Genomic DNA, 144179 nt, shown 5'->3' on the forward strand with positions numbered 1-144179 from the left:
TAGGCCTATCACAGGGCAAAATAGAGTAAGGTAGGAATTCCAAGCAGAGATAGAGGAGAAAGTAGGCAAAGTAGGTGAGAAGCCATGTGGCTCCTGGAGGAGACAGATGCCCAGGAATTTTACCTGGAAAGCCACAGCCACATGACAATGAACAGATTAATAGAAATGGGTTAATTTAAGATAAAAGAGCTATCTAGCAATATGCCTACTTGAATGGCCAAGCAGTGTTTTAATTAATACAGTCTGTGTGATTATTGTGGGTCTGGGCAGCCGGGAAACAAACAAGCAGCCTCTGCTACACATTTACTCTACAGTTTTCTGCTCAGCCATTGTAACCCCTTTAATCTCTTCTCATGCCACAGCCTTTGCGTATATTGACCCATCTACCTAGATGGCTCTCCTTGGGGAACATCTCTTACTCCCGGATCTAGGGTAGGGGCCACCAGCGTGGGTTTCACTGTTCAATCTTCTCCTCTGGTTGGTAAGAATCAGGAGAACAAGGGCTTCTCAGATTAAAGTACTGAGAGCTAAATATTTGAGGCTGGCAGGGCCTTAGAAGCCTTCAAGCGAGGATCCTCAGACTTTCCCCTCATTACTCCAGGCATCTGCCTCTCTTGCTCCCCAACAATGGGTCATAGAAGCTATAACTGCTCTTCCTCCAAGCAGAGTATACAATCTATGAATGTCACCATATCCCTTCTTCCCTGGTGATTTCTGCTTCATTTCAGAGGGGTCTCATGTGGGAGAGGAAGCGTTGCTACAGACAGGCCAGGGGGAATCTGAACTGGAAAACCTTGGTACACATCCTTTTATTCAAACATACATTTATTGATACGTGTTCACTGAATGGGGATTAGAGTGATAAAGGTAATAGAGAAAGGAAAATGAAGCTCCCAAAATGGTGGCTTCTTGTTCCCAGAGGACATTGCGAAGGGAAACAGCTAGAAGGCATAGATGGGTGTCTAAATTGGGCCAATAGAAGAAAGGGGAGGACCCAGCCCTATAAAACACCCAAGCCAGGCTCTGTGAAGCTGACTGCCAGACTTAGGACTGCTCCCATCCCTAAGAGGTAATACAGTTACTTTTACTCCCCTCTGTCTTGGTCTAATATCTTTCTAAACTTTACAGTTCTTTGTTTATGCCAGAGAATGAACTCAGAAATCCCCTAGACAAGAGCCATCATCCCATTACAGAGTGTCTTCATGATAGCTGAGAAAAGGTATCAGGTCTGTCTTGCTCTGTAGTGTTGGCTGGGTATAAAAGAGATACCCAATAAGCGAAAGTTTGCTGAAGAATGAATGAATGTAATAATGTTTGAAAAGGCAGCCAGTCATCCCAGAAGAAGTAGAAGAAGACCCTAAGCAAAGATATAATGAATAACAGGGACTCAGGCATCAACCCAAGTTTAGTAAAACTTAGAATCAAAGACACAGATATTCAAAATGGCCCCTCTGCTAAAGACGTCTGATACCAAACACAGGTTTATTTGGTTGGTTTGTTTGGGGAGAGGGCTGGGGCCACCCTCACTTCAGAGAAGCTGGCTACAAATCTAAGGGTCTCCACAAACTCTTTTTGACTTGATGTTTGCCAGGGGGCAAGTAGGGAACTCACAATGGCATTGTAATTATAGGCCTATTGTGACACTAGACATAGGTCAGAACCAGTTAATGGAAAAATCTCATAAGGTAAAGCCTGGGGCTGGGAGGGTCTTATAAACCAAGCATCTATGACTTTAGGGAGATGTCACCTCTTCTGCCGCATGTTGATATATGGACACACACACACTCACACACGTGCATGTGTTGCTGACTTTAGAAGTTCCCATATTGCTTTTGTGGTGAAAGAACATCCTTTTGGTCCTATACTTCTTTAAGTATATAAAAGTCTATGATTAAGGAAAAAATAGATAGTTTAGGCGGGCATGCTTATTTTGTTTTTTGTTTACTGTAAAACTCATGGTATAATTTCCTACCAAGAATGCAAAAGGCAGAGAGAGGGACAAGAGTTAATATTACTGATTATGAAAATAGAAGGCAATGCCACGATGAGCAATGCAGCAGAATTTAATTCAGCCAAAGAATACAATAATCTTGCCTTACCTGTTCCTAAAGATTTATAGTTCCCAAAGAGTTTTAGATGCCCTACCCCTTGAATTAAGTGTTAGTGCTACAAAAGTATAAATAATTTAAAAACTGAGTGGCAATTAACAGAGCTAAAAGATCATTCAACTGGTTTTACTTAAGAATTAAATTATACTAGAATTCATTTTTCCAGCACAGCAGAAAATGATTTACTATATATATATATATATATATATATATATATATATATATATGCGGTAAAAAACAATGACTTCGCGAATTTTGCATGCAAATGGATGGAAATAGAAAACACTATCCTGAGTGAGGTATCCCAGTCCCAAAAAGATGAACATGGGATGTACTCACTTATAATTGGTTTCTAGCCATAAATAAAGGACATTGAGCATATAATTTGTGATCCTAGAAAAGCTAAATAAGAAGGTGAACCCAAAGAAAAACATATAGTCATCCGCCTGAATATGGGAAGTAGACAAGATTGCAGGGCAAAACCTGGGAACTTGGGGATGAGGTGTCATGGGGCTAAGGGGAAATGGGGTGAGAAACATGAGAAGGGGAGGATGGGAGGAGCTTGGGGGAATGGAATGGTTGGGATAAAGGAAGGGTGGACACGGGAGCAGAAAAATATATAGTCCAATTAAGGGAGCCATCTTAGGGTTGGCAAGAGACTGGACTCTAGAGGGGCTTGCAGGTGTCCAGGGAGATGTCCCCAGCTAGTACCTTGAGCAACTGAGGAGAGGGAACCTGAAATGACCCTATCCTACAGCCATACTGATGAATATCTTGCATATCACCGTAGAACCTTCATCTGGCGATGGATCGAGATAGAGACAGAGACCCAAATTGGAGCACCGGACTGAGCTCTTAAGATCCAAATGAGGAGCAGAAGGAGGGAGAACATGAGCAAGGAAGTCAGGACCGTAGAACTGATCTATTGGGAGCTCACCAAGGCCAGCAGGACTGGGACTGAATAAGCATGGGATGAAACCAGACTTTCTGAACGTGGCGGACAATGAAGGCTGATGAGAAGCCAAGGACAATAGCACTAGGTTTCGATCCTAATACATGAACTGGCTTTGTGGGAGCCTAGCCTGTTTGGATGCTCACCTTCCTGGTCCTGGATAGAAGTGGGAGGACCTTGGACTTCCCGCAGGGCAGGGAAGCTGGACTGCTCTTCATTCTCGAGAGGGAGGGGGAATGGAGTGGGGGGGGAGGGGGAGAGGGGGAGGGGAGTGGGGGGAGGGGGCGATGTATGCGAGGATGGGAAGGGAAATGGGAAATTTTTTTTGCAACAACTAAAAAAAAAATAAAATAAACAACAAAAAGAAGAATTAAATTATCCTAGAATGTATTTTTCCAGCACAGCAGAAGCATGATTTACATAAGAATTGATATGCTAATTAAGATTAAGCTTGGAAATCTGCTGTGATATACTTTGTTAATAAACTTCATGATATTTTCTAATTTGAAAGTATATAATTTGGTAGGTAGTATATTTTTGCCCTGATTTCTCCACTTTAAAAAAAATCAAAAGTATGGCATGGAAAATTATGGTGAAGAAATTTGTCCCATCAGAGGATGTTGTTTTCTAGTTAAACATAACATTTATTCATCACTGTGGTTTGGATGTTGCCCTATACCCCATGTGCTGTGAGGCTGGTCCCCACAGCAGTAATGCTATAAGACTGTGGAGAGATGGGACTTAGTGAAAGTCCTGGGATCGTTAGAATTCCTGACACAGGAAAGGATCAAGGCATTTCCCCAGGCTAGCTGTATTGGTTACTTTCCTATTGCTGTGATAAGACCCCATGACCATTGAAGAATACATTTAATTTTATTTATGGCTTCAGAGCGTTATAGTCCATGACAGCAGAGTGAAGTCATGGTAGGCAGGAACAGGTGAGAACGCACATCTCAAACCACAAGTAGGAGGCAGGAGACTTAGAGGAATAGTGTGAGGTTTTTGAAAAACCAACACTTTCCCCAGTGACATAACACCTTCAACAAAGCCACACTTCCTATTCCTTTCCAAATAATTCCATCAAATGGGGACCAAATATTCAAACATATGGGGGCTTCTTATTCAGACTTCCACACAGCCTTGGTAATACTCATGAGAACACAGTTATAAAAGGAGCAAGCTGCACCCACTTTTCTCTGAGCTTCCTGGTTTAAGACATGGTTTCTGCCTTGCTTGTATTATGTCTGCCTGCTACAAGGTCTTCACATGCAGTGTGCTATACTGCTTGGATTTCGAGACTCCAAATCAAGAAACTATTAAGTCTTTTTATTAGATAAGTAAAGTGGCTAAGATACTGAGTGTTTGTCATTGAGCCTGAGAACCTAAGTTTAATCTCCCAAACCCACAGTGGAAGCAGAGAAGTGACTTCCACAAGTTGTCTTCTGACAACATATATGCCAGTTTTCCACAGAAGTTCTAGATGGTTTATGTTTCTTCTTATATATGAATTGCTTTTGTCCTTGTTTCCTTTACAATTCTTCTCTTTAAGCTTTTGGTTTAATTATGGTGTATCTTGGTACATATCTTTTTTTTTTGTTTCCAGTACTTATTGATTTGTTAAAAATTCTTCATTTTACAGATTTGTGATTTTCATGAGAATTAAAATACTTGATGTTATTGTCTCTCCAAATCTTCTTCTATGCTCCCTGTCCCCAGAGGAGCTCCAATTGTATGTGTCAGTGCCTCATTGGCTGCTAAGATCATCCACTGTTTGTGAGGTCATGTTTCTCTCCTTGTTCCGTATCAGAGTTCTTCTCCTAGGTCTTACGTTCACTGATCTTTTCTTCAACAGAATCAAAAGGGTTATTAATGCCACCTAACAACTTTTTTAGTAAATATGTTTTTATTTTTATTTTTTTAATTTTTATTTTTCCATTCAATTATTTACATTTCCTTCCCTCCTCCCAACCCCCCCCCACTCCCCCACACCGCCAGAGGGCCGGGAATATTTCTTATCTGTGGTTTAGTTTCTTTCCTTATTGTGCTAATGTACTTCTTGAAATTTTTTTAAAAAAATAATAGAAATGGGTTAATTTAATATGTAAGAACGTGCTAGAAATATGCTATAGTGATTGGCCAAGCAGTGATTTAATTAAAAAAAGAATTTTTTTTTCCCTTGAGATGTTTTAAGAGCAATTTTGAGAGTCCTTTTTGGCCAGCTTCATTATTGGTGTCATTCTGAGCCTATTTTAGATTAACTGGTGTTTTTATTCCTCTATATTATGTACTGTTTTAACATCTAGTACTATTTATTTGGCAATGGATGCTATCAACATTATGGTATTGAGTCTGCAGAGATTAATGGAACTTTTCTCCTGGCTTCTGAAAGTTTGCTAGTTGAATTTGCTGCTAAAAAAATGGCAATAGACAAGTGGGGTGGGGGGAGAAAGGCACACAGAGTTATTATATGTGCCAGGATTTGGCAGAAAGTGAGTACCCAATGATTCAGCAATGTTTAGAATCTTCTAGATCCTTTCAAGATGAGATGGAAGTCAAGATGTAATTATTTTTAAGAGGAAGAGTAAATTTTTTTGGAAGGGGGTGAGGAATGGTCCTATAGAAAAGACAGAAGCCCAGGACAGCGTTCATCTGGTTTCTGGCTATGATGTTAATGCTGACCATTTTTCTGTGAGGTAAGCTTCCATGTTTGATGACACAATGGTGGTCGGGATGGTGAGTGTTGGACAAACCCAGACCTCCCCCGTCCACCATGGGGACTGAGTCGGGAGTCTGTCAAAGAAGGATCTCATTTAATGGTATCAGGCAGGAACTGATATATGGTTGTGATGGGGGTGGAGAAGCTTGGGATGGGTTGAGGCAGAATAAGGAATAAGGGCCAATAATATCCCGCCATGCTAGCGGTGGCTGGGTGGAGGCGGGTCTAGGTTGGGTAGCCAGAGACAGGTCTCCAAACTTGAGCCAGGCTCAGGAAATTCTTCTAGGCCTTACCAAACTCAAGTTAAGCTCAGAAAGTTACACTGGGCCTCACGCCCAGGCCTCATGAAGCCCAACACCTTCCTTTCCTTTCCTTTCCTTTCCTTTCCTTTCCTTTCCTTTCCTTTCCTTTCCTTTCCTCTTTCTTTCTTTCTTTCTTTCTTTCTTTCTTTCTTTCTTTCTTTCTTTCTTTCTTTCTTTCTAATCTTGGTGTTGAGGGTTGAACCCACAGCCTCAGATATGCTAAGTCCTCTAGTCAGATATTTATCCTCAATAAATAGCATTTTTCTCCTGAGCCCTAACAGGTAACTGAACCTTTCCCAAAACTTCTTTTAAAGAGTATGGGTTTAGACTAAAGGCAAGGTCTTTGTGGACAGCATGACCTTTCACCCTTCTGATGGTTGTCTACAAACATTAGGAAGGGATGATCTGTGCTACTTTAGCATTGTTACTAACTTGGGGGATTTTGGATTTCTACGGAATGTTGCAGGGTTTACTATGGTCTCTCCACACTAGCTATTTAAAAAAAAAAAGTAAAATGTCTCCCAGCTCTGCATGAGGTTTGTTGCTTTTGTTGCTCGTAGCTCCTATACACAGCCACATAGAGTCTAACTGTGCACAGTATTTGGCATACAGCCAAAACCATGACAGAGCTGTCGTGGTTCAAAAGTCCCCTCAGAATCTCATAGGGACAGCCTATCTTCTATATGCCAAAGGCATTTGGAGTTTGGTGTTTTGGCACGTAATGAGGATTTGATAAGTGAGGTTCTCTGTGGTGGGACCAGCCAGTTACACTCTGTTTCTTCAAGGAGGTCCTCGGCCACATTGTGTTGTAGACCGAGGACCACACCCACTGCTGGAATCTTGTTCTGGGAGTTCTTAGTCTCTGAAAATATGAGCGAAATAAACTTAATTCTTTACAAATGACTGCCTCCGATATTTTGTAATAGCCATGAAAACTAGGCTAATACAAGGTCCATTGGAATCTGTGGGCTCTGGGCTGCTAGCTCTGTGCAGTTCCTACTTCCTCCGTATTCTGACTTTCATGTCCCACTTACACTGCCATTTCCAAACTCCAGTTCCTCTTTCCTGAGCTCAGCTGGATCCAGAGGTCATATCTCTATTTCTGTGCAGAAACAGCAGTGGCCATCAGTTTCATCTCATTTATTGTATTTCGCTTCTCTCTGATATCACAGTCCTTACTGTTTCCCAAGGCCAAAAAAAGCTCCAGTTTCTAATATTGTCCAGTCTTTCTGCTATTTATGGCTATGTCAGTTCCAGGTATTTAATCATGGCTGAAAGAAGATATTTGTGTTCCTCCTGGATTCACGATTGAGTCATTGAACATGAAAAACAAATAAATCTGAGGGCTTGGATGCATGAGCCATTTTACGACAGTATGAGTTGAAGTTTTCTGCTACTATTCAACAAAGTGTATACCCTAAGCAACATACCATACAAAGACCATCTCCAAGGCTCAACGTGAAAGTGCATTCACTTTACTGCTCTTTGTCTCCGAGTAGATCTCAGCAGCACAAGCCTTGATTTAATCCAGGTCAGTTGTTCTCTGCTTACAGTGGGCACCTATGTAGGATTCGGATGTTGTGTCTGACATGAGGGTTTATGAGCAAAATTCCTTCTCTCGGGAAGCTAATTGTTTGCTAGGGGGAACTTTACCTTCAAACAAACAAGGCCAATACAGTTGGTTGTGTGTTGAATGGTCCCTTCAAAGATAGGATCAAGGTCTCCCTTCTGGTACCTGTGGAGGTGATTGCATTTGGAAATCGCTTTTGCAGAGGTAATAAAATGACAATAAAGCCAGGCAAAATTAGAGTGAGCACCAATTCAAAGGCTGGTACCCCTATAAGAAGAAGAAATTATGAACACAAACAAGTCCCGTGAGAAACTCCGTATGAATTCAGGGACAGTAGGACAGACAGGTGACTCAGGACGACAGAGGCAGGGTTAGAGTGATAACATCCATAAATAGGGGGTGCACAGGTTGTTAGCACCCCTAGAAGCTGGCAGAGAAAGGATTTTCCTCTAGGATCTTCAAAAGGGTAGGATACATCTTCGAGTTTGGGCTTCTAGCTCTCAAAAGTGTGGGAGAGTCCTCTTGTCTCTGGGAAGTTAGTACGTTCCTTTTGTTCTGGCATCCTTACAAAATGAATAGACAGCAACAGAAGATGTGCACAGTGAAGGAGCCAACGGGAGCTCATGCAGCCTCTCCAGGCTGCGGAGCATCTATCGAAACTGAGTGGAGGACCCTCTCTCCAGATAATAATCTAGGACCTTGTGCCTCTCAGGAAAAGCCAGAGGGAGGGACAGCAGCAGCAGATTTGAAGAAGCACAGCCAAAATTTTTCCAAAATTGAACAAAAGATTCTGCACATCAAGAGTCCCAGTTTGTTTGTTTGTTTGCTTTTGCTAAACAATAAGGTGCCTTTCTCATGCACACAAAGTCCACTGAAACTATGGGTAACTTCCAGAATAGCTGTCTTCAGGGTAACGATCACCAGGATCTGTATGAGTTTGCAAGCCAGTGGGCTCCCCACTCCCATCCTCAGCATGGCCGCAGTACCAAGTACTTCTCATCTGGTGGCTTCACTCCGGAGTCCTGTCTTCATGTCAGACACAGTTCTGATTTGATGGGACTTCTGGCTCCCCTGCTAGTCCTGATTCTTTTCCATTTTCATTTTAGAACAAATATTCCATGGTAAAATAATGAGTTTTAGTTATTTCATTACCATATGTTTATTAATTTACAAACTAATGGGCTTCATTATGACCTTCCCATAAACCTGGGTCTCCAAACACTGCCATTTCCGTGCTCCTGTCCCCATGCCCTCTTGCTGTCTCATTTCCAAACAGCCTCCCTGTCTACTTTCAAACTTTATTTTGAAAAGTCAGATTCCATGTAAGAGAAAACACTCAGTCTTCATCATTCTGAGTCTGACTCAAACTACTTTCCTTAGAGTAATGAGCTCCAGTAGCATCCATTTCCTATACGAAACATAATTTCATCCCTCATTATGACATAATAAAGATTCGTTGTATCTATTTACTGCTTTTGAAATTCACTTATTTTTGGTGGACATCAAGGTCAATTCATAACTTGACTCATGATAAAAATCTCATGTTCTTAATTCTGTCACCTTTACTGCTTCCTGGAGGATCCAACATTTGACTTTTCCTATCTCATATCACAAAAAGACTCTGGTGAGGCGGTGACAACAGCTAATCCTTGTTCTTTTCTGTTGTGGGATTCTTTAGGATGCATTCGAGGAAAAACAGCTGTTTTATTTTTACTTATAGTCATAAATGTTGTCTTACCTCTGTCCCAGTTCAGTGTGGATTCACCTGGCCCAAACAAGCAAACAAACAATCCAACAAACAATGGCAGCATCAAGAGAGGGGCCAGCTCTGTTCCTGATTGCCAATCAGTCACTGAGCTTTTCCATGACAGAAAGCAAAAGCCCCGAGGTTGATTTTTCTTTAGCCTTCCTCTCCCAAAGGAGTGACAAATGACAGTTCTTGTGCACTGAGAAGAATTCTTTGTCATGCTGGGGACTGTGAAGGTCCTTTCTGCCCTTGCTCCTTAGCCATACAAAGCCTGCTTCTCATCTTCCAAAGACTGATCTCTAAAGTAGCACCATAGCACTCCACTGCATGCCCACTTTGCTCTTTTCAGGTGATATCAACTATAGATTATTCATAATTGATACATATGCATAATTTTTTTAAATGTAAGAACATTATCTTATAAGTGAGAAAACCATTATGTACTAAATTCGACCCTTTCTGGCAAAGACTTACTTTGATTTAATTCCCTTGAAATTACAGATAACACTCAGGTAAATATTCTTGAACATGTATAATTTTTATATGTGAAAGCAGGTACATTTGATATTTGCTAATAGCTATTTTATAGAGTTTTTATGTATTTAAAACCCCATCATAGAAATACTTACTTCCTCAGATTTTTAACAGAAGGTGTTATCAAGCTTTTAATTTTAGATATTCCAACAAAAATAGCATACTATGATAACATTTTACATTCTTCTTACTACAGGACTGCTGTATTGCTGTGCATGTTGTGCATGGAATGCATTCAGGAGCATCTCACGTTCAGTTTGATGTAAAGAATACTGCCTTGAAGTCTGTGTTGGCGAACTGGCACAGCTAAGCGTGGTGCCCCTGCTCTGTGGTAGGCTGAAGCTTAGTTAACTTCAACTTCCTAAGACTGAGCCTCATGTAACTCTTTTTCTATTAACATTCTTGTCTTTTTTTCTCCCAAACATTGTCTGTGTTTTAATTTTCTATTTTTTTAGTTTGTAATGAATTCCATATATTATATAAGATATACTATGTGGGTGGTCTGCACCAGAATTTTCCTTGTGTCATAGGTCAATAATCACATTTCTGTTCACTTTTCTACATGCACACTAGTATAATCTGCTCATTTTCACCCCAAGTGACCTTTCAACCTTCCCCTCCATCCACTGGTCCCCTCCCCTCAAAAGTTGTCATTCTTTTTCTCTTATGTATGAGGAAGGTGGCCTGGAATCTGTAAATTGCCTTGGATAATATGATCATTTTCATAATATTAGTTCTGTTGATCTATGAACACGGTGGTGGTCTTTCTATCTGCCACGGTTACTCTATGAACATCGTGGTGGTCTTCTTATCTGCCACTATTACTCTATGAACATGGTGGTGCTTCCTATCTGCCACTGTTACTTTATTAATATGGTGGTGGTCTTTCTATTTGCCACTGTCTTTGTCAGGTTCTTTCCTTAGTATTTTAGTTTTAATTCTAGTCTTTTACCTCCTTGCTTCAGTTTGCTCCTAAGATTATTTTTAAAACTATTGTAAATGGGCTTATTTTCCAAATGTTTTTCTCCATATGTTCCCTCTTGGTTTATAGAAAATATACTGGGCTTTATACGTTGATTTTGTATCTTACAACTTTTCTGAGAGTGTATGTGTATATAATCCTAGCAACCAGCCAGATAGAGACACAGGACAATATCAGCACCATAGAAGTCTCTTGTGTATGTATCCCTTCCAATCAACACATTCCAAAGGCTCATCTTTATTGTGCTTGGCCTATTTCTGAAACTTGAATGAAGAGCCCCTGTGACACACATCCTCTAGCAAGGCTACACTCTAAGCCTACCCCAACAGCACCGCCAACTGGGGCCTAAGTGTTCAAATGACTTAGACTATGGACTACAGTTCTTATCCAAAACACTATGCCATCTGCAATCCTAATAACCAAGGTCAGTCACTCTGCATCTTCTTCCCATTTGAAGAGGATCTCATCTAGTCTTGGAGGAGTCCATGCTCAGCTTGAAGTTTTTATAGCCTCTGCTCCTTTCTTCATGCCCACTCTGTCTGCTTAGGATTTTTTTTTACAGTGGCCCCCTAAGGTTCACTTAAAACCTCAGTTATTAGAAACAAAGGCTGTAGTATCCAAGATGCTAGTATTCAAATTTTTAGGGGTGAAGAATATGCCATCTCCTCAATATCTGCTTCCCTTCCTTTTAAAGGGAGTCTAAATAAACAAGACAGTCTGGACAACACCCTAACACTCTCTCTTTTTGATAAATATTTGCTTCTACAGAAAAGATGATTTCCTATCTGGCAAATCCCCACCTCTTGACCAGCAGTCTTGAGAAATAGGGTTTGGATGAACTGGGTTCCCCAGAAATGTAAATGTTTCACACACAGAATCGCTCTTCTCTAGAGTGGCTGTTTTCTAAGCAAGCCCAAGGATTACACTGAATGAGATTTTAAAATGGAGGTAAGTAATGGCTTTAATATCTATTCTCCTTCTTCATCTATGAAAATAATTGTTTTTTAAAAAATGATACACTCAACTTATTAAATAAGTAAATCTCGTCCTTGCCCCCACAAAGAACTATGACTGCAGCCTTCATGAAAACGACAATAAAAACAGAAACTAGGATGTTCCTGCTCAAAATATAAATAACAGAAGCAAAATGAAGAAACCTTCACATGAAAGACTGAGGCTCTCAGCAAAGAAAACAAGCAGGTTATCTGATTTTATGGACAAAGATGTTTGTGGATAAAGAGCAAGGATTAGAGATATGATATGGTGTTTTTATTGCTTTTCTCTCCGTGGTCTTAAGTTACTTTCTTTTGACAGTTCCAGTAATATCAGTATTCTGGGATAGATGAGGAGGCCAGTAACCCATATTTCTTGAATTACATTCAACAAACTGAGAAAAGTAATAGGGACATGAAATTCTCACTCAGAAAAATGTTAGCTTTTGTATTCTCTGGACTATCTTTGTATTCTCCGGACTATCTTTTGATTATCTGAACCCTGTGCTATTCTACAATGAGTCACTTCTTGTCCCCCAATTTTTTATACACCCTGGCGACACACAGCCTTTGCTTTGATACGCTCAATAAGTTTATTCTCCACGTTCATTCTGACCAACACTGCTAACAATCCCAGGCTAGTGGAATCCATTTTCACTCAATCATTTAAACTTTGGTTTCAATGACTTCGTACTTGCTAGCCAGAAATACTTGCGTTGGCTATTTTCTTATGTACATAAAGCAATCTTCAAATACTAAAAATAAAATTTCCTTTGCTTCTCCTGAGGTATAGGAATATTTATAAAATTAAAATATATATAAAATAATAATAAAAAATAAAATTAAAATATAAGTGTTTAACTGAACTTAAATTTTAGGTTTGCAATTGCTGCCAGGGCACAGCGCAGCAGAGCTCCACCAAGTAGTTGCAGCCATCAAGCAATTTTCCTAGCCATAGTCTTTACTCGCTCACATTCTTGCCTGAATACATGTGTAAATCCTTGCCTGTAGTACGCTTCCAGATCCCTGATCACAAAATTGAATTCCAGCAGGCATGCTTTTAAAGTCAGTTCAGTAAATGATCTCTGAATATTTTAGCAGGTATGGAGAGTTTCCTTGACTTTAGACCTCAAGAAGAGTTTTATCTTAACTGGCAATACTTCAGGGATCATCTCGGAGCAGTCAAATTATAAAGAGTTTATGTTAGACCATGGTTCTGGGGGCTAAAATAACGAGATGATGGAGGGAAACATAGCAGCCATCAGCAGGCATAGCTCCTGGGGCAGAGCGCTCGAGCGTGCCCATCTCAACTGCAAATACAAGCAGAGGGAGGAAACTGGGCCTAGGGCCAGGGCTTAAGTTCCCAAGCTCTGACCTAAGTAACGTAATTCCTTCAGGAAGACCACACATCCTAAGGTTCCCAAAGCCTCCCAAAACAGGTACCACCAACTGGGAGCCAAGGGTCTAAATCATGAGCTGTATGGGGACATTCTCATTCAAACCATTGAAAGGATGATCATCTGTCCGTGTGTCAGGTCAGCTCAGCTCCAGGTTAGCTAAGAAAGCCCAAGAGATTAAGAATCCAGCTTCATTCAGTCCATGTGCTTTTGGATTTTCTCATTTATAGAATAACAGGCTAAGGGAAGGGCTGATAGAACCCTGCACTCACTGCCAGCCCTCTGTCTGTCTTGTTGCACCCCCACAATCATGTAATCATCACAAGCCATTCAGGTGATTCTGATCTGGTACAAGGGTTCCTTCCTTAAAAGACACAGTGTTCAGCTTCTATTTAAAGAGGGGTTCAGTGTGCAGAAACAAACTAGAGAAATTGTTTCCTGCCAAGGGGCTCTTCCTGTTGCTTTTCTAGAAGCATGGGTTCCATGTTCCATGCAGAGACAATGTGGGCAGAGGAATCATTCTCTGTCATTTCCACAGAATGGCGTCTCCAGGAGATGTGTTGGCACATGCTCGTGTTACCGTTCTTTCTCTCTGAGTGGGATGACCTCCTATTTCCTTTTAAACTTCAGCAACGCCAGTAAACAAGCTGATAGGTCCATGGTGCGATTACAGAAGCCAAATTCAAAGTCAAAAGAATATAAAGACCAGCCTAAGCACCAAAGCATTGATCCTTGTGAACTTCTCTACTAAGTTAAGCTGATTGTAAAGGCTTGTAGTCAACTACACAATGAGCATTATTTACTTTGAAGTTCTACCATTCAGACTTTCAAATAATCTGTTTTCTGGGGTGGCCGCCTCTCCTGTGCTGAGATTGTATTTTACCCCACGGATGCTTACTTAGTACCATGACCCTTTTGAATAGCCAACAGGGCTTCCCGCTGCTTCACGACCTACACACAGTGTTAGTCTTTAGAGCCTTTCATTTTTTTTTCTTCCCTGGTACAAGAAGACAAACGAACTGAAATTGTGCCAAGATTTCACTTCGACCATAGCATGAGATAAAGAGGATTTACAAGCAAAGAACTCTCTTGAATGGCTGCCAAAACAGCAGATAACTTTTAAACAACACAATGTGGTAGCAGAAAATGCCTGTGGCAAACCTACTGCTGAGGGATGGAGGAGCTGCTCACAGAACGTGCTGGCAAACTGTGAGCTCAGGCTCTGGGAAGAGTGACGGGCTGCTCCTCCTCACCCTAACCTGGATGGTACAGAACACACAAGTCTTTGGTTTTTATTATTGATCTTTGACAAATTTTGACTGATGTACAGCAATCAACTATGTGACTCATTTAGTTTGAAAGGACTTTAATTCAGTACATTAAATCAGAATGTGTTCTGGTTAAATTAACTAAAACATGAATGTACTCTTACTTGAGTCAGGCTTAGGGATACCAATAGAATAGAATAGATCATTTCTGTCTTTACTGAAGATTGTCCTCTTTCAGGTTTCTCTACAGATAGGACAGACTAAATGCACTAAGCATTTATTTTTTACAGTCTTGAAGTTTGATGCTCAATGTCAATTTTTTTTGACAGATTTGGGGTCTTATAGTCACATTCAGTGACCAGAAGGGGATTTTCTGGAGTCACCAGGTGTCTTGGTGTAAAACGATGATTAAATGTTTTTTAATAACATATTTATAATAAGGAAAATAAAAGTTAGCTTCTCCTGTATGGAGCAGAAACCCTACGGGCAAAAAGAGAGTAGTGTAATATATTCACAACCCTGAACGAAAAAAACCTTAGTTAAAAATATTATATTCAACAATTCAATTTCTAGAAAATAAAGGGGAAAAAAAGACTTCCTCAGACAATCAGGATGAGAGAGAGTTTATCAGTGTTAAACTAACCTTACCAAAACCATGACAAGAATTGTCTCCAAGTTCAAGGAAGAGAATGCTAATTAGCAATATTGAAGCGTAAAAAAATTTACAGACCTCACTGGTGAGATATAGTCCATTCACAAGCCCCACATACTTAAATACCCTCACATTTGCGGGGAAATGGACTCAGTGTCTGGTATCAAGGTTTAATACTGAGAATATTAAATGAACCTAAAGCTACAATGATGTGGTCTCAGGAGTAAATTATGAAAATCTGTAAGTTACTCCACATGAATATAAATATGAGCGGAAGATGACTAGCAGTGTACAGTCTGCGAGACAATCAGGGTTGTTGCTAGCTTCAAATAGCCTGTATCAAGTATTTTACGTGAGGCTCAGAGAAACCGCAAAAAACAAATCCAATCATACCTTTGCAGAAGCCACAAATCCTGAAGGGAAACAGCTAGACAGGAAGAAAGGAAGAACAGATCTACAAAACAAGCAAAGACCATTAGTAAAGTAGCCTTAGAAAGTCCTTACTTAGCAACGATTACATAAACTGTTTACAAACGAAATTCCTAAATCCAAAAGCGTCTCAGGTAAACAATCTGGTGTTATTTCCTGGAACTAGAACCAGAACAAAGGAGCTGCAAGATGAGCAGAACAAAGGGAACTAAGACCAGAGCAGGAACGGATAAAACAAGATGTGGATCCAGCAGAAAAGATGCATGAAAATGAAACGTGCTGTTAAAAACGTATTTTCTTATTCTTTCTGTGTGTTGCTTTCATGTACGTCACAGGCAAGCAGAGCCCATGGGGGCCAAAAGATAGCATCAATTCCCCTGGGTCTGGAGTTACAGAGAGGTGTGAGCTGCCACGCAGATGCTGGGATTTAACCTGGGTCTTCTAGAAGAACCAGCCCCTATAAATGACTTTTTAAAAGGAAAAAACAAAACAAAAACTCAAAGCTAGACTATGTTACAAAACCAGTAAATAGCCCGGCAGTGGTAGCGCACGCCTTTAATCTCAGCACTCGGGAGGCAGAGGCAGGTGAATCTCTATGAGTTCAAGGCCAGTCTGAGCTAGTTCCAGGACAGGAACCAAAAGCTACAGAGAAACCCTTTCTCAAAAATAAAAAAATAAATAAAAAAAAAGAACAGTAAATAGGCATCATGAGATGAACATCACGAAACTTCCAGCACATGTGGACTACAGGAATAGAACTCAGAGACACAGGAGAAGAACAGTGGTTACCGTAGGGGAGGAGTGTGGATGTGCAGAAAGGAAGTGGGGTAGATAAGTTCAGGTGATCTACTGCAAACAGGGTGACTGACATTTTAAAATAAGCAAAAGGTTCATTGTCCATGCTCTCCCAGCAGAGAAATGCTAAGTATTGGCGATGATAGATATGATAATTAGCCTGACTTGAGTATTCCACAACGAACACAAATGAAAACATCACTTGTACCCCATAAATAAACATGGTAATTATTTATCACTAATAAAATAAAATAGAAAACTTAACAGATATTAAACACAGAGGAACTGGAAAGATGGCTCAGTAGGTAATGAACTTTCCATACAAACGTGACTGTGGCGTTTGGTTCTCCAGCACCCATATATTTATATGTCAGGTGGGTGTGGGACTCTCCCTGAAACTCTGGCCAGAGGGCTGCAAAGGGGCTCCTCAGAGCAGCTGACCAGGTAGAATACCTGTATAGGTGAGTTATGGGTTCCATTGAGAGACCCTGCCTAGTGAAAACGGTGGAGTGTGGTAGAGGAAACCTGATAATAACCCTGGGCTCCCTGCACACACACACACACACACACACACACAGCACACACACACACACACACACACACATACACACACAGCACACACACACACACATACACACACACACACATACACACACACACACAGCACACACACACACACAGCACACACACACACACATACACACACACACACACACAGCACACACACACACATACACACACACACATACACACACACACATACATACACACACATACACAGCACACACACACACACATACACACACACACACATACATACACACACATACACAGCACACACACACACACAACACACACACACACATACATACACACACATACACAGCACACACACACACACAGCACACACACACACAGCACACACACACACACAGCACACACACACACACAGCACACACACACACACAGCACACACACACACAGCACACACACACACACATACACACACACACACCACACACACAGCACACACACACACAGCACACACACACAGCACACAGCACACACACAGCACACACATACACACTCACACACACACACAGCACACACACACAGCACACACACATACACACACACAGCACACACACACACAGCACGCACACACACACAGCACACACACACAGCACACACACACACACACAGCACACACACACACAGCACACACACACACACAGCACACACACACACACAGCACACACACACACACAGCACACACACACACAGCACACACTCACACTCACACACACACACAGCACACACACACAGCACACACACACACTCACACTCACACACACACAGCACACACACACAGCACACACACACACACAGCACACACACACACAGCACACACACACAGCACACACAGCACACACACACACACACAGCACACACACACAGCACACACACACACAGCACACACACACAGCACACACACACACACAGCACACACACACAGCACACACACACACAGCACACACACACACACAGCACACACACACACACACACAGCACAGCACACACATAGCACACACACACACAGCACACACACACACACACATACACACACACACAGAGCACAGCACACACATAGCACACACACACACACATACACACACAGCACACACACACACACAGCACAGCACACACACAGCACACACACAGCACACACACACAGCACACACACACAGCACACACACACACACAGCACACACACACACACACAGCACACACACACACACAGCACACACACACACAGCACACACCACACCACACACACACACACACAGCACACACACACACACATACACACACACAGCACACACACACATACACACACACACACAGCACACACACACACACACACACAGCACACACACACACACACAGCACACACACACACAGCACACACACACACAGCACACACACACACACAGCACACACACACACACACAGCACACACACACACACAGCACACACACACACAGCACACACACACACACAGCACACACACACACACAACACACACACACACACAGCACACACACACACACACACACACACACACGTGCACATACCACATACATAGGCAAAAAGGAAAGAAAAACAGAGAGAAAGGTAAAGAACTCCCGAGGAACAGCACCTGAGGTTCACCGGTCACCCTTACACATGGGCATGTGAGTCTCAGGTGTCCAGGGGACAGAGTACTCAACTTAAAGGGGCTCCTATTTGCCAAATTGGAAAATTAAAGGTAAAAAGAGAATAGTGACCTCAATAGACTTAGCTCTGGGTAACATGCTGGGAGCCCATGTGTTTTTACTGACATTTAAAGAGGAAGCAGCCTGAAAACACTCACTTGGAGGTGCAAGGACAATGACTCATCGGGAAATCCCTTTCTCTCAGAGGCCAATGGCTGAAGCATGCTCCGCAGCACTCCTGGTCTGAGGCGTATTTCACAGGAGTGCTTCTGAGAATTGTAGCGAACAAATTCAAAAACAAAAAAGGGAAAGGAAAGAACAAAGGCTATAAATAGATAAACAAATCTATATTGGATCAGGGGAAGGAAGACTGTTTGTAGGTAAAACATTCTAACAAATCCACCCACAGTTTACCAAAACTGAAGACTAGGTTTAGCAAGGTCACATCTTAGAAGATCAATATATGAAACTCAGATTTAATTTTCTATGGGAAAATTTTGACATTGCAAAGAGTATTCTTTATAATAGCATAGACAGAATACTTAGATGGGAGCCTTTAAATATAAGTATGAGACCTGTAGATGCAGAGAGAAGTCTTAAAGTGCTCAAATGGAGAAAGATATTGTGTTTGTGAATTGGAGAACTCAGCGTTATTAAAGTTACCAGGTCTTTCTGAATTTATCCATGGATTTCATGTGATCCTAATCAATATCCCAGCAGGTTTCTTATAAAAATTGACAAGCTATTTTCAAAAGTGTAGGAGATGTAAAAAGGTGTAGGGTGGCCCAAAGCACTTGAAAGGTTTCTAAGACTTACTGGAAAGCCAAAATAATGAAGACGCTGTAGTTATTAGTGAATGGATAGAAATATTGATCAAAAAACAGAATAAAGCCCAGAAACAGCCCTACTTACAAAGGATGGATTTAATTTTGAGAAAGGTACCAAAGTAATTGAACACATAAAGCAGAAAATTTTCTTCAAGTGTTCTGGTAATATTTGGACATTAATACACTAATTGTGGTGCCTAAACCACCCATAACATCTGCAAAACTTAACAGGAGATGAAGCTAAACAAGCATAAGATCAAACTATGAGCCTTTGGAACACAGGCAAATGAAATGAAAGGCAAAGCAAGCACAGAACAGAACATAAAGGGGGTTGGAGAAATGGCTCAGTGGTTAAGAGCACTTGCTCATCTTAAAGAAGACCTGAGTTTGGTTCCCAGCAACCACATGGTAACTCAAATCTCAAATATCTGTAACTCCAGTTCTAGGGAGTCTAATAGTTGTTTTTTTTAAGTAACAAAGAAATTTTATTTTTTTTTACCTCAGGGTAGCAAGAACTTCTTAGATAAAAAGCAAAACAAAACAAAACAAAAATCAGCAATGAAAGGAACCTAAAATGAATGAATAGAACTCCATCTAATTTGAAGGCTCTGGCCTTTGAAAGATATATTTAAAAAATGAAAGATAGGGGATCGAGAGATAGTTCAATGGTTAAGAGCACTAGCTGTGCTTCCAGAGGGTCCAGGTTCAATTCCCAGCACCTACATGGCAACTTTTAGCTGGCTGTAACTCCAGCTCCTGAGGACCCCATGCCTTCTTCTGGCCTCTTCAGACACTACACACTACAGAACATGGTGCGTGGTCACGCCAGCAGGCAAAACACCTACACACACACAAAAATTAAAAACTCAAAAAGGAAATGAACCAGATAGACCAAATATTGATGAGAAATATCTCTAAATTACATTCTTGACAGATAACAAAAATACAGAAAATTTCTTACAATTCCAAACAGATACTTCACGAAAGAAGATACACATTGTAAGAACATAGGCGATCATCACCATTCCACGTGAGAGAAATGAACATTAAAACCAGAAGAAAAGGGTCAGCGAGATGGCTCAGTAGGTAAAAGAGCTTGCAGCGCAAGCCTGGAAACCCGAGTTCAATCCCCAGAACCCCCACGGTAGGGGAGAGAACCGACTCTCACATTGCCCTTTGACCTCCACAGGAGCACCATGACACACATTCCCTCTCCTTACAAAATGAAGAAATAAAATTAAACAAAACCCAGAAGAGCTACTGCTTTCCAGCCACTGGAAAGACAACATTTGGAAGGACCGACAGTATCCAGTCCTGCAGAGCACACCGCCCAACTGGAGTTCACACCTATTTGCAGATACAGGGTAGGTGTTGGGGAAGCAATTTAGCAGGTTCTTATGACACTAAACACAGCCTTGCCTTAAGACCTAGAAATGAAATTCCACTCCTGATATTTCCCCAAGGAGGAGGAAGCATGCTCTCCCCAACCCTTGTATAATAAAGCTCGGAGAAGGTGGATTAATACCAGCCCCAGATTAGAAAGTGGTTGAATCAACATTCAGCAGCCGTCCATGTATTTAATAGCATTTGTCAACAATGAAGAGACACCAGGAACAATGCGCAGCAACATGGTGGAAGATGAAAGGGGCCGAGACAGAAAAGGCCACTCGCTGTATGGTTTCATTTACAAGACATTCCAGAAAAAGCAAATTATAGGGAGAGAAAGAAGGCAGAGCTTCCGCTTCCAGGGAAGGAGCATGGGGAGAGAGGGCTGACTTTCAAGAAGCATGAAGGACACTTGGGATGACAGAAATGTTTTGTGTCCATGTGGTGTTGTTCACACAACTGTAAACCCTTGTCAAAGCTCACCAACTGCGTGTTTTTAAACAAACATGACCAAAAAATGGAAAAAGGCATATGGAGTCAAGAGGAAGTCTGTGAAAAGAACAAAACAGCAGTTTAAATTATTTCATGAAAACCCCTTTATGACTTGTTATAATACTGTGTTCTGAAGACCTGTGTATGATGCATTAGTTCAGGACCTGGCAATAAAAGTCATGCCAACCTCAGTTCAAGTCTGTCTTTGCCACTTCTTAGAAGAGTGGCCTTACACCAACTATTGCATTCATACTTCAAAGATGAGGCTAGGGCTGAGTGACTCACACTAACCGCTCACAACTCTGGCTCAGGATAAACATTTACCAAATGAGCATTCTGAAGACCGTTTGGCGACAGCACACACACACTACTTATAATGTCATGTGAAAATACGGGACGTAGCGCATGCGTGAGGTAGAGTGCTGGTGTAAAACGAGGAATGGTTTCGGTGTCTGGGAGCTGACGAAGACTTTCTGAAGGAAATCACAACGATATGAAAAAAGAGGGCCGATTAAATGAGCGAAGGACAGAAAATGTCACTGTGTTTGAGAATTATGTGCAGCTTGCTATTTCTTGGTGTGAAGAGAAGTTATTATGAAAGAGCGGAGTCAGTCAGCATACGAAGGGCTTTGAAATGCCAATCGTGGTGCAGGCCATCCTGTGGTGGAGGGTGGGGGAGACTGCATCTTATAGCTGTGACTTTGATCACCCTGGAAAAGAGCAGCTGGAGCAAGGTTGAGGTTCCAGGGCTAGAGACATATCGAAAGGCTTTTTGAACCCAGGAAAAAAATAGTAGTACTCTGGGCATGGGCTGTGGGAGTGAAGAGCTAAATCTGAGAAATCTAGAATCTGATAGCTGAGCATGAAGGAGAATGAGTGTCAGGTTTCATGTATGAGTAGCTATGAGGGCACCAGCGCCCCGGGCCACTGGTTCTCAACCTTCCTAATGCTGCAAACCTTCAATACAGTTCCTCATATTGTGGTGAACCCCAACCACAAAGGTCTTTTCACTGCTTTTTCGTAACTGTAATTTTGCTACTGTTATGAGTCATAATGTAGATGTCTGCTGTGCAGGACATCTGATATGCCACCCCTGTGAAAGTATCAATCGACCCTAAAGAAGTTGCAACCCTAGATTGCTACCTTAGACAAATCGAAGAGCATGTTTCTACCAGGTAAACTATAAATTTAGGTGAATCTTGTTGATATATAAGGTGCCTGTGAACTATGTAGCAAGAGAAAGGAGATTTGAGCCTAGAGTTTATTATCAAAGTTAGATGCTGTGGGGAGAGACAGCAATTGAAGTCACAGGTAGAAGCAAGATCACTCCCCGCACACACACACACATAAAGCATACAGTGTGGGAGAGAGTCAGGAACATATTACTGAAAAATATCAACATGTATGGGGGTGTAGAAAAGACCTTAACTGATGGGGGAAGCACAGAAAGCCCAGAGTTTCCTGAAGGAACTGCTTAAGAGTGTCATGTGCACAGCAACATCAGAACACAAAGACCAATAAACATCCTATGGATCTAGGCAGTGTTAGTGCTGGGGAAAAAACAGACTCGAATGGGAAGTTAAAACGGGAAGAATATAGCTCAGACTAATTTCCTGGAGAGCCATAAATGGGAGCAGAAAAATAATTGAGCAGCAAGAGACACAGTTTGCTATGACTTTTATAAATGTTCCCCAAAGTCCCATGGGTTAAAAACTTGGTCTCCACAATGGCATGTTATTGGAGGGTCCCATGGACATTTTAGAGGGATCCTATTGTTTTTAACTACGTCTCTATCCTTTGATTTTTATCAATAAAGACTCAGGAGTCAGATGCCACAGTGAAAACATGTTAGGTCAGAAAGGCAGAGAAAGTACCCAGCTGCTTCCTTCTCCATGGGCTTCCCAGAAAGAGAGCTTTCTCCTGTGCCTCAAACAAAAGCTACTCCAACTGGATGTCCCTCCCTTCTACTTCCCATGCATCTCTCTCCATCCTCCTGACTTCCTCTTCCTCTCTCTGTACTTTTTTTTTCTACTGTCAACTGGTTGCTTGCTCTGCCTCTTGACCTATAGTTGATTTCATTTAATCTGTTTACAATATTCAAGCAGAAAGTTCTTGGATTAAAGGTGTGTGCTAGGATGGAGTCATACAACACCTAGAAGAAGCAAGTTTTCCTGTTTGGGTGGAAGTCCTACCCCAAACCCCCTCACCTGGAGTTGTCTCAGTCCAGACTGTATCCCCTTCCCCAAGAAAGCCCAGCGCGCCCCCCCAGGGCATTAAAAAGCCCCCACCTCATGGGTTTCCCTTGTGATCTCTCGCCTCAAGTTTCCTTGGGGCCACTCAAGAATGCTTTGCTCAGAATAAACCTGTATATATTAATTTGGTTTGATTGACTTATTACATCAGTGGCAGTGCATTCCAAATAACCAGGAATTTAACTTAACATTTTCCAGTAAATAACACAGTCTTGGGGTTCACAGTGTGATCAAACATCCCATAAACCTCTTCTGCCTGGCTTTTGGCTCCTAGCTTGTGAAAGGTGCGTCTCTATGATGCACTGCCCTAGCCAAAGGATGACACCTCCAGAATCATGAGTCAAAACAAATCTACCATTTTATGTTTATTATTTCAGATAATAATAATGGAAAGCTTGGTAATAAAGAAGAAAAACGTTTCTAAATTTTTATTACTTATTTTCTCTTTCCTTCCTTCTTTCTCTGTCTTTCTCCCTCTTCTTTTTTGTGTGTGTGTGTGTGTGTGTGCGCGGGCGCGCTTGTGTGAGGGGGCAAGGCATGTGCCACAGCACATATATGGAAGCCGGATGAAGACTTTATGGAGTTGGTTCTCTCCCTCTACATGTCCGGGCAGTCAGGCATCAAACTCAGGTCGCCAATCTTGCGTCACAAGCACCTTTATATGTTGAGCCATTTTGCTAGACCCTGCCTGAAGGAAATTCCAATTTTGTTTTTATTTTCTTGTGAGGGACAGAAGAAATTATTATATTTATATACCTATTGGGGGACTGAAAGAAAGTCAATGAATTATATTAGTTAAGATATCAGTCAAGGTCTAACCAAAATATAGAAATCACATGAGATACCAGACCTTAAGTACTTTGATAGAAATAGTTGTTAAATATATAAACATCTGGATGTGAGGTGACTAAAATGGTGGAGAGAGAGTAAAGAAATAAGCCAGCGACTGGAAGAAGGATTTGGCTCTGTTGGGGCTGAAGTAAGGAGGCTGGGTGGGAAACTGGAAGGGGTGAAGAGATTGCCTCCTAAGATAACTGAAGGATCCTTTCTGGTGGTTGCGCCTGGCCAAGCTGAGTTACGGAGAAATGAGAGAATATTCTGAGAGTTGCATACAACCTGGCAGATAGCAGGTGCTTTGGAAAGCGTTGCTGGGAAAGGAGATGAGATAGAGTGTGAAGACGCCAGAGGAGGGAGTTTGGGGAAACCGGGGAACGGAGAAGAAAGACTGGAAATAAGGCAGCGGGAATAGGATAGACCGGGCAGCCAGCCTTCTGGTTGTCCTTGTGTTTTCCGAAGAAAGATGCAGACGTTTGAGCGGTGGAGGGATAAGACGAGAACAACGATTTCTGAAGAGCCAGAACATCTGAGTGGAAGAAAAACTGAGAGGGAAAACCAGAGTCATTATCTGCAGGGCCAAACGCGGTGGCCTGGGCTGTGGTGGCAGTGAATATTGGAAGGAACCAGTAAGAAAGGGACGGCTCCAGTTAACCGATGGCTTCTTTGCTGCCTGTGGCTGGGGGCACAGGGAGAGAGAGCAAACAGGATCTTCCTTATTTGGGCAGTTAGAAAGGCTATCTGAGGTTGAGGAATTGAGGGAGAGAAGGAGAGTTTGAGACTTGTTAGTTTTGCCACGGCACGATTATGGTTCCTGCAGGATTGATCGCCGCCTGGGCGCTTGACAATGGGTGCCTTGGAGCTAAGAGCCAATTTCAGGCCCAGCACGCAGGAGCAGCCTGGTGTCGCCTAGCAACCAGGAAAAAACACTGACCGGTAAAGACCAGTGCAGTTTGTTAGGTGTAGGGAGCTGCTGCTCCTAGGAATTCCGTGCGGGTAAAGGCAGGCCTGGCTGTTCACCTGCCCTGAGGGTGGGAACCTCTGGGACAAAGGGAGGGGACACCTGAAGAGCTGTCCCAGCCAGCACCCACAGTTACCAGCGGCACCGGGCACTTAACAGGGAGAACCCGAGGCTCCAAGACGAACGTGGGGGTCTGAGACCCTGTCACTTGACTGTAAGTGACTCTTGAAGCAGGAGTCTACCTGCTCCAGCCCTCCTCTGCTGCTTTAAGTCTGCTCAAAGCCAGTTTCTACCTTAGGGAATACCTGAAACTCAGAAACTGAGGGGGCGGCAAGTGGGGAGGGTGGAATACAAATGACAAATCGGGAGATCGGGAGATAATATAGCTATGAAAGGCACAATCTTAAGTCAAATCCATTGCCATAATCAGTTTAATGAACTTAGAACCCATTCATCCCGCTATCTTCCAGCTATATTTATATTCCTAAAGAAACTGAGAGGTGGGTAAATTTTTTATGTCTAAAGACATTCATTGCAGCTTTGCCCATAATTCCAGAAAATTGGAAATGAGAGGCTAGATGAGTAATGGATTCGAAAGCATTATTTAAATGATATGCTGATCCACTGAAGATGCTGGGGAGATAAATGGAGATGGAAATGTTTTGGACTTGCCCTTTAAGAATTTCTTAGGGAAATGATCCAGGTAAGGAAATTGATGATAGGCAGCAGAATTCGGGAAAGATGCTAAAATCACCGTAGAAAACATGCACACACAAAGGAACTGTAGCAAAACAACACAAATCCACCTGGGCTTATCTTTGGGTGAATTTTCTTTTGTTCGTTGTGCTATCCTTTGTTTTCCAAATTCTCGACAGTGAAATGCCTAGTCTTTATAAACAAGAAAAACTTAGCTTGTGTGGCTAGTTGTTCCCACCTGTACTAGTGGTTTACTCCAGTCTCTCCCAAAGAGCTATCACAATATAGTGGTCTAAGTCAGCCACCTCTAACCTCATGGTGTTGCCCAGGATCCTCTCTAGGATTGCAAAGCTGTGGGTCTTTATCCTCTGCACCCTTCGTTATTCTATTGTTCAAAAACCTACCCTGGAATAGGAGACTAGCATGAGGACAACGGAGATAACTACAAACAGTGCTGTGTGGGTGTAACTTGACTGTTTTCTGGATATTCTTCAGAAGGGACCGTTACAATTCTATATATAGCAACTGCTGCTGTATCATAGAATTGCTTACAAACTTAGCTCCACACCTAGAAATTGACCCTATGATAGCTGCTCAGGGTTCTGGAATTATTTCAACGTGTTTCTCTACATGAAACAGGCTCACAGCCAAGGGCCTATGTACTTTTCAAGCATGTATGAATATTTGCAATTTGAGAAAAATGTTGGCTCTAATCTATGGAAAGAACATTGAAAACAAGTATTTTAGAGTTTTATTTATATTATATCTCCATACATTTGAAAATAGTTTTCTCATCTTGTAAGAATTTTCAGGCATTCATAATAGTTGCCGAGAAATTTCAAAGACAAATCCTGATGAAGCTGTGGGGCCAGGGATGGTTCAGGGGTTAGGAGCATCCGTGTGCTTGCAGAGCGTCGTGTTTGGGTCTCATCATCCACACTGCTGAGATGTCCAAGATGCTGGGGAGATGGTTCAGGGGTTAGGAGCGTCCGTGTGCTTGCAGAGGGTCGTGTTTGAGTCTCATCATCCACACTGCTGAGATGTCCAAGATGCTGGGGAGATGGTTCAGGGGTTAGGAGCGTCCGTGTGCTTGCAGAGGGTCGTGTTTGAGTCTCATCATCCACACTGCTGAGATGTCCAAGATGCTGGGGAGATGGTTCAGGGGTTAGGAGCGTCCGTGTGCTTGCAGAGGGTCGTGTTTGAGTCTCATCATCCACACTGCTGCTCAAAAGTCTGTAACCCAGTATCAGGGGACACACACTTTTCTGACCTCCTCAGGCACCTGGAAAGCACACCGTGCACATACATGAAGGCACAACACCCCCACGTATAAAATAAATAAACCTAAAACATATTTGTACAAGGTTATATTTAGTGAAGAATGTATCTTTTAACATTTTAGTATACTGGATAAGGCACAAGGTACCCCAGGATAGGATACACCCGCCCAGTTTCTCAAAGGCCTTATAACTCAAGTTAGGCACATGGAATTTATGTCTTTCAAAAGCTCCTGAGTTACTGTGGTTATGTGGCCTTTTGATGCATTCAGTGCATTCAGGGTCTTTAAGACCTGGGGCAGCTTTTGGCTCCTGACAAGCAGTCTGAACTACTTCTGACACTGAAGGGCCTTTTCAGGGATCTTACGCCTTCCGAGATTTCTCGCAAGACTTCAGTAACTTCTTTTCAGCAAAGCAATAGTCACAGGAAAATAGAACTAACAGTTTCCATAACACTGAATCCATATCATGTGCTAGATACCTGCAGGTGCATGACTTGGTTGCATGCAAAAAAAAAAGGGACAAATGGCTGCTTTGTGCATGTCATGTGAATTTCAAAGACTTAACCACAAGTCCAGCAGAGGTGGTGTGTAAAAGTGCTGTGCTATTGCTCACTTAGTCGAAAGTCAGGTCACAAATACAGTCACCTTTCTCAGCTGAGCAAAACAGCGGTGCTCAACTGTCTTATCAGTAAGTTCTTCCAAAACCAGTGCTTCCAACAGGAGCATACGGAATAGTTTGTGCACTTGCAGTAATCCCTACGTACATTGCAAGCTTTAATTGGGTAAAAATGTGAAGAAGAACTGGCCCTCCTCCAAAGAACATAGATAACTGAGAAAAATGGCGGATGTACAAATTTATGATGTGCAAATCACACTTTCATACTTTTTGCATCTTTTTTTTTCTAGGATGGGTAAAAAGATAAAGAAAGAAGTTGAACCTCCCCCTAAGGATGTGGTAAGTTTCCGGTGTAAATAACCACCAGTTTGAAAAAAATCAATTGTTCTGACAGTTGGGCATGTCCCACGGTACACATGAATGCATGGTGGCAGAAGTCCAAAGTCTGACTAATGATAAGATTAGTCAGAGAAACCTAAGAGAATATAAACAAACATGTACAACATTGTCATTATGTAATTAGTACAATTAAACAGCGATTACAGCTTTTCTAGCATATAGATAGGATGTTTACAGTCTAGTTAATGAACAAAGAGTTTCAGTGTATTCTTTTAAATACTTGAAGTTTAGATTCACTAGCCACTCATTAATATGAATTATCCAAGAGAATTTTCAGAAATAAAGGGAAGCCATGCTACAGTGCTTACATACTTGTGTATGGCACCGGCTGGTGGTCTGGGACATGAGACGTTCTATATTTTCCAGTTGGAAAGTAGTCTGGGGTCATCAGCTCCTTCTCTTCCACATGTTAAGCATTAACATGGCCCCTTACAGAAAGCCCTTTTCACTCTCAAACACTTGGTTTATCTGCTCACTTTAATCAATTACTGAAAGACTACATTACTGTAAAAAACGACCTTTGAGGATACTGACTTTGGAGACTTTCTTAAATACATGTTTGATATGTTTGTCATCAGACGCAACACAAACAGAGATGAGGAATTCCCAAGTTTTCAAATATTGAAAAGCACAACAGAAAGTTGCCCTCCAAATTAGAGCACTACGGTCGGGCTGGAAGCTTTGTCTTATGGCCCCTACAAACTATATTAATCACTTTGACCAAATTGCCAAATTTGGCCAAACTATTTCAGCTTTGTTTATCTTTGAAATGGGAATTGGGCTCTCTGACTCATTTGGATTACTATATTATTAGTCCAAAAAAATTATATGAAATTCTCAGGGCTTGACATATAATTCAGTAAAAAAATATTTGTTGTTGTAGGAATCCTCAGTACTCTTCTCTCTCTCTCTCTCTCTCTCTCTCTCTCTCTCTCTCTCTCTCTCTCTCTCTCTCTCTCTCTCACACACACACACACACACACACACTGATGCCCACCAAGATACATGATACTTTATGACGGAGTAATGATGAAGGCTTGTCTACCAATCACTTCTGCCCATTTGTGTATCGGGTCCACTTCCAGACCTCTAGGCGGTACAGGGAGGATGCTCAGAGGGTGAAGACCCACTCCCAACAATGAGCACTAGACAGCACCAGGTGCTTGGAATACTGCTGAGCACCAGCCTCTACCCCAAGTGCCCCAGACCCACATGTGAGCCGGGCCCAGGGGTGTGTGCCTACATCAGGACTCAAGTACTTTAATGGACTACACAGTGAGACCCTGTCTAAAAAAGAATGAACAAAAGCAAAGCAAACACGTGTAGCCTTGTGAGTGCCATATTGAAAGGCAAAATGAGGAACACCACTGTCTCTGAAGTTCTGCTGGAGAGCGATTTCTCACTGCAGTTATTTCCCTACCGGAGCTGGGAGACCGGTTCTGTACACCTCAGCTCTCACAACAGACTGGCCTTAAAGAGCAGAGCCTAGCCAGGTGCTGCTGCTTACTGTCATTCTTTCTGTGGTAATTTTGGCTCACCATTCATTTTATACAGAGCGTGACATTGTAATTTCACAACAAGCTTGCTGGTGGGTGACTACCTCGCGGGGAAGCAGATGGGCTATGTGATTACAGCTCGGTATTATTTATTTAGTCGTGCGGCATTCTGTTACAGTCATCATTTTATTCTCAGCACCTTTTTAAATAAAGAATTCCTGTAATACTGTAGGCCCCGCAGGAGAAACAAATGCCAGACCAAGCGCCTCCACTGTCTGCCAAGCACCAGCATTTCTGCCGCACAACTGCTCATTAGAGCGTAGCTCCTCTGGCCTCCACCTTCCTTTATGTTTCTCATGATCTATACTGCCTTGTTCCTAGTGATGACTGGAAGGCACAGCAACGTATCAGAGGGTTAACTAAACCTCCAGGAGAGATCAAATGGTGTTTAGTTATCACTCTTGTTTCAATGGATTTTTATGTTCTCTCTTTAAAGACTGTAGTTAACATAGCATTCTCACACGCAATCATTGCAAAGTTAGTGGATAAAACAAGCTTTAAGATAGTCAAATATTGATTGAGATTTAGTTCTCTATGGTATGACTGTAGTCTCAGCTACTCTGGTGGTTGAGGCAGAAGGGTTCCTTGAATTTGGGGTTTCAAGGCCAATCTGGGCAACACAGTGGAAGCTAATGTCAAAAAAGAAAGAGAGGGGGAGGAAGGGAGGAAGAGAGAAAGGGAGGGAAGGAGGGAGAGAAGGAGGGAAAAAGGGAGGAAGGGAGAGAGGGAAGGAGGGAGGAAAGGAGGGAGGGTCTTAGGAAACGGTTCAGTTGGTGATGGTACACAAACATGAGGACCTGAATTCAGATCCCCAGAACCCACAAAGGTGACTCTCATCTGTAACTCCAGTACTGTGGGTGTCACTAGAGGATGGGGAGACGGGTAGATCCGAAGCTCGATAGCTAGCAGCCTCTCTAGTCAGATCAGCGAGCTTGGGTGTAATGTAAGAGAGCCTGCAAAAGAAAGAACAAAAATGTGAGAACTGATTAATAAAATACACTTCCATCACACCCTGGCCTCCAGATGCACTCACACTAATGTGTACACACCACACCACACACACATAGAGGGGGAGAGAAGAAGAGGTGAGAGAGAAGACACGAGGAAGACTTATATTAGGAAATTAAAGATCTGAAATGGGGGTTAGTCTTTTTTGAGTGTGGACCTATGGTGGGAAGAACAGGCAGCTGGAACGTTGGGAAACTGTTTAAAGTCTACCTACAGCTATGATCCTCAAAAAATGACAAGCAGTCAGGGAGCCTTACAAGGGTAGGACAGAAATTCAAGATACTTCGGCTGTGATTTCAGAAACAGAATGCACCTTTTGAAGCCTGTTGATGGTTTAGGTTTCCTGATATCAGAAGGCAGTACACACATAAATCACCTTAACTCCACAAACTGAACTCAGGAGGCCCAACAAAACATGGGGTCCATAGCTTCAACTTTTATTAAGGAAAGAAATGAAATGATCAAGAAATGGTAAGAGGCAGGTGACATGGTAGTCACTGGTGGTGGTAGCCTTAGAAATGGTCCCTTTGAAATTTGATGAAAGTTAAGTTCAGCTTGGATAAGTGCAGCCAGCAGAAAATGGAGAAAAGAAACATTTCACCATGTTTTTGATCCTGAAAGGGATGGGAGGGCAGAGGGTGGATAGTATCTAAAGAAAGTTTATTTTTTGTTTCAAAATAAGAGAGATTTGATTGGGGCACAGAGAATCAACCAGAAAGGGCCAACAGCAGAGAAGTCCAGTTAATGGTCCCCTGGAGACTTTAAGTTGTAAACTGTCTGGATGGAACTGTGCAAGAGAATTAACATGTGTGAACTACTATGTACTGAAGGATTTTTAGAGCTCACATGAGTCTGGGAATTCTATTTTTTATAAGAAAGTCTTATTGAGTTTCTAGGGAATTAGCAGGCAGAGTTTCCAGAAGTACAATGTCTCTATAGTATGACTAGCCTTGCCGTATGGTAAAGGCTTTCCTGGATCTGCCATAACAAGGATTAAAAATGGGCTTGAAGTAGACAGCATTGACCCGGAAGTAGGATAAGTGCTTGCCATAGCAAAATCCAGTATCTGCTCAGTTCTCTTCATCCCTATCACCAAGAAAAAAGATCTACATACTCAACTACATAGTTTTCATAACATTAAACAGCTGATAAAAATAATAAATGATTAAAAATGTGAATTATCTCAGAAAAACAACCAATAAGTCATTAGAGGAAATAAAATAGAAAGCTAAAAAAAAATCTGTTACCAAAAAAGAAGACAGGAAAAAGAATAGATTAGGGAAAGTGGAAACAGAAAGATGGTCAATAAAACTCAGCCATATCAATAAGTACACTACATATAAATGTTGAAATGTCTTTAAGGTGAAAGATTGTCAAATTAATGAAAAGACAAGACTCAAGAAAACTTTAAGGATATATGGATACATATAGGTTAAGGGTGGACAGAAAGACATATGTGCCATACAAACGCTAATCATAAGAAAATGCCAATATAGCCAACAAAATAATAATTACAGAACAAACATTTTTATAAAAGGACAAGGTGGCATTTCATAATGATAAAAATTTTCATTTTAAGAAGAAAATGATCTTAATAGCACAAATTTTAAAAATATGAAAAAGGGACATTTTCATTGCATAAAGATGAAATATTTAAACACAATATTGATTTTGCCAAAAATCAATATCCATATCATATAAAGCACTACAGAGACAAAGTAGTCCTAATGAAGCAGATACACTGTGCTGCATACAGGTATGTTGATGGTGGGATTGCAAAATGGCTGAATTACTTTGGGAAAACATGGTGTTTTCTTGTGAATTTAACTACACACTTGCCATTAACTAGAAGTCTGTTTGTGTGTGTGTATGTGTGTGTGTCCAGATGTATGTGCTGTTCGTCAGTTTGGAGGCTAGAGGTCAGCATCAGAATTTTCTCCAACCGTTTTTTACCTCTAGTTTTTGAGATGGGTCCGTCAAGAAACCTGGGGTGCACTGACTTGGGCAGAAAGTCCCAAGGCTGCTCCTGTGTCTGCCTCCCAGCACTGGGATTCCAGGAAGTCCCTACTGCATCATCTATTACCCCTGGGTACCAGACACAGAAATTCTTTATCAATGTTGAGACAGTACTATCCTAAAATCTGGCAGAAGGCATTTGCAGATAAAGGTGCATGCCACCCATCCTGATGGCCTGAGTGTAATCCCAAGATTCACATGATAGGAGAGTGCCTGCTCCTCTGAGCTGTCCTTTGACCTTCAATGTATTTGCACGCATGCACACACACACACACACACACACACACACACTGTAATATGAGTGGTGGGGCTGCGTCCTGCCTTTAGGCAAGTTCAGCAGTCTTTGTGTCCAGTTTATGCATCAGTCCAGGCAAGAGCAGTTTCTTACCCAAATAGCTATCAAACTCCATAAGGATCCTCTTCGATGCCCATCTTCCTCTCAAAGTATATTCGTGCTGCCAGGAGCAGACATGTCTCATTGTCATGAAAAGCCCTAAGTTATTAAAACATTTAAATGCCATATTCTGTAGCCTTTGAAAGATATGAAGAATGCCTATCTAACTGAAATATATCTCGAAAATCTAACTAACATGACTACAAGCTTTACTATTATCGATGATTATCCATTAGCAACCTATATTTCTTAATTATACATTTTTTTATTTTTTAATTTATTAAAGATTTCTGTCTCTTCCCTGCCACCACCTCCCATTTCCCAACCCTCCCCCAATCAAGTCCCCCTCCCTCATTAGCCCAAAGAGCAATCAGGGTTCCCTGCCGTGTGGGAAGTCCAAGGACCACCCACCTCTATCCAGGTCTAGTAAGGTGAGCATCCAAATTGCCTAGGCTCCATGGATGAAAATAGAAAACACTATCCTGAGTGAGGTAAGCCAGACCCAAAAAGAGGAACATGGGATGTACTCACTCATATTTGGTTTCTAGCCATAAACAAAGGACATTGAGCCTATAATTAGTGATCCTAGAGAAGCTAAATAAGGAGAACCCAAAGAAAAACATATAGGCATCCTCCTGAATATACATTACATTTTTAAATGAACTACACAATGACAATACTTTAATCAAGATTAGAAATATGCATATACATATAACAAAACTGACCTTAAAATCCATACCAATGCAAATTATTCATATCTATCTCATATCCCCCTTTAAATGTAAAAGAACATTTATAAACAATATTTGGGAACATGGGCGTAGTTTTTTCTCTCCAAACTGCTTCTTGCTGAATGGGGGGGTCGTTAATTAGGTCTTTCATGGTATAGCCTGTGTGCCAGGGTCATCTCAGTTGGCAGTTGAGTTAAGTAATTTTTTGAGGGTGTTCACAGCAACCTGTCAGAAGGGCGTGGTCTATCATACCATATTGGGATAGACGCAATCCACAGTGTCTCATCCTCTATGAAAACAAAAGAAGAAACTCCTTTCCAAAGCATCATATCCTTAGACCCAAATTCTGAAGTCATAATACCCTCATGAAATCCATTTTGGTTTAGCTTGGCAGCCCATGTAATGAAATGTCTCTCTGTACTTAGCTCCTTCACAGTCAAAGAATTTAAAGAAAACACAATGTACATAATCCAGACTCTCTGTGAATTTTCCATTGTTACGTGGCTTATTTTTCTTTATTTCTTTTAATCTACAGCTATCTGTACTCTGTCTTTTTAAAGACTTTACCCTTTTTTTTACCCATTAACTTTATTCTCTCTATTTTTTTTTCTTCTCTCTCTCTCAAGCCTACGTACACTCATCCAACACTGTGGTCTTTTATGTCTGAATCTGTTTTATTGTGAATCTGTAATTTTTTTACTATCTAGGAGCACTTTGTTTTGCAGTTTTAAATCGTTAAGCACTTAAGAATCTAAGCTGTGACATTCCTAGGTCAAAAACAGGTACTGCCAGCTTGACCCGCCCAGTCCAGTCCAATATGGTGGAGCCGTTCGTGCCTCTGATGCTTGCACATTGCACCATTAGCATGGTGGAGCTGTTTGTGCCTCTGAGCCACAGCACAGTTCCAGGCAAACAGCAGTCCACATTGCCATCAAGCAAGACGTAGCATTTTAATCCAAATGCTCCATTCAAAAGCTCTGTCTCCCTCAGGAGCCAGACAGAGATAGCAATGGCGGCACAACCCAGAAAGCCAGCATTTTAAAACAGCCAGTTTTTTCCTGTTGCGGAGTCAGGACAACTTCTTTGCGGCACGTAACCCAGAAACATCAAAAAAGCTGTCTTAAATTCTCTCTCTCTTCTTTTTAAGCCGTCTTAGGTTTTACGTGGAGTTCATTAGCACTGTTGGGTGCCACTCTGTTGTAATATGAGTGGTGGGGCTGCGTCCTGCCACCAAGCTAGCTTTACCCGGAATAATTACAAGGAAACTGCATTTTTTTAAGCACTGCCTGGCCCATTAGTTCCAGCCTCTTATTGGCTAGCTCTTTCATATTGATCTAACCCATTTCTAATATTCTGTGTAGCACCACGAGCTGGCTTACCAGGAAAGATCTTAACCTGCATCTTTCTGGAGTGGAAGAATCATGTCAACTCTTGACTAGGTTTCTTTCTCCCAGCATTCTGTTCTGTCTACTCCACCTACCTAATTTTCTGTCCTATTAAAGGGCCAAGGCAGTCTCTTTATTTAACCAATGAAATTAACACAAAACAGAAAACTCTCCCCCATCACACACACACACACACACACACACACACACACACACACACACACACACACACAGTGAACTAAGAATGTAAAAATCTTTCAAAAATCCAAGAGGTTTTTCTCCTCTGTATGATTTTTTCCATTCCTGATACAACCTTTTAGGTTACATCCAGTGTCCATTTCCCTTTCATTTTTAACCTCATTTCACACAATGAGGTCACCTTATATCCCCAAACTTACAGAGATGTTCAGATAGGAAGAGTCATCCCAGAGAACCAACTAGCACTTGGAAATACACTTACCTGCATCATAAACAGAACTCCTTCCTCCATTCGTCTCTGGAAATGGAAGAAAACTGTGTCATAATTTGTGTTCTTTTTGCCCACAGAAAACACCAATGCTATGAATTTGATCTCTCTTGTTTTCACTACACAAGAATTGCCCAGACTCAGCCTGACACAGGTCTCAGAGTCCTACAGCTTTCCTCTGTGCTATGCTACCAATACCCTTTCAAGAACTTACTCAAGTTTGTATCTTATTATATACATTTCCCACTTTTTTTTATCATTGTTCCTTTTCATATATGTTATTCCTGCTTTTCCATTAAGAGTCTGGTAATTGGAATACATATTGACTGTTGAGACAGGGCACCAGATATACTCAAGGATTCTTGTGTGAGGATTAGAACAATAGTAATATATCTTTATTTCAGTGAGCATCTGTGATATGACAGACAAGGGGTTAAGTGTTTCATCATAACCTCTCTAACCCTCCCTTGATTATTCCAGATATGCACATTATCCCTAGAACACAGAAAAAGGAACCAGCATTCTAGAAGCTTCAGCAATTTGTCTGAGACAAATTAAGAAAGCACATCTGTAACTCAAATCCCTTTTTCCCTTCTCACTGTGCTCTGGAAACCAGAGATCTATCAGTGGTCTTTAAGACCTTTTCTTTAATTTTATTCTGTGTCCAGGTGTTTCACTTGCATGAATGTCTGTACACCACATGCATGCAGTGCCCACAGAGGCCGGAAGAAAATATCAGAGCCCTGGAAACTGGAATTATAGACAGTTGTGAGCCACCATGTAGGTGCTGGAAACTGAACCGGGGTCTCCTGGAAGAGCAGCCAGTCTCTTAACCACTGAGCCATCCATCTCTTCAGCCCCAGGGATTTCTTTTGAAATAGGAATGTTCCATTTCACCTACTGGGTGGCAACCACATCTTTTTGCAGGAATATGACCTCTTTACATTTTAAACCACTGTGCATTTTTTTGTGACATTTAAGGATTACATGTGAACCTGGTTACTCTTCTTTTTGCATTTCAGTTCGACCCACTCACAATCGAAAGCAAAAAATTAGCGACTGTGGTGCTCATGCTCAACTCTCCAGAGGAGGAGATCTTGGTCAAAGCCTGTGAAGCCATCTATAAGTTCGCTTTGAAAGGTTTGGATTCCTTAAGTTTGTCTTTCTATCTCGTTTCTATTTGCTGCAGGCCAGTACCTTCTTCACTAGTCTGTAACTTACTTCCCGTGGGAACATTAATGCCCTACTTGAAGGCAGTGCGCCTTCCTATATTCTTTACTTGGTGTCCAAGGGTCAGTCAGAGTATAGAGCAGTTAGGTCACTCACTATGGGAAAAGCATAGGAGTCAAGCGCACGCCCGTCATCTCAGGATTTGGGAGGTGGAAGCAGAGGTTGTAAAGGCAAAGCTAGCCTGGGCTATGCGTTGAACACCCTTGTCTTTCCCATCATTCTTCCACTCACTCACTCAATCAATCAACCAACAAGAAGAAATAATGCCACAGAAGCAAAAAGAGCCACCATTTGAGCAGTAAGATAAACTTGCATTGGATCATAACCCAAAGTATAAAATAAATATCCCTGTCTATAAACAATATTGATATGAAGGGTAAAATTCAAGACCAGCACCACCCCCATCTCCATGCTCCCTTCCAGACAGTAAATATCCTTTTACCCACACAAGTCCCCAGTCTGACTTTGTTCTGTTGTCTTCCAAAGCCCCTTCCCTAGAGATTTCATTTGCTCCGTCTCATTGGCCCTTTCCCAGTTTCCTTGCTTTTACCCATATTTCCTTCTGTTTGGATGTGCAGTTGTAACAGTTAGAGGCTACGGTCCACACAGGAGAGAAAAGAGAGAGCACAGTGTTTGACTTGCTGATCCTGGCTTACCTCACTTAAGGTTTTCTAGTTCTGTCCATTTTCATGTTAATTTTATAGTTTCGTCTTCCTTTATAGTGGAATAAAATTCCATTCAAATAAAATTTACAACAGGGAGAGATTGTTGTATTGAATTAAAAATCAAAACCAAACTACATGGTGCCTTCAAGAAAGATGCTTAGACTATAAGGGCTCAAATAGAAGATGAAAAGAGATCTCTCATTAAAAGACTAAATAAAATAAACCAGGAGTTGCTATAGTAAAATAAGATAAAGAAACAGCAAAAGGAGTCAAAGGTCATTTCATTTTATGATAAAGAGGTCAAATTCCATCAAGTCTGCAGAATCTCTTCCCTAGCTATGGACCTAAAACAGGAACTTCCAAATGCATGAAGCTGGTATTATGAGGAGAGATAAGCATCCATATACACTCCCCAGAGAAAGAATGCAAGACCCTTTTTTCAAAAAAATTCAATAAATGAAAGAATAAATAGACCACATGTATAAGAATATAGAAGATGTGGCCATCGATACTACTGGGTTTAATCTAGTATTGAAAGTGCTCTCTAAGAACTGTGGAGTGAACATTATTTCTCAAGAGCATCTCATAAAACACTTGCTTCAGTAAAGTGCATTGTGAGGCATAAAACAAGACAACCTAAATTTTAAGGAATTCTAAACTATTCAAAAAATGTATCTCTGAACCACAGAGGAATCACATTAGAAGTCAATAGTACCAGATATTCTGGGCAACCATTAAACACTCAGAAAATAAACAACATACTCCTATATAACTCACAAGTGAAAGAAAAAGGGAGATAAACATGAAAATTGAGGTAATCTATAACAACGTATAGAGGGCTGGTAAACGGGTTTCAGATAAACCTTTATTGCACCATGTTAGAAAGCAAGCTTTAGCATCAGAGAGCTGACTCAGTGGGGGGTGGGTAAGGGTGCTGCCCTGAGTTTAAATACCTAGGACTCATGTAAAAGTCTGACTTCTATCACTGTGCATGCCCTCACATGCTAAATGCACACGCGCACATACACAGACATAAAATTTTAAAAGTTTCAAACTAAACTTCAGCGCTTTTGGTTTTTTTAAGAAAGAGCAATGGTAAAGGAGAATTTAAACTCATCCCAGTGATAAATATAATGGGTATCTGAAAACAAATCAATGGAACAGAAAATAATACGAAGCAAGCAGAAACTGTGAGCTAGCAAAAATAGAAAATGAGGCAATCTTTAGCTCAGTATGTTTCTTAAACATGGGTGAAGAATTTGTAAAGAAAACTCTAGCAAATTAAATCTAACAACTGAGTTTCAGGTGAAGACCCCAAGATTTGTTTAACTCTGAAGGATGAGTCAAGGTATTCTATGCTATGTGATAGGCAAAGAGAGAAGTGAATATCCAGAGTGCTGGAGCCTCCAGATTTGTTCTGAGAGAAAGCAAAGGGCAAATAAGAAACTGAACACACAAATTAGAGCTCCTGGGAGATACAAGGCACTCACGCATGGTCTTGTTCTACCTGGCTGTCAGGTGAGGAGAATAAAGCAACTCTCCTTGAACTTGGAGCTGTGGAGCCTCTGACCAAACTGCTTACCCACGAAGACAAGGTGGTAAGAAGAAATACTATGATGATCTTTGGCATCCTGGCTTCCAACAGTGAGTAATCATGTTTTGAAATAAACGAATTTTCCCATTTTTTTCAAAGTTAACTTTAAGGGATCTGCCTAAATTTTATTTAAGCTAACTTTAACATCGGCAAAAAATGTGGTCAATGTAACACATGATTTCATAGTTTTAAAAGATGTGTTTATTTAATGTGTGTATATCTGCACATGAGTGGAGATGTGCCTAGTGACCAGAAGAGGGCGCTGGATCTCCTGGAGCTGGAAGTACAGGTGGTTGTGAGCTGTCCCATGTGGGTGCTGGGGACCGAGAAGAACAGCAAGGGCTCTTGAGCACTGAACCATTTATCTATCTGATTTCCTGTTTGAACAGATTATTAACAGAGGTGGAGACAAGTATAACATCTCACATCAAAGTTAGTGATGATGCCCTAGTCTAACAGGTTAGGAAAGAAATTATCTCTTAAAATGAGTGCCCCCCCAAGTTAATATAGTGTAATTTGCCTGCACGCATGTTAGTTATACTTGAAATAAATTTCATAGTATATGAAACCCACAGTAAATTCTGATAAGTTGACTTTTTAAAACTGCTAACTATGGCTCATATAAAAATATTGAGTTGTATATGTTGAATTCAAATTATTTAAGTAGAATGCTCTTGAATCAGATCTATCATTTGATTAATTTTTTTCATCTATTCAGGAGTGTGGTATTGCAGTATTAGCTAACACATGCTCTTCTGGCTGTTAGAAGGGCAGTTTGGCAGGGCCATACCATCAACGGTAGTCTCCACTGGTGTTCAGCATGTATTTCTCCAGGCATAAGTCACTTCTCTGTGTTTTAGGGTAGTTTTTGAGACACAAATTTTGTAACTTACAAAAGTTTCAAAAAGTATTTTGAGCCAACATCTTTGTAACTACAAAAAGATTTAATGATACTCTTAATAGAGTATGAATTATAATAGAGAATGAATTCAAGCAAGGGTAGACAGAAATAAACCCACCTCCCAGAAACAGAATGTGACTAAGATCATCACTTTGTCCCTTGCCAAGACCTCCACTGGGTACATCATGAATTTTTCCCTTTCTGTCCCCAACTGGCAGTTTTTCTAGACAGCATGTGATATACACAGATTTTTACATATTTAATGACTTTTTCCTGTTTGTTTTTTCTTAATTTCTATTGATTCTCTTACTTGTTCATTCATTCATCCATATCCTAATATATAAGGTATTTAGTTCTTGAGCAACTCTCCACATTGTTGGTGAAAACTCTCAGCTCAGGATCTGTAAATTTTATTTTCTGTGTTTCTAGGGGATTTTGTGACACTAAGTTACTAAGAATTAGGGGCTGGAGAGATGGCCAACAGTAAAGCACGCGTTCTCCTCTTGCAGGGGACTAGAACTTGGTTCCCAGCACCCATATTAGGTGGTTCATAACAAACTGCCTATGACTCCAGATTAAGGGGGAAGCACGTACTCTGGCCTCCTCTTGCATCTGCACTCACATACACATACCCGCACACTACCTACACACAAACACACACAGACACACATACCCCCACATACACATACACATAGACACACACACAGACACACACATATACACATACACACATACCCACACACAGACACACATATACACACAGACAAACACACAATACCCACACACAGAACACACAGACACACACACATATACCCAAACACAGACACACATAGACACATACAGAGACACACACATACTCACGCACAGACACATACACCTTCCCCCCATACCTACCGCCCCACAGACACACATACACACACAGACACACACATGACACACACATACCCACATACAGACACACACATACCCACACAGACATATCCACAGACATATCCACACACATACCCACATACAGATACACAAACATACCTACACACAGACATACACATACACACAGACACACATGATTTAACTTTTTAAAAATTTAAAGAAATATTTTCACATGTGGGTCTTAAGTGAGGGCTTCTCTGGGATCTCCCAGGCCCAGACCCCACCCTATAAGCTGGCTTTGATCAGTATTAGGAGGACCACCACATCTGCTCAGCCAGCGCGGAGAGCACTGCTGCTCTCAGGGTCCCAGTACGTACCTAGTTCTCTTGTCTGAATAAAGGCGACAGTCAAGAATCCGTACCTGGTGTGAAGAGCAATTGCGGTATAATAAAAGGCTTTCTTTGGAGTCCATGAATTAGATGCAATTTGAATTGATTGACTTGTATCTGATGGTGTGGCTAACACATGGCATCCCCAGCTTGGCAAGGTCTCTTTTTTTTTGGAAGAATTGACATGTCCACAGCTAAAGCTCCACTTGCCACACAGGTCCTAGAAAACATGGAGAGAAGTTGAACGAGTAGCCGCTGGATCCTAAGGAGTCGTGCCTCCGTGCTAATCTGTAAGGGAGTGCACCTCCACACTGCTGGGCTACAGCATCGCTGGCGTGTCTAATAACAGCAACAGTGGCTGCCCCTCAGAAACGTGCCATCCTGTGCTCCTGCCAGATGAACTCATGTTTCAACAGGATGCTGGTGCTGAAACTCCATGTGAGACAGCTCTCCTTTCACAGCCTCCTCCTCTGCGGCCTCCTTCACTCCTTCTCCTCCTCCTTCCCCTCCCTCTTTTCCTGCCTCTCCTCTTCCTCCCTTTCTACTTTTTTTCTCCTCCTTTGTTTCTAATTACTCTTGCCCCTACTCTTTCACTTCCTCCTCTCCCTCCTTGCTCCATAGTCTTCCTCCTCTTCCTCTTCCTCTGTCCCCTTCCCTCTTCCTTCTCTTCTAGAAGTTATTGAGCTATGTGTCTGTGTCAAGCTGGAGTGATTCAAAAAGACAGTGAAGTTACTTTACTGGACCTTCTTTTTTGGCCAAAACCCGACTGCCACTGTCTTCTTTCTCCTGCTAGTTTGTGCTTAATTCTTTCAGAGCACACAACAGCCACAGCCACAGATGCAGGGGCTGTAAAACAGGCACAGTGGCTATAGTCAGCCACTGAGAGTCCACCAGAAACCCTGTGCCAGGCAACCTGAGAAACCAGCACTTTGGATCCCTCAAAGCCAGCAGAGAGAGGTGGTGCTGGAAACCAGTAAAGGCCAAGAATGAATTACATGGTAAAACCAAGATATGGTGATTAGGAAAGTAATAAAGCCTGATACAGCGGTGCCCATCTACAATGTCAGTATGGTGGAGCTGAGGCAGAGGAATTGCACTGAGTTTGGCCTGGCTACCATAATGAATTTTAGCCCTACTGGGACTACATAGTGAGGTTCTGTCTAAAAAGTAAATGCAATCAGAAGAGAGCTAATGAAGTTAGAGCAGGCATTAAAGCCGTTGGCAGAGCCGCCTTGACCAAAAATCACAGTGACACCTGCTCAGATGCTGTTCACCTGGCTCGGCACAGGTCAGAATTTCCATCCAGTTGTCGAAGTTGAGGCGCTTCCCTGGTGAAAAAGAAGGAACCGAGACTAATATTATGTTTGCAGAGCTTGAAAGAGCAGCTCACCTGGCATTTTGTGCTGATTTCACATAGAAAAAAGGATTAGATTCTCTGAATGATTAACTGTCAAAAGGAGAATAGTAAGTAACCAACTGGGACACCAGTTCTCAGAGTTGCAGTGAACTAGAACCTTCCATCCAGCAGGGAGGAGTGGCTCAGCAGATGGGATGGACCCTGGAGCGGGTCTTGGGCACCTCTGGTCATCTGGTCTAAATTTCATGGCATGAGACTCTCTGGAGAAGACTTCTAGCTTCTTTCGGCAAAGCAAGGTGTGGTGCCCACCTGAGGCCACAAGAACCATGCAGCTATGGGCTTTGCAGGTGACTGCCAATAACCCAGAAAGAAAGGAACTGACAACCACACATCACCAACATGGTCTACCTTAAGGTCAGGATCAATTAAGAAGGTCTGAAGTGCACGGGGATGGTTTTATATATATGGGGAAGTGCTCAGAGATCCAACTTCCAGAGATTGTTAGGATGTTTTCAAGCATCTAAAAATAAGGAATTTTCCTACAGCTGTCACAAAAATTGTTCTCAGCCCTGCCAACTGGCATCGGAACAGCACTTGTTGAGACAGGTGCATGGAATTTGGGTCCCAGAACCTTGCAAGGATCTAAGTATTATGCCAAGGCTGTTACCTGTCAATCAGTGGAGTAAACACTTCTTTTTTTTTTTTTGTTTTTGTTTTTTTTTTTTTTTAATATTTATTTATTTATTATGTATACAATATTCTGTCTGTGTGTATGTCTGCAGGCCAGAAGAGGGCACCAGACCTCATTACAGATGGCTGTGAGCCACCATGTGGTTGCTGGGTATTGAACTCAGGACCTTTGGAAGAGCAGGCAATGCTCTTAACCACTGAGCCATCTCTCCAGCCCCCGAGTAAACACTTCTTAAAACCTGGTGTTGGACCATAAATGTCATCCACTACTGTGTCGAGCACAAATTGGGCTAGAAACCTGACTGAGTTGCCAGAGGAATGAAGAAATGGCAGATGTCCATACAGAAAGTCTGGGATCAGGTGGGCTGTAGTTAGGCTGATGGACGGCAGCAACTTCTACCCAGGAGCCCAAAGAAGGCTTTGCCATTTCCCTGACCCTGACCTAGAAAAGGCTATGTCAATCTCCTGAGCCTAATCCGGAAGAGGCTTTGTCAGTTCCCATGGGTCTGAGGCACTGGGGTCCTTCTCATTAACACATGCTCCCCCAAAACTACCTCTACCTCTGCTTCCCACAACACAGCACCCTGGAACATTCCATGTCCAGGAACATTGCATGTCCTGGAACCTACAAAGGCAACTGTCCATTCGCTCTGCCTTCAGCCACTCGCAAGAGAAACAGAGAAATCAGAAGTTTTGACACATTGAAGAAAAGTCACAGCTCTGAATTCCTCAGGAAAGGGTGCTCAGTGAACACCAAACATATTCAGCTATTAATAAGGACAAACTCATCCTAGACAGCGCACTTCGGTGACCTTTCCTTTGAATCTAGTGGGGTTAGCCTTTTTTTACAGATAAAGGAAATGGATTAGAAGTTGCAAAACTAAAGAAACAGATGTATCTTTTTTTTTCCTCTAAAAACTGGAGTTAAGTCAGCAAGAAGTGGAGGCATACCTGGCTACCCTTAGCCTAACAGACAGTGAGCTTCAAAAGCCAATGCATTTATCTCTGAGTACTTTTTACATCTCTAATAACTAAATGAAGTGTAAACAATAAGAATATATCAGTCAAAATATGTTAGGATAATTGTCTGCACTCTACACAAGTTTATGGAAATCAAACTTAAAAATCACCTCAAAATAAAGAGAATAAGTGACCATAGATGCCCAACTCCATCTGATGCACCTATGTAAGCTAAGGCTCCGGAGAAGCCAAGGAAGAAGGGTCAGAAAGACTGTAGGAGCCAGAGGACCAGGACACCTACTGTAAAATAGGGTCTTCTAGACATGACATGAAGAGGCACCGACGGAATCTCAACATATGGTTTCCTAAACAAGGCCTTGCATAATGACAACAGTCGATGTAGCAGTCTGGATGGAGAAATGACACAAAGCTCCACCCCTACGTGAGGAGCTGCTCCAAGGAGATGAATCTGTTTTCTCATGAACAAGCTTGATAGGTTATACAATCCCATATAGTCGGCTCAGTAAGTTGTACACACACACACACACACACACACACACACACACACACACACAGAGAGAGAGAGAGAGAGAGAGAAAGAGAGAGAGAGAGAGACATCATATCACATCACACACTCAAGAGAGAGAAAGGAGAGCAATAACAACAATTGAAAGTGCCAGCATTGGCAAAAGATACCCCAAGACAAGTTCTTAGCACAAAAGAGACTTATTAGCCCCAGAAGGACAAAGAACAGGGAATAAGAGACAAACAGAGGAGACAGAGGATAAGAGAGAAAGGAATAGGAACAAAGGAAAGGGGAAATGATATTTGATTGGGCATGTTAATTAGGGTAACCAAAGGGGGGCTTTTGATTGCTGGACCTTGGTAGTCAGCCTCAAGAGGAGGAAGTGGCCAAATACAGGAATAGTCTTCATGACTAGTTTTAGGAATGTAATCTAATGGGATTTTTGGTTTGTTGTTGTTGTTGTTTTTCAGCAAGAAAGAGGGAATAGGGAAAGGCCAAGGCTGGCCAGAGCCATGTTTGCCATGCTCAGGCCCGCTAGAGCATCTTCAACAAGAATTAAAGTAACGATCATAAATTTGAGAGGAAGAGAGGATATGGGAGAAGTTGGAGAGGGAGGAAGGATGGAAGCAATGTAATAAACCATTCGTGTATAAAAATTTCAAAACAAAAGATTAATATAATAAAAAATATAAGACACTGTAAGTCAGATTTTCTGATGTGTTCTGGGTATATCTGGAAATTCTGCTGTTATTCTTTCTAGTGTTGAGCAAAAGGCAGCGGCTAGATGATGTCCAAGTGGAACCAACTGACCTGGGCATGCATCCTGCCACTGCCTTTTTGCTGCTTAGATTTCAATATCCTCACCATGAAATCAGACAGGAACACCTGTCTTAGCAAATGCTTAGCAGACGTCACTATTACTTTAACAAACATCCATATTTTGTCTCTTCTTTTGTAGATGATGTTAAAAAGTTGCTGAGGGAGTTAGAGGTCATGAACTCTGTTATTGCTCAGCTTGCTCCAGAAGGTAACTTTGCATCCTATGGCTCCAAAATGGGACTGATTTCTTTTTATATTTTATTAAACTACATATTGTAAAGAACTTATGAGCCATCCACTGTGAACTGTCATTATAATCTTTCAAGCCACAGCACAGTTTTAACTTTTCAGAAACTGCGACGTGAGCAAGATTTTTAGAGCTTTGGATTGCAAAGCTTCTGTGTGTTTGTGGTGTGTGTGAACACGTGCGTACATGCACGTACGTGTGTGTGTGTGTGTGTGTATGTGTGTGTGTAATACTAAAATTGAGTAATTGAGTCCAGGGCTTCGCATATGTTCAGAGAACACTCTACCACTGCAATATATCCCATAACCCTGGATATGCAGAACCTCCTGCCCCAGCCTGCCAAGTAGCTAGGATCATCACACCCCTCCTCAAAGTCTATTGTAAAGTAGAGCTTCCGTAATAGCTAACACGCTGTCTTGTTTATCTATGATATACAGAAGAAGTGGTAATCCATGAGTTTGCAAGTCTTTGTCTCGCAAACATGTCAGTAGAGTACACTGGGAAAGTACAGATCTTTGAGCATGGTGGACTTGAGCCACTCATCAGACTGCTGAGTAGCCCAGACCCAGATGTGAAGAAGAACTCTATTGAGTGCATCTACAACTTGGTACAGGTAGGGATGGCTTCTAAACAGCGTTCTGGTGGTAGGGAATACAACTCAATGCTAACGTGCTTGCCTAACATGCAGAAGGCCAATTGTGGGGGTGGGGCCGGAGAGATGGCTCGGAGGATAAGAGCACTAGCTGCTCTACCATTGAACCCAGGATCAGTTCCCAGTACCCACATTGTGGCTTACAACCATCTGTAGCTCCAGTTCAGGAGATCTGATGTTCCCTTTTGGTCTCTGTGGGCACTTGTGTGCATGGGATACACAGGTATGTAGGCAAACAGCCACACACATAAAATACTTTTTGAAGCCCATCATGGAATTTATCTTTTCGTTTAAAACAAAATTTAAAACTCACCAGTTTTGCATAGTAGTTCTCAGCCCATTTTGTAGTAGGTGTCCCCTTTTTTGTTCCCGGCTGCTCAACCCCGAAAAAACCACACAGAAACTGTATTAATTAAATCACTGCTTGGCCCATTAGCTCTAAATTCTTATTGGCTAACTCTTACATCTTAATTTAACTCATTTCTAGTAATCTGTGTATCACCACGTGTCTGTGGCTTCTCCGGCAAACTTCCTGCATCTGTCTCCAGCAGGGTTACATGGCTTCTCCTGACTTCGTGTTCTTTCTCCCAGCATTCAGTTTAGTTTTTCCTGCCTATCTCTTCTCTACCCTATCACAGGCCCAAAACAGCTTCTTTATTAACCAATGGTGTTCACAGCATGCAGAGGGGAATTCCACATCACCATTTAGTACTTATCACTCAGAAATAGATATGGAAATTCCATGTAGATGCCTTTCAAAGTTACCATTTGATAAATAATTGTCTACCACATGAAAAGAAATAAATTTCTCTTTTAAAAGAATACAGTGGCATACATATTAAGGTAGGATTCATGTGAGTCCATTGTGTTTCTTTTAAAATGGGAAATCTACAATTCATGTCAAATCTGGGAAGCATCAACACAAAAACACAGTTCTTATCTAAAAGCTTATTCTGAACCCAAACTTGAGTTTCCTTGCCCTGGAGAACAAGAAGTTAAGCAACCCCAGGTTCCATGTTCCCACGTGGAAGCAAGTTCATGAGGTTTGATAGTAAGCAGAATAAAAAAGTCACAAATCAAGGCAAGTTGAAAATACATTGGGGGGGGGTGTACATCAGAGATGTGGTTACAGCAAGTAGGGAAAATCCCTCCTGTAGGCCTCAGATGGCATCTGGTAACATCCTTAGCTTTGGGTTGGTAGAAGTTTGTAAAATAACAGATTTCAAAAGTTGTTTATCTGTTAGCCAGGGGATGTCAGTTCTGACCCAGAGGTAGGCAAGGATCGTCTGTTCAGGGGCCTGAAACTAGCACAAGATAAGGTAGTCAGGCTCTGAGCTGCAGTGTTCCCCCCGTGCGCATCACTTGCTAAGACAGCATCAGTCTTCGCAGACAGCTGCCTTCCAGAATTCTCATTCATAAAGGCAAATCACTGGGACAGTCCTTACGGGCTTGGAGGACCAGATGGTCAAGGCTTTAGACTGTTTATTGGTGAAAAGTCACCAATTCACAACAGCAAAAGCTGTTTCATAAGGCTGCTTTCCTGTACATAGAAAACAACTCCATTCTGTTCCCCGCTGCACTATTCCCTGTGCCCAGCCCTCACCCACAACAGGTCAGTTTAGAAAGACCTTCCCCGCTGCTTTTCCTGCTCTGGTTTCTTAACAATGAAATAATGTGCTTGGTAAGCAATGGGCTTTCCCTCACCATCTCAGCTTATTTTCTTGTTGCTGTGATAAAAACACCCTCACGAAAAGCAGTTTCTGGTCCATAATTCAAGAGTATATAGTCCATCCCCGCATGGAAGTTAAGATGGTGGGAGCTTGCAACAGCTGGACACATGACATCCACAATCAGGAAGCTGAGTGCAGTGGATCCCTATGCTCAGCTAATGTCCCCCATTTCATATAGTCCAGGGTCTGCCACCCAGGGAATGGTCCCACAGACAAGATGGCTCTTCCCACGGCAGTGAATGGAATCAAGGTCATCCCAGAAGCTAGAGAACCTCTTAATCTAGGAAACCTCTCACAGGCTTGTCTCTGGGATGATTTTGTCTTATTCATAGTTGTCAATTAACACTCTTTATCCAACTCACTCAATGACTTAAAATTGCCCATCCGTGATATGTGGTTTTAACCTCATGACTCCTCCTGGGTGCAGTCTTCTACTTTTTCTTTCAAGTCAAAATAAAAAGCATTGCCTTTAAAGTTCTTCATAACAGAAGCGTTGGAGACTAAGAAGATATTAGGGCTGCTGCAGCTAAATACCACAAACAACAGAGCGGAGTTCTGAGCCTAAAGGTTCAAAGTCATGGTGTTAATGTGACTTATGCCCCAGAGACTGGGCAGAACCGTTCCTCAACTGCCCAACTTTTGCTAGCCACCAGCACTCTAGTCTCTGCCTTTGTCATCTCCATCCTCAAGAGGACATCAATTTTTCCTTATAAGGACACCATTAAGCCGAGCGGTGGTGGTGTATGCCTTTAATTCCAGTTAGTATTCAGGAGGCAGAAGCAGAGGCAGAGGTGAACTCTTGTGAGTTTAAGGCCAGCCTGGTCTACAAGAGCTAATTCCAGGACAGACTCCAAAGCTACAGAGAAACCCTGTCTCAGAAAACCAGGGGGAAAAAAAGACACCATTAAGGACTATGCTCCGCGATGACCCCGTCTTGTCTAGTTATATCAGCAGTGACTCTCTTTCCAAATGCAGTCACATTATGAGCCCCTGGGGACACTATCTTAAAGGTCACCTATAACGTTTATGCCTGAAGGAAGCTAAACATTTAGAAGTTGGGCAAATGATGAAAGAAGGAAGGCTAAGCGGAACACAGGAGTTTTTCCAGATAGTGTGTCTGTGTGCGTGCGTGCATGCGTGTGTGTGTGTGTGTGTGCATGTGTGCATGTTGTACATGCATATTTATGTAGGTATGTGCACATCTGTGCATGTGAGTGTGGAGGCCAGAGATCAGTGCCTTGTCTTCTTCAATTACCTTCTACCTTATTTGTTTGAGGCAGGGTCTCTCCCTAACTAATGACTAAGGTAGGCTGGCCGGCCACTGCATTCTGGGAATCTACCTGCTCTGCCTCCATCACACTGCCGCTCTGACTTCACTACATGGGTTCTGGTAGCCCACACTCATCTCCTAGGCTAAGTGGCAAACACTCCATCGATTGAGCTACTTCCCCACTCCTACCCCCCTTTTCCACCTTCAGTGTTATTTTAAGCACCTTTGAGTTTGTTCCAGAGTTTTCTCCACTGCTCAATACAACACCCTTTGCCCTGCTACCACTACCAAAACTGGTTCATTGCATATAGGAATTTAACTACACTGACTATAAGAAATTAAGAGTCTTAAGTAAAGATCATGTATTTGAAAAAATCCTGCTTTAAATTTGCACACTGGGTTATCTACAACACCGAATACATGTTGCTGTTTCACAAACAACCCCTCAAAGACCAAGAATCCAAGTTATTTTATCAAATACTATTTGAAACAGTATATTCATGTGAAAAGAATTGTATTATGTATAAATTTTAACATAATATTGTATATAGAAGTTTGTAGCAATATAAATCCTGCAAGAGATAGTTAACATTGACTTCCTGTTGACAATGTCTATGTCAATAAATTTATTTTTACTGTCCATTGAGAGTTTTGCTTTTTGTTTGTTTCAGTTTTTTTGTCTGAGTTGTTTTGGAATCTGGAATCAATGCTGGAGAAACTATAACTTAACAATGTTCTCTACCATTTCACGGCAGGATTTTCAGTGTCGGACGACACTTCAAGGACTAAACGCAATCCCTCCCATCCTAGAACTCCTGAAGTCCGAGTACCCAATCATCCAGCTGCTGGCTCTCAAAACCCTGGGTGTTATCACATGTGATAAGGAGTCTCGGACAATGCTGAAAGACAATCAAGGACTAGACCAGCTCACCAAGATCCTGGATGCCAAGGTATTGGCCATGTTCCCATTCATGCAGCTCTCTGAAATATTGTCCTAAAGTCTGAAAGTTAAAAACTTTAGTTAAAAATTTTAGTAAGCAAAGTTTACAGGAGTAACTCATTAATGGTTGTGCAAACTTTATTTGGCTTTTTAAAGCAGGCTAGCTGTGGAGGCCATGCAGAACTAATAGAAAATATGGCTTTGAAGGTTTAAGATTGTTCAGAAATTCTTAGAAGTAATCCTTTAATTGTCTGTGGGATGAGGAGAGAAGAACAATTTACCTTCTAAAAACAACGAGAGACACTGGAGGTGAAGGTGCACAGTTCCCGTAAGGCTCGCAAGGAATCTGTCTCCAACTTTGTGTCTGTGTGTCTCATGTCTTCTGGTTACAAATGCCAATCTAGCAGTGTGCTGTATAGACGTGGCTCAGATCCACGCTGAAAGGGTCCCCAGGCTCTATTCCAGAGCCAACGCTGATATGTAGAGTTCAGATCCACCGCCTCTATTTCAATGTCTTAGATCAACCAAGCTGTATTTAGTGCCTTTTTGAAAATAAGAAGAGAGGCACATTCTAGGAGGTTAAAAGCTCCTTGAGTAATTTATTAAGTTTCCTGCAACATCCATCTACCTCTGATTCCATGACATCCTGTCTACCAGTTCTGTGTCAGGATTTCACATTTGTGGTGTAAAACCCTAACAGTGCTATAGGCGGTATAGTTTGTGAACTATATAGAACTCTAACAGTGCTATAGGCGGTATAGTTTGTGAACTATATAGAACTCTAACAGTGCTGTAGGCTGTATAGTTTGTGAACTATATAGAACTCTAACAGTGCTATAGGCTGTATAGTCCTCTGAACTATATAGAACTCTAACAGTGCTATAGGCTGTATAGTATGTGAACTATATAGAACTCTAACAGTGCTATAGGCGGTATAGTTTGTGAACTATATAGAACTCTAACAGTGCTATAGGCTGTCTAGTACTGTGAACTATATAGAACTCTAACAGTGCTATAGGCTGTATAGTTTGTGAACTATATAGAACTCTAACAGTGCTATAGGCTGTCTAGTACTGTGAACTATATAGAACTCTAACAGTGCTATAGGCTGTATAGTTTGTGAACTATATAGAACTCTAACAGTGCTATAGGCTGTATAGTTTGTGAACTATATAGAACTCTAACAGTGCTATAGGCGGTATAGTTTGTGAACTATATAGAACTCTAACAGTGCTATAGGCTGTCTAGTACTGTGAACTATATAGAACTCTAACAGTGCTATAGGCTGTATAGTTTGTGAACTATATAGAACTCTAACAGTGCTATAGGCTGTCTAGTACTGTGAACTATATAGAATTCTAACAGTGCTATAGGCTGTATAGTTTGTGAACTATATAGAATTCTAACAGTGCTATAGGCTGTCTAGTCCTGTGAACTATATAGAACTCTAACAGTGCTATAGGCTGTCTAGTCCTGTGAACTATATAGAACTCTAACAGTGCTATAGGCTGTATAGTTTGTGAACTATATAGAACTCTAACAGTGCTATAGGCTGTCTAGTACTGTGAACTATATAGAATTCTAACAGTGCTATAGGCTGTCTAGTCCTGTGAACTATATAGAACTCTAACAGTGCTATAGGCTGTCTAGTCCTGTGAACTATATAGAACTCTAACAGTGCTATAGGCTGTCTAGTACTGTGAACTATATAGAACTCTAACAGTGCTATAGGCTGTATAGTCCTCTGAACTATATAGAACTCTAACAGTGCTATAGGCTGTATAGTTTGTGAACTATATAGAACTCTAACAGTGCTATAGGCTGTATAGTTTGTGAACTATATAGAACTCTAACAGTGCTATAGGCTGTCTAGTACTGTGAACTACATAGAACTCTAACAGTGCTATAGGCTGTATAGTTTGTGAACTATATAGAATTCTAACAGTGCTATAGGCTGTCTAGTACTGTGAACTATATAGAACTCTAACAGTGCTATAGGCTGTCTAGTCCTGTGAACTATATAGAACTCTAACAGTGCTATAGGCTGTCTAGTACTGTGAACTATATAGAACTCTTAACAATACCATTATTTTATCTTATCTTGTTATGCTATTATTTCAAATAGAATGTGTAAATCATTAATCTCAGGATGAATATAGCTTTGTCTAATAATGTCACAGTTCTGTCTCCTATCTTCATGAGAAAAAATGACATGTAAAGATCTACCCTGTCATAGATGTGATACAGGTGTTTGGAATATGTGATTTTATTACCTTCTTATTTCTTTCAAAGTATGATAATCTATAAAAACATTATATCATTATAAATTATACTATATAATACGTAATGTATCTATATCCTATATAAATCTATATCTGTATATTATATATACTCTGTATAATAACGTCATATAATCATATATATTTATATCATATATAAACTATATTATATATCATATATAGTTATCACATCTTTGACTTCATTTATAGATGAGAAAAATTAGGTTCACAAGTTAAATAACCTGTCTGTAGTCACAGAGAGCACAAATATATGGAAAGTATTTTTTCAGAGTTAATATGTGTATTCTATTTGGAAATTTTTTTTTGAGACAGGGATTCTCTATGTAATAGTCCTAGCTGTCCTGAAACTAGCTCTGGTAGACCAGGCTGGCCTCAGACTCACAGAAATTCACCTGCCTCTTTCCACCAAGTGCTGGAATTAAAGGTTTGTGCCACCATCTCCCAGCTCTATTTGGAAATTTTTAAATTACACCAAAATACATAGAATGAAATATGAAAGTTCCTCTCCCATCCCCACCTAGGCTGGGGCACAAGGCCCAGAGAATCCTTCATTTAAGTTTCTCATGCACTCAAACTCCTTACCATGGTAATGAGGTCCAGACAAAAGAAAGCTACAAAAAAAAAAAAAAAAAAAAACCTAACAGATTTGAAGACAGAAAACCCGAAGAGAACAGGAAAGTCTACTTGTGAAGTAGATATCTAAAGTTAGATTAAGAAATCTAACTTTTAAGTAGATTTTCTCAAGTTCAAAGGGTAAAGGTCAATTCATAAAAATTATGTTGTTTTATGCTAGTGTTAGGAATATTTTCTTAAAGCGAGCTCTCAGCTCATGCAAAATAATCCCCATCAAGTCAAAACAGACCAGATTAAAAGACCCCTCGGGGAGGAGTCAAGGTTTGAGGAGCACAGGGGAGGGGCCTCCAAAGATGGGGGCCAGAGGCTGGCATTTACAGCTAGTAATGAGCCTTGGAAAAGCAAAATAAATGTAATTCAAGCTGCAATATTTTCTGTGTATGCATGCTTACCTGTTTTGTGTGCCTTTGTATGCATGTACGTATGTGGTGTCTGAAGGCTCACGTGTGCAGGTCAGAGGTCAACATCAGCTGTCTTCCTGCATTGCTCTCCAACTTGCTTTCTGAGGAAGTGTGTCTCACTGAGCCTGGAGCTGACCAATTCAGCTAGACCAGCCAGCAACAAGTCCGAGGGATCCTTCTGTTTCAGCATGCCCAGTCCTAGGATCTCAAGCATTCGGTGCTCAGGTTCACAGGCTTGCCTGAAAAGCCCTTCACTGACTGAGCTAGCTTCTTAGACACCTACCATATATGCTTAAAGGAATTAAATTCTCAAAATTTGTGTAAAATCTCTTCATGCCAAACCATGCACAACAGTATTAAGGAAGACTTGCATAGAGAGCTCTGCCCATTTGTCAGAGCTACTGGTTTGACTTGGTCCCCCACCCCTTGCTCCTCACTTCTGTCTTCTGATTTTTTTTTTAAGACAACCTCACAACCCTTAGTAGACTGGAATGCGTGTATAGACCAGGCTGGCCTCTAATTCAGACTTCCACACGCCTCGCCTCCTGAGTGCTGGCATTAAATGGATGTGCTGTTGCACTGGGCTCTGACTTCATAATTTTTAATGTTAAAATTAAATTATACTTTTCAAGAAAAAAAATGACAGAGTCAGACATTCTTCTGATACAAGTAACCACCCTGTGTTCTTTAGAAAATTCACCACACTTACCCTAGAATGAGGGCAATGTCCATGAGTGACATTCATTCTTCTTAACTTTCAGAAACTTAAATTCTGTATTTTAAAGGCAATAAAACCCAAATCCTAAATTATCAATGATCATTTCAAATTGTATGAAAAAAAGACAAGAGAGTAAAAAACAAAGTCATATACTTAAAATACACAAATACAAGCGAACTTATAGACAAGCATCCTTACCAGAATGAAGAAAAAAACACTTGGGCGATTAGAGCTTTCCTAGCTATAACTAGTGACGTGGTCATGACTGACGTCCTTCAGTCTAGGTTCCTTTTGCCCTCAACAAAACCTCAATTGATCAGAGCCCTTAACTTGTAAGATGGCTCACCTTAATTAATTACTCAACACTAGAATGGATTGGGTCATTGTAAGTTTGTTTGCCTGTTTGGTTTTGTGGGGTGTGTGTGTGTGTGTGAGTGTGTGTGTGTGAGAGTGTGTGTGTGTGTGTGAGTGTGTGTGTGTGTGTGAGTGTGTGTGTGTGTGAGTGTGTGTGTGTGAGTGTGTGTGTGAGTGTGTGTGTGAGTGTGTGTGTGTGAGTGTGTGTGTGTGTGAGTGTGTGTGTGTGAGTGTGTGTGTGTGTGAGTGTGTGTGTGTGAGTGTGTGTGTGTGTGAGTGTGTGAGTGTGTGTGTGTGTGTGAGTGTGTGTGTGAGTGTGTGAGTGTGTGTGTGTGTGAGTGTGTGTGTGTGTGAGTGTGTGTGTGTGAGTGTGAGTGTGTGTGTGTGTGTGAGTGTGTGTGTGTGTGTGAGTGTGTGTGTGTGTGCAGCATCTCACTGTGTACCCCAGCTGGCCTGGAACTTGCATCAGTCATCTTGCTTCTGCCTTCCAATTGCTGTGATAACGGCATGCGCCACCACACATGGTTGTTCATTATAAGTTTTGAGCAAACTAGGTCATTGTTTCTTCCAGTGGCTTTAACCAGAGTGGTAATACCAAGAGATACACTAATAGAGCTCATATTTTCTAGACATACCTTTTCTTTGATTGGCAACCCAACTTTTTATTGTGTATAAACTTTCTTTTTTGCCTGTTGATTCAGAGGTTACAGACCAGTGGTAGAAAGTGTGCCTAGCATGGACAAAGCTCTGGTTCCATGCTTACACTACCAAATTATATGTACTTTTTCCTTGGGGATTTTAGATTTGTGTTTGGTAGAAGATAATATGAGCAGTTTCAATTCACTGTAATTACCGGATGTTTCCTTTATTATTTTATCCATAAAATGTTTGAAGTAAGAGAAATGAGAAAAGATGAGGCAAGTGGTAGAACATTAGTTGTTGATAAAAACTTCTCCTTCCTTGGCCTTTTGTCAACACAGAATTAATCATACTATGTTTTGATGAGTCCCACTTCTCACGGTAAAATCTGAAGAGTAACTTTCTTTAACACAACTGTGGTGTTCTGAATGTGAAATGTCCCCCATAAGTTCATGTTAAACACTTGGTCCCCAGATGGTTGTGCGGTTTGGGAAGGTCATGGAACCTTAGGAGCGGAACCTTAGAAGAGGAAGTACATCACTAGAGGCGGGCTTTGAAGGATTATAGCTTTGTCCAACTTCCTGTCTTCACTATGATTCCTGACTGCCCATGCAATGGGAGTGGCCAGCCTCATGTTTCTGGTTCCTGGACATGATGGACTGTATCCTCTTGGAACTGTAAGCTGGAATAAAGCCTTTCTCCCTAAAGTTTTTTTGGTCAGGTATGTGTGAAGCAGCCAAGAGGACAACTTTCAAGTTGTGTTTGTTTTTATTATTAGGAACTGAATGACCTCCATGTAGAAGCACTTTCAGTGATAGCCAACTGTCTGGAGGACATGGACACAATGGTACTGATGCATCAGACGGGGGGCCTCAAAAAGCTGCTTTCGTTCGCAGAGAACTCGACAATTCCTGACATTCAGAAGAATGCAGCCAAAGCCATTTCTAAAGCGGCTTATGATCGTATGTGTCTTCTTAACATAATCTCAACATACATTTATTTCCTCTTGCATTATTAATTTTGATGAATACTTATAAAACTAGAGCATCAGTCTGTTTTTAACACCCCCTCTGGGAAGAGAAGAATATAGTTAGAATGCACGCATCTCACAGCCAACAAGTTAAAGTGCAGATTGCTTTATCAGGGGGTTACAAACTTAATTATCATCCCATTTTTAAAAAGCAGTTCGTTATAAATTTAAGCTTTAAGTCTTTATTTCTCCTGAAATTGGAATAATGGAGAGTACACATGGTCTTTGTAATTTTCTAAGTATTGTTTTTGAGAGATCCTCACTCGAATGACATCCAAGGACTGTCGAGTTTGAGCTGGAAGCTAGCAGTGCCGTGTCATACAGCCACAGAAACAACATGCTTGTGCTATACACACAGTACAGTTTTCATTTCTGGGACAAGCCGTGGTGTCATAAGTCTGTATTATAGGAGTGATTAATTACTTCCCCAAACTGAAGATGCAATGATAGCCTTAATTTATGTATATATGGGGGATTCTGTAAGTAAAAGATGGGAACTTATTTCACTCTTTCTGCATCACTACTCTTAGAAATGATGGCAGCTTTGACTGCTTCTATGATTTACATTCTAAACAGATAGACTCACATCTGTACATATGTCTATGAGTATACTGTGGAGAGCATTTTTTTTCACCCATATTGGATTTCCTAAAGGCTCAGCTTTAATGTTGCAAACACAAGCATAATTGCGGCTTTGTGAGTTACACTGTCAACACCAAATCTAAAGGCAGGCTGTGAAATTAAATTTTTTAATATTGGAAATGTATGTGAGGGGTGCTATAAAGAAACTTCTGAAATGACCTCTTCATTGTGGAGAAGATGCTTATTGTGAGTCAGGGGGACCATCCGGAGGGATCTGGAAGGACCTAGAGCAGAAGGAAAATAAAGTATATTAGTTATGGCCAGGGCTATCTGTAAGAGAATTGTGGAAACTGTAACTAGCTAGAGAGATTAGTAAGGATAGTGATCTTAGCTGGGGGTGGGCCAGGGATAGGTGAGAAGGGTAGGGATGCTATCATGGAGGCTTTGAAATGTATAACAAGTACTTGTGAATAGGGGCTGTAGGAGCCCAAAGACCAGCATGGGCTTTGATTTGCAACCACAGGTCCAGTTACAGGGGCCATATGTCAGGTCTGCTGGAGGCAGGGAAAATGACTCCTTTCAGGGAAGGAAAACCTGTTTCACCAGTTCCTGGGGGATGCTGGCTTTTATCTAACTGCCAGGAACCCTGCCAAGCTTGAGCTCCTTTCTACATATACAGACTGCCTGAGCCCTGACAGGCAAATGTTGGTTTATCCCCGTTCTCCCCAGTGACTTAGATGTTGTCACACTGGGCCAGTTCTGTTTTCATTCTATTCCAGGATTCTTGGTAAGGTGAGGCCCAAAAAGTGGTGTAACAATAACACACTCAGACCCAACATGCTGAGTGTATCTTCTCTGGGGTCTGGGTAGCTGGGGGTCTCTAGATTTGTTGCAGCCCCTGATGGTGTAGGAAGTTTCATGGAGAGTGTACAAAGTGAGGACATGACTGCCTGAGCTATGGGTGAGAGGAAGGTTTTTATTGTCCTTGTGTCCAGAGGCATCTGGAAGCAGGGACAAAGATGGGGAGAGGAAGAGAGGAAGACAAAAGAGAGAGAGAGAGAGTTCATGGCCAAAATAGCAGGGTTATGTAGGAATGAGAAACTGGGAGAAGCTTAGGATAGAGGCAGGGTGAGAAGAGCTGAGAAGAGCCAGGACGCAGCATGGACTCTGTAACTGGTATTTGTGGATGCTGAGAACATGAAGGCCAGCATGTGATTTGGTGTGTCAATAGGCACCAGGGATAGCTAATTGTCCCGAGTTTCTTTTGGACCTAACGGTGATCAGTCATGTTCCAGAGCATGGGTGGGGCAACGAGCAGTATGCCTGGAGTACTAGGCCCAGTACCAGACCTATGGTTACCTGCTTGCACGGCTGTGAAGGCAGAGCAACACCTACAGACCTGCCCATTCATCTGTCCTTTCGTGCTTCCTTTACACAAACCAAGTCAGGAAGCAAGCAGGCATTACAGAAACGGCCAATCATACTTGGGCAAACACAAGATCACTGTGGAAGACACCTGCATGAACACTCAAGGTCAAGTCTCAGGTTCCAAGTTTACAAGTCCAGATGTGGAGTTGATAGCGGAAATTTTCTGGGCAAAGAAGATCTGGGTGTGATGTTCACTGAAAGGAAAGATGTTTGAAGACTGGAAGAGTACAGAAAGTTCCAGACCTGGAAATTGCAGAATGCCTTAGCAAACAGAACTCAGCAAGAGAATATCAGCTGAAGTAGAGAAGCAATGAGAATTCCTTGTAAACCAAGATATTTAATGTCCAGGACAAGTCACTGAAGGCACATTTTACTTTACTCTATAAAGATGAGCGCTCTTGCTGTAAATGTTGTGTCCAGTCCGTGGGGACCCTAAAAGACCACCAGGGAGACTGACCCACCGAAATGCAAATGCAAGGTTTATTATCATGCATGTGTACAAGCCAGCAGGGACCTCATCAGCACAGCAGCAGAGGAGGTACCCCACCCTTCTAGAGAACACTATTTAAGGGCAAAAATCAGAAAAGTTACACTAGCAGGGTTTGGGATGACAGGTTCAATCCTGATTGGCTGGCATTTGTCTAGGGGTGTCCTGGTGAAAAGCGATGGGTGTGTGCTGGCAGGTGATCCTATCTACAACGGTTGGAATGTTTGGAATTTTCTTTGGGTGGTCTGTTTCTGGGTGCTGCCTGGGTAGTCATAGTTTATGGTCTTTCTTGCAGCCAGGTATTGCCTTAGGGAAAACTGAGACTCCAGCCTCTATTAAGCTTATCGTGGTTGGGTCCTACAATAAGGTTGAAAAGAGATTGGAACGGTGTACTGCCCAACACAGAGGACCAGAAAGAGGTTGCTGTCGTGATCTATGTGAGGTAAAATGGTTACCTGGGAGGATTTGGAGGTGTAGCTGAGAGGTAAAATGCTGTTTTAGCATGCATGGAGCCCAGCAACACACACACACACACACACACACACACACGTCCAGAAAGTACCCTGACAGAAGTACAAATAATATGATTTATTTCTCCATGTAGAAGCTGCAAAATTGATCCTATAGGGTCAATCCTCCTAATAGATACTAGAACAGTGTTTCCAGTCTGCAATAAGTCTGGGAGAGGGGGATGGAGAGGGAACGGTTAACAGAGACAGCCCTTCTGATATCCTACAGCAGAGTGGGGTGAAATACTTGACATTAGTTCTTTCAAAACAGTCTATAGAGAGCATTTTAATGTTCCTAACTCAAAAAATGATAGATAACTGACATGGTGCATAATAAACTAGTTACCCTGACTAGTTTATTACACATTGTACACATGTATTGAAATACCACATGGGACTCTATAACATAATAAACTAGTTACCCTGACTAGTTTATTACACATTGTACACATGTATTGAAATACCACATGGGACTCTATAACATAATAAACTAGTTACCCTGACTAGTTTATTACACATTGTACACATGTATTGAAATACCACATGGGACTCTATAACTACTATACAATTACTGTATGCCAACTAAAAATAGAATAGACATTAAAAAGCATATACCATACTCCTACTTTGACAAATATATGTGCATAAAAACAAATCATCCAGAGTCTTAGGGCTTGGGAGGGATCAATGGGTTATCAAGGTTGTTGTACAAGCTTGAGGACTGAGTTTGTATCCCTAGCACCCACATAGATAACATCTGCAATGCCAACACTGGAAGGCAGAGACAGTAGAATCCTGGAACTTGCTAGCCAGCCAGTCTCGCCAAATCGGTGAGCTCCAGGTTCAGCGAGAGAAAATACCTTGGAGAACAGTAGAGGAAAAGATAGCAACTGTTCACCTCTGGCTTCTGTACACATAGGTGTAGGCATGTACATTCCCCGTACACATACACATATTCACACACCGCAAAGGCACACTCACACAAGTCTTGTGTGCAATTTTAATACGATTTGAAGCTGATTATAGAGACGGTAGACAGATAGATGCATACATATACACCGATCTCTGGTGCCATGGCACAGATGCGGTAAGTGCAGACTCAAGGCACTTGGCCCGCAGAGGGGCTCTGTGAACATCTGTGGAATGATTACATGGCTGGGGTGCACAGGGGGTGACACCCAGGATGAGATCAGGTACCTGACTTGAAAAACCGAGAACAATATGAAATGAGACTCAGAATAGGTGCAGTTTTGAAGAAAAGGAAATGAGCGCCTGCTATAAAATTCTGATAAAATACGGGTAGTATAAAACTCCCCTCTGGACCCATTGTTAGATGCCCAGTTCAGTGGCATGAAATACATGCATCCTTCTGTGCCTCTTCCCATATGCAGAACATCGTCCAGAATGGCTCAATGATTGCTTGCTTCTCTCTGCCAACTGCCCTTCTACTTTATGCTTACACACCTGACTGCTGTGGTCACTTTGTGCCCTTAGGGCCACACGGAATTTGTCCCTTTGTGGCTGTGTGGCACTTGGCATGCTGTTCTCATAATGCCCAATTCATTTAATGCTTGTGTCAAGACTTCCTTGTTCTTAAGGCTGGCTAATACTTCTTTATTGATGCCACACTTGGATCTCCCATTCAACCCCTGATGGACAGTTGAGTTGTTTGTTCCCTGTTGGCTATTGTGGATGCAGCTGCTAAGAATGTTCATGAACAACTCTTTCTCTGACTCTTTGCTTTCACTTCTTGAGGTGTGCACCAGGGAGTCTTGCTAACTTATATGCTAAATCTATTTTTCAATCTTTTGAGGAACTTCTATGTTGTTTTCTCTAACAGCTGCACTGTTGGTTTTTTTTTTCCATTCCCATGGACAGTGCCCAGGGTTCCTGTTTCTCCACATGCTGGCCAGCCAAAACTTGTTACTTTGTTTTGTGCTAGTAACTGTACTACTAGGCACACAGTGGCATCTCATCACTGTTTTTATTTATATTTTCCTAATTATTAGCCGTGTTAACTAACTTCTTCACTCTTTTATTAACCACATGTGTATAATTTTCAGAGATTTTAGTTGTTTGTGTGTGTGTGCCCAGGTCTGAATGCATATGTGTGGAGGCCAGGAAACAACCTTGGGTGTTTACACAACACTGTATACCTTTTTTCTTGTTCTTGCTAGACAGGGTCTCTCACGGGCCTGGAACCTACCAAGCAGTCTAAGCTGACTGACTAGCCCGCTCGTCTCTGACCTGGAACCTACCAAGAAACCTAGGCATACTGACTGCTCAAGGGCTCCACATGCCTCCATCTTCCTGGTCCTGGAATTGCAAGCATGTGTCAGCGCTCCTCAGTTTATTTTTAACATGGGTTCTAGGAAATCAAACTCAGGTCCTTGTGACTGAACTATCTTCTGAAACCCATTTTTTTTTTCCATTTTATTTTGAGACAGAGTTTCACTAAGTGTTTATACTGGACTTGAACTCACCCTGTAGACCAATCATGCCTTAAACTTGTGGTCCTTTTCCTTTGTCTCCCAAATACCTGGGTTTTCAGGCCCATTTTTGTTAAAGATTTATTTATTTATTATGTATACAACATTCCTTCCACGTGCACCTGCACACCAGAAGGGAGCACCAGATCTCATTACAGATGGCAGTGAGCCACCATGTGGTTGCTGGGAATTGAACTCAGGACCTCTGGAAAAAAAAGTCAGTGCTCTTAACTGCTGAGCCATCTCGCCAGCCCCTTTCAGCCCCACTTTTGTTTTGCTTTGACAGAGTTGTAGGGATTCTTCGTGTATCATGGATACCAACCCCTTAACTATGATTAGCCAGTGCCTTTTCCCATTGTGTGGTTTCCTTTTTACTCTGATGATTATGGGTGTTTTTTTTTTTGTTATTCATGTGGATTTTTATTTTGATATAGTTCAGTTCATCTATTTGCAGCATCATGTCCAAGTGCATTTGACCAAATCAACTGATGGGAAGGCTTCTCCTATTCTAAGGATTTCCTGCTTTCAGCTCTTACATTTGGTTCCTGGCCTACTTTGAGCTATTTCTTGCATGTGATTTAAGCACGTATCCAATTCCTCACTTCTTGTTGTCTTGCATATAGACAATTTTCCTAGCCTCGCTTGTTGGAATCCATGTTTTTCCTTTGTAACACAAAGTCATTCAGGCACATAGTCTCGGAACTCTTTGTGGCACTTAGTGTCTTCTGGTTTTACTTCCTTATGCTAGTTCTAAAATAACTGCATTTCAGCTTCAAGTCGTGTCTCCTCAGTCTTAATTTTAGGATCTAATGACTAAATCTGCATTGGCTTCGCCTCTGCCGTTGTCACTGTGTCGTTCCCTTTAACCAGGACTGTCTTAGACTCCGGCGTCCTCCTTTAGACTCTTCCCTCTGCATCACGTCGTCAGGCCAGCATGTGATCTTTCTTGCATCTTCAGGACTTTCTTGTGATGGTAAGATGCCCCCCTTGAGGTGTGGACATGAATATCGTGGTCAGTTGCTGTAGACAGCAGACTGCTCTGCCTTGGCCTGGGAGTAGCTAGCAAATGAGGCTCTCACAGAGCCTTTGGCCGTGTTTCCCATCAGCTGAGATGTCAGCGGAAGCCTTTGGTCCAGGTTTGGATGGTAGCAGGGGTCTTCTTGTACAGCAGTGCCACACTGCTCTGTATTCTCCTGGTGCCAGTGCCAGCCAGGTGGGGTTAACAGAAGTGGGACACATACTAAACGGTGCATAGTTTTCACCAGGAATAATTTATACAAGTTTTTCTCCTCTTGCCCCTCGGTCCTCTTCTCCCTTCTTTCTTAGTCAACCTCTCTGACAGACAAACTAATTTTAAATAACTCCCCCTCCTCAGCTTCTCTAAACCCACTGATCACAAAACAACCTTGTAGAACCTGACACGACCGGGACATAAAGTAGTAACTGTGTCCTTTAGACAAATATCTTCCTTCTTCAAGTTCCAGCTCTGTGGAACACCCACCGTTGATGGTCACCTCCTCCTTACTCGTCTTCCTTGCCGTTTCTAGAACATGTCTCTCACTTAGCTGTTCCCCCACTTGTCAAACCAACCCCTTTGCATTCATTCATTGTTTCCATACTGAGCTTATCTTCTGGTCTCCTGTCTTGTTCCTTCTAAACCTCCCAGAGAGCTCTCACTTATGACTAATGTCTGCATCGCTTCCTTCTCTGCTTGCAAGTCTTAAATCTGTCTCTAATTCCGACATGCCCGCTGAATCTCTGCCTGCTGCTTCTTATGGCTCCCAAGCACATGCAAGCACTGTGCCCAAACTCAGGCTTTAGGGGAGTCTTGAATTTCTTTGAGAATCTGATCAGAGTAAGCTTGTCAACATTTAAATATGGACATTATTCTGCATGTAATCTCCGAGGTATCCTGGGCTATCTAAAGCTACCTCTGTCTTCTAGATTATAACCTCCAAATGAGGAAAGCAAGGACAAGTAGGATCAAGCTGACAGACCCTCGCTCAGTGTTAGTGTTCGTCTGATGAACTCACACACCCTTTGGTTAGATTTGTCTCTGCTGTGTTGTATTCTACCAGACAGAATTTGTGCTAAGCTATGATTTTGTGGTCATATGCTCTGGTTTTGGTCTTTGGATTTGGGGAAATCTCATTTTGACCTATTGTTGTTCATGTACTTAAAATCGTTAGATTCAGAAGGAAAATCAAAATGTCTATTTCTATTCTTTTTCAGGGTGTCAATGAAATAACTGGTTTCTCTTTCTGGACTTATAAGATTAAATTAAGTGTGTGTGTGCCTGTGTGTGCACACATGTGCAATGCATGTGTGTGTCTATGTGTGTCTGTGTGTCTGTGTGTGCATATGCATGTGTGTGTCTATGTGTGTATCTGTGTGTATGTGTATGCACACATGTGCATATGCATGTGTGTGTCTATGTGTGTATCTGTGTGCCTGTGTGTGCACACATGTGCATATGCATGTGTGTGTCTATGTGTGTATCTGTGTGCCTGTGTGTGCACACACGTGCATATGCATGTGTGTGTGTCTATGTGTGTATGTGTGTGCACACATGTGCATATGCATGTGTGTGTCTATGTGTGTATCTGTATACATGTGCATATGCATTGTGTGTCTATGTGTGTATCTGTGTGTATGTGTGTGCACACATGTGCATATACTAGTATATGTGTATTGTGGAGCATTGTGGAGGTAAACGCACAGTCTCAGGTGTTGATCCTCTCCTCCCTTGTTCAAGAAAAGGCCTCTCCTGCTGTTTGCTGCTGTGTGCACCAGGCTAGCTGGCCTGAGAGCTTCTGAAGAGTCCCCGACCTTCTCTTCCCATCTCCTCAAAGGGACATGCTGGGATTGCAGAGACCTGTGAGATGCAATGGCCATCCCAGAAAATGGGCAAGGACAAGCCTTCCATGCGAGGTGGTTTTGGCTCTGAGCCACACGTCTCTATGTGAGCACAATGAGTGTTATTTTCAAAGGGCGTTACTCTATCAGTACAGAATTGTCAAGCGTCTGCCTTCCTGTGTGCTCTGGGGATCTGAACTCAAGTCGTCAGGCTTGTGAGGCAAGCACTTTACCCACTGAACCATGGTCCAAACCCTGAGACTTTTGACAAATGTGCTTTTGGGTCATTTAAGCCTGTAGAGCCCGTTCTGCTTTAAACACACGCCCAGTTTCCTGCACGAGCCCTTTGTAGATCTCTGCTACGATAAATTTTAAAGACTGTGCATGAACTCAAATAATCTGACCCTGCTATTATGGAACACTAGGCAAGCATAGGGATCAACCTCCACTGCCCAGCAGAGTGTCCATTTCTGGATGAGTGGTGTTCCATCTCCGCTAACATCACTTAGTGGAGTATTCCCGTAGATCACAACTCTATCAGCATCCTCCTTCCTGGTCTCAACTCTTAAAATTGTTTGTCTTGAAAAAACTTGAGCTCTCTTTCCTAGTTCTGGGGATCAAACTACTTTCTTGAACATACTAGGCCAGTGCTCTAGACTTGAGCTATACTCCTAGCTCAAAGGGTTAAATATTTACAATTCTACTTATTTGCCTGGTAATTTCCCTTTGTCCTTTCTTGATCTGGCACTTAATAAAAGGAATCCCACACTAGCTCAGAACTAAGAAATATACAGGTATTTATTAATAGATAAAACTTACAAATCAGGATTCTTTGCCTGAATGATGGATAAAGATGAGATCCAAACAAACCTAACCAGCAAAACTGGGGTCCAGGAGGAAAGGCAGAGAGGAAGAGAGGATGCTTCTGCATCCAGGTAAATAGTCTATGAGGCCATGCCCGAGTAGGCGGGTAGTTGTTAGCTATACACCTTTCTGGCATGTTCTCCCTGAGTCAATTATGCCTTTGATGACTACAGGGACACTGGAAAGCTGTGCCAAGTGGTTCTTCAAATCCAGGGCTTTGATTTTCTCAGACTAGGAGATATCTGACCTGAAACCTTCACTCTTGGTTCTCAACGCCCAGAAAAAGAGATGATTTCATGAACATCCTCTCTTTCTGTCTTAATAAATACACGAGAGTCAACTCACTTCTGATGTAACACACAGGCTGATACAATCTCTGCTTCCAGCTTGTCAGTTTATTCACACGTTGGCAGAACTGTTCAGTCTAAGCAGTAGTGGGCCAGGGTCAACCTTCCTGGGCCCCTACTAGAGAGCTGGATGGTGCCTTTGTCGCTTGCTGGGTTATTAATTCTGTCTACTTGCCCACAGCCCCAAGTCACCTCTCCCTGTGTGCCTAACAGTAGGCCATTTTCTTTCCACACCCTACCTATATTTCTTGTCTGTTTTTCATATTAATTTGTGAACGGTTTGACCTCCAGCTGCCGGATTCATTAGACATGCATTATTGTATTAGCTACACTGGTGAACCCTCAAACATTTTCCGTGTTGAAAGTAAACCATTAGGTAGAAGTTAAAATGTTTCTCTAGTTAGAAAGTGCCATAAGTCTGGACAGATATTAGTCCTTATTATCTGAGAAATAACAAAGCTACTACTGGTATTAATTTTTAGTGTGGTTTTACTTTATTTTCTATCATTAAAATGTTTTTTTTTTTTAGGTAAGTGTGTGTGTTTTCATTGTTTGTCCAAAACAGTTGAGACATGTAAACAAATGACAGCCATTTTTAAAGTTTTGACTTGCACTTCCCACAGTGGGAAGCAGGGTCAACACTCTACCTTTGACCTGGTACCAGTCGGAAGGTGGGAAGGTGTTAATTGCCACAGAGAGTTTTATGGGTTGGTGCTAACATCTCAGCAGGCAGCAAAGGTGGGACAATGGCCAATCCTGAGAACAAGCAAGGACAAGCGTTTACAGGCGAATTGTCTTCAGCTCTTCGCCTCACCCTGCTTTGTGAGCACACTGAGTGCTATTTTCAAAGGGCATTACTCTATTAGTACATAACTGTCTAGCGTCTTTATTATCTGCATAATTAAAACACAAATACTTGGCATAGAGATTCAGTGAAAGTACTTGGTTAATATGTTAATTTATCTCTTAAATCTATTCTAGCCACACTGCAATCAGCACTCTTGAGGTTTGGTGAACACAGCTGGATTTTGAGAACATTCCCAGCAGGGCTGAGAAACTAATTGCCCACAGTCTTTATTTAAATTATTTTGTAAAAATCTAATTGCCCAAAGTATTTACTTAAATTATTTTTTTAATCTTTCAAGTTTTTACATATATACTGAGTTTTTTGAATGCAACAATTATGTGCCCCAAAGTTGATCTTTTCACATTAATTACTGCTGTATCTTGCCAGATTTTCCTGATAGAATCCATGCTGAGTGTTCTGTTTAGGACTTGATTCAGAGCCACCAGGGAAAGCTTAACGATACAACTAAGTCATTTTTTTTCTTTAAAAAAAAAATGTTGTCAGTCTCTGGAAAAATCTTCAGTATTTTTTTTGTAAACTAATAAGGACTTCATGCACTTAAAAATATATTAGAAGACACATACTTTCGATGTTATTAACTGAAGCTTTTTAATGAAACGCTACCGCCACCATTCTGACCAGCCTGAAGCCAACAGAGGAAGAAGCATAGGACTGATGGGTTCCCAGGACGTGGCTCCTGATTGGTTACCTGCCTAGGTCAGTCACTGGGATGGATGAGCTGAGGCCAGAAAGTCCTTGCAAACCTGACTGAACGCTGCTGCTACAGAGGAGAGCATTGGGACGTTCGTTGTTAGAGAGAAGGAGAAAGTGGGCCTTAACCTTATCAATGGAGACCCCATTAGAGTTTGTTTTTGAAAATATTGCTGGGAAAATTTAATTAAAACATAACTAATTAATTAATTAATTCCATGTACAGATTGTAATCTAAAGCATCATCAGTGTTCGGGGTAGCAGATCCTTCTCTTACGTTAATGTTCTCAGACCGCAGAGTCACACAGTCTGTGCGCTGGCCATGAGAACTGACTTCACCACGATTGTGTTTTTCAGGCTTTACAACCCCAATGAGTAAAGACTCAAACCCACAGCAAATGTTTTAAAGAAACCAAATGTAACTCAGCAAGGAATTGTCTCGCAGCTCTTTCTTCCCCTCAACAGCCTCTGGAGCTGCTGAGCCCAGTTTTTAAAGCACATTTTCAGACTCTTAAATAGTAGTAAGTTTAGAATTAAATTGAACATGAAATTTTTTAAATTTTAGAATGAGCAAAACACAAAAATAACCTTAGTATTCTAAATTTAATGTTCTGGTTTGATGTTTCGATTTAAATTGGCAAGGTATTTCCTTCAGTATACTATAAGATTGGCATTTATTTAAAAGAAAGAACTAGAACAAGAGAGAAAAATGTTTAAAGGACAAAAGCAAACAAAAATCACTTTGCTTTTCAGGCTGGGAAAGTCTCATGGCAGACCACTTGCTTAGTCGGTTCAGGGCCCTAAGCATATCTCTCTCTCTCTCTCTCTCTCTCTCACACACACACACACACACACTCGCGCGCACACATACATTGATTTGAAATTTAGTATTTTATAAGGGGGTGAATAGCATGATGTGGACATAAAATCCTTAGTGCTTTCAAAAGAAAAAAATATTCTAACATTGTTATATTATGTCTGATAATTCAAGTGATTTCAGTAGCCTTTGCTATTTGAGCATGTCCAGTTATTGGGGGAAAGACTTGCAGGTTTTGATGGGCAGTGAGGAGAGGCAGGACGATAGGTCACTATTCACTTCTTCCTCCTTGCTGCTCTTCTCCTGGAGTCTTGAGTATCCTGTCTCTGATCCATACATTGTAGGCGTCTTAATAGTGTGTTTTATATTTAAAACAATATCAGGGACTTGAGCTTCCATACTTAGTGGGGGCAGAGCCAGTGTGAACACTGAGAGCTGAATCAGCTTGTGAAGAGTGTTAAGTGCTTATGAATTCTGAAAGTGTATTTCCTACCACGCACAGCTCCCTACCACAGTACTGGAACGCAGATGGGGGAATACGGAATAAGTGTGGCACCGGTCATCCCCTTTGTGTCCCGGCTATGTTCTGAAGCTTAGCTAGGTACACATTCAGTTTAGCTTAGGCTTGAACATTAAAATTTGCAGATGGCTTCCGTCAAGTGGTAAATAGTAATAAAGTTTTACCAGAAAATTCTGACATGCTCTTCCTTTTGGTTTATGAAAGCGGAAAATAGAAAAATTTTTCACGAACAAGAGATTGAAAAATGCCTGGTGACCCTCCTGGGATCGGACAGCGAAGGAACCAAGATTGCCGCTTCCCAAGCTATTTCAGCCATGAGCGAGAATTCCAGCAGCAAAGATTTTTTCAACACCCAGGGTGAGTAAACCGGGGACCGCCATGTTTGAAGGTTACTGTGCCCTGGGTTTGAACTCATGGCTTACACTCGTTTCTCTGCAGGGATTCCACAGATAGTTCAGCTGCTCAGAAGTGACAATGAGGAAGTGAGAGAGGCAGCTGCCTTGGCCCTGGCAAATCTTACCACCAGCAACCCTGCGAATGCCAAGTAAGTACAGGGATGTCACTGCCCTGCCCCAGCTGTGACAGTTGACTTTTAAGATGATGCACACACACACACACACACACACACACACACACACACACACACATATGTAATCTGACTTTCATTATTCCTCAGGGTCTCTTATGAAAGTAGTTTCTGATTGGCCTATTTCACCCCCCAAAATTGGGACTATTGGATTTTGTTGAGAAACTTCAAACCATTATACCCATTTGTCAAGTTAAATCCTTGAGTTTGTGAGTACCTGCTTCTCTGTGTGTGGGGGATGGGTGTGCGTGTGTGAGCATGTGTGTGTGTGTATGTGTGTGTGTGTTTACATGTCCATGTGTACAGATGCATACAGAGTCCAGGCATCATTCTCTACCGTTTTCACTTGGTTTTATTTTTACTATTTTATGTGTATGGATATTTGTCTGTTTGTATATCTGTGTACCATGTGTGCACTCTGTACCCACAAAGGTCAGGAGAGGGAATTGGATGCCCTAGAACTGGAGTGACAGACTCTTGTGAGCAGCCACGTAGGTGCCAGAAATCAAGCCTGGATCCTTTGGAAGAACAGCCAATGCTCTTAACCTCTGTACCATCTCTCAAAGCCCAAATTCCCTTCATTTTCTTGAGATGGTCTCCACTGAACATGAAGCTCACCAATTCAGCAAGCTTAGCAAGTCAGTGGGCTCCAGGGATCATCCTTGCTCCTTTTCCCTAGTGCTAGGATTACAGGCATGTGCAACCGATCCTGATATTTTTCATAGGTGCAGGGATTCAGACTCAGGACCTCATGTGTGTACAGCAAGCGCTTGACTGACCGAACCATTTCCACAGCCCCTCCGCTAACTCATACAGCTTTCAGTTCCAATGCAAATGAAAGTAAGCAATGCTAGAAATATCCTTGACAACATTATTAAAAACAATAGGTAAATGTTAAAGAGTCTCAAGATCCATTTTGAAAGGATGTAAATATTAGAGAAAATGGGAGCATTTAAAAAGTGAACTAAAGGCAATGAACACAAAGGAAGGAGGGTAGGGGAGGAGATGCCTTCTGATTATGAACACTGTTGGTGGAGGCCGCCCAGGCTCCAGAAATAATCACACAGAAATCTGTATTAATTACAATACTGTTTGACCAAGAGCTTAAGCATATTTCTAGCTAGCTCTTATATTCTAAACTAACCCATCTCTATTAATCAGTACATCATCACGAGGCTATGGTTTACTGGCAAAGTTTCAGTGGGCTCCAATGGAGGTGTCTGCCTCCTGTGGCAGCTACAGGGCTACTCTCTTACTCCACCTTCTTTCTCTTAGCATTCAGTTTAGGTTCCCCACCTGACTTTACTCTATTAAAGCCATTGGCCAAAAGCAGCTTTATTCATTAACCAATAAAAGCAACAAATAAATAGAAGGATCTCCCATACCAGGAATACCACGCCATGGAATGTGTTTTGTAATCATTTTTAAAATTAGTTACCTAAGTAGTCCATCAGTAATGAGACAAACTCTGCAATCTTAGCTGACTTGCCAGGGTTCACCTATGTGTAAATAGCTGAGCTGGAGACTGAGCCCAGGTCTGTCAGATACCAAAGGCCATGCTCCTTTCTCCACAGAAGGTGATACAGTCTTGCAAGAGAGGGATTTCCTGAACCCAGCTTTCAAAAATAAGAAAATCCTTTCCCTTCCAAGCATCTCTCTTAGTATGCAAACTAACAACCATTTCTCATCCTTTTGTGTGTGTGATGTTCTGGCTAAAGTTCCCTTTCTAACTTGAAGCATGTCCTCCTTTTCCCCTCATAGAGCCTTTTTCTTGACCATTCTTCCTCTTTCTCTACTCCCATGTGAGCATTTTATAAATTGTTAGTGAAGTGACTAAGTATGCCCTGTGAAAGTTGCCAACACCAAGGGCGCTCTCTGTCAGATGCAGTCGGCATGGCTTTTGGAGTCCGCGGCATCACTCTTTCCACCCAAGTGCTGGCTTTTAGGGTGCCTCTGACCCAGGAAGACAGCAGCTCTACCATTTCAGGAAGTTTCATCAGTGACATTAAAATCTCTCTGTCATATGCTTGGATCTACGTATTATCCGAAATGCTGTTAACAGACCTCCAGAGTGTATGCCCTCCTCCAGAGTGTATGCCTGTCTTGATCTGGGTCTGGCCTCTGTGAGTTCACAGTTCTGCATAAACCCAAGGAGGTTGGAGGCAGCTGGTCCTCTCAGGGACTTGTCTGCTACAACCAGATCCTCTCACCTCTCAGGAGTGTCCTTCATTCCTTCCACCTTTCCTTGTGTTTGGAAAAGCGTTCACGGGTGCTCTTTGAGAGAGATCTGTATAGTCTTTTGTTTTTTCTTAATCTAAAAATATTTTTGAAAGCAAATATTTTTAAGATTGATGTATTTATCATTTTAGATGTATGGGTGTTTTGCGTGCACATATGTGTGCATAGCCACATTCATGACCTTCCAAGATCAAAAGAGGGCTTTGGGCCCCTGAGATTGGAGCTGATGGCTGTGGTGTGGGTGCTGGGGATCACACCACAGTCCTCTGTGAGAGTAACAAGTGCTCTCAACTGCTGAGCCAACTCCCCAGTCCTAAAATAAATAGTTTTTGGAGTGAGTCAGTCTTGGTATATTTGTGCCAGATGCTGAAAACTAGAATCAGAAAGATCTTATAGTCAACCCAAATCAGGGAAGCCAGCCCACTTGGAGATCCTTCTAGAATGCTAATAACTCGATGATTATAAAGTCAAATTCAACAGAAGTGACAGCAAATGTGATTGGTTATTTTTAATAGAAAATGTTTTCTTCGTTGACTGTGTTTAAACACCAGTTGGCGTAAACCTGGCTTTCCTGGGGTCCATAGAATTCTCTTTTTCAAAGCAAGCTATTTCACAGAGACTCTTCCAGCATGAGCCATTCTGCTGCTGGGGTGGCTGAGTTTGTTTTTCTAATTGCTTTCTGTGGCTCATTGTGAAGGAAGGGGCAAAGCCAGCGCTGAATCCAGGTGCATTTGAGAGCTGTTGGAACACTTACCCACTTACCGGTTTCCAACCTAATTAGTAACAAGCCCTGGAGTCGCCATAAAGCACTGTGGGCGTGTCTTGATGAGTCCTGCCTCCTATAGGCACCTTTTGATGCGCCTAAAGTGAATTTCTAATTCTTTTTTAAGATAATAATTTTTACTTATTTTTGAAATACAGTGTATCCTGGTCATATCCACCACTACTCTCCTTATCCAATTCTTCCCAGGATGGCACCCACACCCACACCTCCTTTTCCAGCTTTAACTGTCTTTCTGTCCCCTGAGCCACACTAGTGCTGCCACTATGGGAATGCGTGCAGGGTCATCCGCCGGGGCATGGACAACCTACCAAAGGCCACCCTCCCCCAAAGAAAAGTAACTGATTCTCTCTCTCCATCAGTCACGAACTGCTCCTCAGCTACCGCCTCAGAAGCCCCTTCTTCCTCAATGCTAGAATTCTTAATCAGCACGATTTTGTGCCGATAACCACAGCTCCTATGGGCTCGCTTGTGCAGCAGCGCTATCATACCCAGAGGACAGTGTTCCATGTTCTTCCCATTCTCCATGTCTTCCATGCTTTCTGTGCCCTCTTGTGAGATGCGTCCTGAGCCTCTGCTGGGGTAGGTATTCAGCTAGGGCCTAGCACTCCATTATCTATCCTCAAATTCGGGGCATCTTCTGGAGTTAGAGGCTTGTTTTGCAACCTGAGTGATGTATGGGTAAAATGATATTAATTCAATTAAATTAAATGATGCCAAACAAGAAAAAGAAAAGGAGAAGGAAAAGGGAGAAGAAAGAGGAGAGAGGAGGAGGAGGAAAGGGAGGAGGAGGAAAAGAAGAAAGAAGAAATAGCCAGGAGAGCTATACTTGGCAGTGACTCTTTTTGCAAAAAGGATAAATGCTTTTTCATTCAAATTTTTATGATCTAAAAATGGAATTTTATAAGCTATCTATAAATCAATGTTTCATCTAATATATTTGATCTCAGGCTACCATGTGTCTCGTATCTCACATGAAAACACATTTACCTTTAGCAGTGATTTGTAGACGGGAGACTTTCTCAACAGCAAATACCAAGCCCATCCAGACCCCTTTGTGGAAGGTTTAAAACCCCTGAAGGGTTCCAGGACTGCTGGTCGATGGTCTCTGGGAATGTGGCTTCAGGGATGCTCAAGCTTTCTAGACCGTTCAGCCTTTCTTTCTTCACAGAATAACACTTTAAACAGTTTGCAATGAATTTGAATGGAAAGATCCTTTTTTTTTTAAAGACTTATTTATTTATTATGTGCACAACATTCTACTTGCATGTATGCTGCAGGCCAGAAGCCAATTACCGATGGTTGTGAGCCACCATGTGGTTGCTGAGAATTAAACTCAGGACCTTTGGTAGAGCAGGCAATGCTCTTAACCTCTGAGCCAATTCTAAATTGCTCCCATTCTCCCCTTGTGTTTACAAGGCTACTGAGGCCATGGTGGGTGGGGGTGGGGGTAGGGCCGGAAGGTGAGAGCCCGGTTGAATCAGAGACTGAACTTCTCAGAAGAGCTGTTTTCCCTGAACCCTTAGGGGGCATGAAGGCCATTCAGCCCCACTGAGTGCAGATTCTGGGGGAATGGTCTCCCAGGGTTTCCAGAGTTTCTCTTGGGCCCTTTGTTGGAAGGCTGCATTCATTCATCTTCAGTTTCTGCTTGGACCTGTCTGGCTGACTCCTTAACTTTCTACCTGCCAAAATTCCCTTGAAATCCCTGTCGTTCTGTGAATCAGAAGCCTGGGTGCCAAGTAACTAGCCTTATCCAATTTTATATGAAAGCCATAAAGGAGGGTGTGCTTCTCAGAGGCCCTGTCTAGCCCACCTGCCAAGTTCTCGTAAATGAGATTGTAGCTTACTTCAATAACACACTTACAAATTAAAACATTGTTGCAGAAAACAACCAAGAGTAAAATAGGCCATAAAATATGTTCTAGAAGTCCCTTCCAGTTCCAAGAGTATTTTTCCTGGAGCGTTTTGAACTCACAGTCCTCTTGCCTAGAATGTTTTTCTAGAAAGCAAAGTCACTGTTCAAATCCCCTTGGGAAAGCTTTCTACCACTGCTACCAGTGCAATTGAAACACTGCTATCCACTGCCCACCCTCATTCAAGGTCTGCCTCCATCCTGTGTGGCTAGCCTGTTAGCTTGATTGCTGTCTATAGTGTCTCCCACTATCACTAGATCTGTGGAGGGGGCAGTCTTTCTCTCTTTATTCGTCGACACATCCCAAGTATCTAGAACAGCATTGTCCCACACATGGGGTGGAGGTGGGAGAGGGGGTGAGATTTAAAAAACAAAATTGAAAATGTCACCCAAAGTGAGAAATGGAAAGTTTGTGTGATGGTGAAGTGGCAGTTGCGAAAACAGGTAAACTGAGGCTGCTGGAGGACCCTAAGGAGATGAAACCCACTGAAAAATATTTCTGGGTGGACCGGGAAGGGAGAGAAGTTCCAGTCAGGGCTGGGGAGGGTTGAAGAGTGATCCGTCTCCAGAAAATCCCACCAAGATCTCCAAACTGATATTTACCACGGCAGTTGAACACTAAAGGTGACATCTGCTGTCTCCGTCAGACTTGGGTCAAGTAAGCCTATGCTAACGTCCAGACTTGGAGTAGGAGCGGCTCCTAATGAAGATGAAGATGGCGAACTGGAAGATATGGCTCCAGAGGATTACTGGAGAATATTGGAAGGGGGAGCCAGTGGCAGCCAGCCCCCAGTCCTTTAACAGAAGAGCCTGGGGTTTCTATACCAGAAGCTGTGGAAACGAAATACAGGAGGTCATCTTGGAAATGTCCACGAACAAGACAAGTCAGGGAGTGGCTTTGAAACTGGGATGTGATGGGTGTATAGTTAAAAAACCTTAAAAACAAACCAAGACAAAATAATAATTTAAGACTGTATTTGAACTCCCTTTTTGTCTTCTCTTTTTGTAAGAGATTAAATGGAACACTACTAAAATATGGGAGTTTGAAACTAGAAGTAATCTTTGTTTTACATACAAATCCAAGGCATTTGTTTGTTTTGTAGTGTTTCATGTGGTTTGTTTGCAAAGGTGACAGATGATAAAGAAAACATAGCTGATTTTTTTTTTAAATCAGGATTTTAGACACAACTATTAGCACATTAAAAAGGGTCCCTTTAAAACTCTGGGTAGTTCCTCTCTGACTTCCCTAGTCTTTAACCAATCTGGCTCTCAGGAACAGCCTTCTAGAGAAAGTGGGTATTGTACTGAAAAGAAAACATTACTAGACTCTGGACAAAGAATACATCTAAGTAAAATTAAACTAGACCTGCCCTCCTTTTCCTTATGGGCATCCTATACCTCGTATTGCATTGCCAAAAGAGAGTATGGACTTAGATTTTACACACACACACACACACACACGCACACACACGCACACACACGCACACACACGCACACACACGCACACACACGCACACACACGCACACACACATGCACAATCTTCCCCACCAAATATTATGTGCAGTATTGAGTATTTGAAATAGAACACTGGGCTTGAATGGACTTTGTCTGCTTTCACGAGTCATCTGAGAACATCATTTGCTAACCATAGGAAATCAGCATTTTGAATGTACTTCTCCTCGTTTTTGTTCCTAGTTCCTGTGATTCCACCAGAACTTGAGGCAAATTCTAAGGAAGGAGATTTAAAATCTAAGCTACCACCTAAAATCTAAATGTGCATACAGCGTTGTTTGGTTAGTTTTCATTTTTAAAAGGTTTGAGTGAAAACACACCCACACCCACACTCACACACCCACATGAGAAAGAAACAGGCAGATGGGAGGAGGCGAATACAGCATTGTATGAAGACAGAACTGGAAGGAGGCACTTCCTATGTCCTCCCCGGAGCAGTTGTTACTAACTTGTTAGATCCAACTTGAGCAGGACTCATGGCAAGATTTCTCACTAGTACAATTACACACTTTATTTGAAACATGCAAGCAGTGGTGTCTAAAGCACACTTTAATTCCTTAAATAGAAGGAAAGCAAACACATGTTCTTCTAGTCTCTTGCTACATATAGTCTACAGATTTGTGTGTTGTAAAGCTTGTTTAGCAATTTTGGTTTAGTGTTGTATACTGGTGATTTTTAAAAGGGTGGCAGTTAAACACACGTTTAAAAACAGAGTCATAGTCAAAATAATCAGATGGGCATTGATTTACATAGACCTTTTTTAAAAATTTCAGTTTGACAGGATTCATTGGTATTAAAATACCAGTAAATACTAAAGTAAAGACATTTCTCTCTTCCTATATCGAGTTTTGGTTAATAACTCTTTTGGGTCAAGTAAAGAAGATGTAGTGACTATTTTAATAAGCAATAAAATGGGCTTAGTTTGCCTACATAAATGTAAGTTGTTTGTGTATCTTGATGTAATAAAATTATATAGAAACAAATTATGCTACGCACATTTTCGTTGTTTTACTTAAGAGTATTACCAACTGTTGACTTGTTCGTGGAGGCATTAAAAGTGTGGATACGTATGCCTCATAGAAAATCAGTACCTGCTTAGAGAGCTCTTTACCACCAAGCAAACCGAAGCGGCCCCCAAAGGTTGTCATGTCCAGGGAAAGCATCACTTGGGTCCCAGAGGCCACCCCAGGTCAACAGCGTCTTCCCTCCCCAAGCTTTCTGGTCTTGCCTTCAGTCCTTTGTTTTCCGCGAATAAACGTTAATGAGTGAGAAGCTACAAACAGAATCAAAGTCTTAGCTGAGAGTTAAAGGCGAGAACTGCCAGAGTCACCGGTGAAGAGGTGAAAGGAGCGGTGGAAACAAGCCCAGCTAGAAGAGAGGACGGAGGCGGAGCTGAAGCAGCAGTGGGAACAGGTAGCCCTGCTTCACTCGCACAGCTTCTTGGCGTGCTGCTGGTCTACTCGACAGTCCTCTGTGTGGAATGACTTCTGGAAATGAGAAGCTATTAATTTTTGGACATAGGAAATATCTTCAGTTGAATTTCATGTTTTATTTACTCTGTACTTTTCTACGCAATTAATCATTTCAATTTTTTAAATAATTTATCCAAGTGCAGAGAGAATGATTTGTGGTTGATGTCCTTCTGAGTGGCTGGTTCTATATGTAATGAGGATATTTTAAACAATTTATAACGTCACTGCCATCTGTTGGATCCCATCAGAAGTAGAGTTTTCAGAGTTGCCCTGAGAACAGAAAGGATTTGGTACCCTTCATTTCCGTTTGCACTGCTAACTAAATTTACCCCTTTGATAAACCATGGAGATTTGAAAGTAAGTATAAATGTTGGTTGGGCATCTTAAAGTGATACCATTTTATTAAAAATATATAATTTTAGCAAATAGCAGTGAATGAATATAGAAAGCAATAACTACAATCACTTTAATACCTAAGAGATGAAAACTGATAACCAAGGCTTGACTCTTCACAGACAACACACTTCAACCACACTGACCTTGATTCTTCATAGACACCCCACCTTTTCTCCTTAAAGAGAATTTTAAAGGAATTTTTAACCCCTTCGTCCCCATCCTCCTGTGAAAATTTCAGCTTATTGTACAGCTTCTCCACTGTCCACACGAGCAGCAACTCCAGAAATTCTGAACTGCAGCATATAGACTAGTCACTTAAAAAAATAATACATTGATTAGATGTCAGGCCAGCTCAAGCCTTGGAAATAGCAGAGGCAAGCTCGTCTCTGGGGGGAGCTCTGCTTTTGTGTGAGCTCTGGCCGGGACACAGGAGCTGGTGATGGGGAAGGCAGGGATAGAGTGACCACATTTCATGGATGTACCTGAGAGAGTGCTTTGTTAACGTTCAGACAGCTTCAGCTGTCTATCCATGTCAGGATGAATGGCTGGTCGTTTTGTAGTATCGGCTTAAAATTTCTTTTGACTAATATAGAAATAAAGAAAAAAATCTTAAATTTAAATAAAGCTGGGGGAAGACAGGCAACACCACTTTAATGTTCATGAAGATTATTTGCTATCTTGTCTAAGAGAACGATATAATATGTGGAGAAAAATATTTAGATGCATCCCCGGGATAGTCTTTTCATATACTATTGAAAAAGTCAGTACCTCATCAGTATGTCTCAAGACAAGCCAGGACTCACTTAGTGACCATGCGATGTGACAGTCCTGTCATATAGTCAGGGACGGGCTAAACTGAAGCAGGAATTACCTCTGGCCGAAAGGGTGTATGTGTGTAAGGTTAAAAATTTATTACCCAATTAAATAAAGCTGGAGGTGGGCTGTTAATATAATATGCTGTGTTTATTTATTTTACCGTTTCTTTGTTATGTCTTTAACTTGTAGATGTGGGACTGGTTATCTTTAGAGCAGCCAATATTTTATTGTAGAATGATGGCGGTAACAGAGCGAGCAATGACCGGTTATTTTGAAGACAAGAATGCAACAAAACACGTCTGTTAAAGTGGCCACACGCCACGCCTTCCCTTCTCCCTCGGCATCCCTTGCAGGCAGGGACGCTGCGTTTGTGTGCTGTCGTCCTTTGAGAATTGCCACTAGACCCACTTCTCCGCAACACTCAGATTCACTTAGGACAAGTAATCTCGGGACTCAAAACACTTAAAGAAACATTGGCCATCGAAATGACCCATGAAAGGCGCAAACTCAGCGCATAGGTTTGATGTGTGGGTCGGACCTAGAGCCCAAGCCGCGCAGTTATTGTCTTTGTCGCGTAGCGTTCTGAAGAAATAGGTTTTCTGTGTGATTTCCCTTCACCCACAGCGGCAGGAACCGCGTCTTCCTACTGCCCCCTAGTGGCGACTCAGGAGGAAGTTGGGGGAGGGGCAAAAATGGATCGCTCGCTCTGTGTTTTAATGAAACCCACACTAATTTAATTTGAAACACTCTGGTGAGTCTAAAATAATATTTTTGGAACATTATTAAAAGATTGTGATCTGGAAAGCATTTCATTGTGATAGTATTTTACTGCTAACTACACGGCCAGCAGATCTTTGTGTCTGTCTTTGTCCCTTTCTGAGGTGCAATCATTTCAAAATGTTTTGACACCTTTTCTTTTCTAGCGGTGACTGAATTTCTGTCGTGCTGTGTTATCACGGGGACAAACGCAGCACGTTTGAGCAATAGACACTAATGAATCCTATTGTAATAGAAAAGATTATTTAAAATTTTTGTGTAAATTTGTTGTAAAATTCTAGAAGCTTGGCAGTCTCCCAATATAAGTGACATGTGACACAAATTGAGCTGGTTTAGGAGGGTTGGTTTTTGTTTGGAGAACTTTTTTTTAAATTAGTGATGATGTTTCAAAGAGCTTGGTAATTTAGAAGTCCTTTAAGAGCCCCCACGATTGGACAGTAGGTAAAGACACTTGTCACTAAGTCCCCATATCCTGAGTTCAGTGCCCAGGTCTGACCTAGTGGAAGCAGAGATAAGATGCTCAAGGGTTGCCCCCTGACCTGCACACGCATGCCATGGCGCAGACATGTTTATGATAAATAAAGTAAAAAATGCTTTGTATTTAAGTGATAAAACAGGAAAAATCTTCATGGTATGCTTATGAATTAATTATTCCTGTATTCCTTTTGTCCAAGTTTACTGAGTGGCTGTTTCTCTGGTCGACCCTTAGCTCCCTATTCCTGTCCACATGGTGGAATCTTGTCATTACTTTGCTTATATTGGCTGGGGAAAAGTCACACTGAACTTAAAAGCACCGAGACTAAAAACTCAGTTTTCAATAAAACCGCTGGGCTCCCCCCACATGCTTTGCGTCGGTGGATGCTTGCCAGACCTTGACAAACAATTTGAATTTGATTAGCTACCATTTTGTGAGGCTCAATGAATCTCATAAAATGTTCAATTAGAAAATTATCCGCGCTGCTTTTATTACCTGCAGAGCAGGGCTGATATTTGCATAACATTTTAAAGTTGCTGGTACTCTCTGGTTTCCGGCATTACTGACTTACACAGAAAACTATCAAACAGATTGGATAGGCTTAGATTATTTCTCTTTTAATTTGAATCCTATTTAAAGCTATACGTTAGCTTGTTACCCTTGACTTTTCATATTAATAATTCCCCATGGTTTTTCTCCACTCGGAAATAGTCCCTTACCGCTGATTAACTGTCCCTCTGTGGAAAAGCTCTCGTCTGATCTTGAAGAAGCAGCCTCTTTTCTAGTCCCCCTGGCTGAAAAGTTGTCTGAATAATGAAGGTTTCGTTGTCACATACAAGGGCTGAAATGTGGTCTTATTTTCCCGTGATCTACAAAAATCCGCCTGCCAGTGGCTAATGGATATTCTGCTGCTGTTGGGAGCTGACAGTCACGGGCAGGTGTTTAGCCACGTACCCCAGTGGAGTGTATCTTTGGATCTGACAGCAGTCGTACGTGTGAAGGACTGTCCTTGTCACTGTCATGTGTTCATGAGAGAGTAGAGGCACGGCACTTCCCCGGGTTACCCCAGGTAGTGGGCAGGACACTTGCACGGAGACCACAGTCTGCCGGTCTTCCCTGGAGCTACCGTCCTTCTCCCCACTCTGGCAGCTTGTCTCCACGGTGTCTCCACCATGTCTGTGGCTGAGCGGGTGTGGGAGGCTCTTGTCCTTTATGCAGAATTCAGTCTGCATCTCCAGTCCCTTTTTTTCCTTTCTCTTTGCTCCCCCTCCATCTTTCTCCCCAGACTCCTTTGCTTCCCTCCCTCCCTCCCTCCCTCCTTCTCTTTCTCTCTCTCTCTCTCTCTCTTTCCCCCCATCTTCTGCCTCTCCTCCTCTCTCATTCCTTGAACAACATCAAAGTGAAGCAAGCAGACTCCACATTTGCTTTTCTTGGAGAGGGAGGCCAGTCACAGAAAATATTGTCTTCTGAAAAGATTGTAATGCTTGAAACACTGATATCTGGACAGGATGGCGTGTACTGGGATGTGGGGAGGGGGTATTGGGAGCGTAAGGTCTTCTTTGACTACATAGTGAGCTGAAGTGACCTGGTCTATAGGAAACAAGGCTTCAAGCAAGCGAACAGATGAACACTTTCTGTCCATCTGGATTGGTTCTTCCTCAGCTAGAAAATAATAGCTGGACTGTAGATTGCGCACTGGTTTGGACCACTGAACCACTCGGTTTGGCAGGTATTCCGTCTCTTCTCTGCAGAAATGTCTTCCAATAGGGTCTTGAGGGGCTGCCCCTCTCTATGACGTGTTGTCATTTATCTATGCACCTTTGATCTTAGGATGGATTCTGTCATGATCACATCCCTGCTTTCTCCCAGTGCTTTCTGTGTAAGGTGCTGCTCCAGCCATAGAGATACGGTAGGAATGGAGTCTAAGGTCCTGGGGACCTGCATTCCTTGAGCTTGTCTCTGGGAGATGTCAGCACAAAACTATTATATTTTAATTTTGAGAGCATGGCAAGTAGCCCAGGCTATCCCAATCCTACTGTGTTAGCCTCCCAAGTGCCAGGATTGCAAACGAGCATTAGCACAGCAGTTGTCCTAAAAGACTAATTTCCAACTGTAACTGAAGCAAAGCATCATGTGTCATAAAGAGAAACACGACTCTATGGTCTTAAGAGGGGTCCCAGGGACCTGCATGGAGCTAACTAACCAAGGAAGAGGACATAGCTCAGTGCTGTGGATTTGTGTTTTTTTCAGTCATGTTAGAATATCCAATGTCTTTATTAAGAAAAGAAAATGATATCTTTAATTACCATGGGATGCTATTCCATGTCATTTACTGATATTACAAACCACTTTCCAGGGGAAGCAGAAACACTTGATAACTGCAAAACCATTTATTCTGAGCATCCAAACACCTTGGCCATCATTCCTATTTTATTAGGAGTTGAGGCAGCCATGTGAAATGAAGAAGTTGTTCTCTCCCGTGGCGGGTAGCTAATTACTGCAGAGCCAGCCGGCTTTTGAGAGGGCAGCAGACATGTAGGGAAGTGAAGAATTGTGATCGACTAGATAGGTCAATAAATACCCCTCGTCACTGTGTGTAAGAAAATGACATTTGATTCCCTTGGACTTTGATCGACTGCCTCCAGTTCTGTAACAAAAACAATTTGGGATGTCTGTGGACGTGCTGGGCTAGCACACTTGATTGCATAGCTCCTCATAGAACTATGTGAAGAACTTGTAAACATAGTTCTTCATAGGTTGCATGGAAACCTTAATGTCAAAGAAGCTGTAAGAAAAGAACATTCTTGAAGCCTCAGAGCAACAGCCAAGGCAGATCATTACCATACAAACAGTTTTCATTCCCATATTTCTGAGCATTTTATTGCATCTGTATTTGTGGCTAGCGTTTACCTTATAATAATCATCTTCTACTTTAAAATCTTTCATTTTAAGCATATGCCTGCAATTGTGATTTCCCCCTTTAGAGCCAAGGGTTCTTTAAACATTATTTAAAAGAACTCTTCTGGGCTGGTTTTGTCAGCCTTGGTATGCAGCTGCAGTTTGGGTGTGTGTGCCGGCATTCTGAAGCTGAGGGCGACCACCAAGTGATCTCTGTTCTCAACTCTGAAACAGTGTATCACACTTTCTGTCTTTTGGTTTCAAGCTTCGCCCTTAGCAGCTGAGCCATCTCTCCAGCCCAACACCACAGTTTTTGGATCATTAAAAGCCACGAGGAACAGAAAGAGAGAGTCAGGACTTCTGCCCTCTGTATTCTAGCTCTGGCTGTGGTAACCAGGAGATGTCCCACTGCCTACTGGTCAGTGGGTGCTGGGCTTTACCTGCACAGGTCTCCCGTCAGCTAGCATAGCTACAGGTGTCCTCCTAAGCCATGCAGAGTGTGCCACTGAAGCCTAGCTGTGCCAATATGTCCTCCTTGGTGTGACAAAACTCGAGGACATATGAAAAGTCATGCTGATGGGAATGGTTGTAATCACTGTTAACAAACAAGGTTCTTATTGCCAACATTACCATCTGTTCTACCAGGTTCCACATTTTACCCTGTATGTGGGCTCTGTTAAACAGATTTCCAGAGTGCCCAAGGTCACCCTTGATTCATGTAACCAGTCATTACAGATCTGTTGAACACGACTCTCAAACCAGCAGAAAGATCCAATTCCAGAACCAGTGGTGCAGCTTTGTGGCACACTCAGAACCATTGCAAAGACAGGGACTCCCCAGGTATAAGGAACAAGCAGCTTCCTAAGATATGCTTTGTTTAAAGTGTAAAAGTCCATTTCTGAATCTCATCTAAAAGATGTCTCAATGTAAAAGAGCACTGTGGTGAGGATTGGATGGGCTGACCTCCATCAAGGTCAACCTAGACAAAAAGAGTGGACATTGCCCATTGTTAGCTCCCTCTTTGTCCTTTCTCAACACACCCAAAAGTTTTCTTCACTACCCTGAGTTAATCCAAAGCGTTAAAAAATAGTTTGGTCTCCCCAAAACTGGAGATACAAATCAAATAAGGGGCAAACCGGCTCTAAGAAGTCTGTAGTAGACAGTAGGCCCAGCAGGGAAGGGGGTGATTGAGAGAGAGGTCACACCAGGACAGCACAGAGCAGCTGAACCGCTATCAGAGGAGATGCAGTTCTTCAGGCAGAATGCAGGAGGGATGGGGAAGGGTGTTTAGGGCAAAGGGAACATCGGTGTGAGCAAATACTGGGAAAAAGCATTGCAAGCCAGCAGTTGATGCCATGGGTATAATGGAATTTTTTCCTTAGTGAAATCTAGTAGCCATTTTTTGGAGGGTGGGCTTGTTGTTTTTGGCTGTTGTTTTGTTTGGGTCTTTGTTTGTTTGTTTTTTATTTGATTGCTTTGGGAACTGCAGTGAAAATCTGCTGAATTCCTTGACAAATGTTGTGAAATAATTATATTTTGCTGTGTTGGATTGTGAATGTTTGTGACAAAACATAGTTTTCTGAACAAAAAGAAATGCGTACATTTAATAAAGGTTCAAGTTCAAGTTTTAAAAAAGAACTGAGGCATCTAGAAACCCTTTCTTGAAGAAAAGCCACTTGTGCCAAACTGAAAAGGGATTATCCAAAAGAGAAGGATGCCAGAAGTGGGAAGTGTGCCGAGGGGACACCCAGCAGCAGGGACAGGGGAGGAGTGGGCTCGGAGCAACAGAGGGAGACAGAGAAAGTGTCCAGAGCTTTGGAAGCTGTGTGGTGATCCGGGCTTTATCCTGGCAATGAGAAACCAGGAAAGTCTGGGGTAGGCAGTATGATTATAATTTAAAATCCTTGCATTAGCAGTAAGATAGAGAAAGGGTTGAAAAAGTGTGAGACATTCTAGGACTTACTGATTGATGTTTCCTGTATCGTGGTGGGTTTATAATTCCGTAAATCCACTGAAAACTTAAACCCAAATGCCGTTTATACCCCTAATCTACCTGCCATCAAAGCCTCATGATACAGCACACTGTAGAGCAGGAGGGGGTGGGCAGGGAACGGGAAGGAATGGATTATGGCATGTGTTGATATATTGCCAACCTGGCAAGAATGTTCCAATTGAAAACCTTAGTATGAATTCGATTGAATATCTGGAACTTCTGAAAAATCCCAACTTAAACTCTAAGTCAAGGATGATTTGAATGCGTGGACCTTCTTTCTGTAGTGGTGCTAATCCACCTGAGAGGGGGTCAGGTTGGATTTAGCAGGAGAATGAAGAAAGGAAGGGGTGGAGGTGAGAAATTGCGGCAGTGGGCGGTATAGGCAGGGCCTGGTGGGGGTGAATGCACTGAGCGGTGAGACTGCACCTCGGCTCTTCACACAAACACACAGATGTTTTTATTCATCTCCATATTTGTTGTTAACTTGTTTTCTTTTAAATTTACACTTAAACTCATTTGAGTAAATTCCAACTGGATGGCAATGAATGATAGTAAATATCAGAAAATATTTCCCAACTATTGCAGTGACATATGGCCCTGTAATTTCAGATCCCCTAATCCAGCAGTGTGACTTCCGTCTCTCTCACTCGGGTAATGCTGTTATTAAAGAAGCTGAAACATGGTTTTAAAATACGACAGCCGTTGGTCTCTGGATGTCCACATGAGAAACAGGAAAAAGCAAAACAATATCATGAGTTTGAAAGAAATACGATGAATGTAATTTTTTAATATACAAATGCTGCATTTTATTTTTATCCCTGTAATTTGTTTTTAGACAACAAGGGTTTGGTGTCCTGCTACAAACTCATTTTAGTGATTGTTTCTAGAGTTACACAGAAGATAAACTAGAGGCAGAGGGTGGAGGTCCACTGTGTACCTTTCTTCCCAGGGATGAGAGCTTACTTTATCTCTGGGAGGCTGTTCTGCTCAGGGCAGGAAAAGTTATCTTCCTCTGTGCACCAGGAACTTGGGCTTTTTAAGCAGCTATGTTTTTATAAACTTCTTTTATTGTCTTCATAAAGAGCATGGAAAGAGCAGAAGGCAGCCGTCCACTAACCAAGGCAAAGCACGTCTTTACCATAAAATGCCAACTCCGAGCACAAGGACCAAGAATTCAGGATTCCTTATGGAAATCCTCAGTCTTGACCTGCTATTTCTTAATTTCATTCTTGTTCCTCTTGCTTCTGCTCATCCTCCTCCTTTTCTTCCTCTTCTTTCCATCTTCTTCCTCTTCCTCTTCTTCTTTCGAAATATAAGCTTAGCCTTTTATATTATTTTTATTTCATTTGATTTTTTGTGTTTGGTGTTTTGCCTGCTTGTGTTTCTGTGTACCACTTGAATGTCTGGTTCTCGGAGACTAGAAGAGGACATTCAGTCTCCTGGAATTGGAGTTACAGGTGGTTTTGAGCCATTGAACCAAGTCCTTTGCAAGTAACTAGTAAGCAAGTAGTAAGTGTTCCTAAGTACTAAGCTGTCTCTCCAACCCCCACCCCCATTTCTTAGTTTCTTGTTATCATGAGAAACTAACTAACTAAATAACTAACTAACCAACTAAATAAATAAATAAAATTATGTGTGCTCTTTTAATTTTCCAAGAATAAAAATCCCTACAACTTGACAAAGGAATCTTGTGTCTTAGGCAAGGTATACTTGTAGTGGCTATAGATTTGAAACATTTGACATGAGGAGCTGGGTTGCAAGTGTCAAAAAATTACTCAAATGAAGAGGAGTTTTGAAAAGATTTTAGCGTTTGTCAACTAGAAAAATTACACTGAACTTGAACTTCCAGGGGTTGGGAGGTAGTTTTGTGGGAAAGCGTGAGTTCTATTCCTGGCATGTGCACACAGAGACACACACGCTACAGAAAGTTTCTTAAAATTCAGTATGTGAACTCTAAAAATTACATCAGCAAAAAACAAAAAATTCCTGATAAATGTATAAGTTCTAATTTATTCTTATTGCTTGGTTTTCAGCTCTTAAACTAAGATCAAGTGTAAAATCTTCCTTATTTATAAAAACAAATGATCACTTAAGAATTATCCAAAGAAAATGAAACTAAACATTGACTCCCCAGCTACTATGCTCCGATGTGGGGCCTTCCAGCATGTTTATACAGGTCAATTTTGGTGACATCTTTCTAAAGAATGGAAGATGTGATAGGAAGGGTCAACTGTATCCTAAGAGCAAGCAGCAACATGGAAATGAAACTGGGTATCACCTTCTCCTTGAGGGCAACAAGTATGTTGGAGGGACGGGCCTAATTAGTCAAAGATGCAGGCAAGCGGACCTGCGGGTCAAGCCTGCCAGCCCATCATTAACCCGGGCTTTGTTCTCTCTCTGTCTGAACTCTTTTACATGGTCATCACCGCCTACTCTCCCCGGAGACCACTGGGCTCCCTACTCAGATTTCACTTGTCATCTGCTCTGTAATGGACAGGACAATTGTCATAACTTGTGTCTTTGAGGACACAGGTCATCCCTCTTAGTAAACAAATCTAGATGATATTACCAAATCAAGTGCACGGGGACACTGGTGGCTAAATTAGACAAATTTACTTTTTTCTTCAGTTTTTCTACTATCCTAAAGGAAAAAGAAGACTTCCAATATAAGTTCAGGGTGTTCAAATTTGAGATGTTTGTTATTGAATGTATGGGATGATGTTGTTTCATTGTCTCAGTGACTTCTACTAATATGATTTAGGTGAATAGTTGTTGCTAACGTGATTTTGAGTTAGTGGAATTGAACCTAGAGCCACGAATGTGCTAGGTAAGCACTCTACCAGGAAGCTACTTTTCCTGACCCCTTTGCCTGTTTTCCTTTTTCCTTTGAGACTGGCTCACCAGGTAGCCAAGGTTAAATTTGAACTCACTTCATATTCCAGACAGGCCTTGAACTCCTTGCTGTCCCCATAACTGAGATGACAGCCTTGGCAGGTTTGCCCCTGTGGGTCCTTTAGGGCCAGTGTGCTCCTTAAATCTTATTACCTGGGTTATTTTTCAGGCACTTAACACAGTGCGGCCCCTCCTATTGAATGTTTTTATCTTTAACCATCACAAGCATGTCTTGGTCAAAATGCATGACTCCTTTGTCAAGTATGAGGAGTTGCAGTTCATCAGCTGTGGGGAAGTGAAGGCAGAACCTGAAGTCGCCAGTCAGGTCATAGCCACAGTCGAGGGCAGACAGCTATGAAGTCGCCAGTCAGGTCATAGCCACAGTCGAGGCAGACAGCTATGACTTAGACATGGGTGTTAGAGCTCAGCTGGCTTTCCACACTGGTACAGTTCAGAATCCCATGCCTAGGAAATGGTGCCACCCATTGTGATGAAGTTTTTTCAACCCAATTATCAGAATCAGGATGACCCCCCCCCCAAAAAAAATGCCCCAAAGACATGCAACCAAATCAGGACGACACCTCACTGAAACTCTTCCCAGGTGACTCCCAGTTTTCATCTTCACTGAAGAAAATAAGCGAACAAACACCTAGGATTTAAGAGACCTGAAAGGTTTTAGTCATGTATTTTTCTGCAACCCAAAGAAATGATGATTTGATTTCATTAATTTTCCCCAGAAAGCACTTACATCACTAGCACCCCATTCTGGGTTCAGTGCACAACAAACCATCCTGTCTCTAAAATCGTCTCTGGGCTTGTTGGAGTGAATTCGGTTACAAACTCCTCGGTTACTGTCTTGAACTGATAGAATAGCAATCCTTTCTCCCTGCTGTGCACAGTGCGGCTGCAGAAGCCGACGCCATCGACCCGCTGATAAACATCCTGTCGAGCAAGCGGGACGGAGCCATCGCCAATGCTGCCACCGTGCTGACCAACATGGCCATCCAGGAACCTCTGCGCTCGGTCATCCAGAGCCATGAAGTGATGCGCGCGCTGCTGGGCCCGCTGCATTCCACGAACACAGTGGTGCAGAGCAAGGCGGCGCTCACCGTGGCTGCCACTGCCTGTGATATGGAGGCCCGCAATGAGGTGAGGCTGAACCGGCACGTGGCTTGGAGTCATTCCATCTGTTCAGACCACTACCTAGTCCTCTCTACCTGCTCTCATTCCTGTTGGCACCGTTTCTTCCTACCCATCTACGGGGGCATCCAGCTGGCCTCTGGGTATTTATTTTCCTACCACTCAGTGCCAGTACTGTGTTGGATGGTGGTGATCTGATGAGAAGCGACAGGGTTGTGGCCACGCTATCCCGCACTTGGAGAGGGTTTGTTTAGCCTGGGACACTGTAGAAGATTCTTTCCTGCCTTCCCTCCCCATACTGGCCCTTTAGCAGCCTGTGACCCTCCTTACACCATTGCAAAGTCACAGAAGGTAAGAATGATCTTTATATACAAAAACCCCGCGTGACTCACAACTGCTGCCCAACGGCCCAAGCAACAGCTTTTCCTAGAATATCACAATACAGATATACCCGCTGTCTGCAAGCCCATGTGAATGTGCTCTCTTATTTTACCTCCTCCGTTTCTCTGCATGGAAAGGTGGTCTGCCCTTTTGTCTACCTGGTAAATTCCTCTTCCCATTCAAAACCAGCTCTACCACCTTTACCAGTTTTTTTCCAGCCCTTCAGTTTGGCTGGGCAGTTCCCCACCCCATGTCTCTCCTTGTCTTCCTACTCCAAATTTTATGGTTCTTAAAGGAAAAATTATAAGCCCCTTCAAACTTTGGGGAAAGTAATGGAATTTTCTGACCATTGTCCAAGTAATTACAATATATATGATACATAATGTTTATTTATGTATTATTTATCTTCAGGATGTCACTACATAACCAGGGCTAGCCTCTGGCCTGGAGCTCACCACCCTTTCCCCTCTACCCTCTGAGAGCTGGAACTATAGATGTGGGCCGCCACACCTGACTTTCATAATGCCTCTTTAATGAATAGATGTTAAATGAATGAGAAAATAAATGGATGGAGAAATTAATGAGTTAGCTCTCTGCCAAAAAACACACACATTAGATTTCTATCTTGCTTTATACTCAGAAATAAATATGGTCAGAAAATTGGCTTCCTAAGCATGCCATGCTTCAAATGCACCAGTGAGTTCTGTTTGGTGATGCATGGATGTACCGATGAGTTCTATGTAACAATACATGAATGCACCAGTGAGTTCTGTGTGGTGTTGCATGGATGCTCCAGTGAGTTCTGTGTGGTGTTGCATGGATGCACCAGTGAGTTCTGTGTGGTGTTGCATGGATGCACCAGTGAGTTCTGTGTGGTGTTGCATGGATGCACCAGTGAGTTCTGTGCGGTGTTGCATGGATGCACCAGTGAGTTCTGTGTGGTGTTGCATGGATGCACCAGTGAGTTCTGTGTGGTGTTGCATGAATGCACCAGTGAGTTCCGTGCAGTGTTTCACGGATGCTCCAGTGAGTTCTGTGCAGTGCTTCACGGATGCTCCAGTGAGTTCTGTGCAGTGTTTCACGGATGCACCAGTGAGTTCTGTGTGGTGTTGCATGGATGCACCAGTGAGTTCTGTGTGGTGTTGCATGGATGCACCAGTGAGTTCTGTGTGGTGTTGCATGGATGCACCAGTGAGTTCTGTGCAGTGTTTCACGGATGCACCATTGAATTCTGTATGGTGTTGCATGGATGCACCAGTGAGTTCTGTGTGGTGTTGCATGGATGCTCCAGTGAGTTCTGTGTGACAACACATGGATGCTCCAGTGAGTTCTGTGTGACAATACATGGATGCCCCAGTGAGTTCTGTGTGACAATACATGGATGCCCCAGTGAGTTCTGTGTGACAATACATGGATGCTCCAGTGAGTTCTGTGTGACAATACATGGATGCTCCAGTGAGTTCTGTGTGACAATACATGGATGCTCCAGTGAGTTCTGTGTGACAACACATGGATGCTCCAGTGAGTTCTGTGTGGTGTTGCATGGATGCCCCAGTGAGTTCTGTGTGACAATACACGGATGCCCCAGTGAGTTCTGTGTGACAACACATGGATGCTCCAGTGAGTTCTGTGTGGTGATGCATGGATGCACCAGTGAGTTCTGTGCAGTATTGCATGGATGCACCAGTGAGTTCTGTGTGGTGATGCATGGATGCACCAGTGAGTTCTGTTTGACAATACATGGATATACCAATGAGTTCTGTGTGGTATTGCATGGATGCTCCAGTGAGTTCTGAGTGGTGTTCCATTGATGCACCAATGAGTTCTGTGTGTTGTTGCATGGATGCTCCTTGATTTCTTTGTGGTGATGCATGGATGCACTGGAGTCCCTGTGTTGAACTTGAGAATGCTTGAATGTGGATTATTGCTTTCATGGGCTCCTGACTTTGACCACTGCCTTTAATACTGTTTTCTGGAATGTTCTCTTTTTTTCTCTACACTTAGAGAGTGTAGAATTGCATCTCAGATACAAGACAAGCACACTTTCAGATCTTTCTTTTCCTACTTGGAATTTCATCCCTAGAAATTATTTAGTGACATAGCTCCATCCAGCTTTCTTACTCTTTCCCTTCTCTATTCCCCAAAGAAACAACTCTTTTATGGTAAAAATAACAAAACACAAGCGCTTTTCTATTAATTGTTCCATCACAGCCTTGGCTATGCTGTTGACCTGGACTATGATGTGCTGTGGGTAGTGTTTGACTGCTTAGAGAAACTCTAAGTGAACTCTGGCCGCAGTGTGTGTGTGTGTGTGTGCGTGCGTGCATGCACGTGTGTCTGTGTGTTACTTTTTTAGTGCTGCTATGATGAATTACCAGCATTTCACAGCTTAAAATAAGAAAAGTCTATTACTTACAGAAACAGAGGACAGATCCCCAAAATAGATCTTAGGAACTAAAATCAAGAAGTCTCCAGTGTACTGCTCTCCCAGAAGGCTTTTTTTTTGGAGGGGGAGGGGGTACTCAATTTTATTGGTCATTCCAGCTTCTAAAGCAGTGGTCTTCAAACCGTGGATCAGGACCATTTTGGGGGTCAAACAACATGTTCACAGGGGTCACATACTAGATATCCTGTATGTCATATATTTACATTACAATTCATAACAATACCAAAATTACAGTTTAAAGTTAATTTTATGGTTGGGGTCACTACAACATGAGGCTCGCAGCATTAGGAAGGCTGGGATCCAGGGTTCTAGAGACACCCACGTGCTTTGGCTTATGGTCCCGTCTTTCACCTTCATAGATTATCACAGCAGCGTTGTATTCTACCTTATCCTTTCTGCTTCTGGCACTCCTGTCTTCCTCTTGTCAGAATCTTTGCAACGACACTGAGACTACTTGAGAGTGCAGTGTCGTCTCCCAGGCTCAGCAGCTGTGATTTTATCACACGCACAAAGTCATCTTCAGGGGTAAGGCGACACATTCATGTCTGTCAGGACCAAACGAATCTCCAATGTTCAGGTGCAGGGTGGATAAGCACAGATATTCTCCCACACTGCAGGGAGGAGATGGGCCACCACCTCCCCCTCATCCCAGGGAAATTCGGAAAAATTCTGGAACGACTTTCCTGGGGCTTCTTAGAATGGAAAAGTAGGTGCTTGTACCGACTGGCAGACTTCCCCCTGAATTTAATAACTCTAAACTGACACATTCTAAAGTTGTCTTTGCACAGTTGAAACTTTTGCATAATCAAATAATGAGATTTTTCTAATGTATGAATGTTGATTTTTCTATCCTCCATGCCCTGCTGAGGATGGTACCCAGGGTTCTAGTCATGGCAGGCAGTGCTTTGTTCATGAACCGTATTGACAGGACAGCCCTGGGATTTGGGATAGGGTCTTGCTCTGTAAAATAGGCTGGCCTTGAACTCAGAAGTCTGCTGCCCCAGCCTCTGAGTACACAGATTACAGGTGTGGTTCGCCTGTCCCATTTCTATACTCTTATCATGTAAATTGTGGTTTCTGGTTGTAGCTGAGGAACTGTGGTGGTCTGGAGCCCCTGACTGAACTCCTGCACTCCAAGAATAATGAGGTACGAAGGCACGCCAGCTGGGCTGTGATGGTCTGCGCCAGTGACGAGCTGACGGCTGTCGAGTTATGCAGGCTTGGGTAAGTGGAGGTGCCGTTCATCTCGCTCAGGTGCAGAACCCTTCAGGCTGAAGAAGTGTCAAATAGAGGCTGCGGGGTTATTTAGTCTAGCGTCTGGAGGGGCCACCAGGGTAGGGCATCCTTTGCTTTCCTGTCCACCTGATGGTGACCTCCTTGAGTGTTCCACATTCATTTCCAATATTCCTTTTCCACCCCATCCTCATAAATGATACTCTTTCACCTTTGATAAACACAATCCTGTTTATTGTAGCACGATTAATAGAACCCAGAGACAGATATTGAGGTTCAACCCGAAGGTCAGAAAAGCAAAACAGCCAGCCACTGGCTTTTACCTCTACCTCAGTCTGAAATGGGTGTCAGGAATCCTCAGAATGGGATTGAGAGCTGTCTCCTCCTGTCTTATATCACTCTCTAGGTCTGGGATTAAAGGCGTGCACCACTACCGCCTGGTTTCTATGACAAACTAGTGTGGCTACTAGGATTAAAGTGTGTGCAACCAAACCACTACCTGGTCTGTAAGGCTGACCAGTGGGGCTGTTTTGCTCTCTGATCTTCAGCAAACTTTATTTATTAAAATACAAATTAAGTATACTACAGTTTATGTCCCAGTCTGAAGGCTTAAATAAACTGGGTGGGCCTCTACTATCTTATTTAACCCCCTCCCCCCAACACCTAACTCTTGCACCTGATATCTGTATTTAATCAGCATCCTTCTCCCAGTTTATTCCTCTCATGTGCTGCGGGTAAGCTTGGTTCTTCTTAGCATGGTAGCAAAAGTGTTTGTTCTTATTACATAATTTTGTTAACAAAATCTAGGGTCTCCTCTTTGTGCATTAAGAGAACAATGCAAAGAAAAGCCAGGGCTGGCCCAACTGACTGCTGTGTTCTACTGAATCTTTAGGGCACAGTGCTCCTTAAACTGCTCCATGAGACAGAAAGGAACACTCTCAAATGCACTCTGTGAAACCAGCATTACCCTAATTCCAAACTGGATAAAGAAAATAATGGACCAATCTCCCGATAAACATAGACACAAGCATTCTTCTAATTGATTTCAAGAACATACAAAGCTTAGACACTGGAGGGTTGTAGTGTAACAGAGCATGGTTGTTTGAATGAAAATTGCTCCATAGGCTCACAGGGCGTGGCACTCTTAGGAGGTGTGGCTTTATTGGAGGAAGTATGTCACTGGGGTAGGTTCTGAGGTCTCAGATACTCAAGTCAGGCCCACTGTGGCATTCACTTCCTGCTGCCTACAAGTACAGATGCAGAACTCAGATATCTCTCCGGCACCATATCTGCCATGTGTGCCACCATGCTCCCTGCCATGGCGATTGTGGACTAAACCTCTGAACTGTGAGCCAGCCCCACAGTTTATAAGAGTTGTTGTGGTCATGGTGTCTCCTTATGGCAATAGAAACCCTAAGACACAGAGTAAATAACTGGACAAAAGAACAGAAGTCACATGACCATTTCAATAGCTGGAGAAAAGGCATCTGGGAAGGTTCAACACCTCTTCATGGTAAAAACTCTGAAGAAATTAGAAAATAAAAAAGGACCATGTTTTGTACCAGGTTTTTTCTTTTTGCCCATAAACCAGTTCCCAAATTATGACATGGAGGCTTCTCATTAGTTTTCAATGCTTGGCCTAATTTAGGCACATTTCTGGCTAGCCCTTTTAACTTAAACTTACCTGTTTCTCTTTATCTACCTTCTTGCCCCTGGCATCTCCCTTGTTCCCTCCTCCTCCTGCCTCTCATTCTTCCTCTCTTTTTCTTTGACTCTAAATTTCTCCTATTTATTCTCTCTGTCTGCTAACCCCACCTATCCTTTCTCTGCCCAACTATTGGTCATTCAGCTCTGTATTAGACCAATCAGGTATCTTAGGCAGACAACGTGAAACAGATACAACACATCTTTACATAATTAAACACACATCCTTACATCATTAAGCAAATGCGGCACAAACAAAAATAACACATTTTTACACAGTTAAAATAATATTCTGCAGCACAAATGTAACACACCTTTGCCTAGTTAAAATGATAGTCTACAACAATACCTTAACAGAACTAAGGAATCATACAGCAAGCCTATAGCCAATATTTTTAAGTGAACAAAAACTTAAAATCCTTGTCTCTGAAATCAGGAACAAGACACAGGCAGCTACAGTGACTTCTGAGATTCAACAGTGCAGAGTCTTAGCTCGTGCAATAAGAGAAAAAAAAGGGACAAGATACAAACAGGAAAAGTCAAATTGTCCCTGTTTTCAGAAAGCTTAATCTTTTATTTAAAAGATGCTAAATACTTCACAGAAAAACTCTTCTAACTGACAAATACTTCCAGCAACTAGCAGGATCTAAAATCAACATCCAGACATCAGTAGCTTCTCTATGTCCCAACATTAAAATTGCTAAGAAAGAAATAGGAGCGAAACAAATCCTATTTACAATCATTTAAAAAATCATGTCTAGGAATAAACAGAGCCAGTGAAGTAAAAGACTTCTAAAATGACAATAAGGACTCTAAAGAATAAGTTGAAGAAGATCCTAGAAAATGGGAAGATGCTCTTCACTCTTAGATCAGCATAATCAGCACCTGCACTACAAAAGCTATTTGCATATTGAGCACAGCCTCTATCAAAGCTCCAGTGACAATCTTCACAGAACTAGAATAAATAATCCAGAAATTTTTATGAAAGCATAAAAAACTCAAAAGAGCCAACGCAGCACTAAGAAAGAGCAGTGCTGGATGTGCCACTCCTGTTGGTCCTAAATTATACTGTAGAGCCATAGTAACAAAACCTACATGGCACCAAAACACATATAGACCAATGGAATACAAGAGAGCTTCCAGATTTCAACCTTCATAGTCACAGCCCCATGATTTTTTGACAAAGATGCTAAAAATACACATTGGAGAAAATTTAGAATATTTGACAAATGATGCAGGGGAGAATGGCCATCCACATGTAAAAAAGTAAATAGATTCTAATCTCTTACAGTGCAGAAAAAAATTTAAAGTAGGTAGAAGACCTTAATGTAAGACCTGAAACCTTGAAACTGATGGACAAAGACAGGACTATACTTCTAGGTATAGGCTCAGGCAAGCACTTTCTGAAAGGAACTCCAAGAGCACAGGAAATAATCCCAAGAATTCACAAACGAGATAGAATTTCTCATTGATGCATAGCAGAATATGGTCACCAGCATGAGCAGACAGTCTTGAGAAGAGAACAATACCTTCAATAACTACTACATAGCAGATTATATGGGATTGATAACTAGAACGTGTAAAGAATATCCATCTGAAGGATCATCCAGTCAATAAATGGGCAAATGAACTGAATAGATAATTCTCAAAAGAAGAAATACAAATGACTAACAGATATCTGGTAAGTGTTCACTATCTTAGCCATCAGAGAAATGCAAGTTAAAATTATTTTGATATTCTGTTATAGCCAGTCAGAAAAGTTGTTATCAAGAAACAAATGACACTAAATGCTGCTGCAGAGAAGGATGAGCCCTGATACACAGCCAGGGGTGTAAATTGCGTCCGAAGGACTGGAAGTACACGTACCACAGAGACCATGGAATGCTCACCCCCAAACAGTGGAGCAATAGAACCAGCCTAGATGTCCATTAACAAACAGATAAAGAAAGCTGTGGAATTTTTCTAGCTCCTTCTTTATCTCTAAGAGCTAGTACCAGGACAGCTAGGGCTGTTACACAGTGAAACCCTGTCTTGAAAAACAAACAAACAAACAAACAAACAAAAAACTCTGCAGTCATGACACCTGAAGAAAAGTGGTTAGAACTGAAGATCACTGTGTAAAATTCATATCTAGACTCAGAAAGACAAGAATGTATTTCTTTCTTTTTTTTTAATTTTTTTATTGATAAAAGGAGGATAAAGAAAAGAAAAAAAAACAAATTTCCACCTCCTCCCACCAGCCTCCCATTTCCCTCCCCCTCCTCCCACTCTTCTCCCCCTCCTCCCACTCTTCTCCCCCTCCTCCCACCCCTCTCCCCTTCCCCCCACTCCTTTCCCCCTCCCTTTCCAGTCCAAAGAGCTGTCAGGGTTCCCTGCCCTGTGGTACGTCCTAGGTCCTCCCCCCTCCATCCATATCTAGGAAGGTGAACATCCAGACTGGCTAGGCTCCCACCAAGCCAGCACATTGCTTAGGATCAAAACCGCGTGCCATTGTCCTTGGCGTCTCATCAGCCCTCATTGTTCGCCATGTTCCGAGAGTCCAGTTTTATCCCATGCTTTTTCTGGTAACAGTCCAGCTGGCCTTGGTGAGCTCCCAGTAGATCATCTCCACTGTCTCAGTGGGTGGGTGCACTCCTCGTGGTCCCGACATCTTTGCTCATGTTCTCACTCCTTCTGCTCCTCATTGGGACCTTGGGAGCTCAGTCCAGTGCTCCAGTGTGGGTCTCTGTCTCTATCTCCATCCATTGCCAGATGCAAGTTCTAGGATGATATGCAATATATTCGTCAGTATTGCTCTAGGGTAGGGTCATTTCAGGTTCCCTATCCTCAGCTGCCCAGGGAACTAACTGGGGACCTCAGCTTGGGCACCTGGGAGCCCCTCTAGGGTCAAGTCTCCTGCCAACCCTAAAGTGGGTCCCTTAACTAAGAATTGTGGTTCCGTGCTCCCCTATCCAACCTTCCTTTATCCCGATCCTCCTGTTTCCCCAAGTCCCCCCTCCTTCCCTTCTACCTTTTCTCTCCCCATCTCCCCTAACCCCCATCCCACCCCACCCCCAAGATCCCACTTTTCTCCCCGGCAATTTTGTCTACTTCCCTTATCCAAGAGGATAACTATATGTTTTTCCTTGGGTTCACCTTCTTACTTAGCTTCTTTAGATTCGCCTATTGTAGACTCCGTGAACCCTATTTATGGCTAGAAACCAATTATGAGTGAGTACATCCCATGTTCATCTTTTTGGGTCTGGGATACCTCACTCAGGATAGTGTTTTCTATTTCCATCCATTTGCATGCAAAATTCGAGAAGTCATTGTTTTTTACCGCAGCGTAGTACTCTAGTGTGTATATACTCCATACTTTCTTCATCCATTCTTCCATTGAAGGGCATCTAGGTTGTTTCCAGGTTCTGGCTATTACAAATAATACTGCTATGAACATAGTTGAACAAATGCTTTTGACATGTGATAGAGCATCTCTTGGGTAAATTCCCAAGAGTGGTATTGCTGGGTCCAGGGGTAGGTTGATCCCGAATTTCCGGAGAAACCGAAACACTGACTTCCACAGTGTTTGCACAAGATTGCATTCCCACCAGCAATGGATGAGGGTACCCCTTCCTCCCCAGCCTCTCCAGCAAAGGCTATCCTTGGTGTTTTTGACTTTAGCCAATCTTACAGGTGTAAGATGATATCTCAAAGTTGTTTTGATTTGCATTTCCCTGATCGCTAAGGAGGTTGAGCATGACCTTAAGTGTCTTTTGGCCATTTGAACTTCTTCTGTTGAGAATTCTCTGTTCAGTTCAGCGCCCCATTTTTTAATTGGGTTAATTAGCATTTTAAAGTCTAGTTTCTTGAGTTCTCTATATATTTTGGAGATCAGACCTTTGTCAGTTGCGGGGTTGGTGAAGATCTTCTCCCAGTCAGTGGGTTGCCTTTGTGTCTTAGTGACAGTGTCCTTTGCTTTACAGAAGCTTCTCAGTCTCAGGAGGTCCCATTTATTCAATGTTGTCCTTAATGTCTGTGCTTCTGGGGTTATACCTAAGAAGCGATCGCCTGTGCCCATCTGTTGTAGGGTATTGCCCACTTTCTCTTCTATCAGATTCAGTGTTTTCGGGCTGATATTGAGGTCTTTAATCCATTTGGACTTGAGTTTTGTGCACGGTGATAGATATGGGTCTATTTTCATTCTTCTACAGGTTGACATCCAGTTGTGCCAGCACCATTTGTTGAAGATGCTTTCTTTCTTCCAATGTAAACTTTTAGCTCCTTTATCGAAAATGAGGTGTTCATAGGTTTGTGGGATAAAGTCCGGGTCTTCTATACGATTCCATTGGTCGACTTCTCTGTTTTTATGCCAGTACCACCCTGTTTTCATTACTGTAGCTCGGTAATAGAGTTTGAAGTCAGGGATGGTAATGCCTCCAGAAGATCCTTTATTGTATAGGATTGTTTTGGCTATCCTGGGTTTTTTGTTTTTCCATATAAAGTTGATTATTGTCCTCTCCAGATCTGTGAAGAATTTTGGTGGGATCTTGATGGGGATTGCATTGAATCTATAAATTGCCTTTGGTAGAATTGCCATTTTTACTATGTTGATCCTCCCAATCCAAGAGCAAGGGATGTCCATCCATTTTTTGGTATCCTCTTCAATTTCTTTCTTCAATGCCTTAAAGTTCTTGTCAAATAGATCTTTCACTTCCTTGGTTAGATTTACCCCAAGATATTTTATGCTGTTTGTGGCTATCGTGAATGGAGAAGCTTCTCTGATTTCCCTCTCTGCTTCCATATCCTTTGAGTATAGGAGGGCGACTGATTTTTTGGAGTTGATCTTGTATCCTGCCACATTACTAAAGCTGTTTATCAGCTGTAAAAGTTCTTTGGTGGAATTTTGGGGGTCGCTTATGTACACTATCATATCATCTGCGAATAACGAAAGTTTAACTTCTTCATTTCCAATTCGAATCCCCTTGATCCCATTATGCTGTCTTATTGCTATTGCTAGAACTTCCAGCACTATATTGAAGAGGTATGGTGAAAGTGGGCAGCCTTGTCGTGTTCCTGAGTTAAGCGGGATGGCTTTGAGTTTCTCTCCGTTTAATTTGATGTTAGCTGTCGGCGTGCTGTATATAGCTTTTATTATATTTAGGTATGACCCTTGTATCCCTAATCTCTCCAAGACTTTTAACATAAATGGATGTTGAATTTTGTCAAATGCTTTTTCAGCATCTAATGAAATGATCATATGGTTTTTTTCTTTCAGTTTATTTATATGATGGATTACATTGATAGATTTTCGTATGTTGAACCAGTCCTGCATCTCAGGAATGAAGCCTACTTGATCATAATGGATAATTTTTCGGATGTGTTCTTGGATTCGGTTTGCCAGTATTTTGTTGAGGATTTTTGCGTCGATATTCATGAGTGAGATCGGCCTGTAATTCTCTTTCCTGGTTGAGTCTTTGTGTGGTTTTGGTATCAGAGTAACTGTAGCTTCATAAAAGGAATTTGGTAATGACCCTTCTGTTTCTATATTGTGGAATACATTGAGGAGTATAGGTATTAGGTCTTCTTGGAAGTTCTGGTAGAATTCCGCATTGAAACCATCTGGCCCTGGGCTTTTTTTGGTAGGGAGGTTTTTGATAACAGCTTCTAGTTCTTCGCGACTGACAGGTCTGTTTAGCTTGTTCACCTGGTCCTGATTTAATTTTGGTAAATCGTATTTATCTAAAAAAGTGTCCATTTCTTTTACATTTTCCAGTTTAGTGGCATACAAGCTTTTGTAGTAAGATCTAATGACTCTCTGAATTTCCTCTGTGTTTGTGGTTATGTCCCCCTTTTCATTTCTGATCTTATTAATTTGCAAATTTTCTCTCTGCCGTTTGATTAGTTTGGATAGGGGTTTGTCAATCTTGTTGATTTTTTCCAGGAACCAGCTTCTTGATTCATTGATTCTTTGGATTGTTTTTTGTGTTTCTATTTTGTTGATTTCAGCCCTCAGTTTGATTATTTCCAGTCTTCTACTCCTCCTAGGTGAGTCTGCATCTTTTTTTTTCTAGAGCTTTCAGGTGGGCTGTTAAGTCTCCAATATGTGCTTTCTCTGTTTTCTTTAAGTGGGCACTTAGTGCTATGAACTTTCCTCTCAGGACTGCTTTCATAGTGTCCCATAAGTTCGAGTATGTTGTTTCTTTATTTTCATTGAATTCAAGGAAGACTTTAATTTCTTTCTTTATTTCCTCCTTAATCCAGGTCTGGTTCAGTAGTTGACTGTTCAGTTTCCATGAGTTTGTAGGCTTTCTGGGGGTAGCATTGTTGTTGAATTCTAACTTTAATCCATGGTGGTCTGATAAGACACAGGTGGTTAGTAATATTTTTTTGTAGCTGTGTAAGTTAGCTTTGTTACCAAGTATGTGGTCAATTTTCGAGAAGGTTCCATGAGCTGCAGAGAAAATGGTATATTCTTTCCTATTTGGGTGGAATATTCTATAGATGTCTGTTAAGTCCATTTGCTTCATTACCTCCATTAATTCTCTAATTTCTCTGTTAGGTTTCTGTCTGATTGACCTGTCCATTGGTGAAAGAGGAGTGTTGAAGTCTCCTACTATTAGTGTGTGCGGTTTGATGGCTGCCTTGAATTTTAGCAATGTTTCTTTTACATACGTGGGTGCTTTTATATTAGGGGCATAGATATTCAGGATTGAGATTTCTTCCTGATGAATTTTTCCTGTTATGAGTATAAAATGTCCCTCTCCATCTCTTCTGATTGATTTAAGTTTGAAGTCAACTTTGTTAGAAATTAGTATGGCCACACCTGCTTGTTTCTTAGGTCCATTTGCTTGATAAGCCTTTTCCCAGCCCTTTACTCTGAGTAGGTGCCTGTCTTTGTGGTTGAGGTGTGTTTCTTGTAGACAGCAGAATGTTGGATCCTGTTTTCGTATCCAGTCTCTTAGCCTGTGCCTTTTTATAGGTGAGTTGAGCCCATTGACATTAAGTGATATTAATGACCAGTGGTTGTTAACTCCGGTCACTTTTTAAGTAGTAGGGTTTGTGTGTTTCCCTTCTTTGAGTTGCGCTGGTGAAGGGTCTCTAGATGTCTGAGTTATTGAGGTCTTTGTTGGACTCCTTGGTTAGTGATTTTCCTTCTATTATTTTCTGTAAGGCTGGATTTGTGGCTACGTATTGCTTAAATTTGTTTTTATCCTGGAAAATTTTGTTTTCTCCATTTATGGTGAACGAAAGCTTGGCTGGATATAGTAGTCTGGGCTTGCATCCATGGTCTCTTAGTTTTTGCAGTACATCTATCCAGGACCTTCTGGCTTTCATGGTTTCCATAGAGAAGTCAGGTGTAAGTCTGATAGGTTTACCTTTATAAGTAAGTTGGCCTTTTTCCTTTGCGGCTCTTAATATTCTTTCTTTATTCTGTATATTTTGTATTTTGATTATTATATGGCGAGGGGATGTTTTTTTTTTTGATCCAGCCTATTTGGTGTTCTGTATGCCTCTTGAACCTTCATAGGTACATCCTTCTTCAGGTTGGGAAAGTTTTCTTCTATAATTTTGTTAAGTATATTTTCTGGACCGTTGAGCTGCACTTCTTCTCCTTCTTCTACTCCAATTATTCTTAGGTTTGGTCTTTTTATTGTGTCCCATATTTCCTGAATGTTTTGTGATGAGAGTTTGTTGGACTTGCTGTTTTCTTTGATCAGTGCGTTTATTTTCTCTATGTTATCCTCAGACTCTGAGATTCTTTCTTCTATCTCTTGTATTCTGCTGGTTATGCTTGTTTCTGTAGTCTCTATTCGTTTACCTAGATTTTCCATGTCCAGCCGGCCCTCTGTTTGTGTTTTCTTCTTTGCCTCCATTTCATTTTTCAAATCATGAACTGTTTCCATTATCTGCTTGATTGTTTTTCCTTGCTTTCCTAGGGTATCATTCACTGATTTACTCAATTCCTCGAACTTTCTGTTATACTTCTCCTCCATTTCTATAAGGGCGTTTTTTATATGCTGTTTAAGGGTGTCAATCCCTGTCATGAAGTCAGTTTTTTCTCCTTCTTCTTGATTAAGGTGTTCATGTCCTCCTGTTGTGAGGTCGCTGGCTTCTGGTGGTTTCGTGTTGTTTTTCAGATTGTTGGGTGAATTCTTGCATTGGCGTCTCCCCATCTCTTCCTCCCAATATTCTCCTATGGATCTTCTTTTACAGGATCAGGTCTTCTTGCCAACTGATGTACCTTCCAAGTGATGTCACTCCCCCGTGATGTTTTTCCTGGAGTCCAGTTCGGATCTCCTTGCTGCTTGGTTAGCTCGCAAACAAAGGGCCAACCCTGCTTGCTGCAGGCAGGTTATGGAGACAAAGGAGCTACCACCTTCCCCTTTGCACTCACCTTCGGGTTCAGTCCCAGCGCCCAAGCAGGCAGAGCAGGGAGGCTCTCTGCCACCAAGGAAGGGAGGGGGGAGAGAAACAGGGGGTGGGGGGATCTGGATGTAAGCTGGATGGATGGGATAGGAATAGAGAGGAGGTACCGGGCAGTGTAGCCCTGTAGGTTGATCAGGAAGTGTAGGCGGGCTGTTCCCGAGTGCCGCAGCACTCACTCACCACAATGATGTTTCACTAGGTGTCCTGATCGAAACTCCATGCTGCTTGGTTCGCTCGCAGACAAAGGGCCCACCCTGCTTGCTGCAGGCGGGCTATGGGGACAAAGAAGCCCCCGAGCTCCCCTTTACCCTACGCTTGGGGTTAGGACCCAGCGCCCAAGCAGGCAGAGCAGGGAGGCTCTCTGCCAGTATGTATTTCTTATATGTAGAACCTAGATTTAAATTATAAGTGTATGTGTGTGTTTAAAGGAAACCCTGGGAGGAAAGGAAGCAACCTTAAAAGAGCGATGGAGAAGAGAAAAGGAAGGGTAACAGAATACATGTGACATGTAACAAGAGTTCTAGTACCGAAAGTAGTGATCTTTAGAGGGTAAAAGGGAGCCAGCCAAGAGGGGCAAGGAGATTGAGGAAGGCCGGTGAGTGTGCAAATTAGAATAAAGTACAGTGGTGCATGCATACAAAAATGTCACAATAGAACACATTAGTTTGTAAGTCAGCCTAAAAATGAAAGAAATGACAAAAAAGGACAGAGAATTGTTCCCTAAAAATACCCATTCATCTGTTTCCTGTTGCTGAGACAAGTTCCTGAGGAGGAAAACTACAGAGGAAATGTTGGTTTTGGCTCACAGTTTCAAGGGTTTTAACTCATGGCTACTTGGTCTCCTTCAGGTTTTAGAGGTTTCAGCTCATGGTTGCTTGGTCTCACTGTATCTGGACCTGGGGTGAGGCAACACATCACAGTGGGAGCACGGAGCCAAGCAGGGCTGCTCACCTCCAGGGCAGCCAGGAAGCAGAGAGGGGGAGGGATGGCTCCCAATAATCCTTTGAAGGACACACACCAATGCCCTCATTCCCTCCCCTGGACCCCACCTCCATGCTCCGCCACCTCCCAGCAGTGCACAGCCAGTCAACCAGGCTTTGAATGCAGACATTTATCCAATCCACATGCTACCAACTGTTTGAATATGAGCTATCGTGTGGCATTTGTGTTCTCAGAAAGCACTGATTTGTCTTCATAATTCTGTCAGTTTTACTTCGTTTAAGAAGGCAAGGGAGGCGCTAACCTTTCATCTCAGTTCTTCACTAGGGAGTTCAATATCAGTGTCTTGGAGAAAACAAACAGGGCTTTTTTTGTCTTTTTTTTGTGACAGGGCTCTAGATATCCTTGAAGAAATTAATTTATCAGTAAGTCGGAAAAATAAATTCAGCGAGGCAGCCTATAACAAATTGCTCAACAACAATCTTTCCCTGAAATACAGCAAGACTGGCTATTTGTCATCCATCAACATAATCACCGATGGATTCTATGATTACGGTCGGGTAAGTGACAGTAGGTGTTGTGTTCTACTATGATTTCCCCTTTAAGCCTGATATATTTTTACAGACAGAAGTGTGAAAATCAGCACTTTAGCCTGGACTCCTGGCTAGAAGACTTTGCATTCTCACACAGTTTTAACTAGGTTCTGTTTACCAGTAGTTTAAGTCAGCTTGTTAATTCAAGTCCAGTAACACCCACGACACACGCAAACTACCGAGAAATTGCACCACAAAAGTTCATTGTATCCAACACTGAGCGGTTTTGAGAGAACTGCTATAGCATCAGCACAGGAGAGCTGAGGACAAGAGCTGGAAATCCAGCCCAGAACACACAGGGAAATGCTGACAGAGAACAGGGTTGAGACATTCAATGAACCTATTCTATGTAGAGGAGAATTCTGATTCATTCACTCTGTAAGTACCATGCTTCTGATGTTGTAGGCTTTCACTAAGATCTCTGCTCCCATGGGACCAATGGGAGGACACAGACAAGAGCAAATGTGCTAGAGTTGGGTGGGGATGGGGAGAGTCAATCAGAATTAGGGTATGGGCATCTACAAACCTATGAGGTAATAAAGCGGATAGTCGCCATTTTCAAAATGGTGGTGAGGCAGCCCTCACTGAGTGTGATATCTGAATAAAAACTTGGAGAGAGTAGGAAAGTTAGCCTGGTGGCTATCTAGGAAAGAACTTTCTGGGCAGAGGAATGGGGGCAAATTGCTGGGCATGTCTAAGGAATATTAGAAAGAGAGAGAGAGAGAGAAAGAGAGAGAGAGAGAGAGAGAGAGAGAGAGAATCTGCTGAGTCCATTTTTGTTGTTTTTGTGTATATGGTTTCAGGGCTGACCACTTGGCACTGGATAACCAATAAAAGGGTTCATCCTTAGGAGAGGTTAGTTCCCCTTCTCCCAGCAATCGTTATTTAGAGGTAGGATCCCATGAAATTTTCTCCCCTCTGTGTTAACATGTCCATGAGTGTTTACCTGAATATATATATATATATATGTGTGTGTGTGTGTGTGTGTGTGTGTGTGTGTACCATGTGTGCTTGGTGCCTGAGAAGGCCAGAAGAGAGCATCAGCTCTCCGGAGACTGGAGTTACAGACAGTTGTGAAATGCCAATAGGTTCTGGGAACTGAACTTGGATTCTCTTCAAGAGAAACAAGTGCTCTTAACAGCTGAGCCATCTTTACAGCAAACAATTTTTAAGGAATCAGTTTCTGCTCACAGGTACTTTTACAGGAGAAGTCCTCCTCTCTCTCTCTCTCTCTCTCTCTCTCTCTCTCTCTCTCTCTCTCTCTCTCTCATCTGGTCTGTCTTTCAGTTCTCCATCTGTAGTGTGTGTGCACATGAATGGATTAGAGTCCTCAAACTGTCAAGAACCCTTCCTATCAGCATTCACGATTAAATCACGGCATACACGGAGAACCCACTCTGGCGTTCATATTATCTTACAGATAAATCCTGGTACCAAGCTTTTGCCACTGAAGGAACTCTGCTTACAGGAGCTGAATGATCACCGTGCTATTCTGTTAGTCAACAGTAAATCTGACACGTGAGTCTTTGGGGTAGCGGTGCTTTAGGGAGGGAAGCGTGCCATTTCTGCTAGTAAATATACATGCGTGTAAAAGGTCCCAGTACGGTCTCCTCCCAGCTGTATCTAATACTGAAAATAAGGACCAGTCCACAGGAACAACCCATGTTCTCCATTGATTCCACGTTAGTAATTTCCAGTGGATTTGGGGAAATGACCAGAGAATGTAAATGTAGAAAGTAGTGACAAGTCTCCAGGAATGTGTAGTAGCATGCTACTACCACCATCATTTTTTTTAAAATAATAAATGGTAGAGCTAAAAAAATAAAGTATTAAAAAAAATACAGGGTCTTGTTATGTAGTCCAGGCTGGCCTTGAGGTCACAGAGAACCACCCACCTCTGCCTTTATAGTGCTGGGGTTAAGGGTTGTACCACCATACCTGGTTTAAACATTTTGGGCTTTTTAAACTGGATTGCTTATAGCACAAGTTGACTTCAAACTCCTGTTGTAGCTGAGGATGGCCTTGAACTTCTGCCTCCAAGCCTGAGTGGGTTATGGGCCTGTACCACCAGGCATCATTTATGTGGTGAAGAGGTTCAAACCCAAGCCTGTGTACATGCTGGGCAAGGTCTCTGCCAACCGAGCTACCGCCCCAGCCCCAGCTCAATATTAAAAAACAACCAGAGCGATCCTGTGAGCCTGTGTATCCGCCTACCACCAACATGTTATATATGTCATGCAAGTCTTTCCTGCTCTGGCTTGGGGAAAGTTTGACTTCATTTTAGTCTTACCCTCTCTTTCATGCTTTTAAAAATAGTATGACTTTCACAAACAATCTTCTTTATAGGACAAAGTTAGTGTTGACAAACTTCAATTTGTACCTAACTTCAAATGTATAACATTCTAGTTCTCCACCTCCATCTATGGAGGATAAATTGTCAGAAGTTGGCTACGGACGAAGCATTTCTTCTTCATCTTCCTTAAGAAGGGCAAGCAAAGAGAAGACCACGTAAGGACATTGTCTTATCAACACTCAGATAAGCCCCTAGAGATGAAAGATGAAGGTTTTTGTTGTTAGATTTTTAGATTTTTGGCAACTCAATTCTTTTTCTTCTTATGGTAATAGAGTTTTATAATTGTTTTGTAAACTGCTTTGGTAAAGATCTCTGGGGGGAAATTAGGTGTGGGGGACCTGTAATTGAGGTTGAGTTTCCCTGAACTGTGGCTGGAATAGGCTCTGACTGTTAACAATGGTGATTGACCCAATCATAATGGGAGAGAAAGGACCTTCTAATAAAATTAGCTTGTCAATGTAACCTGTTGCCAACGTTAATACAACTAGAATAAGATGTGTTCTTTACAAATGACAAAAAAAAAGAAATAGTTTTCATTTTAGTGCTGGGTTTGGATCTCCCACAGAAGAAAAATCAGAGCCCACATCAGGACGAAACACTGTCCTCAGCAGAGGTGCCACCAAGGAGAAAGGCTCAAGGTAGGAAATCTTCTCCGGGTTACAACCATGACAACTTGTAATTATACAACAGGGGTCAGAAAGGGAGATGTAGCTTTTGTTTATTCTATGCTGAGTATGGAACCCTGGAGTCTCCAGGGTAGTAAGGACTTACACTGAACCATAACCAAGTACCTGAAATTTCCTATTTAGTAGCCACCTCTCAGGTCTTAAATAGCTTGGTGCTAGAGAGTCTGTCCAGCAAGTGATATAATCTGAGCTTGGGCCCCAGTACTACCAAAGTGGGGGGGAAATGGTTTGTATTTAATAATAGCAGTTGAAGGAATCTTTGGATTTTTTTTTCAAAATATTTAAAAGAAAAATTCACGTGAACTTCAGTTGATTTGTTCCTTTTACCCTGTGTGGTAAATAATGGGTAAAGATAAATAATTCCCACCCCTGGTTTGCTCCACTGAAACATTGACCCAGTACTTAGGAAATACTTAACTTGGAAGCCACTCATGCCTACCCCAGGTTAGCCCCATAGTCTTGGCTTGTTTGAATCTGGAACAAATTCAAGTTCCTTGTCAATTAGGTAATGAATGTTTCAGTAACATCTGTTGCTTAACCATAATATTGTGAGAGTCTAGGGTCCTGAAGACAGGATAAAATGTCTGCACCCATACATAGGAGGATATAGTATGTTTTCTAAGGCAACAGTTTCTTTACCTTAAAATTAATATGCTTATTTACGTATCACTAATGACCAAGTTACAAAATTCTGCTAGAAAAATTGATAGAACTAAGGTTATGCAGAAGCAATAGAAGCACCCAGAAACCCTCACCCCCTCAAAACTACAGCTGGCTTTGAGACATGTCCCTGCAGTGTCCACAGCTGGGGAGCAAGTATGTGGTTGAACTGAGGGACACTCTGACCCCCCTGGACCCGTGGGACTTGGTCTCTCCATTCTTTCTGAGATAGCCCACCCACCCCTTCCAAGTATATTTGGATAGACCTCTTGATCTGCCCACATGAGTATTGGTTCACCAAAGACTTGTCTACCATAAGAGTCAGGAATGGTGGCACACACCTTTAATCCCAGAACTTGGGAGGCAGAGATAGGTGGATCTCTGTGAGTTTGAGGCCAGCTTGGTCTACAGGGTAAGTTCCAGGACAGCCAGGACTGTTAAACAGAAAAACCCTGTCTTGGAAAACCAAAAACCAAACCAAAACAAACAAAAAAAGAGTGTCATTTACTAAACTTGCCCTTTGACCCTTATCAAGGAAAAACTTACTAAAGATTAAAATCACAAATCGGGACCATTGGAGTCTGGGCCATCTCAGAAGTGGGAAAGCTGAGTCTTACCTGTTTAAGTTTCTGTGGTTTCCTTACAAAGGGGCTGTGGTGGCCATCTAGGGAGATCTTCCTCTTCCTCTTAGAAAATTCACTAGTTGATTTTTGGTCAGCTTGAATCATCTGGGAAGAGGGAGCCTTAGCTGAGAAAGTGCCCAAGCAGGTGGGCTGGTAAGCAAGTCTGTGGTCATGTTATTCTTATCAGTGGTAGTGGTAGTGGTAGTGGTTGATGTTGAAGGCCCCAGCCCCTGTGGGTGGTGCCATCCCTGAGTAGGTAGTCCTGGGATATACAGGGAAGCAGGCTGAGAAAGCCATGAGAATCAAGCCAGTGAGTAGCATTCCTCCAAGGCTGATGGTGACTTCTCTTCACGAGGGAGTGGAACCTAAGAGATGGTAGCTTAAATAAACCCTTTCCTCCCCTGTAGAAGTTGCTTTTGGTCATGATGTTTATTACAGTAACAAGAACACTAACCAGGACACAGGATCGCTTGTTCTCCTATGGGTTCTTCTCAGTCCTCTCAGCTAGTGCCATCCTTTGAAATCCCCAGGGGTACAAACAACAGAGAAGACTTTATCTACTAGCTGGAGAATCTGATGAGGCAATGATAACGCATGGGGTGGGGCCAAAGGCTTAGGACAAGCTGTCTGGGGGAAGGGTGCCCAGCTGGAAATGTATTCAAGAATATAAATACACCTAGTGTTAGCGTGCATGAAGAGCAGGCACTGCCATTTACTACGCTAGACATATATGGTGTGAAAGTGCAGACTCACTCTTATGCAGATGTAAGGAGAGTTCTGTACGCAGCACAATTACAGTTTTAATTGATACGCCACAAAATAGCCTTTTGTCTAAAACCCTATGGAATTTAGAGGGGGGATTTGCGTAACCGGCACCAGTCAGAGTCGAACATAGTTCAAGCATCCCAGGACCCTAACCCTGACACTCTCCATCCAGTCCCTGACACTGCATTTTAGACTCTGAGGTTGACAGGACTTGGTGGTGGTGTTTTCCGGGGTTTTGGTTTTTCAAGTTCTCACTATGTAGCTGTGGCCCTGGTTGGCCTGGAATTCACTTACGTAGGCCAGACTGGCCTGGAACCCACAGCAATCGGCCTATCTCTACCTCCTGAGTTCTGGCAATAAGGGTGTGCACCACCAGGTTGTCAGCGACGACTTTTCTGGGATCCTTGGTATGTTACATCTGATACTGCTGCTTTCCACCCAGCACAACGCCTTTGAGACAGTTCCGAATTATTTTGTGCATTCCTCGTTTATTCCTTTTTATTCCTGACCAGTATTTCATCATAAGGGCTTATACACCCATTTCTTATTGAAGGGCATTTGAATTGAATTGGCTCTAGTTTTTTGGATTTTTTTTTTTTTTGGCATTTATACATGTGAGTCATTGCATTTTGTTCTAATTCATTTCCCTCCCCAGTCGCCTTTTCCTTATTCCCCTATGCCTTTCAGATTAATTCAGAGTATAGTAAGTATTTGGTCATTTGATTGACTGGATACGGGATTTTATCATTGTTTACTCTCAAAGGAAAGGGAGGGGAAAAAAAGAAGAAGAAAAGGTAAAAGAGGAAGAAGAGGTCCTAGCAGTGCCCAAACTAACAGAAGGCAGCCCCGACAAAGAGTGGTACCCGCCTCCCGACCCTGAGTTCTGCGTATACGTGTACGAGGTGACCAAGTCCATACTGCCCATCATCAACATTAAGGACCAGATCGAGGCCCTTGCCAAGTGAGCTCTCCCCGTCCCCCATCTTCCTCTCTCTGTGTATACTTACTTCTGAATTTTTAAAAGCTTCAGTGGTTTGCTTTTTTTAAAAGTTAATTTAGAATAAAATCAACAAAATAAACCGCAGTGGTTTATGGCGCCTGGGCTCTGACTCGACAGCAGGAGCGCAGGGAATTAAAGGGGCTGTCATTTCTGTTACATAAGAATCAGCAGAAGTTGCTCAGAGACAAACGTCTGCTACTTTTTTTCTAGTTAAGCTGATTAAACTCACCTTTGATATGAGAGAGGCTATGAATGAATTCGTGTTTAAAAATGAAATCATTTCTTAGGTGTACGTGGTCCTCATCACTTAAAGGCGTCCCATTGTGAGTTCTCTATAAACTCCCTCGTTTTTCTTTTAAGTACAAATAGGCACCTGTTTTTCTGATGGGTGTCTGCTGGTTTATTTGCCCTTTCTCTCAAGTGGACTGTGGGTATTCTGAGAGCTCGCCGCAGGCCACACCAGAGCTCCCTGTAAGGCTCCGAAGTTGCCCCCTCATTCAGGCTCATTCCATTAAGGAGTGTGAGGCTGGGGGAGGCATGCTTACTGTATTAAGTCAATCACAAATACATATGTAAATGGAAATCATGCTGATTTAAGTCAGTGCAGAGAACAGAATGAATGCTAAGATCCCAATGGGTACACACAAGCTAAATGATTATCACACTAAACATACATGTAATTGTAAAGCTTTATCTTATTCTTGAGCAGTGTTAAGTGTTTTAGTCTGAAAGTGAAAGCATTTACTAACTGGTGGACTTTCTTCTTTCAAGGCATTTAACCTCAAAAGCAAGAGGAAACCAGACAACTTTCCCACTAGACTCATAACATTTTCAAGGGGGGGGGGTGCCTATACTTTTGAGATGAGATCTCAGTATATGGCCCAGTCTGGCTTCACCCTTCTGAGGCTCCTTCTACCTCTGCCTCCTAAAGACTGGACTTATAAGCAATGTAAATTTCATAATTTTTATTTAAAATTTTTTTCATTTAAAATTTATTTTTTAATGAAGAAAGATACAGTAAGCATGTCCCCCCCGCAAGTACGTTTTTTAAGTAAAGCAAATAAAAACCAGAGAAAATGTAGTTTTTACATGTGTAATTGTATATATAAGCACACATAAAACATCAAAAGTAAGTGATTAAAACTGACTTTTTTTCATCTCCATGTAATGGGCACAGGTATGTGGCAGATAAAATGGGTGGTAAGATTTCAAAAGAGAAGCTGTCTGACTTCAGCTGGGAGCTTCATATAAGTGAACTGAAATTTCAACTGAAATCCAATGTCATACCAATTGGATACATCAAGAAAGGAATCTTTTATCATCGAGCTTTGCTCTTCAAGGTATTTAAAGTATTTTTGTCTCATTTTCCATTAGGTTAAAAAGTTTTGTCTTTATTGCATCAGATGGAACCCGTTGCTAATATTTAACTGGATGATATTTACCTTTGCATTTATACTTGTTTAGTTTTAAAATATTTGTGATTACATATACATATATGTACACACATGGGTAAATAATATGAAAAATTCATTAGGTAGAAAAGCAACTTTCTAAATTTCATGAACATCTACACGTAAGATAACACTGGCATGAGAAGCAGGGGTCCTTGCAGGGAATGAGGAGGACATCATCTAGATAGCAGAAGGCAGGGAGAAGACTTGAGTGTAACAACAAAAAGGACTTGGCAGCTACCTGACTGTGGTGAGGAACGTGCCTGGGAGAGCAGTGACCCCAGGTCCCTGGAAGACGGAGCCCTAGGCAAGTGTGAGGCTTAGGAGAGTATTGATCCTCTGTGTAGGAACTGAGAAAATGCTTCCAACTCCCAAGTAATTATAAACCCCTGTATTAGTTACTGTGTGTGATGTTTTGCTCTTTTGGCTTTTTGGGGGGCCCACCACCCAGCTCCCAAATAAATCACACACAGAGGCTTATTCTTAGTTATGAATGCCCGACCTTAGCTTGGCTTGTTTCTTGCCAGCTTTTCTTAGCTTATGTTAATCTGACTGCCTTTTGTCTCTGGGGTTTTATCTTTCTCTGTTTCTATACACCTTTTCCTCCTTTTTTCTCAGTGCCTTACTGTGTAGCTGAGTGGCTGGCCCCTGATGTCCTCCTCTCCTTGTTCTCTCCTTGCTCCCTGTTCTTCTATTTATATTCTCTGTCTGAAAGCTCCGCCTATCCTTGCTCCTACCTTGCTATTGGCCATTCGTCTCTTTATTAGGACCATTAGGTGTTTTAGACAGGCACAGTCACACAGCTTCACAGAGTTAAACAAACGCAACATAAATAGAAGTCACACACCTGAAAATAATATTCCCCAAGTTACTTTTCTGCTTTCTGTGACCAACTATCTGGCAGGAAGCAATTGAAGGGAAGAAGGATTTGAGACTTAAGTCCACAGTGGCCTGGAGGTATGGCAGCAACAGCTGAAAACAGTGCGCCCACAGTCAGGGAGCAGAGAAAAATAGTGATGTGAAGTTCTTTTTGTTCTTTCCTCCCCTGCTGTTTGGTACGGCCACGTCCATGGGATGATGATGCTCATGTACAGAGTTGGTCTCCTCGTGTCCTTCTTCAGTTAAACCTCTGAAATTTCCTTACAAAATATCCCAAGGTGTGTCTACTAGATGAGGCTAAAGCCAATCAAGCTGACAATGAACTACTACTAAACTACCACTTACCGCTTTGACAACTAAACTCATCATTTTAAGTGAAAATATTCCATATCTCATTCTGAAGGACTCGTGGGCATCTCATGATGCAAACTTTCTTTAGTTAACTATAAGAGTCCCCCAAATCTTAACAGTTCAAAGTCTACTCTAAAAGTCAAAGCAATTTCTTAATGACGGTGCCTATAAAGAACATTTTCCAAGTTATATAATTCTAGCATATAATGTCACAGAATAATCATTGCCTAATAAAAATGGATGAACAGGAACACAGTAAGAAAAGATTGGGTCAAAATAAGACCAAAACTCAACAGAGACCTAGGTGTGGCTCTTGGCACTTGGGAGGCAAAGGCAGGCAAATCTCTGAATTCAAGGCCAGTGTTGGCCTACAGAGTGACAGGTAGAACTATACAGAGAAACCTTGTCCTGGAAAACCAAACAAACCAAAATAAAAATCTCAACAGGGAAAACAGCAATCCCTACACCACCATGTTCAGCATCCAGGGTTTGTAGTAGAATCACCTAGGCTTCTGAAGCCTTGCTCTCCACTTCCGTCTCCTATAGCACATGACTAACCACTGTCTTGTCAAGCTGTGCTTTGTATGCACAGCTTTCCTTGGCTGATGGCCCATGATCTTAAAATTTCCATCATCCTGGGGTGGCCTCCTCTTATGTTGGATTGAATAAAAATGTTTCCCCTATAGGCCCAAAGGGAGTGGCACTATTAGGAGATGTGGTCTTATTGGAGTAGGTGTGGCTTTGTTAGAGGAAGTGTGTCACTAAGGATGGGCTTTGAGGTCTCAGATGCTCAAGCCAGGCCCAGTGTCTCACTCTCTTCCTGCTGCCTGAGGATTCAGGTATAGGATTCTCAGTTATCTCTCCAGCACCATGTCTGCCTGCATGCCACCATACTTCCTGCCATGATGATAATGGATTAAACCTCTGAACTGTAAGCCAGGCCCAGCTCATTGTTTCCTTCTAAGAGTTGTTATGGTCATGGTGTCTCTTCACAGTAATAAAATCCTAACTAAACCACCACTGTGGAGCTTGGGGTTTATCTTCACAGCTTTCCACATGGTATTTTCACAATGAGTCTTTCCTCTTCAGTTAAGCCTGTTCAGAAATACCCTCAGAGATGTGCCCAGGGTGCATCACAAATAGACAAATACTGTTAGTCATTGTCTCAGTTAGAGATCTGTAGATGAAAGTTTCTGTCCTGCCTCGTTCTGCAGCTGATCAGTACCAAAGAAACACACAGAGGCTTATATTAATTATAAACTTTGTGGTCTATCAGTTCAGGCTTATTATTAACTAGCTCTTACAACTTAAATTAAACCATAATTCTTATCTATGTTTAGCCATGTGGCTTGGTACCTTTTCTCAGTGAGGCATTCTCATCTTGTTTCCTCAGCTTCTGGATGACAACTGTGTCTCTTTTTTCCTCTTTCCAGAATTCTCCTAGTCTGATTGCCCCACCTATACTTCCTGCCTGGCTACTGGCCAATCAGTGTTTTATTAAACCAATACAAATGACAAACTTTTACAGGGTATAAGAATATTATCCCACAGCAAGGTTACTATTGCTGTGATGAAACACTATGACCAAAAGATAATTGGAAAGGAAAGGGTTTATTTGGCTCATGGTAGTCTATCACTGAAACAAGTCAGAACAAGAACTCAAGCAGGGCAGGACCCTGGAGGCAGGAGCTGATGCAGAGGCCTTGGAGAGGTGCTGCTTATTGGCTTGCTCAACCTCTTTCCTTATAGAACCCAGGACTACCAGTTCAGGGGTGGTTCATCCACAAGGGCTAAGCCCTCCCTCATCAACCACCAATTAGGAAGATGCCCTACTAGCTTGCCTATAGTCCAATCTTATGGAGGCATTTTCTCCATTGAAGCTCTCTCCTCTCTGATGATTCTAGTTTGTGTCAAGTTGACATATAACTAGCCAGAACAGCCACCATATTCTCATCACATCCATTTATATCTCACTCCTGTTCCACACCAGTCTTCTTCATCATCTAAATGCCTTTCTTATATCCTTGGAATTCTTGCTCTCTGAGTTCTTATTTTCCTGTCTTAGAGCTCTTTCTCTTTTATTAACTCTTCTTCTATTTAGAATCTAGGCATGCTGAAGTCAGCAGTATATACAGAGAAAATCTAAATCTGTTCTCACAATGTCTACAACCAGAGTTATGATTATCCTCCCTCGTGACAGTTATAATTTTGTGTTATTTGTCAGGTATTTGTCCATGTAATAGTGAAGAGTCTCAAAAATGGCAGATATTGAATTTACTAACCTTACTTTGAAAGATTTAAAAAAGAAAAAAAATAATACTTGGAAGAAATAGTTTATCCAAGATCAACCAGGTCCATCAATTCCCTCTCTTCCTCATTTCCCTCCTGACCTCTCCTCCCTCTCACCACTGCTTTGCCAACCAACCTGGACAACCAAGTTGTCAATCTTGTCTACTCTGACACACAGGCCATAGAACATGATGGGGGGGGGGCTACATTTAGGTATAGGTGCGTGACAATCTTTTCCAAATTATCACGTACACTTTCCTAATCTCTTCAACAACAAAGCCCCACTCCTGCTCCTCTTCCCTCTGAGAGCTGGAGACCTTCGTGTGTTCCTCATTACAAAGAAAGTACAGTTCTAAATAAAAGTTGGTTCCATCCCTCAACAGCTCACAAGGCCGTGTTCTCTTCCTCACCAGCTCACTGTGCTCCCTCCTCACAGCTCACCATGCTCCCTCCTCACAGCTCACCCTGTTCCCCCCTCACAGCTCACCGTGCTCCCTCCTCTCAGCTCACCCTGTTCCCCCCTCACAGCTCACCCTGTTCCCCCTTCACAGCTCACCGTGCTCCCTCCTCACAGCTCACCGTGCTCCCTCCCTCACAGCTCACCCTGTTCCCCCCTCACAGCTCACCCTGTTCCCCCCTCACAGCTCACTGTGCTCCCTCCTCTCAGCTCACCCTGTTCCCCCCTCACAGCTCACCGTGCTCCCTCCTCTCAGCTCACCTTGCTCCCTCCTCTCAGCTCACCCTGTTCCCCCCTCACAGCTCACCCTGTTCCCCCCTCACAGCTCACCGTGCTCCCCCCTCACAGCTCACTGTGCTCCCTCCTCACAGCTCACCGTGCTCCCTCCCTCACAGCTCACCCTGTTCCCCCCTCACAGCTCACCCTGTTCCCCCCTCACAGCTCACCCTGTTCCCCCTCACAGCTCACCGTGCTCCCTCCTCACAGCTCACCCTGTTCCCTCCTCACAGCTCACCCTGTTCCCCCCTCACAGCTCACCCTGTTCCCCCCTCACAGCTCACCGTGCTCCCTCCCTCACAGCTCACCGTGCTCCCTCCCTCACAGCTCACCGTGCTCCCTCCCTCACCAGCTCACCGTGCTCCCTCCCTCACAGCTCACTGTGTTTCCTCCCTCACCAGCTCACAAGGCCATGTTCCCTCTCTCACCTGCTCACAAGGCACTACACATCTGAGGAGGCAGACACTTGATCATTGTTTTAGGTCTCTAACTGCACTGGCCTTGGGAAAGTACCTGACTGTAGTAGCACTTTTTCGTCTGAGCTATCAGTCCACAAATAGCGACAAGGAGATTTATCATTAATTATGAAAGTTTGGCCTTAGTTTAGCTTGTCCCACTAGCTCTTACTACTTAAGTTAACCCACTTCTATTAATCTACATTTTGTCACATGGCCTTTTACCCTTCTTTCCTTCTGTATGTCCAAGTCCTTCCATGTTTCACTGGTGTCTTTTGGCATAATCTGCAGGCCTAGATTCCTCTTCCTCTCTCTCCACTCTCCCCCCCTTATCTATGCTGCCTAGCTATTGGCCATTCAGTTCTTTATTAAACCAATCACAGTAACACATCATCAAACAGTGTAAACTAATGTTGTGCTTCACGCTAGAAAATAGGGGACAGTAATTTGTTGTAAACTGTTGTAGTGGTTTAGAGTGCTTTAGCAGGAACCAAGAGGTCTGCATACCCGTAAATGTTACGTGGAAAACAGCACGCACAGTCTTTGCATCACACCGGACTGCAATGGTGATAGATTTTGATGCTGTTTGTTCCATGGTCACTTCTTTCTAGGCCTTCTCCCACTAAAGGTCAAATACTTCCAAAATCAAACCCTAAGAGTCCTGGCATGACCACCAAGTTTCATCATTTTGGCCTATTCCAAACTATGTAGTTTGGTGCAGTAACAAATACATAGTATTTTGCATAGTAACAGATACATTTAGTTAAAATGTGAATATACCCACTACTCAAACACAGTTCTGCTCCCTGGCGCTATTTAGCCTTTGTTGAGTACTTATTCTTGGGACTTGGTACCCATTAATTCATCACACAACCATAAAGATACCATGATTCTCCCCAGTGCACAGAGGGGTAAACAGAAGCCTGGGCTTGCAAAACCCTTGGCTTATCACTAGTTGGTAAGAATCTGGGTTAAATTGAAGTGCAAACCAAAGCAGTCTAACCAAGCTCTTCTATTCATCACAGTAAGGGTGAAAAGTTTTAAAATTACTGTAAAGACACAAAACAAAACAAAAACAAACAAAAACCCTTCCAAATCGGGGGGTCAGGGAACTCCCGAGAGATACTTGCAGAGGGGGAGCTGCAGAAAGCCAGAGAGCCCGATGCAGTCAACCACAGTGCACAGCCAACTGGCTGGAAACGGGGTTTACTTCAGTCTCACTGCCTACAGGGATAGAGCTGCCTGGGCTGTGGACGGACTGATGGGTACCCTGGGCGGGAGCCCTGGGATTGCGCCCCTCCAGCCACCCTATCCATCTTGTGCTCCACTACGTTAACTGCCTGAAAAGCGTCATTTCCCAGGTCACTGACACACTCTGAGTCCATGGACGGCAAGCCATCAGGGACAGCCAATGCTCGGCTCCTACCACACTACTCTCCATTTTCCAGCTTCCAGTCCAAGCTTTTCTTTGCATGCCTGTGTTTAATTCTCTCCAGAGGTCGTCTAAGGACCTCTTCCCACCTGTTTGCTTATGGCCCTGAGCCCCAGGTATCTTGCTCCCCCCTCAGGCGCTGGCTGATAAAATCGGTGTGGGCTGCTGCCTGGTGCGCGGTGAGTACAGCAGAGCTTGGAACGAAGTGAAGCTGCTGAACGAGGCTCGGAAGGGCATCATCGGGCGCCTGCCCCCACCGGAAGAGTACATCGTGGATCTCATGTTCCACCCGGGGGCCCTGCTGAAGCTCCGCAGCAGAGAGGCAGACCTCTACTGCTTCCTTTAGTCACCAAAGGAACGCAGGAGCACCCAAACCAGAAATTATCTCCGAGTGCTTCCTAAGAAGGGCACTAGCTGATTTGATAGCTTCAAATAAAGGCCTTAGAGACGGTTTGTGTGTCGAAATAAACTGTGGGTGTGGCTGTGCGTGCTCCGGGGCGCTAGGCTGTGGAGTTCGGGATCCGTCAGGGCCTCCCACGCTCCCCATCCTGACACAAGGTTGCTGTGGGTGAAACCGTTCAGCCCTCTTGGAGCTTAGGACTCATCAACGACGGCGCTCAGCGACTGCTTCCTATGATGGAGTGGGCTTGCCACTGTCCCTCTTGATCTCCAGCATGAGTCGGGTAGCATTTGATTTAAATAAACTCCCGCCCATTTGTGCTGTCTCAGTACTGGTTCTGCCTTTTGAGACTCTAGTATTTCAAAGTAGTTTCTGACTTGATTATTCATGTTTATTTGTTCATTATTTGACTTCTGTTGATTCTGATCCCTCCCCCTCTCTGTCCCCTCGCAATCACCCTCGGCCCCTGCTACCTCCGCTCCAAAACCAAACTAAATATAAAAGAAAAACCAAAACCCAAACAAAACAAACAAGCAAAAAAGAAAGAATCTTGTCCTGAAAGCTGCCGTGCGGACCGCTGGGTTTTACAGTTCACCCTTTAATCTGTTTACCTTTCCTGCAAGTGTTCGCTGCACGGGTCATTGGTCTAGGCTCCAGTCCTCTGGCTTCCCCTGCCACTGAGAAGGTGCCTCACTGGGGCTCCTCCTGCACACGCTGTTGTCGTGTGTCATGGGATCCTGCTGTTTGCCCCTTCCCATGCTCCAACAGCTCACAAGTGAGGTGGATGGTGGGGTGGGCCAACTCACAGCCCTGGTTCTGGGCCTGGGTGGTAGCTGGGGTGGTCAGCCCACCAGGCTTCCCTCATCACCACCACCCAGGAGAGCACGGGCTTGCCTAGTTTGCCCAATGCAGCCTGCAACAAGGAGTGGGGCCAGTTCTCACGCTCTACGGACCTCAGGCTGGGGCCACCCAGATTCATACCAGGGCCAGCTTTACCATGTCGCGCTGGTGAAGTACAGGGCCCTCTCTCCCGATTGCTGTAGGGGGCACACGGGGAGGTAGGGGCAGGGTCTGCTCACTACTGCCCCCAACAACAGGGTCAGCTCTAGTGCGCTACCCAGGTGAGGTGTATAACTTTGTGTGGTGTGTGTGGGGGGCATCTTTCCTATGTGTGGGGTTGGGGGGCATAGGGGGTGGATCTAGCTCTCCCTGGAGGGGAAGGGCCAGCTCTCCTGCTGCAGTATCCAGTGAGGGGCACGTCCATCCATCCCAGGGCCAGCCAAGGGGAGAGCTGACTCAGCAAGCATGGTTTCAATGACTACATGCTAACACCAAACAGGGACATCATCATAAACACCAGTTGCAGCAGGATCCTAGACATGGCCCTCATAGCGACTAGGGTGTGGATGTCACTATGGCGCTGGTATCAACACAGGTCACCCAGATAAGTATGGCCCTCGGGCACCAACATGGTTTCAAATGGCTGAGCAGAATCTGGTTATACTCACGGCCCTCAGTGATAACAGGAGCCATGGACATCAACTCAGATCCTGACTGCTGTAGGGCCATGGACACCGACATGACCCTTGGTAGCAGCCCTGGCTCAAATTACTCCATGACCCCTGATGACAGCACAGGCCACTTAGATCAGCATGACACCGGCAACGGCATGGCCCTCTGACACCCTCGTGGCCACAGGCTGCATTCTAGACCCCAGGCATCTGTATGGTCTTTAGTTACCAAATGGACCAGGAACATCAACACAGAACCCCAGTTGTAGGACTACACATCCAGACATGGTCCTTGGCAGTAGCCTGGGCCAGAATGTCACCATGGTCCCAGGTGACAGCCCAGACTACAGACCTCTGCACAGCCCTCAGTGGCAACAGGAACCACAGACATCAACATAGGCTTCTTGGCTGCTTCAGGGCCTTGGGCCAAGACCTGACCTGATGTGAGAGATGATGTACGCTGTGAATATTTTTATTACCATTGGTTAAGCTGCTTTTGGCCAGTGGCTTAACAGGGTAAAGCCAGGCTGAAAAACATATATAGAGAGAGTATGCCGAGTCAGGGAGAAGCCCTGCAGCTGCCCGCAGGAGACAGACACATCAAAACCTTGCTGGTAAGCCACAGCCCCTTGGCAATACACAGATTAAGAGAAATGGGTTAATTTAAGATATAATAGTTGGCCAGAAATATGCTAAAAATATTGGCCAAACACTATTGCAATTAATACAGATTTCTGTGTGATTATTTTGGGTCAGGACAATGGGAAATGAACTAGTGGCCTCCCCCAAGACTAACCGTTGGTCATAGCCCAGGCCCAGACCTCCTTGGACTCGGGTGGCAAGCAGGCCATTCACATCAGCCTGTCCCTCGCCACTCTCAGCTCTTCAGATCTGCCTCTCTCCCCAGCCTGTGGACCCTTCTGCCTCTCTCTTTCATTTTCCCACCCTATACTGGCTCACAATAATTGTGCCTGACTGCCCGACACCAGGGCTCTTGATTGGGTCACAGGTGGTGCTTGGTTGAGTCCTGACCACTTTTCTTCTCTCACATGTCCAGGCCTAGAAAGCTCAGGCCTGACCAACAAGTCTGAGGGAGAGAGCCATCTGTATCCTGTGCTGGCTCAGGCCTGGAAAAGGCTGAGCAGCTCCTGGTTGATTGTGCCCCCAACAGACTCATAAGATGGTGTATTTGCTTATTTTTAAGTTGTCATTAGGAACACTTTTTGGGGACTGTGATGGTTAAATTAAGAATGCATACCCTAATCCTACCCCACCCCCAGGCTCATGGAATTGAATGCTTGGTCATTACAGACTGGTGCCTCTTGACAGTAATTAGGTGGTGTGGCCTTGTTGGAGGAAGTGTGTCACTAAGGGTTTCAGAACCTCAAGGCAGGCCTAGCTTCTCTCTCTCTTCCTGCTGCCTGTGGATCCAGATGTAGAACCCTCAGCTCCAGCACTATGTCTGACTGCCTGCTGCCATGTTCCTGCCACGATGATAATGGACTAACCTCTGAAACTGTAAGTAAGCCCAATTAAATGCTTTATTTTATAAGAGTTGCTGTGGTCGTGGTGTCTCTCACAGCATTAGAATACTGACTAAGACAACGACTCACTGGGGAAGCTGCTTGCCGCACAAAGATGAGTACATGCATTCCCTCCCCTGGCAAGACCCTAACAAAGCTGCCACACTGCTCCTGAGCATGAGGATTAGACTAATGTCTGACCTCTACACCTTTGCATGCATGCACAACCACATGCAAACACATGCACACCAGCACATTTGATCTAATACTGGGTCAGCCCCAAATTGTTTTACATTAATATAAATAGAAAATTACAGGATCTGAGGGGAAAACAATTATACAGAGCAAATAGAGCAAATTTTGGCGAGAAATTCAGGTTTCAGATGAGCAGAAAGAGAGGAGGGAATACATACCCATTTTAAATGCAATACAGATGAGGATTATTAATCACCAACTCTCATGAAGTATATGTTTTCTAGTAAATCATTTAAGTCTGAAGTTTATCTATATAATCATTTTCCTTATGTGTTTTTAAATGGGGTTGATTTTGGGACCTATGATTAAGATTTTTTCTCACAAACCAGTTTGTGGGAACGAGGACATGGCTCAGCAAGTAAGGGCCCTTGCTTTGCAAGCATGAAAACCTGAGTTTGAATCTCTAGTGCTTGGGTAAGAAGCAGGGAAGTTGGAGATATGCAAGCCCCTAGAACTCATTGGCTGAGCAGCCTACCCAAAACAGCCAGCCTCAGGTTCAGCGAGACACCCTGTCTCAAAGCACTAAGGCTGCAAGTGGGACACACCAAGTATCCTCCTGCTCTGGCCTCTGAACGGACACACATGGGCACATATGCACCTACACACGTGTGCACACACATCGCAGCGTGTACCTGAGTACACACGATCACTTAGAGACACAAATCTGTAATTTTAAGGCATAAAATTCTTTATCTCTGAATGAGCCTCTTCGTTTTTTTCCAGTGACATGGTAAATTATATTTATCATATGATTTAATGAATTAGAGTATGGATGATAGGGCATGAGCCCATCTCAGCATTTTTTCAAGCCTGTTTTGATCCAGCAGATACTTAAGATGGATTACGGAGGTTTATAAAGTGTAGCAAGATGAAAATGAATAAAGAACCAAAGCACAGGAGAGAACTCTAGGCCGGGAATGAGCTGAGCATGCGAAATGCATCTCTAAAGATGGTGAAGAGCCTGGCTCCTCTCCAGGCAGCCGCTGGAGAGGCGACGCTGTCAGTTAAGTGATTAGACCAGAGTTCACCAGCTACCGGCACAGAGGACCTTCTCAGAAGGAACAGAAACGGGTTCCTTCTGAAGCTTCATTGTGATAAGCAATGTAATAGGAAGAAACCAGCACCCTACGTTCTAAAACTGATTTCATAGGCCAGTAGTCAGACATCACAGTAGAATGAGCTAAGAGTTTAAAGTGGGGCCATTATGATGGACCCAGGTGGACACGCACCCTTAATCTGGTGCTGACCAAAACACATTTGGTTGGCTTGTTTTTTACATCTTTCAGACAATTCCGTGCGATGTCCCTCTTAGGCTCTAGGTAACTACTGAACAGACAGTTTAAATTTTATTCTCAGACAGGTCTTTGAAGTTTAAGAAGAATAGAGTCTAATAACCAGCAACAGATTACATAAAATAATTTGCAATGACAACAAATATTCTGGAATGCCTATAAATGAACTTCAGAGGTAATATGAGAGAGAAATAAAATTTCCATGACTACATGGCAAGACAAGGCCATGCTTTTTGCTGGGAGACTCAGCAAGACACTGTCAGCATTCCCACATAAACACATGAGCAGTATTTCTTTCATTAGAACTGCTGTGTATCCACGGCAGAAAAATCCATCTAGAAGAATGCATGAATATCCACACTAGTTTAAAATGGAGAAATACAGAAGGATTGGCTTCCCACTTCCCATCATGTATTAGAACACGCATTGAAAAGCAATCAGAAGTCAATTAGTATGGCACAAACATCGAAGCAGAAGAACTAAGACACCACATGAAAATGACAAAATAGCAGCTTGGATTTATTATTACAAAAGTGATTTGTTTGTCCAGCAGGAATGTGGCAGCCTACTCAATAAACAGTATTGTTGTCTTAGCATGCAAGACCTCTACTGTATGTGACAGAAGAAACAAGAGCACGTGTAATGCGGCATGTGTCGCAGCCAAAAATGTTAATATCCTTAATAAGGAAAGACTTCTATAAGTCACTGGGAAAAAAAGAAGTCCATTTGAAAACAGACAGAAGCAAGTGCATGTTTCTTCCACAGCAACAAGCAATCCTTACTCTCAATGATCTAAGTTAATCATCTTTAGCGAGCGTGTATGTCAAATGCGAATCGATGGGTAGAGGTTTCCTGCATACCCGATACCTGCTGGCTATGGCTTGACGCCCGAATATTCATGCGCTGGAGGCTCACCCCCCCCCCAGTTCTCTGGTGCTAAGATGTAGTGGAAATGAGTGGCCTAGAGGGAGTTGATTGGGTTGTGAGGTCAGAAGGGACTGATGCCAATGCAGTGAGTGGGTTAAGGCTCCCGGGAGTGTCAGCTTCATTAAGATCAGGTTGCTGTAAAAGAGAAAGTGTGCCTCCCACCTCCTCTCTCACTCATGTTCCTGCCATGTGCTGCCATCCACTGGGGACCCTCTCTTAGACTTTTCAGCCGCCAAAACCATAAGCAGCAAGAAGCTTCCATCACCCCCACAGACAGTACCTGGCATTAGGTGTTTCGGATGAGTGATGCTGCAAAACTCCCACTGTGCAGCCGTGTCTCTCAGGATGCAAAGCTCTCCCTGGACAGCTGGGTCTCCCAGGATGCAAAGCTCATACTGGGCAGCCATGTCTCCCAGGCCCTGCCACCACTGGAGTGGAAGAGGGAAGTTCTGCTGAGTCACCACTTGGGTTGAAGACAGCCTGTGACTCAGTTCAAGCTCACATTCGAATGAGGTCGTTGGTGTTAAGAGTCATTCAGGCATACTTCATTTCATTTTTTTTCTTCCTGTGGGGCTGCTGGTTAGTGGTAATTGGTGAGACTGGGAGATGCTGAAGCGCTTTACGCGTTGTGATGTGTAGTTGTTATTTCAAAGCTAGGGTTAGAGTTCTTGGGTTCAAAGCATTCTATTAAAATTCACGTCTAACTTTAGAAATATCTTTGGGAAGAGGAGAGATGAGCAGCTAAAAGGCTGGAAACCCAGCACTGCTCAGGAACCTTGTCAGAATTCCAGGTCAGCCCGAACTACCAGTCTTAAAACTAGTAGAAAATGGGGAATGGTGGAGAGATGACTTGGTGGTCAAGAGTACTTTCTGCTCTAGCAGAGGACCTGAGTTCAATTCCCAGTACCTACACGCAGCTCACAACCCTTTGTAACTTCAGTTGCAGGCGATCTGACACCCTCTTCTGGTGTCTTTGGACACTGGATGCATGTGGTGTATCAGATATGCATACAGGCAAAACACCTGTACACATAAAATAAAAATACATCTTGAAAGAAATAAAAAAAGAGGGGGAGAGGGAGAGGCAAAGAAGAAAGGAAAGGAGAGAGGAAGGGAAGGAGGGCCAGTAAAGCAGAATCCTTCCCACCCCTGAACAGGTGCCACAGGGTGTTTGGGGCTGACACTGCTCTGTAAGAAGACATCTGTTTCAGGGTGTAATGTCCTTGGTAAGGAGGGACTGCTGTCATCCATGAGAAATTCTTCTCGAGTGGCAAAGTGGCACAGAAAGTCAAATGGACGTTGAACTTTTCTTCTTATTGAGGCAGAACCCTTAAAAAACCATCATCTCGGCATGACATCACCCAGTATTTCTCTGCCTAAGCCAGCCACCTGGAGATGAACTGTGGGGTCTCAGAGACGATGCACGCAGAGCCACTCAGAGAAAGCGCAGTCTACATACACACTGGTTGAGTTTTTCACTTTAATGGAAACCTCGCCAAGGCCTCTGTGAAGATGGTTGTTGTTTGGGGTCCAGTCTGACAGCAGTGGGACCCTGTCCAGTCACTGTCTAGGGCCAAACCATACTGGGTTGGTTTGTTTCTTTGAGTGATTGACTGACTGACTGACTGACTGACGGACGGACGGACGGACGGACTGACTGACTGACTGACTGACTGATTGATTGATTGATTGATTTTTGGAGCCCAGCTAGTCTTAAATTCACAACTTTTTTTCCTTCACCTCTTGAGTATTGTGCACTAATGATCCCAGGCTCAGTGTTTATTTAAAGGCACAGTTCTCCACTTAAAATCTCTTGAGTGTTTTTTAGATCACTGGCAAACCTTTTCTTAAATTTTACTTCTCAAGGCCAAGTTATCATGAGTTGGTCATCTTGTTAACTTCACTTTTGAGGCCAGCCACCAAAGTATCAGGTGGCTCCCTTTATAGAGTACATTCAAATGAAGCTCCCGCAGGGCTAACGCAGTGCGGAGAGACACCAAAAGCACACCACAGGTCACGGTTAACAATAAAAGCTCCACTGGAGGAAGCAAGAATGTTCGGTTCTAATGACTTTGTTCGTGAATCGAATGAGTCTCTCCTATGGAGAGGACACTGTAGCAGGTGATGGCACTGGCGCCAGAAGTGGCATTTCATTCTGTTTCTCCCTTCCCCAAGCTCTGTGATACTGGAGATATTACTTAGTTCCTCCTTTGCCTTCTGGAAAATAACAAATACAATAATTAGGACAAAATTAAAAATGACAATAGCAAAATTTGCATATTGTGCGCTAACGTGCCAGAGGCCATTATCCTATGCAGTTTAAACACCGATGCTGCAATTCAGTTAGTGCAAGAGAAATCAGACACAGAGATGTTAAGTAATTGACCCAGGATTGCTCCATCAGGAGCAGGCAAAGCTTTAGACTTGGACCTCATTGGCTCCAGAGGTGAGTGACGCTCTGAACCTGTATATGTCATTACACTGCTGGAGGACAAGACACAAAGGGGTACAGAAATGACATGAGGTGAGACCTGGATGTGCAAAACACACACATGCATATAAGTGTGCTTGTTTGTGTGTGCGCGCGCATGTGTGCTTCACCTGTTTAAGGGGGTTTTTCATTCTCTGTGTGTTTCTTTTCCTTTCAACTCCTGTATGGGGCCAGACAGTAACTTAGGATTTCAGGCTTTGCAGACCAAATTAACCATAGTGAAACCCGACTGATGGAACATATGTGGGCCAGTGTAGCTTGGGTCAACCCTCACTTGAACAGTGAACATTCGAGCCTCTGGGCGTGGAAAGGGCCCTCCTAATCCAGTACTCGGGCACTGTGTCTAAGCATCAGGGACAACCCTCCTGGCACTTTTCCACTCTTGGCCTCTCTGTGCTGTAAGATGGGAACCCCTTACCTGTCACAAGGGGTGAGGACATTTGGAGCTGCTGTATCTACTGGTGTGCCACAGGCTGAGGGCCATGCTTGGGGTGCGTCTAACCTACACACAGAACTGGGTGATGCATGATGACAAGAGTGTATGCTAGCCGGCGTCATTTAAATGTATTATTTACGTGTATGAACGCTTTGGTTTCTTTGTCTCTAAAGTAGGGATGGTTTATTGTTTTCGTCAGTGTAACCACATACCCAGCAAGAAGCAATTTAAGATAAAAAAAAAAGGTCTCTTTTGGGTCCTGGTTTGAGAGGATCTAGTCTGTGATGGTGGGGAAGGTGTGGCAGAGTTTGTAGAGCCAGGAAGGGGATGGAGAACAGGAAGCGTGACTAGACTATCATCCCTAAGACTCACTGGAGGTCAAGTGTTCAAACACCTGAGGTGGTAAGGACATTTCCCACTCAAACTCTACCTGTGGGGATATAATAATCTAACAATGCAGGCCATTCTAGGGGGCAAATGAGACAGTGCATGTTTATGGCTAAATACAGTCCTCCCAAACTACATCGACTTAGAATTTCCAAACAGTTTATCAGGAGCTAGAGAGACGGATCCGTGACTCAGAGAATTTGTTATTCGTGCAAATATCCAGGTTTGGCTCCCAGCACACGCGTGAGGAAGTTCACAAAAACCTGTAACTTAAGTTCAGAGTTATGATGCCTTCTTCTGGCCTCTTTGGGCAGCTACGTGTGTACTGAGGCGCACGCGCATGTGCACACACATGCAAACACACACAAACAGACTCCAGTCAGGGAAACAGATCAGTGCCCAGCCATATCAGAGAGGCTTCCTCCTGCAGCAGATGGTAACAAGTACAGAGAATCACAGTCAGACATGCAGATACTAGAGACCTTGGAATACTCAGGCCTAAACAAGGGGTGCTCATCCAATCTCTCCCTTTAGGGCTCAGGGAACCCCGATGAAGAGGAAAAGGAAAGAGTGTAAGAGTCCGAGGGATTGTAGGACACCAAAAAAACAAGATCAACACATCATGTATGAATTCAGGGGACTGAGGCAGCATGTATGCACAGGGCTTACATAGTTCACACCGGGAGGATTCCCAGAGCTGAAATGGAGAAGTGGACACATGTCCCCATCTCTAACCTCGAAGCTACCTTCAACTGATAACCACTTACAAATGAAAATTTAGTTTTCTCCAAGTGTATCTCACTGGAGAAACAAACTATTCTCCCAGGAGGCTTCATGCCCCAGCAGAACAACAACAGAAAATGCATTCAGCATCTTTAAAGAGGTGTTGATATTATAATATCATGTCAAGGCTTCTCTTTTTAAAATTACCCTTATTCTTTATTTTTATTTTTAATGTATGTATTTCTTCTTTTCCCTCTTCTTCTTCTTTGTCATCATTGTTGTCATCATTGTCTTTGTTGTCATCTTCCTCTTCCTCCTCTTCTCCTTTTTGCATACATTATGGCTTCAAGTTTAGTGGTTTGGGGGATTCCTGAGTATGTAAACAAGCAGGTCTCTATTTCTTGTGACTTTTCCTGATCTCTATCCTTTCTGTTGGTTTGACTTCATTAAATTGTGCCAGCAATGAGTGTCTGCTTGGCCAAACTTTAGTCAAACTCCTGAGCCCTCCTCCCAGGGTCATTTATGGTCTTTCCTGTTCAAAAAAAAAAAATCCAGTTTTAGCAAAGGATCCTGCTGTATTACTTACTTATTTTCATTGCCATGATAAAATACTTGATGGTAATTCAAGGAAGAAAGAGTTTGATTCCGAGTTTTAAAGGGGCACACTCCATCAGGGCCAGGAAAGCATGGTGGAGGGGTGGGGCTGAAGAAGGCATGGTGGAGGGGTGTGGGCTGAGGAAGGCATGGTGGAGGGGTGTGGGCTGAGGAAGGCATGGTGGAGGGGTGTGGGCTGAGGAAGGCATGGTGGAGGGGTGTGGGCTGAGGAAGGCATGGTGGAGGGGTGTGGGCTGAGGAAGGCATGGTGCTTTTCTAGCACATGGTAGCACGCTTTTGCTGCTGTGACAAAAACATCCAAGATCAACTCTTAAGGACGAAATGTATCTAGGCTTACCATTTGGTTTTCTTTTAACATTAAAAATACTAGATTTTCTTTATTTGAATAAATGCTCAGAGTTAACCGCAAGATTGGAAATCTTGATTTGTAGTTGGCTGTTGATGTGGGCCTGCGGTGCAACAGGAGGCCCGTGACAGTGCAAAGCTGCCCAGCTCCTGCTGTCTCAGAAGCAAAAAGAGAAAGGATGTGCCCTCGATTCCCTGTATCCACTTCAACGGCCCCCATACACACCCGCAGTGACCCGCCTTCCACCAGCCTTGCATCCTAAGTCTCCCCCAGCGGGCCACAGGCTGGAGACTAGCCTCAGATCCACACTGTGACACAGTCCAGAAGCAGCGCCCCCCAAGCCCTGCAGACAGCCAGACTGTGATTATCTTGAGAAAGCCCCCATTTGTTTTTCATGAGAACAGCTGGCGCACGAAGGGAATCAAGCTCTAAGAATCAGACTAATCACGCTGCAAGCAGCTGAAGCAAGCAGGGCCTGCTCTCTCCACGCTTATGTACCCTGCGCACAGATCGAGCGATAGACCAATTAGTTTATTTATATATCGTTTCTCTGAGGATTCGGAGGCAATGTCTACCTCTCCTTTTGATTTCGCTGCGAAGAGTCCAGGCCAGTGCGTTTATATCGGTGTTATCGGGTCCCTCCTGTTCCCTCACCGACAGGCAGCGTCTGCACGCATCATTTTCTAGCAGTGTGGCTTTATTTATTTAGCTTTCCAGAAAATGGTGGACCTTTTTTTTTCTGGTTTTGTTTTGTTAAGCCTCATTTTATTAATATAGATTAGAGAGAGAGATGGAGAGATAAGGAGCCTGGTCCCTTAGACTCTTAAAGAACAGAGCGCTCAGTGTGGACGCCTGGTCGGCTTCAGTCGAGGAGTGGGATGTATGGAAGAGTTCACCACTTAAAGATGTGAGGTGGTTTGTTTCCGGTAGCCATTATTCTCCCTTGTTATACAAAGTAATAATAAAATAATTATTTTATTTATAAGAAAAAAATTAAAAATCTGTTCAGTTCGGCATAAATTGAGTTAGCTTGTGTATAAGGCATTAGACTTGATCCCAGCCACCCCGTCCTTATCCATCCCACCCCCAAAAGAAAAAACATGGAAAGTGCTAGAAACAGACTGAGAGACCCACTGAGAAGGGGCCTCTGGGATTTGTGATGCTTAGCGGTTTTTAAAATTTCTTTTGTTTTTCTTGTTTTTGTTTGTTTGGTTTTTTGAGACAGGGTTTTGCTATGGTTTTAGTTTTGTGTGTTTGTTTGTTTCTGTGTCTTTGCCGCTCTATGTGTCTCTTTAACCAGTTTTTTATTTTGTTTGGGTTTTGGAGTACGATCTCAGCACACAGCCTAACCTGTCCTTGAACTCATGCTAATCCTGCTGCTTCAAAGCCTCAGGAGCTGGGATTATGGATGTGTTCCATCACATCCAGCAGGGTTTTTTTTTTATTAATTTCTTTACAGTTGTTTCATTTGGTCATTAAAAATTAGTATGTACATTTTTCAGAATTTAGGGCACAGACCCCTGATTAGGATGGGTGTGGTGACGGAAGGGCTGAGGACATCTTACTTCTCGTGTCTGGAGTTGGGGTGCACAGCTCACTTTCCCTGACACCTTTGTACCTCTGTCCTCTCTTTAAAGGAAGCTGAGAAGTCAAGAGGCAACACACGTACTTAGATCAGTTTGCTTTGGAACACTCTCCTCCTGGGCCGTGGCTTCGTGGGATGGCAGCCATACCCAGTGAGAAGCCAAGCGATACATAGTATATTAATGAGCAACTGCCCAGTACCAAATGCTTTCATAACTCAATGACAGAGGCAAGCGTACAGTCCAGGGAGGTGCTGAGATAAGGACTGGAGGGAGCAGAGAAGGCTTCCTTTCTGGGGCGCAGACACCCCACTTCCATACTGCTAAAGTCAATGCACCACCAACCAAGGTCAAGAGCCCCTGATAGACTTGGAGGGCCATCTGGGAGTTCCAACCCAAACAAGGATGCACACCTCCTGGGGGACAGTACCCCTGTCTCCTGATCTCCTGTGGAATGACAAGGTTCACATCAGTGGAGTTTTAGGATCCTAAAAGTAATGTTGCCTCCTTGTGAGTATTCCCAGATTCTTGTCATGATCAGGGAAAGAATTCAGAGACGAAGATCAAGAAGAAACTGGGAGAAGGTTTTATCGTATAAGGCAAACATTCATACTTAAGAGTGAGTGCAAGAGTCAGAAGAGATGGACGTGCCAAGGACACTGAACAGCTGGTCTCAACAGATGTGTCTGTAACACTGGATGGGAGCTGGAGGCACAGCCTGAAGGGTTCTTTTCTGGGACTTCTTTTCAGGAACTCTTGGCTATGCTAGAAAAAAGAATTTCAACCTAAGTCAATGTTAAGAAGAATTGGGATTTATTAAGTGATTTGAATTTGAATATCCAGATGGGGTTTGCAGAAAGAGGAACACTTAGGGAAAGGTGAGCACACCAAGTGTGAGAGTAGATTTCTCAGGAGAGTGCCGCCTAAGTGCCTTAGCCAAACCTCAAAGAGGAAGTCGGTGGTTCTGAAGTTCATATCAAGTGCTGTTGGGGAAGTTTTTGTTAGGTAAACGAGACCATAGGTGGATCCTAATGCTGTATGAGATGACAGCTGAGAGGGTAAAGCCACAGGACAAAGGGGGTGCTAGGAAGCTAAGATGTTTGTGCTGTTAATAAAGTTTACGTTATTTATGAGAGTCCCGGATATTTCAGGTGTACATATGAGAAAGGAAGAAAGTTGTATCTGCTTAGGCTGTATGCATAACTCATCGCTGTTTTAGCACTCTTGTGTGAACTCTCTCTGCATAAAGGGGATACTGTCTTTATGTAGACAACCTTCTCAGCCCGTGTTGTTGATTATGCTCAAGTCTTGACTCTCACTAGCAAAAAACTTTACCCAGAGACTCTTTCGCCTTTGCATATTCCCTTAATTTTCTCTTTCTGTCTACCCTCAATCTCCCTCTCTGAGACTTAGATTCCTTAATCTTAAAGGTTGGTGATGGCTGAAGATTCATTCTCTGTCACCGGAAAACTCTGCTGAAGAGCAGGATTTTGGAGGAGTTAAGGTGGGGTCTCCGGGAATGGGTCAGGATTGTCCCAGGATAGGTTTGTGGATGCCTGTGTATGTGTGTCATGGAGCCATGTGCATAAAGGGAACTGCCAATTCTGTAAGTCTAACGATAAACAATGAGACAAGGAACAGTCAGTGGCCGTTAGGGCCACACTTGTCCCAACCTATCGGGAAAGGGTTGAGTGGTCCCCTGACATCCTACCATAATACAGCTGTGTGGTGGCCTCAGCCTCCAGCCACAATGCCCTCAGCCTCCAGCCACAATGCCCTCAGCCTCTTGCTTTCCTAACATATTTAACCTCTCTCAGCACCCAAGAAAGTCATTACTTCAGCAGTAGAGAAACTGAGGCCCTATTTTTATTAAGATTTTGTGTGTAGAAATAACCAGTAACAATGTAAAGCACACATACACAAACACTTCTAGGGAAATAAACAATAGTTTCTTCTGGGGCCAAATATAGGTGACCACGACTGCCAAACAAACGTAGGTCACTTCAGATTTCATGTTCCAATGAAGTCACAGGTTCATGATGTTCTTATAGTAACAGAACAAAGAAAGTTATAATCAGGGCACGCTCCAGATACATTGGTAAGACCTCTGCTCGTGAACCCCTGAAGGTATCTTTAGCTTTGCAGGTTGGTAGCAGCCAATAATCTAGTCACACATTCCAAAGGATGCACCCAACAGTCCCTTGGACATATGGTCACATACAAGAGGCGGACAATAAATACTATTCAAGGGGCCGTGATTGACAAGCTGGCTTGGGTCTGCAAGCTTTCTCACCTCTCCAGGATCCCCCGCCATCGCCCTCAAGGATCAGCCTTTGCTGGCTGGACAGCTTCCTTCTGCTCAGAGGAGTGACATTATGTTCCTGTGGCCTGCTGCACTTTCCTGATACTTCTCAAATACAGTGGAGGGGTTTGGTCCCGGAAGCTACTCTTAGTTCTTACAACAATATTTTAGGTACAGGCAAAGCAGAATTTTCAATCAAAGTCAATATTCTTTGAGGCACCCCCTCCTCTCAGCCAGTCTCCGTAGACCAGCCAAAGGCCCAGACATTTCCACGTCCTCCTTGGCCTGTCTCACCTCATGCACCTTCCTTACCAGCTGGTGCAGGAGAGAATTTCCTCTGTGTGCACAGTCACACAGGCATGCCTAAATGAGAGAACATACCTTCTGACAGAATCAGTTCCTCAGCAGGAGAACGGAAAGCTCCTATGTGAGCTTGCATTGAGATGCATATTTGCATATGCTAATTACCAGAGAGCTCCAGTGCAGGAGGGGTTAGGGATGTGGGGCCAGAGCTCTTAGAGCTTTGCTGCCTGAGAAAGGGAATGGGCATGCAGATGGCATCAGTGGAAGCAACTGGGGTATAATCTATTTTTAACATCATTTTTCAAATCCACTTGTTCTAAATTAGTCATGATAGATTAACCATATAACTTTTTGTGGGGTTTGTTGTGACTAGATTTCTTTATCAAAAGTAACGTTTCTTTTCTTCTTTCTTTCTTTCTTTCTTTCTTTCTTTCTTTCTTTCTTTCTTTCTTTCTTTCTTTCAATGGGGGGGGTTGTTTCTATGTCATTTAGAGCGTAGAAAGACTGATTCACTGAGGTTCCTGAGTTCTGTGAATACAGAAATATGTTTCCTTCCCATTGCTAAGTTGCTGTGTGATGACCTTACAATAAAGGACAGATTATCGAGAGAAAGGCACATACATGTATTAAGTTTTGCATGGCATTGGGCCTTACATAAAGAAAAAGAGAGAAGGAAATCCATGTCTGTATACTAGATGTGATGAAAACAGGGTGATTGTGGAGAAGAAGAATTAAAGGTGACAGGAACGGCTTCGTGACAGTGAGCTGGGGGTAGCTCTGTAAGGCCTGTCCATGTTCCTCCTCTTGTCCCTTTAGCCAGGCCCCTGTCTTTTTATAACGCTCTTCCATTTTGGATGAACTTTGACCATTTCTGAAACTACAGTAATCTGATATGAACTAAAGTCATTTGTATTTCTAGATTCTTGCCCTTCCTGTGCTCAGCTGACTCAGAGACAGCCTGACCCAAACACATGCTATAGACGTGGTGTAGAACTTCTGCCCTTTCTCAGAACCTGTAAGTGACCCCCCAGTCTGCCGCATGGAGAAGTCTCCTCGGAGCCCCGCCATTCTGCTGTCAAAGGCACTGGTAATTCTTCTGAAAAATGTCTTACCCAAAAGGACAATACATCTGAGAACACCCCTTGAGCCTCAGTGCCCCTGTGTCTTCAAAGAGAACAGACAGAGGTGTGGAACTCTCTTACATGAGCATCTTACATGAACAGTGTATGGACCTGTCTTCTTGGCCCACTAAATGCAGAGTGAAGGCCTTGTAGCTCTTCTTCATTTTGGTGTCTGTCTCCTTTCCATTTTGGATCAGATTCCCCCATGACTCTGCGAAGGCACTGTCATATTTTTCCTTCTTTTGAGGTGATAACATATTCCCTTTGTAGGAGGCTGCTTGTTTGTTCCCAGCCTCTCAGCCCCAAAATAACCACACAGAAACTGTATTAATTAAATCACTTCTTGGTCCATTAGCTCTAGCTTCTTATTGGCTAACTCTTACATCTTAATTTAACCCATCTCTCTTAATCTGTGCATCGCCATGTGGCTGCAGCTTACCAGCAAGGTTCCAGCATGCCTGTTCCTGGCAGCAACTACATGGTGTCCTCTGATACCCCTTCTTTCTCCCAGCATTCACTTTAGTTTTCCCTGCCTACCTCTATTTGCCCTGCCAGGCCCAAGACAGATTCTTTATTAACCAATAGTATTCACAGCATACAAAGGGGAAATCAACATTACCTCCCCTTTTCTGTCTAAATGAAAAGGAAGGTTTTCATTTTAATATAGTATAATTCAATATAGCAAAGCAGGTATCAAGCAAAAATTATAGTTACAACATTTATATCTACTTTATCTTTTATCATAACTAAGGAAAATTATAACTATCTATTCTTCAACTCCATCAAAGATTTCAGAAGGATATAATATTACCTACATTAATAAGAAATACATTGTAAGCAACTTCCAAAACTCTAGAATTGACAGAGATATATTGTCGCATGGACAGTCACCCAAAATTCTTTAGTAATGTTGTAGGCACCCATCTTTAGTCTACTACTGGCCCGTAGTATTTAGCAGACTTTTCCATGAAGCAGGAAATGATGTGGGATTCCCCTCTGAATGCTGTGATTACTGTTGATTAATAAAGAAACTGCTTTTGGACCTATAGCAGGGCAGAACAAAGCTAGGCAGGGAAAACTAAAGTGAATGCTAGAAGAAAGAAGGCAGAGTCGAAGAGAAGCCATGGAGCCACCACCAGAGACAGATGTGCTGAAACTGTGCTGGTAGGCCACAACCTCAGGGTGATGCACAGATTAATGGAAATGGGTTCAATTAAGATGTAAGAGTTAGCTAATAAGAAGCTAGAGCTAATGGACCAAGCAGTGATTTAATTAATAAGTTTCTGTGTGGTTATTTTAGGAGTTTGTGCAGCTGGGTGGTCGAGAAACAAACAAGCGGCCTCTAACAACAAGGAAATTTCAAAGACAATTCCACCTATATTAGCAGTTTATTAGTCACATTTTTCTGTGTCCTGTAGAATGTCTAGCAGACTCTTTCATGAAGCAGGAGCCCTGCAAGGTCGTCTTACTTTTAAGTAAGTTCAGCAGTCATTTCTCTGTGGTCCTGCATGTCCAGTTTATATAGCTTAACATCAAGTAGTCCAGGCAAGAGCAGTTTCTTGCCAGAAGGGTTAGCAAACTCCATAAGGAGCCTCTGTGGTGCCCATCCTCCTCTTGAAGTTATTGGTGTTGCCAGGAGCAGATGTGTTTCATTGTTATGAAAAGTCCCATTCAAGTGCTCCATACCCAAACCTCCCAAAAGAGTCAAGAGCTGTTTGTGCTGGCAAACCAGGAAGCCATTGTTTTTTTAAAGAAGTCACACAGTTTTTAGTGTGCCTCTCTTAAAGCAGCCATGGTGCCCTTGCTTGCAGTGAGCCCATCTAGAAAAAAAAAAATTTGTAGCTACCATGAAACTGTACTAAACTCTGTTCTTTTGGGTCTAGAATTCCTTTTAAAGCTCTCTCGGGTTTTAGATGGATTTAGTTGGCCACGTTGACATGCCAATTTGTTGTAGTTGGCTGCTTGTTTGTTCCTGGCTTCTCAGCCCCTAAATAATCACACAGACATTGTATTAATTACAATACTGTTTGGCCTCTTAGCTTATGCATACTTCTAGCTCACTCTTATCTCTTAAATTAACCCATTTCTATTATTTTATATTTTATCAGGAGGTTCGTGGCCGACTGGCAAGGTTCCAACCAACAGCTTGCGTCTTTCTCCTCTGGCGGCTCCATGGCATCTCTTTGACTCTGCCTCCTTTCTCCCAGTATTCAGTTTAGCTTTCCCTGCCTACCTCTATTCTGCCCTGCTGGGCCCAAGACAGATTCTTTATTAATTAACCACTCAAAGCAACACATATACAGAAGGACCTCCAACTCCGTACTCTGGTCCAATATTTCAAGGGAGAAGGGGGCTTTCCTCCAATGCATTGTTTAGGAGTATGTCCCATTCTGACAAGGACAACAAAAAGGCAAGAGTTTGAAGCAGCTGCTTACATTGACTCCATAGTCAGCACGCAGAGAATGATGACTACACACTATGACGCAGCTCACTTTCTCCATTTACACAGTTACGAATCTTCTGTCCAAGGGACACTAGTCCTCAGATGTGTCTTTCTACATCAAATTAGCCCAGTCAAGGAAGTCCTCCACAGGCCAGCCCAGAGGCCCCTCTTCCTGGTGAGTCTGCATCCTGTGAAGGTCACTGTCACAGGCATGGGAGTCACTCGCAAGAGACTTTCCTAGCTTACCTCATCCCCTACAAGGCTGGACCCAAAGAGAGAATTCAGCAGATATGTACACCCTGGTGTTGATGGAAACACCAAACAAAACATTGGCTCCTTACACAAGGTAACCAAAAACAGGATGAAAGTTTTTGTGCCTCTACCTTTATCTGTGTCTGTACTTTGGCCGAAAACACAGAAATAAGTCTTTGACTTAACCTCTCTTCCTGAATCATTTTGAGTTTAGCACAGATTTTTCCCTCCCATGAAGACAATTATTTTTGAGGCTAGACCCTCAACAATTAACAGATTAGTAACTAATGACTTAGTGAACCACCTTTTAGGCTAGCACACCTTCAGGACAACAGAGGAACTAGAGCTAAGACATCTGAGTAACGGTTGTGAGGACTGTGCCTTCACTAGAATTGCTTCATTATATAAAGTTTATGTCTTCCATTTATCTTAACCTCAAAGATAGATATTGTTGGACCCCTTTATTTTTCCCTCTTTCTAACAAAACCAGCATTGAATAACTGTCCTTCCCTGCTGTCCCCATGTCTTTAGTGGGTATGTTGGCAGGTGAGCTGCTTCCTCTGTGGCTGTCAGAACCCACACTTTTGTCTTAAGAACTCTGGGAACATCTTTGTTGAGTTGTTATGCCATTAGAAGCTCACTGTGTAGACCATAGAGGCCTGGGGGCTTGCAATAATCTCCCACATTTCCTGAGTGCTGGGAACCCAGGCAGGTCACCGTGCCCGCCCATCTGTTACACGGGTTCTGGCCTGAAGGGTATCTGCAGGGCGTTATCCACTGAGCATCCCCTCCAACCCTTGACTATAAGGTTTTTAATGCTTTATATTCAAAGCAATTAGACTTTCTAGAATGTAGGTTTACTTGTATTTAAGTTTTCAAACTGAATTTTAAAAGATAAGCATTTAATGATTTGTGTTTCCTACTATTGTTGAGCTTTTAACAGAATCAGGCTAATTTAAATTTCTGTTTAGGCCAAAATCTTTTCACAACTGTTTTATTTTTGGTTGTGAGCCTAGCCTTTGACAGCTGAGCTGTCTCTCCAGCCCTCCAGCAGCTATTTTATGACTCTAAGTAAACATGGCTGTCACATGTATGAGGTATACTTATAGATCAGGAGATGAGTCTACGCATGGTCCTCATGTTATTTTCAAATGTATGTAAAAGATGTTTCAAGTTGTAAACTTCCTTTTTTAAGAGACAGACTTTCACTGTGCTTATAGTCCTACCTCTCCTGTGTAGACCAGGCTGGCCTTGAATTCACAGAGACCCTCCTGCCTCTGCCTCCCAGTGCATGGATTAAAGGTATACACCATCCATCTGGAATAAAAGCTATGTTCTAAAATCATTTTTTTTTGAGACAGGGTCTCATATAGCCTAGGCTAGCCTAGAACTCACTATGTAGCCAAAGATGACCTTAAACTCCTGATCCTTCTACTTTTACTTGCCAAGTGCATGTGCCGCCACACCTGGGAAGGATAGGATTCAGTGATCAATGTAAAGTAAGAACTTAAGTAAAAGTAGGCCAGTGACCTAAGAAAGGCTGAGTTCTTTCATCAAATGTTACAGTCAGACAAATAAAGCATGGCTGCAGCCCCAGCACTCAGGAGGCAGTTACAGGAGGATTGTTGCAGTTTAGACTTTCTTCAAAATATTGTTCCACTCCTAGTGACATTCGCAACAAGGAATTGACTTAGCAGACCAGATTTTGTTTTATTAAGGTAATTGTTTAAGGGAGTAGAGAGATGGCTCAGTAGTTAAGATCACTGGGTTCAATTCCCAGCATCCACATGGCAGTTCACAACTGTTTGCAACTCTAGCTCTGGGGGATCTTACACCTTCACACCAATTCACAGAAAATAAAGTTAAATATCTTTTAAAAGATAATTTTTTATATTTTCTGCTGGTTTGCTAGGCTTTGGAGTACTAAGGAAACTGAGTTTAACAAAGTCTGGGTTTATTTAAGTACCTGCTTATGATAAAGCCTCTCGGGCGACCACTTTATGCACACTGCTATTTTAGTTTATGACATCCAAACCTTTCTGGCCTGTGACTAAACACACACAGAGCTGCTGTCTAAACTCCATTTAAACACTGTGAAAGGGGTTGGCAAGATGGCTCAGTGGTTAAGAGCATTGCCTGCTCTTTCGAAGGTCCTGAGTTCAATTCCCAGCAACCACATGGTGGCTCACAACCATCTGTAATGAGATCTGGTGCCCTCTTATGGCCTGCAGGCTTAATAAATAAATAAATAAATATTTTTTTAAAAAAATAAACACTGTGAAAATACTTGCAGAGTCAAGGCTGGTGAGTTTAATGTATACAAAGTGACCCGCAAGGATTCTTTGTCATTCAGTGTATATTGATTCTGGACTTGTAACACAAAATGACTAATAAAGCTCTTTTAATGTTTCTACTATTTATTATATAATTGATACAATTCACATGAACTTGCTGTTTAGGCAAAGCTCCTATTTAAATCTGTTTCATATTTGTTTATCTCACCCAAATAAGCATGTTGCTGTTGTATATCTGAAACTCACAGGAATAACAGAAAATGAGTCTATTTGTATGCATTGTCCCCCAAATTTCTAAGTAGTCTAAGTTGGCTACTTGCCAACTCAGTGAGCATATTATTTTACCTATGTAAGGATTCTAAATTTTGCTCTGAAAGTAGCATCTTCAGCTGGGGAGCTGGCTCAGTGCAAGAGTACCTGCTGTCCACACATGTGGACCTGAGTTCAAATCCTCCTCAGGCCTCTGATCATATCTGTGCACCACATTCCTTGTGTGGATCTGGATGGAGACTGATGTTTTGAGCATCTCATGGGTGGAGCTGGCAAGGAGTCCACATGCCCTTCATTGGCCCAACTGGAAAGCTACTCATCCAATCACAGGGAAGGAAGACACGTGCTATGTGATTACCTCATGACTTCCCCTTGGGCCTTGCCCCCGCTGCCTGTCTTAGGAATAGAATGGGAATAAAAGCTGACTTAGTGTCTGTGTGAAGGACTTCTAAGTAGCTGTGCGCTCTTGCTATGGGGTCTTTGTGTGCTCAGCGTGTCTGTGCTCCTCGAGTACATATGTCTTCTTGAGTACAAAGCTTAGGAGAACATTTTGCTGACTCGGTGCTCTCTAAGCTGAGATGGTTAGTGGTACTTTTCCTTCCCAGCTTGTGATCTTGTGTTTCTATTTAGGTAATGACTACCACCTTTAAGAAAAAAATCTCACACAGGCCCTGGACCTCACTCCAAGTGGTGGCTGTTTGGTGAGCAGAAGGTGTAGAGTGCCCTTGTAGACAAGGGCTAACTTTTCAAGCTATTTTCATCTCGTTTGTTTCCTTCATGTGTACATGGAGCACTTTGTAACATGAACCACCTTGCAGGACAGAGCATTGGATCAATGTTAGGCAAGACCACACCTTGACTAGAACTTCTTAGCTAGACCTGTCTCTGTGTAGTGGCTTGAATGAGAATGACTTCCATTGGCTTATACATTGCTTGATTGACAGTTGGTAGAACTGTTTGGAAAGCATTAAGAGGTTTGACCTTGTTGGAGGAAGTGTGCCACTGGGGATGGGCTTTGAGGTTTCAGAATCCCAGACCCTGTCCAGCTAGCAGGCTCCACCCCCGCCTTGCATTTGTGGATCAGTTGCAAGCTCTCAGCTACTGCTCCATTGCCATGCTGGCTGCCGTGGTCCCCAACACAATGGTCATGGCTCTAACCCTATAGAACTGTGAACCCCGAATTAAACGCTTTCTTTTATAAGTTGCCTTGGTCATGGGGTTTTTTCATGGCAACAGGAAAATGACTAAGACATAGCTCTGTCTCTTTCTTTAAACCTAAACTTCATGTCAGTTCCCTGAAGATGGAGTTGACGTCTCTGGACCTTCATATCCATTCCTTTTTCCAATGTGGAATGAATGTCCTCTCTCTGCTTTTCACCGTTACTTGTCTCTTTCACTGGTGTTCTGGGCAGAGGTGGCTGAGCCTCCCTAACCCGTGGTCGCTGGGACTTTCACTGTAAAACTCTCGTGACAGTGCTGTAATCTAAGAGAGTATGATTTGTGCCCCATCGACACAACCATCAAAATTTCTAGGTTGCAGAGGAGAACCACTTGCTCACAGCTCCACGGGTCCATTCGATGGCTAAAAATATGTTGCTTTCAAACAGAGTTCTAACCAAAATAAATTCTTCCCTTCCTGAATCAAGTGCTGCTACATCTGTTCAGCAAGGTCAATCTGTGAATTCAATTTGGAAACAGGAATAAAAATAGGAATGCCTATGTTCACTCATATGGACTAATTACTAGAGCCCATTCATTTTCTGAATTTTCTCTTTCTGGACTCTTGTAGGGCCATATTTCTGTATGGCAGCCAGGAATAAAAACCATAGGCTCGGGGGCTGGAGAGATGGCTCAGAGGTTAAGAGCATTGCCTGCTCTTCCAAAGGTCCTGAGTTCAATTCCCAGCAACCACATGGTGGCTCACAACCATCTGTAATGGGGTTCTGGTGCCCCCTACTGGCCTGCAGGCATACACGCAGACAGAATATTGTATACATAATAAATAAATAAATATTAAAAAAAAAACCATAGGCCCGGTCTGAGCTGGACACATAGCTCTGCAGACAAACCATCTCTGCCTAACAATGGTCAGGATGTTTGGAGGATGTCTTATAGAGATGCCAATTCAGGTCTACGTGACAGCTAGCATTCAGGTAGATGAGGACGTGACTAAAGCCCATTCACCTGGTTGCCTAGGAGACAACCTAATGTGTTTTCCCGCTCAATTGATGTGATGATATATAAGTTGTTTGGAGAATAAAAGAGAGAGATCTTGCCCTTCCATGACGACCATGTAAGTTGTGTCCGATTATTCCTCGTGACTCCCTTTCAGTCCAGTTAGGGAAGATAATTATCTGTATTGGACCCACACGGCCTCCAACAGACTCTGAGTGTGTGAACACCCCCACCCTGACACACACTTTGAGGATGTTGCATTTCCCATGTTTTTGTCCTTTTTCTATTTTGCATCTGAAAGTGTTTAAAATACTAAGAGAGGTGGCTCACAGTAAAGATGTTCTTCCTGATCAGCTGGCTGCCTGGTAGTGTTTTGGAGTCTGGATTTGAGCCGACCTCTCTTTTATTCTGAGTGTTCAGCACACCCCAAGACAACGATGTCCAAACCTGCCCCACCCAGGTCCCTGGGTTGAGGGAGCATGTGTAGAATCAAGGGGGTGGCAGGCTTGAGCACGCCCCTGTTCTTTGTTTTTGAGGTACTGGGAACCAAATCTAATGCCTCATGTATGCTGGGCAAGTTCCTCCACCCCTGAGCTACATCCAAGCTCACTAGTTTAAAATGATTCTCTCTAGAGAGATGGACGGGCTTGGAGACAGACAGTACTGGTGGTGAAGTCTGGAAACTCTGGTGACATTCCTTTATCTTCTTTCTAGTGGCATGAGTTTAGCACTGTGGTTCGGCTTGATGTTGACCTTAGAGCTTCTTGTATGCTAGCCACATGAATGACCACTGAACAACACTCTAGCTTCTGCTATGAGTTTAGTTAGTGAAACACAGAGAGGGGACCACGGCAATCCATTTGGTCAGTATGTCTTCTAGCACAGAGAGGGGACCATGGCAATCCATTTGGTCAGTATGTCTTCTAGCACAGAGAGGGGACCACGGCAATCCATTTGGTCAGTATGTCTTCTAGCACAGAGAGGGGACCATGGCAATCCATTTGGTCATTGTGTCTTTTAGCCGAAGAGTGTGATGGCTAGTGTTAATTTTAACTATGAATAAACTCACTGTTTGGTAATTACATTAAAAATACTCCTAAAAAGGATTAAGCTGTCCTAGAAAATAGATTATTCTCCCTCCTGCAGATAATCTACTTATGGCTTATTTCAAGGTCTGTATGAATTGCCCATTGATTTTTCTCCCCCAAACTTTTTCAGGATGTATTTCCTTTCTTATCATGTATAAAGCAGTTAACTATTCAGAGCCCTTAAACAAACAAATGCTCCGAATGTAAAGTGGACAGAACAAAGTCTACCCCATCACTTACACCAACAAATACTTCTGTGATGCTGGGAACAGACCAAGAACCTTGTGCCAGCTCAGTCCCACAAGCTGCACTCTAGGCCAGTAATAGAATTATAGTCTGAAGGATTCGGATTCCAACAGCCTGCCCTGCTCATTCATCTTATTTTTCAGAAGAAAACTTGAGGTGCAAAGAAGCAAATGACTTGCTGAAAGTCTCTGATACTTTCATGTTGTTCCTAGTGTTCATTTGAAGCACAGTTCCAGCACGCCTGGGGAGCTGTCTTCCCACACATTAGGAAAGGGTGAAGCAAGATTGCTTTGCTTCTCAACAACAGAGCTGCGGGCTTCTTTTTTTGTTGTCTCTATTTAATGAGACTATGATGCCTTTCCGCCATTGCCACTTTCCCAGGAACTAGAATAAAATAAATTTAACAGTGTGGCAATTTGAATATAATTGGCCCACATATGCTCATAGAGAGTGGCACCATTAGAAGGTGTGGTTTTGTTGCAGGAAGTGTGGCCTTCTTGGAGGAAGTATGTCACTGTGGGAGTGGGCTTTGAGGTCTCATATATACTCAAGCCACAAC

General features: G+C 42.7%; 1 protein-coding gene across 1 annotated transcript; it reads left to right on the forward strand.

The window, feature by feature from the left end:
* Positions 1-25416: 25416 nt before the first annotated feature.
* Positions 25417-119364, forward strand: Armc3 (armadillo repeat containing 3). Its single transcript, XM_075971106.1, has 19 exons — positions 25417-25665; positions 28333-28381; positions 37020-37137; positions 39411-39536; positions 46138-46206; positions 46683-46858; positions 50653-50847; positions 56661-56844; positions 69574-69726; positions 69808-69913; positions 89018-89267; positions 93173-93309; positions 104759-104927; positions 106381-106478; positions 107367-107468; positions 107856-107951; positions 110811-111008; positions 112225-112387; positions 118774-119364. Exons 2-19 carry the CDS (start codon positions 28334-28336, stop codon positions 118981-118983), a joined length of 2598 nt encoding a protein of 865 aa, XP_075827221.1. The 5' UTR covers positions 25417-25665; position 28333; the 3' UTR covers positions 118984-119364.
* The last annotated feature ends 24815 nt before the right edge of the window (positions 119365-144179 follow it).

Source organism: Microtus pennsylvanicus, chromosome 4, assembly GCF_037038515.1.
Source record: "Microtus pennsylvanicus isolate mMicPen1 chromosome 4, mMicPen1.hap1, whole genome shotgun sequence".
Taxonomy (NCBI): domain Eukaryota; kingdom Metazoa; phylum Chordata; class Mammalia; order Rodentia; family Cricetidae; genus Microtus; species Microtus pennsylvanicus.

Excerpts from the sequence above, each read along its gene's own strand:
- Armc3 (XM_075971106.1), top strand. The coding sequence starts at position 28,334 with ATGGGTAAAAAGATAAAGAAAGAAGTTGAACCTCCCCCTAAGGATGTG. Across the intron at positions 69,914-89,017 it reads AGCAACCCTGCGAATGCCAA|TGCGGCTGCAGAAGCCGACG; the intron begins GTAAGTACAGGG and ends TGCTGTGCACAG. Across the intron at positions 89,268-93,172 it reads ATATGGAGGCCCGCAATGAG|CTGAGGAACTGTGGTGGTCT; the intron begins GTGAGGCTGAAC and ends TTCTGGTTGTAG.